Source organism: Numida meleagris, chromosome 3, assembly GCF_002078875.1.
Source record: "Numida meleagris isolate 19003 breed g44 Domestic line chromosome 3, NumMel1.0, whole genome shotgun sequence".
NCBI lineage: Eukaryota > Metazoa > Chordata > Aves > Galliformes > Numididae > Numida > Numida meleagris.
Genome location: NC_034411.1, coordinates 15,788,219 through 15,931,248, shown reverse-complemented (window position 1 = coordinate 15,931,248; position 143,030 = coordinate 15,788,219). Strand labels below are relative to the sequence as shown.

Here is a 143,030-nt window from a genome sequence, read left to right as displayed (position 1 = left end):
GGATCTAAGGAAAATTTTTTTTTTTTTTTACAATAAGGGTGGTGAGGTGCTGATGCAGGTTGCCCAGAGAGGTGATAGATGCTCCATCCCTGGTGATGTTCAGGGTCAGGTTGAATTGGGCTCCAAGCACCTGATTGAGCTGCAGTTATACCTGTTCATTGCAGGGGAGTTGGACTAAATGGACTTTAAAGGTCGCTTCCAACTTGAAATATTCTATGATTTTTCTCTGTCATTTATCATGAATTTGTTTTTACAGCGCTGGGTCATTTCATGTATTGAGTCTCTTTAAAACTCTCTTATGCCTGGTCAGGCAAGCCTACCAAGCTCTCATGATTTCTCCCTTGCTAGAACTCTTCTGAACAAATGCCTAGATAGTATCATAGAATCATTTGAGTTGGAAGGCACCCCTGTGGTGCAGCACTTGTCACTGATCTCCATTCAGACGTTAAGCCACTGACCACCACTCTCTGGACTCAATGCCCTGACCCTGGACATTTGTTCAGCTGTGCCCGGCTTTAGTGGGGAGTGGTAGAGTTATGTACATCTGCCCTATGCCTGCACTCACAGGGTGGGATGTGGAGACTGATAGCCCTTGCCGTCCTCTTCTGCAGCAGGCAGCACATGCTTGTGTCCACGTTATCTCCTTCATCTCACCTGCCCAAGACTGAGCAGGGAATGGAAACACATGGCCTCCTACGTTATGCATTGCTAAAGCCTCTAATTAGGTCTTTAGTATTTTTGGAGGCTCACATGTACCTTAGAAGTGCTGATTTTTAAATAGCTTACTACGTAAATTGTGCATCCACCAAGGAGTTTTCAAAGGTGTTTTTGCCCTTTTGCCTTGTTTGTTGTGTTTGTAGTTGTTGTGGACGCTTTGGCTGAAGCAGCATTTTTCCAGCTAATAAGACGGAAATTCTGCCTGCCTTAGAAAACTAATGAAGCACATAGAGAAGGACTCGTGAAGAATGAAGAAGCAACTGTGGAAGGAGATAGCTCTCCGAGTGGCATTTTTTTCAATAAGCTGGTCCATTTTACATGAGTTTTTTGAAGAACTGATAGGGATTTCAGTTTGGGGCTCAGGAAACGGGGAAATGAGGAAAAGAAAGAGGGATTCAGAGTCTCACTGTTCTTGATATTGCCTAACAGTTGTGTTGCAGCTTTTGACCTCTCCCAACTTTCTTCTCTTTTCCAAAAACAGATTATAAATCTTGCCGATAAAGTTCTTGCAAGGTGGAACAGTACTGTTTTACTACCTCAGAGCAGTTATTTGGAGGGGACAATTTCTTTGTCCCTCTGCTAATGTAATAAGGAGCTAGCAGTAACCTTTGCTTTCTCCTGTGTGCAAAAGCAATCTCAGTGACATTTAGAGAGCATGGTGTGGTGCCGTAATCTAACTTGATGAAGCTCAGCAATATGTCCAGTTGGTGTTGCATTCAGCACCTTGCAAACAGCGCAGCAGGGGCAGTCCTGCAGGGATCCTCCATGGTCATGTGGCCACAGGTTCTGTTTTTAGGGAGGACAGTACATCTCCTGAACATGGGATGTGCCCATGTGTCAGTCTGCAGGCTAAGGAACCTTGCAGATGCAAGTTTATGATGAAGGCTCTGACATGTATGTAGATTGCTCCAAAAGTAATGCTTCTTACAACAGATACAAAGAGCACAATAACAGTATTTAATAGAGCAAATTCTCAGCTACAAAACACTATTTTTCCATAGTCACCACCATTAGCTATGCATTTTTGCCAACAATGAACAAGAGCCTGCATGATGTGCTCATCAAAAACCTGCACCAGTGGAGGTGACCCACTGCCACCACTGCTGAAATGCACCACCCACCCTCAGTGTGCTCCCATCCACTGTTTGGTCTCCAGAAATGTTCAGTAATTGTCAGTGAGTGCCATTTTCTCTGCATGGAGGAATTCAATTTCACACCTTTGCTCCATATGCACTTCTATGTCAGATGCCATTGTGTCAGAGTGCCCCTCTGCTGCCATCTGTCCCACGGCAACAGAATGTGATGAAATACTGGGGAAAGGTTCGACCTCTGCTGCCGTACCACCAACATCCGCCTCTTCATTGTGGGCCAACATAATGAAATAGGAGGCATTATTTTCAGATTAGTCCTCGTATATGCAGTGAACATTAACTTGAGGTGAGAACAAGCAGAACTATTTCTAAATGGATTAGTAAATGAAGTCCATACTTTTTCCAGACCACACTTTATTTTATAGGTGACTAACGATTTATATTTCTTGGTGAGAGCAGTGCTGAGGGAGGTGCCATCCTTGTAACCGTTAGCAATTTATATGTCTTTTAATGTGTCAAACTTAAGTTCTTCTTGAACTATAGTAGCACTTCTAATATTTCTACTACAGCAAGTTGTTTGTGTCAAGTTGGTTTTCTGATGAATTCTGGTCAAAAACTACTTAGAGATCCACTGGGAGCTTTGGGTGGATGGTGAGAGTGAAGCAGAAAGCAGCAGGGGTGGAAAGCAGCCAGGCGGTGGCACGTTCAGTTAGGGCTGTTCCTCCCTTATATTTTCCAAGTAGGACTTTGGTCCTTTCCTCTGTGAGCTAAGTACTGGTCTGCTAAAGGACACCAGGCATGCCCTTCTGAGATTTGAGTGTAAAGTACTGCTTAGGGAAAAGCTTGGTCCAGACCTCCAGGGGAGTTGCTGGTGTTGGCTCCTATGGGGTGAGCTTGTGAATCCTGCTCTGGGACCCATGACTCATGTGCAGACTGACCTTTCTTTGTCACCAAGCCAAACCCCCTGGCAGTTCAGCACTCAGTGACACATGGGAGGTGTTCAGCTTCCCACAAGGCAGAGATCCGTACTATGAAGGCTGACTCCTGCCATTTACCCACAGTTTCCTGATAGAGGCTCTGTCAAGTGTTTTAACTTCTGCTCCAAAGAAATGCATAAATGAGCAGCGTAGCTAAGTCAATCTGACACTCACAAGTGCTCAACAAAAACATCTATCTGAAATCAAGGCAGTTCTGAATGGTTAATCAATGGTAAGTGAATCTGCATTAAAATAGGTGAGAATGCTGTGCCGCTGTGCTCCAGTTTCAGCAGAGGCTTAAGAAGATTTCATGCAGCGGGAGAGGGCTGTGTAACAGTGGGAGGACAGAGGCAGCATGTCCTCCCTTGTTGACTCCAGATCATCTGCACAGAGACCTGTCCCCGTCTTCCAGGGCTTTATCCCTCTCTGCCCAAATGTCATTCAGCAAGTTTTCTTCTGATCATAAGGTAGAACAACAGCTCTGAAACTAGCCTCTCTAAGTTGGAATCAGTTACTGTCTCTGTATTTCAAACTAAAGAGGATTTGAAGAGGATTTTTCCGCTTCTTGTGAGATTCCATGGTGACATGATCCTTGAGGGAGAAGCTGAGTGTGTCACTGTCCTAAATTCACCAGAGTAGGCTGTGAATGGAGAGACTGCAGGGATATGATAGCAGCAGGACAGATCCAGCTCTTACCTCTGAAAGCCTCATAAGGAACTTGCCTTCTCCTTGCATATGACAAGTGAAGGATCCATGGCCACCCTCCCTTCTCTGCATTTCATCTGCGCGCACATGGGATCATGTGAGTTGGTGCGTAGAAACCACAGCAGGGTAAGAGCCTCTCCAGAGATGTTTCTGGTTGCTTTATGACAGCCAGGAAATCTCCTGCAGTTTCTGAGATCATTTCTCCCAATAATCTTCAAAGAGCCTCTCATTTATTTGCTTCAACCTTGTTCATTGTGAGAGCCAAGGTAATACAGGGACACTTGTGCACAGAGCAATGACTCTAAACAAATGTTATAAAAAAAAAAAAAAGACGATAAGCAGGATGACTCTATCTTGAGCTGTTATTAACATTTCCAGCAAAAGACCTTCAAGCGCTCTCTATATATAGCAATTAGTTAAGCTTTATAGCTAACTGACGTGACTCCAAAATGCATCAGACAATCAAGCCTTCAGGTGAGAATGCAGCAGCTACAAGGATGGCATGGATGCTTTTGAACACAAATGCTCAGCTCTGCCTGTAAATTATTACGCTGTTTCTCATCAGCCCCCAGCTGACATGAGAGCTGCAGTGATATTAGCTAAATCTGGAGATATTTATTTCACAAATGTGGCGTAGCCAGCAGCAGAACAGGTAGAGCTCTCCCATGATGTCGTGAAGGCTGTTTGATTCAGTGGTAGGGCTAGAGTTATTTGTGGCTCTCCTCAAAATGTTTGTTGTTAAACAAGCAAAATAACTGAAGTAATTCCGTTTAATTTCCTTGCTATTTGCTGCCAATTAGAGATTAAAAAGTAATTGCTATCCTTAATGAGACTAGGAGTGACACTGACAGATGTCAGTGATGGCAGATTGTGAAGGGAAAACCTTACGTGTGTGCTGGGTGAGTTGTGCTACCACAAACCTAAGAAATGAGGGGCTGTGAAGGTTTGTAATTGATAAGCTGGGAAGATGTGGGCCTGAGGAGGGCTTAGTAGATCCTGTCCTGTCTGTTGACGAATGCACTACATAGCCATGTCTAACCAGGGAGCTCAGCGCCAGCCAGTGCAGTGCCTCAGCAGAGCAGGGAATCTCCCTCTGTTATTCACCACCCTGCTCATTCAAGCTAGGCAAAAAAGAAAAAGCAGTGTTATTTTGCTGATGATTCTGACCATGTAAATTGAGCTCACTGTAAGGAAATGTCACCAACTTCTGGTAAGTTAAAACAACGGTACTAGAGTGGGAAGGGGGTTAGGCAGAAGGAAAGGCTGTTGGGGTGAGTAAGATAGCTTAGATACTTTTCAGTTCTACTTGCAATGTAGAGAAATTTTGAAGGAAATGCAGCATTGAAAATCTAGTTCTGAAAACGTGAACGTTTATTTTAAAAAAATAATGAATTCTAGGGTTTATGCAGGAAGGGATCTCTGGTCCAGCCTCCCACTCACAAATAGCTCCGGAAGGATGGGTGTCTTGAAACCCACCACAGTGGAACAAGCGTGTGCTGCTTTGGGTGGAAGGGAGCCTTTTGTGGGAAAGCAGTAAAACTGCATGTGCCCATAAAACCACATTCTCATTCAGCATATCACCTATTCCCACTAACTCACGCAGGAGGTTGGCTATCTGGGAGATATTTCCAGGATGGAGTTGTGTATTTGCCTAGTTGCTCTTTGGTTCTTTGCAGAGTAAATGACAGGGAACAGGCTGGGGGTAAGGGACAGGGGCGTTCCCACATTTAGAAAAAGGAAAAGTGATATTCATTGTCTTTTCCTCTTCTCTCTGTCTGCTGAGTGGCTCTTGGTCAAGAATTAGACATGTTTTGAAAGCTGAGATCCTTAATATATTCTCCACTTGAGAGATGAGGCAGCCTTGGCTGGGAGGATCAGAAGAAGGAAATATGCAGCTGTCCTTCTTCAGTGGGCTGATGTATTACCTTTGTAAACAGGCTATTTGAAAGCTAGCTGGCTGCCAATAATTTCATCTTTAGTTGATTTAATCCAAGTCATCAGCAGAGTTATAATATGCAAAGACCCTGCTCAGTGATTGAGGGGCTGAGGGCAGATATGAATTGAACACAGTGGTTCTCTTTTGGGAGAAAAGTGTTCCTGATATTGCAGACTGGAGTTCTATCAGTGCTATGATGAGAAAAAAGAAGAAAAAAAAAATCTTAAAGCAAAGCAGTCACACTGGTTGAAAGGATGACAGGCCATGTGCTGCATGCATTGAGTGGCAATTCCTCATCTCTGCTGAGCTGGAGTTCCAGGTCTCATCATTCTTTAGTTTTTCTTTTTACAGAAGGGAAAGGGAAACACTTCCCACACTGTCTTTCCCACATCAGCGAGCTCTGCCCTATCATGCTGTGCAGCAGGCATGATGATTCTAGAGGAGTCCTTCTGTCCGTTTTCTTTTTCCTCCACCTTTGGCTGGGCTCCAGAAGCACCTGGGCAGCAAAGGTGTTCTGGGGTGTGTACCTTGAGCCTCTGCATTGAATCCCATATGGTTTGAAACATGCTTGGATAGCCTGATTTGATTTGCATGGCCCAAGGAACTGAGACACAGGCATCTTTGCCCAAGGGGTGTTCCTGGCAGGTGACTCACAGCAACTGCTGGAGGTGTGCTAGGGCATAGAATCACAGAATCATTAAAGTTGGAAAAGATCTCTAAGATCATCATGTCCAACTGCTGACCCATCCCCACCATCCGCAATAACCCAAGTCCCTCAGTACCACATCTACCCTTCTCTTGAACACCTCCAGGGACAGTGGCTCCACCACCTCCCTGGGCAGCCTTGTGCCAGTGCATCACCACTCTTTCAGGGAAGTTTTTCCTAATACCCAACCCAAAACTCCCCTGGCACAACTTGAGGCCATTCCCTTTCATCCTATTGCTGTTACCTGGGAGAAGAGGCCAACCCCCCCTCACCACAACCTCCTTTCAGGCAGCTGTAGACAGCAATAAGGTCTCCCCTGAGCCGCCTCTTCTCCAGACTGAACAATCCCAGTTCCCTCAGCTGCTGCCCATAAGATTTGTGCTCCAGACCCTTCACAGCTTTGTTACCCTTCTCTGGAATTGCTCCAGGGCCTCGATGTCTTTCTTGTAGTGAGGGGCCTGGCACTGAACAGAGAACTTGAGCTGCAGCCTCATCAGCACTGAGTACGGGGGGGTAGATCACCTCCCTGCTCCTGCTGGCAGAACTACTGCTGATACAAGTCAGGATGCTGTCAGCCTACTTGGCCACCTGGGCACACTGCTGGCTCATGTTCAGCTGGCTGTCAGATAACGCTCCCACATCCTTTTCCACCGTGCAGCTTTCCAGGCATTCTGCCCCGCGCCTGTAGCAATGCATGGGGTCATTATGACCAAAGTGCAGTACCTGGCGCTTGGTCTTGCTGAACATCATACAATTGGCCTCAGCCCATCCATCCAGCATATCCCTATCCATATGCTCAGGCCTTCTCCTCTGAAAACATTGCAGCACTTGCAGTCTCTGCTGCTCCTGTGTTTCCAGGCCATGGCCCCGTACAATGATGCCGAGACTGTCAGAGCCAAAGCCCTCTATCCAGTGTTCTTCTAGGTTTCCCCTCTTCACTCTTGCTGCAATCAGTTCTATTCTGTTGCTGCATTCATGTGTGAAATGGAATAAGGCTGAATCAGTACGTCAGATGCTGCTATTCACAATTCAAGTTGTCCCTTTGCAGGCCCCCATCGCACACATTCACACACTTTATGGATGTGCAGGCATGTATTTTCAGCAAATAACCATGTTTACTTGCTCATATATCCACGGTGGATTTCATTACGTTGCCTCGATTTGATCACACATGCCCTGCCAGGATGTTGCTGACCATTTATAACCAAGCATAACAGCTCAAGTGTAGAACAGATAATACTGTTCTACCAACCACAAAATCTGTGCCTGAGTAAATTTCCTGAATATGGCTGCCAAACACCATAAAAGCATTCAGATGCTGAGCAGAGAAGCAAATTAATCAAATAAATATCTCAAAAAAAAGTTCAACTTTAAAGAACTCCTAAATTATTGATATGGCTTTGATTTGTGCAAGGGAGGTTCTATTGATATGGCTTTGATTTGTGCAAGGGAGGTTTGGGTTGGATATAAGGAAAAATTTCTTCTCAGAAGAGTGGTGATGCACTGGCACAGGCTGCCTGGGGAGGTGGTGGAGTCAGTGTCCGTGGAGGTGTTCAAGAGCCATGGAGATGTGGCACTGAGGGATGTGGTTAGTGGGCATGGTGGGATGGGTTGGTGGTCGGACTAGATCATGGGTGTCTAACTTTATTGGCTTGCCTGGGCCACACTGAATAAAGAATTGTCTTGGGCTGCATATATGTAGGTTGTTCCAAAAGTAATGCCTCCCACTTGTTTCTGTGGAAACTACAACAGATACAAAGAGCACAATAACACTATTTAATAGAACAAATTCTCAGCTACAAAGCAATAGTTTTCCACATAGTCATCACCATTAGCTATGCATTTTTGCTAGTGGTGAACAAGAGCCTGTATGCTGCACTTGTAACAATCTGCACCAGTGGAGGTGACTGACCCGCAGTTGTTGCTGCTGAAACGCACCACCCACCGCCCCTCTGTGTTCACATCCACTGTTTGGTCTCCATAAATGTTCAGCAAGCATTGATTAATGTCAGTGGATGCCATCTTTTCCGCGTGGAGGAATTCAATTTGATACCTTTGTTCCACACTCACTTCCATGTCAGACTGACCCTCTGGTGCCATCTGTCCCACAGCAACAGAATGTAACGGGATATTGATGGGAAGGCTCAACCTCTACTGCCATAAAACCATCTGCCTCTGATACTATGGGCTAACATAATAAAATAGGAAGCATTACTTTCAGAGAAGCCCTCATAAAATATGTAATATAGTTAAAGTATATAAGTAACAAAGTTTATTTTAATTTTCAATGTTTTTTTAAATAACATATACAAAAGAGGGCAACAAACCATAGAACCAGTAGGATATATGACCTTGTTTTTGGACACTAACGCATCAGTCGGGTTTGTTGGCAGTGGTTGCAGTTCTTTGTGAGCTCTCAGGAGTTCATCAGAGATTTTTGATGAAATTTTCCTCTTCCTATGATTCACCCTTGAAATTTATGATTTTTTCATTAATCCTGGAACCTGTTCTCAAATCCCTTTATGAAAATGCAAAGCACAGTTGTGTATTTTTTGCTGTTCACAGCAAATTCAGCCAATGTATCACAGTGCACACAATTATTTGCCACAATGGAGTCAGCACTGCGCTGTGCCCTCCCCATGTGCTGGTTTCAGCCCGTGCTGATCGCACACCACTGTGCGGGTGTTGGGAGCAATGGGTGCATGCCTGGGAGGAGTTGCTGCCATGATGGCATGAAACCACAGGGTGAGTTGGATATGCCCGGACTAGATGATCTTAGTGGTCTTTCCAGCATTACTGATTCTATTTCTGTTGTCTTCCAAAAAGTTCATATCCTCTGTTTTTGCACACAAGACATCTGCAAATGATTTCTACCTTGGGCTACAGTCAGTAGTAGCACAGCTTTATTTTCTTTTCAAGCTTTAATCACCAGTGAGTGGAACCAATCCATTTTGTGCAGACTTCTGGTAACATAATTAGTTAACTGAGGTCCTTTGTCTCCTTAAATTCAAATATGTTACACTTCCCTTCCAAAACCCTTAAATAGATACAAAATTAAGTTATCTTTAGGGATTGTTCTGGTGTTGGCATGCTGTTTGTTCAGAAGGCTTATCTGCAGCACCAGGACAATCTGCCACTTAAAATGAAACAGCTGGGGGATATTTTATTTTCTCATGCTTAGTCTGAAAGCAGAGGTGCTCTTAATTAATTTTTAAAATGCTCTTGTGGTTTAACCTGACAGGTAGCTCAGCACCATGCAGTCATTGGCTCGCTCCCCCCTATCCCAGTGGGATGGGGGAGAGAGTTGAGTGGGAGAAAAGAAAGTAGAGCTTGTGGGTTGAGATAAAAACAATTTGCTAAGACAGAAAAAGGAAAAGAAAGAATAATAGTTATGATAATAATATACATATATATACAAACCAAATGATGCACAAGCAATTGCTTACCACCTGCTGGCCAACGCCCAGCCAGTCCCTGAGCCACAGCAGCCCCCTCTGACCAACTCGCCATCATTTTTTAGTTTTTTCATATGATGTCATAGAGTATGGAGTATCCCTTTGGTCAGTTTAGGCCAGCAGTCCTGGTCCTGCCCTCTCCCAGCTCCTTGTGTCCCCCACAGCCCCCCCTCACCAGCAGGACAGTACGAGAAGCTGAAAAACTGCAATGTGCTTGGCTCTGTACAGCACTGCTCAGCAGCAATTAAAACATTGGTGCGTTATCTACGTTGTTTTTCTCCTAAAGCCAAAACACAGCATCATTCCAGACACTGTGAAGGGAAAATCAACTCCATCCCAACTGAAACCAGAACAGCTCTCTCAAAAGGCTCTAAAGTAATTAAAAGAATGACAGGAGATGTGGTATATTACCACTGCCAAATATGATTCAGACAAACTGTCACTAGAAAATGTCTTTGATAATTCAAAGTCCTCCAAAATCTATTATTAAAGCTATTTGGGCTTTATCTTTTTTTGTTTTTCTCCTGTCAGTGCTAATCTAGTGACATACAGGTTACTGTGGAAGGCTCTACTGTGTCTTAGTCACTTCTCAGCCACTTTTGGTGGCTGAACCCTGCAGCAATTTGGTTACCCCCCCTGCAGCTCTAATCCTTTAAGTGCACCTCCGGGAGCCAATGCCACTGTATGTCACCAGCTTCCTGAGCATGTACGGCTTGGCCAGCCTAGGGAAAGGCAATGCCAGTGGGCAATGTGTTGTACAGATGTGTGGTCACCCTCAGCCCAGGGAAAGCAGGTGCCTTTGTGGGGCTTTGGAAGTTGCTGCTGCTAAGTCATCTGTGCTCACTGTTTGCTCATGGGGCTTTATCCCATGAGGTTGTCCAGTGTAGAAGAGTAAGGAGTAAACTTATGAGAGAATTAGAGATCACTTTGCCCTAAAATTGTTAGAACCTGGAAAGAGGAAGGAGTGGAGAAGAAGGGTTGAGAACTGGAGGGGAACCGCCAGGTGGCCACAGGATGTGAAAATCCTCCCACTGCTCAGATTTGCCTGGCAGCTCTTTTCTTGGCTGCCAGTGTTGCTGGTGTGTTGCCATACAGATGCTGCCTCCATCTGATGGGGAACAGGAGAACAGAGGGCTGTACGAATGCATCCCTGCTCCCAGGAGATCTGTGCCTAATGCCTCTGTTGCAAAGATGGTCAAATGTTCCAACCCAGTGGTACAAATTCTCTACTTTTTGTGCCTTGTGAATAACAGGTTGTGCTATTAACTAGTACAGAGTACTCTCAGAGACTGAATTGGTCTCTTCTCCATGAAAGATGAGAAAAAGTCTTGAGTTAGAGACTGAAGCACATCTCTTCAGCAGCAGTGGTGACAGAAGAGGGTACTCACTCTAGGCCCTGAGGTTATTCAAAGACAGCTGTGGGGTAGGTCTAATATAGGCATGTCCAACCCATGCCCTAGCCTGGCCTGCGGCCGCCCCCTGCCCCACACCATCAAGACGGTGGCTCTGCCCCACCGAGCGGCCCAGCCAGCCTCAGGCACACACTCATTGTTCCCAACACCCACACAGCAGTGTGCGATCAGCACAGGCTGAAACTGGCACATGGGGAGGGTGCAGTGCAGTGCTGACTTGGTTATGGCAAATGGTTGTGTGCACTGCAATACACTTGGCTGAACACAGGCCTGTGAACAGTGAAAAATATGCAGCTGTGCTTTGCTTTTTGATAAAGGGATTTGAGAACAGGTTTCAAGATTGCTGAAAAAATGATCACTTTTTGGGTATATTTGTGACTCCATTTTCAGTTGACATAAATACATTACCTGTGAATTTTCAAATGGAACACATAGAGTTGAAATCAGATATTCAACTCAAAAATCTGAATGTGTCTGTCTACCAGATCTTTATAAGTCCTTTCTTCACAGTCACACCTTATCCATACCATCACTTTTTGGCAGTACGTACATCTGTGAACAACTGTTTTCAAGGAAGAGTAAAATTTCATCAGAAATCTCTGACAGACACCTGAGCGCTCACTAAGAACTGCAACCACTGCCATCAAACCCAACTGATGTGTTAGTGTCACAAAAACAAGGCCACATATCCCATCGGTTCTATGGTTTTGTTTCTCTCTTTTGTACATCTTTTAAGAAAACAGTATTAAAAATTTAAACGTTTTGTTACTTGTATACGTTAACTATATTATATATGCAACCCACAACAACTCCTCTTCACTCCATGCGGCCCAGGCATGGTTGAAGGTTGGACACCCATGGTCTAAGAAGGAGGAAAAAAAGGAGAGGCAGCTGCTGGGAAGGGTGGGAAGGTCTGGTGGTGTACGGTGGGGTCTGGCTCATAGGGCTGAGGAACTGCAAAGGAGAAAGAAAAGAGGTTTGAAAGAGGCCCCAGGCACAGTTCATAACCAACAGGACATCACAGAAAGGAGTAATGTAGGTGGATTTGTGTAGGATAAAAGTTTTGATGGGGTGTGCGGGAGGGGATTTGTACCCAGCATCCCTGCTGGCACCTCTCTTCCCCCTTCAGTCATGGTCTGTTTGAGCTGAGAATGCTTCCACTGCAGCCCCAGGCTCGGTCAGCACCACTTCTTCTTGCCCAGAGAGCTTTTCCTTCAGCTTGCAATATGTCAAGTTGTTCTCCTTGCTCTGTGGAGAAGTGGCAGCAAGCCCTAGAGAAATCCATTCAGGCATGGCGTGTATCATTTCCGACTGTGCAGCGTTTCTCAACAGATGCAGCATTTGCAAGGGGCAAGCTGAGGAGGTGTTTCCAACCAAGAAAGAAGAGAGAGGAATGTGAGTGCGAGGGCCTGGGCTGCTTGGCAGCCTCCACATAGAGAGAAATGCCCACTTCTGTGGGCCATCTCATGGTACTTCCACAGTTCCCAGCTTCATAGACTCCCAGTACTGGTGGGAAGGGACCTCCTCTGGTCTTCAGTCCAAAATCTCTCTTAGAGCAGAAATACCACAAAGGTATAAACCTGCCTGTGATTTTGCTCTCCAGCCTCCATGAACAGTGCAATAGGTAGTGAAGCAATGGCACCTTGCTAGAGCTCCCTGCTGCGTGGCATCAGCTGCTGATGTGAGAAGCAGCACAGACCAGCACTTGTGATTTCCCCTGGGAAAAGGGCAGAAGAAAAGGTGTTTGGGGCCAGACACGTTCTCCTCACACTTAATATTCAAGGCAAAGCTGCTGTGTGTTTAAAGACAGCACCAAGCCTCTTTCCAAAGTTCAGCTCTTTCATCCCTTTGAAGGACTGATTTATTTGACCCAGCAGGGAGGAATTTGATATGTCTCACCAGGAGGCCATAGTTTTGAAAATACACTACACAAGAAGCCTCCTTGCACACCCAATCTGTTCTGAAGGCCTTCACCCACTCAGTATTTTGGGCTGAAGTCACACACAACTGAGTCAGCAGTGGGGAGAAAAGGAGACACTTCTCCTCAAAGCTCTTCAGAGTGGCCTGATCCGAAAGAGTCTCCATGACAGAGAGAGGATGGCAACATCGAATATCAGTTTATTTCTCAGCGGTTTAGCGGCAGATGCTCCAAGACATGGATCATCTTCAGACACAGACTGTCCTTCCAGTCATGTTTGAATTGCCTCCCCCATGTTGCTGAAACTAGCCAAAAAGCTTTTAAAAAAAAAACATTCTTAACTGTTATTCAGCAGAGGTAGCTTCAGATCAGCGACGAGTCCCCATGCACCGGGTGAAGGCTGTCTGCTGAGCACACTACTGACTGCAGAAATGCTGTCAGGGAAGCTCTGAAACTTGGCTGAATCCTTCTGACACAAGACTAAGGCAGGCTGAAAAGTAAATTTTGACATCTGCTTGGAGACAGTAATGCTCCCCTGTGGCCAAGCCAAAGCCATACACAAGGGAATTGTTTTATTGAAAAAAAAAAAAAAAAGCAGGATGTTGAAGGAATCAGCCAAGAGCTGGAAAAGCTGATCTGAGAAGAGGCTGAGAAAAAATGGCTCAGGAAGGAGGTGAGGGATGCAAAATATGACCTATTCATGAAAAGCCCTAAAAAATGTGGGACTTCCTCGTGGAAGAAAGTTGTAATGCAAAGACATTGGCAGTTTCCAAGAGGGAGAAGGAGATTTTATAAAGACATCAAGAGTTAGGGTTCAGATAACTGTTGATTTCAAAGGGGTATCAGACTTCTTTAATCCAGAATATACCACAAAACAGTTCAAACTCACTTCCTGTTTTGTAGGAAACTGTCAGTTTAAGCTTTGACTTGCTTTATGGTCCTAACTGCAACAGCATGCAAATGCAATTCTCAGGGTATTCATTCAAAACATATTTTTGAAATGTGAATTTGGTAATGAATTTATTTTTCATTTTATTTTAAGGTTTTCCTTCTCAGGGAAACATGGTGTTACTGAGTGCTACAAAAAGAACAACCTAAGAAGCTCTGACAAACTTTTAAAATTCAGAATTGCTGAATGCAGCTTCTATCTTCATTTGGTTATTAGGAAAAAAATTCGTATCAGAAAGAGCGGTGAGGCACTGGCACAGGCTGCCCAGGGAAGGGGTGGAATCACCGTCCCTGGAGGGGTCCAAGAACTGTGGAGATGTGGCACTGAGGGACATGGTCAGTGGGCATGGTGGGAGTGGGTTGACAGTTGGACATGGTGATCTTAGAGCTCTTTTCCAACCTTAATGATTCCATAATTCTATTTCATACAGATCCGAAACAGCTACTGCATGTGAAAGGAGGGGGTTTGGCAAACTAATACTGCAACCAAGAGACATTTGGATATAGAAGAGGTCACCTTTATCCCACAACACATTTCTGTCAAAATAGCACTGAATAATTTTACTAAAAAGAAAAAGGTTTTGAATGTAGTGATCTGATCTTAAGCAAGCTTCTCTGTGCTCTCTGTCCAGAAGATGTCATAAGTCATCTCATAATGTAGACAGCTGTAGATAGCTTTACAGCATGACAAATTTAGTAACAGTGAACATGCAAAATCTTTCTGTGGATGGCAGCTTTTTTTACGAAATGGGCCAATTTCTGTTTCTCCATCCTCATGGAGAAAAATTCACTGTGATTTCTCTCCCCTTTCATCTGTTCAGGGAACCAGACCTCCAAGCAAATAACCTATAGCCCAATGCCAGTTAGAAGCACTTTGCAAAGCCATTGCTCAAAGAAACGGAATAAGAGAATTGAAAACTGTAAAGTTTGCTGTGTGTTTGCAAATGATACTGTGAAAGGGCCTAAAAATAAAGCAAGAGCAACTCTGTACCACAGTTTAATTAGAAAAAGGTTTCACAGAATCATAGAATGGCTTGTGTTGAAAGGGACTACAAGGATCATCAGGTTCCAACCCCCTGCCACAGGCAGGGTTGCCAGCTGCTAGATCAAGTACTAGATCAGACTGCCCAACCAGCCTGGCCTTAAACATCTCCATGGAAGGGGTATCCACAATCTCTCTGGGCAACCTGTTCCAGCACCTGGTTTCTCATGCTATAATAAACTGTAAACCTGTGTCAAATCTGACACCAAATAATGAAAGAAATAATAAAAGGCCCCTCTGAGCCAACCTGCTTTCTGCTACTGAAACCAGACTACGTGTAAGAGTTATGGATTCCTGGTTTGTTTTTTTTTCATTTATAATATTGCATTTACACTGTTTTTCCATTTGCAGTGCACTGTAGCTGCTCATGGTGCTTTGTGATAACATGTTATGACTATTAATAGCTACCATACACAATAAATCCCCATTACTTTCAGTTGCAGGGAGACAGAGTAACTTCTTCATGTAATGAGTTCATTGAGTAAAATACATAGTGTGCATTTCTGAGAGTTTTTAAGAAGCATTTGAGACAGCAGGAAGATTTTGTTTAAGGATTTCCTTTATCCTGCAACCAAGCTGTAACATTAAATCCTCCTGAAATCAGCCATCAAAAATTCAAGGGTATTATTAGAAGCACTAGTCCTGGCAATTGTTGAGAGAATCAGGGGACTTTGACATCTTGCCCTTGTTAGGGGATAGATACTAACACACAGCTGGGCTCAGGAGCAGGGGTAGCTCTTCTGGTTAACACCGTGCTGCATGCATTGTGATCTGAAGAGAAAGCAAGGCTGTATCCATGCTTTCTTGAAGAAGCCTGCAGGCAGCCAAATCACGGTTCTTTGCAGTTAAATGTAAGGACTTAAATTTCACTGTGTTACAAAGGCAAAAAATCCAACAATAAAGGTGCAGGGTATTTTTTTGTCCTAGTTCCTAAATTAACTCTGCATCAGACTGTTTCTTTGTGAAGGGCCACCTTCATCTGAAAACACCTCTGCAAAGTCAGTGCTGATCTACAGGAGACTGAATTCAGGGTTATGATTTGAGCTATTAATTCCTTGCTTTGTCCTTCTATAGCACCTGTGCTGGCCAGTCCCCAGTGAGCCAAAGGGAAAAACAACCCAACCATCATTGCTTGGTCAATGTGCAGCTGACATTCAGAGAAAGGTGTGGGAAGAGAAGGCACAAAGGAGGAGCAGCAGTGTTCCTTATCATCTACAAGCTAGATCAAGCAGCAGTCTTACTCTCTGCATAGTTACAATATGGGGAAATTCTCCATTTGCTAGGGAAGCAGGTACATGGTGAGGTGACTAGACTCACATTTCCCAGTAGGGCAGGTATTGGTGCAGTGCATCATCTGCCTACACAAATATCTCGTGACCCTGTGCCTTAGATGACATCCCTACCCTGGTCACCTCCCACAGCACATGGCCTTGAGCTCATCTCTTCCTCCCAGCACCATGATACTTGGCATATCCAAAGGGCTCTGTCCACAACCATCTTCTGACCATGATTCTCCTGTATGTCCATGGCCTGCTTACCACTGCCAGCCTCTGTAGAAAGGTCAGGTGAAGCCCAGGCAGTCTGTTGGGCTATCCTCCCCTGTTATTTCTCTCAGCATCTCTTTCTCCTCTTAACTCTTTGCAAATCAGCCTGTTACAAGGCTGAAGGCCCTGGTCTGCTCCTCCAGCTGTTTCCTCCTGTTAGTCTTCTCCATGGCCCTTTTTCCCATTGAGGACTGTGGTTTCTCCTCACTTAAAAATGTGTCTCAGAGAGCTGTCTCTGAGGGGGCTGGCAGCAAACAGGCACAGCTGCTGGTGGGAGTTGGGCTTGCTTATTCACACTGCTGTGCTTGCCTATCAGCCTGAGCAAGACTGATGGCAGATGTAAAACCCACTAATTCTATAGCAGGTGAGATTAGAAATGTCTCCAGCAATATAACAGCAAGAGCCTTCTCTGTCCCACTTTATTGCAACAGCTTTTGAGTGTTATGTAGGACTGTAAGGCATTCAGACAATTATCTGCTATTAAAAACAACAACAACCAGAGACTGCATTGCTGTTATTTATTGTTTAAACAGGTTTCCAGCAGACACATCTGGATTTGGCTCAATTCTTGTTCTGCTTGTCTAAGATCTTCTTATCCTATAGTCATTTCTCACCTTGATTATTTTAAGTGCCCTTTTTGCTTGTAGTAGACATTATCCCAATCCTGATGTAAGAGAAATGTGTTCTTCCTCATGGTACTAATGAGCTGCCATGGTTGGCTGCTCCTCAGCAAAGTGGACCTTTGTCTGTGTAAGTCTTCAGACAATAGAAAAAGTGATGTGCATTGGAAAGCTGGGAATTGGCTGTGTTGGGTTCCCTGGCAAGAAGATTCGGACATAGATGTTTCTGTCTGCAGCTGAGAAAGGTTTACTGGGGGCCATTCCTTGTTGCTGCTTTGTCCCATGGGATTGCACTCCAAGGGCTGATGGATGGCAACCTGTGTGGGCAATGTGTAAATATTATCCACCTGTGGCTGTGGTGGGATGGGAACACAAGTGAGAAGGGGCTGGCATCTGCTTTCAGGCAAAGCTCTCCGATACAGCTACCTCGAGCCACATTTGTCACCTTCTTCAGTGCAGCTTCACAGAGAAGTGGCATCCCTGGTAGTTTCTGTTAAAATGAACAAGGTCCTGTCCCGTCAGAACAAGTCAGGAAATAGGTTAAAAAACAGTTTCCCATGGAAAATAAACTCATTGGGATGCTGAAATGTAAGGACATGATGGCCCCAGTGGCAACCAAGCCTGCCAATTCCCTCCGTGGCCTGATACAGGTAGACTTAAATGCCACAACAGCTGCTTTAACTGGGGTCATATCTGAAGCAAATGTGTTTGTACCTTGTCTCTTATAATCCTGATTCTCTGAACTGAAGCTTGTTTTTCTTTTTTTTTATAACACCATTGGCAAGTCAGCTAACCCCATCCACGTGAGAGGGAGTATTTTAAAAAATAAGACCGTTTGGATTGCTGTCACATCTCTTTAATAACTAGCTGCCCTACTATTGCCACTCCAATTTCACAGCTCCGGGTTGCACTCTCTCTGGTTAATCACCACCATTTTTAGCTGGCTGATGTTAGTTGGTAATGCATCATGGCTGTATCCATTTGATGGATACTGATTTAATCTCACCACCAATGATTCTACCCCACTGCCTCTCTGCGGTTGGCGAGTAAAACTAAAATCAATGAGAATTAAGTATGAAGTGGTTTTGAAATCAGAATCATTGCTGCAATTGATTCACTTTAATTGTGGTGTCTCACACTCCTGGAGGCAGTGCAAACATTTGCTGTTGCCACCTCGAAGGACACACAAGGTGTCCCATCCCAGTTCCACAGCAGCCATGCCTGAGACCAGAGCAGCATGCAGCTGCTGTGTCTGTCACCAGCAGAGGCTGTAAGAGCATGCAGGAAGTGATGTCCTGCGCTGGAAGAACATCCTGCATCCTCAGTGTGTGCAGCTCTGAGTGCGTTGTTCTTCCCTACACATTTTGTGTAGCTAGTTAATTGCTTTTTGTTTGGCAAGTCCAGGGGAATTCTTGGATAATACTACTGCATGTGAGTTTTGCACCATATCAAACATGCAATTGGGAAAAGAACACAAAAATTAGGTGAAATTTGCAAGAATTTCCGTGGGCTTAATCATCTCTAAGGAAAGCTAGAGCAAAGCTAGTGGCTTAAAGGAAGATATGAATTATGAACCTTGCCTGTAAGAGGAGTAAAGCAGATTCTTCTGGCTCTGGACAAGGGAGAACAGTTTTAAACTAAAAGAGGGGAGATTTAGATTAGAAGAAAATGGGAATTTTTTCACTGAGAGAGTGGTGAGGCACTGGCACTGCTGCCCAGAGAAGCTGTGGTGCCCCATCCCGGGAGGTGCTCCAGGCCAGGTTGGATGGGGCCTGGGCAGCCTGAGCTGGAGCAGGCAGCCCTGCCCACGGCTGGGTGTTGGAACCAAGTCAGCTTTAAGGCTTCTTCCAACCCAAGCTGTTCCATGATTCTTTGATTCTACGATTCTGTGATTCTATGCTGAGTGGGCAGCCTCTCCTGCACTGACGCTTCCAATTGTAAGGCAGCACACTCGATTTACTGCAGCTGTGTACATTGCAGTAAGGAGTTGCAGCTCAGCAAAAACACACCGAGCAGACAGGCTGCCCAAACAGGTTCCCATCTAACTCCTATGTGCTCTGCAAGGCAAGCACTTAGAAGGAATAAAATTACAGGCTGGATGCTGAGAATAAATCAGAGCTCAATTGCATCTCTGGGGTTTCAGGTGAGCAGCTGTTTCTTCATCGGGCCCCAAATGATTTTGTGCTGTTAGGGTTTTCTTGGCCTAGAGCAGCCAAAATTAGTAATTACTATCATAATTTATATATGTATTATTATTAAAAATAATAATAATATCAGGATCTACGTGATAGCATTAACTTGTTACAGGGATATTTTCTAAGCCAACAGGAAAGGAACTGGAGACTGTATTTACTGTTGCAATATCCTGGCTTAAAACATAATGGAGAATGGATGCACCAATAAGTGCTGTCTTAGTTTCTATCTCAAACATGCAATTCAGTTAAATTACCATTTCAGGTCCTTGCTGTTCCTTCGGATGCCACTGGGACAACTAAAAAATCAGCATCTTCATCCCCAAGGAGAGAAGAATAGCTCCAACAGATGGTGAGCGTGCAGGAAAAGAGAGAAAAGGTCAGAGAGCAAGAGGAGGATAGGGAGCAAGACCCATGAGGGGATGAGCTTGGAGACGAGTTCACTGCTGCACTGGCTATTTACAGGCAAGCCTTGTCAAAGCAGCAGATTTATCTCCTGCTCTCAAAGGCATGCTCACCATCTGTTGGAGGTACTCTTCTGTGCACCCACGAGGTGGTGGGCTCTCCACCTCATACAGGAGGTGGTCAGATACTGCTGCAGGGATCCACAGCAGTCTGCACCCATTACATTATTTTCCCATCATCTTCCACAGCCTTTACAAGCCTACAGAGGAGAAAATCCCACCTGGTTTTGTCTCAGTGGGTAATGTTTTTACTCTGCAGCATTTTCAATAGAGTGAGAGAGATCGAGCAAAGACGTCAGTCAGTGAATCAGAAAATGAATATCTTCATCTCTGTATATCTTATATTTTCATCTTAGTGTTTTGCTGTTAGCATTTTTCCATGTTGACTGCCATGTTGCTGGAACACTTCTAGCAGATACCTGGGCACTTTGGAAAAACCCTCCTGGCCACATAGTTCTTAAAATATGTCCGGCTTTTCTAACTAGTGGAGTGATTCATTAAAGTGGATGGAGAATTTCTTTAAAGAGCAGAGAAGGAAATAATAATCATGGGGAAAAAGCCTTAGAATGTGCCAAGGTCAGGCCGTAATGACCTGACCAAATCTGACCATGGGTAAGACATGGAAATATCAGTATTAGAAAGATAAAAGAGTTCAAATACCTGGGGCAAATCACTCTTGCTATGCCTCTCCTGTAATTCTCCCTAAGAACGGAAAAAATGTGTGAACCTAAGTTACCTGATATTTAACTTCATAGCATGCTGAAATCCAGAGGAATCTCTGGTTGCTTTCTTAAATGTCCTGATATATGACTCTTGGTGAAAGAGTGATTACAACACGCAGGTAGCTACTCATCCATGCTTAGAGTAGGCTATGCCCTGGGCTCAGAGGCCTTCAGAGCAGGAATTGTTCCGATGCTGCTGGAGCCACTGGGAATGCACACCCTACAGAAAGTCAGTTAAACTTGGTTCCTAAATCTCTTGACCCTCCTGGAGCAGCCCTAAACTTTAGCAATGTTGAACTTTATAGTTATCCCCTCTAAGGAAGTCCTTATCTGACTTCAAATAACATTTTGTAGTTAGTGCAGCCTTTTTCTGGAGGTTTAGAGAACTTCTCTGAGCACCATGAGCAGCAAGAACAGGGGCCTTGCTGGGTCTTGGTGTCCAGCAGGCTGCTTGATGCCTTCCCACAGCTCAGGAGGCTGGAGAGGGGTGAGCATACGCGTGGGTCAAGGTTTCAACACTGAAAACACATCATTTCTTCTTGAACACCTGAGGTAGGAGACCATCGCTGAAGGAATAACAAAGAGCAACATGACTTATTTGGGTCCAGCACCCTCAAGTCTGTGTGCCCTACTTCTGACACTGGGCCCCATCTATAGGCCTTCTTCAGGACTTCTTGCTTAGGTGTAGCATCCCCACTTGATTTCTCCCCACCTGGGCTGGAGCAGGCAGTGGTGATACAGGAGTTTAAAGGGGGGATGAGTCCTGTGTGATATGTAGTGATCTAGATGAGGCTGTGCATCATAACCACATGCCAGCACAAGCAATTTGCATCACTGAACTGTCCAGAGCCTCACTGGAGCTGAATATCATCTCTTTGGTTAGGAGAATCAGTGCTGGACCCTTGGCAGCAGCCGGAGGAGCCAAATGACCTATGGTTGCCTAGTAAAAATTTCTGCACATCACAGCCTTTTTGCACACATCGGGCATGACTGTTTCCAATGAGATGCCATCTGGAATAAGAACAGGCAACTTCAAGCATGTATTTGAGCATTCAAACAAGTTCAGAAAGCAGACAGGAATGAAGTTAGCATTCAGATATTTCCCAGGCTCATATACCTAGAAGCCAAATGTTCCAGCTAAACAGATTGTGCCCTATTAAAACAGCGCAGTGACAATAGCTTAGCCCAAAAGATGTCATCTGGCTCGTCGTTACACAACAGTGTGTCCATTGGCTATGCATACTTTCCTAGCATTCTTAATAAAAACATTTATGCCTTGCTGCCTTCCTTGCTCACCTCAGCCACACATCAAGGGAAGAGAGATTACTTTCATAGGAGGACAAACTGATTTCTAGAAATTATAATGACACCAACTTTCTTTTTTTTTAAAACAAAAGCAAAAATCTGCCAACAAATACAGCTGATACTTTGCTGCACTTACAGATTAGAACTGGAGCATAGTCAAAAAAAAAAGAAAGCCGTGTTCATATGACATTTATAAACCATGCTTATTCACTGAATTCTTCATTCTTGGGATAGGTCACACTGGAGATCACTCACATTGTGATGAGTGACGTAAACTAGCAACTCTTGTCAGGGGAAAGACACACATGGCATAGCAGCTGAAGGGAGTGCTCAAAAAAAAGGGACCCTCAAGCACATGAGCTGCAAGGTCAGGTATCTGCTGAACAGCTGTAAAAGGTGCTTCTGTATGACCAGTGTTCAGCACTCAGCATCTGAAATTTCAGACAGCAACTCTATCTCGTCAGCTGGTGCTTAACCCTGAAGAGGCCACGCTTCCAAGAGTTTGTTTCTGTATATTCCTACTGTCCTGATGAGATAAGTACTAGGGGTGATATGGAACATCAGCTTCTTGCAGCGAACCCCAAGGACAGCAATCTCCACTGGGTGTCCCATCAGAGCAGGCTGACTGTTACAGCAGAAGTGTCACTGAGTCCTGTTAGTGCTCAGTGTGCAAATCATGATGAGTTAGGCTGCGTTTTGCTTAAATATAAGGAAGATGATGATGGCATGAAAGTCCTAGAACAGGACTCTGGAGAACCAGATTCATTTTCCAGATATGCACAGATACCCCTCATATTTGTTCTTTGCACTTTGGCTGCTTCCATCAGCTCCCCAGACAGAGGCACAATCCCTTTTTTTAAAAGAGTGCTCTTGGCAAGGGCCTGGCTGCTGCTGTGCCCAACAGTGATACCTGTTTTCCCCCTAGTGCTTGGACAGCCAAGTGCATCCATGGCCTCAAGAGTTTGCAGTTGCGTAGAGCAAAGCAAAGCCCAAGCCCAAGATGCTATCAGAAACATTAGCCTTTTCTTCCTCCATTCAGTTAAAAATGCCTCTTAACATTTATACCCCCTGAAGGCTGCATGCACTAAATCCAGTCACCTCATTCTCCTCAATAACTGGAGCAGAAAAGGCTCTCTTTCTTTGTGAAGTATCATGTCCAGCTGCTGGCAGAGTTTTATTGTCCTTTTCTCCGGCTTTTCAGCAGTCCTTGAAGGATCACTGCCCCGATCCAGGCACAGGAGCTGCTCAGCACAGGCTCCTTGCCATGGCTCACCCTCTGCATGCTCTGGCACAGACAGAGGCTGCAACGTCCCTCCTGACCATAGTATTCCAGTAAGGTCTCCTCAGCCTTCCCTGTACTGTGTCCCACAATACGACTTACAGATATCCATGCTTTCAGGACAATTGAAACATTTGGGGTGGGAGGGAGAATTCCTCTTCCAGAAGCAATGTTGAAGCATTGCCTTTTCTTCCCGCTATGTGTTTCTCTTAAGTATTGAAGAATCAGCATCTACTTCACAGTGGAAAATCACTGTCTGTCTTAAAATGCAAATCTTTGAATGGGATGCACTTGCACTGTTTGTTAAATAAATTGCCCATCACCATTACTACGTACTCTATTATATGTTTATTATATAGACCCATGTTTGATTCAGAGGTTAGCAACCTGCAGCAAGGGAGTGGAACTACATGATCTTTAAGGTCCCTTCCAACACAAGCCATTCTATGATTCTACGATTCATGTAGTTCCTGGTTGTCTCCTGTTCACTTGAAACATATGTCAGCATAACATCAACTCTAACCAGCACTGATTTATACTGGTCACATAGGTAGGCCATACCCCTTCCAGCATGGTCTTTGGGCATTGTCCTCAGCCATCTGACCCATTCAGCCCCATTCCTTTTCCCCTCCTTGGCCACCCTCTGGTGCAGCACGTCAGCCTGGCTTTTTGGCCTTCATTGGGCAGGAGGAAGGGATGGAGAGTGCCCATCAAATGCCAAAACCCTGGGTTTGCAGGAGAAAATACCAGTGCCCCTCTGCTGCCCAGAAGCATGAGGCATGGCATGCCTTCTCCATCCCTCAGTTCTTCCTGCCCCTGCTCACCACCCAATTCTGCCCCAAGACCCCCAGATCTTGGCTGGCACTACAGCACAGGGCAGAGCTGTACATTCTATGTTTGGCTGCACTGCTTGGAATAAGTGATTTGGTGCCTAGTCTTTTTGTTTCTTTGTGCTGTTCCTAGGCAGCACTTGAGATTGAAATTGGAAGTGCAGAGCTAACACTATAGAGGGAAAATTCAACTGCCAGCATTTTAATGTTATGGATTCTTTTCCCATTTTATTGTTCACATCAGAGCCTTGCTTTGAACCTCCATACCTGTTCTCCTGTGAATACTGATCAGGTTTAATATGAAACATCAATCACTGCAGAACTCTATGACATAAAATATCTGTCCATAGCCACAATTATTCAACCTTAAAGAAGCCTTGTACAGGCTCCTCTTTCTCTCCAGTCATGAGTGAGGAGGTGGAGATGAGCTTTAGTTTCCAAGCCCCAGTGATTTGAGTTGTTTTGTATTTGTTCCTGGATCAGGCAGTACATGGGTGCTGGGGGTAGAAGCTTGGTGCTATACAGACATGGCAGAGTGGAATAATAAGTGGACTTTTGGCTAAGGAATAATAAATGGCCTTTTTGCTACGGCAGTGCAGTGTGTGCTTGGTCTTTATCACCAAAAGGGCACGCTGCTGGCTTGTACTGGTGGCTGGGTTTTTTACACACACACCAGCAGAGGACGGGGTTCTGCTGCAATAGAGCCAGTCCAGGGTATGGTGTTACATGCAGGTCTCCCTCTCTTCCTCCAGAACGATCCCTGAACTTTACGCTCATGAAATGACACCAGCAAGAAGCTGTGGGACACAGCAGTGAAGTGGGGTGGCTCGTTGGAGCTCCTTTTTCTGTTTCGATTGGAAACACTTGTTTTCAGTCTTTCTAGACAGAGAGCAGATGGGGAGTCCAGCAGGGCGAATTTCCAGTTTCCTAATACGGTGTTGTGTTCTCATCTGTGGTGACAAGGCTTTGCAGACAGGAGAAATGTGTCTGCTTCAAACACCCAGCCACGGCTGCTAATTAGCACTTCATAGATCTGCAAGGAAGATCACAGAATCATAGGGGCTTGAAGGGACCTCTAGACATCTTCAAGTCCAACCCCCTGCTAAAGCAGGTTCCCCACAGTAGGTCACACAGGTCGGCATCGGGTATGTCTTGAATATCTCCAGAGAACAAGACTCCACAATCTCTCTGGGCAGGTATGTTGGTGGTACGGCAGCAGGGGTTGAACCTTTCCACCAATATCCCGTTACATTCTGTTGCTGTGTGATAGATGGCAGCAGAGGGGCACTCTGACACAATGGTGTCTGACATGGAGGTGCTTATGGAGCAAAGGTGTGGAACTGAATTCCGCAATGTGGAAAACAGCAGCGACACTGTCATAGTAGCTGGGAAACTGTGGATCATTTCTGTTGGTGCAGATTGTTACAAGCGCGGCACGCAGGCTGTTGTTCATCATTGCTGAAAATGCATAGCTAATGATGGTGACTGTGTTGAAAAACAGAGTTTGTAGCTAAGAATTTGCTCTATCAAATAGTGTTATTGTATCTATTGTAGTTTTCATGGAAATATACAGGAGGCATTACTTTCGGAGTGACCTACATATATAAAAAACAAGGGATGCACAAGCATTTGCTTACCACCTGCTGGCCAATGCCCAGCCAGTCCCCAGGCAGCAGCTGCCTGCCCTGGTCAACTCCCCACTGATTTCAAAGTTTTATCACCTGTTATCATATGTTTATGTCATATGGTTGGTCAGTTTAGGCCAGTGGTCCTGGTCCTGCCCCCTCCCAGCTCCTTGTGTCCCCCACAGCCCCCCCTCACCAGCAGGACAGTACGAGAAGCTGAAAAACTGCAATGTGCTTGGCTCTGTACAGCACTGCTCAGCAGCAATTAAAACATTGGTGCGTTATCTACGTTGTTTTTCTCCTAAAGCCAAAACACAGCATCATTCCAGACACTGTGAAGGGAAAATCAACTCTGTCCCAGCTGAAAGTGAACAAATAGTTGTAAGCATTGATAAGATCCCCTCTCAGCTTTCTCCTCTCCAGGCTGAATAGTCCCAGGTCTCTCAGCTTTTCCTTGTATGGGAGATGCTCCAGGCCCTCATCATCTCTGTGGCCCCCCACTGGACTCTCTCTAGGAGATCCCTGTCTGTTTTGAACTGAAGAGCCCAGAACTGGACACAGTGCTCCAGATGTGGCCTCACCAGGGCAGAGCAGAGGGGGAGGATCACCTCCCTCAACCTGCTGGCCACGCTCTTTGTAATGCACCCCAGGATCCCACTGGCCTTCTTGGCCACAAGGGCACACTGCTGGCTCATGGGCACCCTTGTTGGCCACCAGGACCCCTAGGTTCTCCCCTGAAGAGCTCTTCTCCAGCAGGTCAGCCCCTAACCTATATTGGTGCACGCAGTTATTCCTCTCCAGATGCAGGACCCTACAATTGCTCTTGTTGAACCTCATCAGGTTCCTCTTTGCCCAACTCTCCAGTCTGTCCAGCTCTTGTTGAATGGTGGCATAGCCTTCAGTCTGTCAGCCGCTCCTCCCAGTTTCGTATCATCAACAAACTTGCTGAGGGTGGACTCTATCCCTCCATCCAGGTCACTGATTAAGATGTTCATGCGACCATTTTACTTTCATGCAGGGACTGGGTTAATGTGATCTCTCACAAGAAAAAAAGGAGCATTAAATAACTGAGATGAGAGTGTGGTCAAATCAGAATGGGGAAGAGCAGGGAGGTGTTGCAGCCATGTGGGATGACTTTTCGTATGCAACATGAAATACAAAGAAGGAGGATGGCATAGGCAGCCCTGTTTTTTCTCTTAGCTGAAGAAGTTATTGCTTTAGATAGTACCATGGCCTAAATTAAAGAGATGACTCACTCTTAGTACAGTAGTTTTTGTTGTTGTTGATTTGCTAGTTACTTGGGGTGTTTTTTTTTAATTGGTTTTTTTTTTGCCTTCGGTTTAGGTTATTTATTTTTCAAATCAGATTATTGTTTTTGTGTAGTAGAGAGTTGAGTGAGCTGTGAGTTGACTGAAATTCATGCACTAGGTAAAATGAACTCAATGCAGAGAAGAAGAAATAAAATAACCAGCCATGAATACTGCACAGCAAACAGTGCTGCATGCTTTCAGGCATACTCACACTTTAAATGGACACATTTTGTAAAGTTCAGTCATATGAAAAGACTGTTTTTTGTTCTCCTCCCCAAGTAACAGTGACAAGATGAATTATCTCTCCTGAGGGCAGCAGCAAAAAATGGTCTTGATCTTTTTCTACCTTCACTTTAGAAACCACTTGTGGTAGTTGGAAATTCCAGTTTCCACCAGCATGTAAGGAGCCTTAATGTGCCATTTGCCCTGAGAGAATGTGGTCTCTCTACCTGTCAAAAGGATCTGGGTGTGATTTCCCAGCCTTCAACTTAACCACGTGGCCACAGGGTAAAACAGAGCCCCTAGGGAAAAGAAAAAAAAAAAGAAAAAATACAATAGAATCATAGAATCGTTTGAGTTGAAAGGGACCTTTAAAGGTCACCTAGTCCAACTCCCCTGCAGTGAACAGGGACACCTACAGCTTGATCAGGTGCCCAGAGCCCCATCCAGCCTGACCTTGAATGTCTCCAGGGACGGAGCATCCACCACCTCCCTGGGCAACCTGTGCCAGTGCCTCATCACCCTTAGTGTAAAAAACTTTTCCTTATATCCAGTCTAAATGCTCTTGCACCCTGAAGAAAGCCTCCTTAAAGATCTGCCAACTCTGCTCTGCACCCTTGCCCATGAGGACGGTTTCCCAGGGTGTTTTGTTGACTAACTCCCTGAAGAGCTGGAAGATAGCTTTCCTAAAGTTTAGCTTCCCAGTTTTACTTTTCGCCTGTCTCATATCCCTCTGGAGCGTAAACTCAACCATAGCATGGTCACTACAGCCCAGGCAGCCTCCAATCTTGATGTCACCGATCAGTTAATTTACACTGGTGAGCAACAGGTCCAGTATTGCATCCTCCCTGGTGGGGCCATCTATTACTTGACTAAGTAAGTTACCCTCAATGCATTCCAGGAGCCTCCTGGATTGCCTGCAGCTCACTGTGCTACTTCTCCAGCAGATGTCTGGGTGGCTGAAGTCCCCCAGCAGGACGAGCGCTTGCTATTGCCATGCCTCCTGTAGCAGGAGGTAGAAGGCTTCATCGACAGGCTCTGACTGATGGGGTGGCCTGTAGTAGATGCCGATTACAAGGCTCCCTTTGCTGCCTGGGTCTCTCACTGTCACCCACTTGTTTTCTAGTAGCACAGTGTCTTCCAGCTCCTCCTGTTTGTTTCCCAAGCTGTGTACGTTGGTGTAGAAGCACTTCAGCTGGGAAGCTCTCCTTGTCACTTTCTTGGAGGATAACTCCTTCATTCTTATTTTCCTTATGTTTTTTCCTTAGTATTTTCCTTATGTTTCCCTGTTTCCTTCTCATATTGCTCTTAGGATACTGGCAGATCACTAAGGTTAATTATAATGTCCCTATGCAATGGTTTGTAAGGTAGCAGAACATGACACTGAGCTGTTTAGGTAGTGGATCTTACATAGTGCAACACCATGTAATTGCTCAAGACAAGACAGGCTGTTAAACTAGAAGCTACCTTTACTAAGCAATTGCTACCACTAACAGCATTTTCTCTTCCACCAAAAGATCAGCTCTTTTAAACAGCTACTTTGGGCCCTCCGTGTCTTGTAAGTATGCATACTGACACTCTCCACAAGAGCCCTTCCCATATCTAACGAGCTTGTGCAGATGGAGTTTTTGTGCCTTATCTCAGTGCCTGCTTGTGAAGGATTTTTTTGCTTACCTAGATTTGCTTTGAAGCTAAGATTTTCAAGCCATAATCATAAATGAAATGGAAAGGATTGATGTGGGTCAGAAACTACTTCTGTCAATCTTCTCTTACCAAATGTTTCTCAAAATGACATCTGCTCTCCAGTGTTGTTTTATTTGTAAGGGAAGCAGTTTAAAAAAAAAGAAGAAGAAAGAAACAACTTTCAAATTTTTAGTAAAAAAAATAATGAAAAAGACTATATTTTGAAATTATTTTCCAAAATTAATAATTTATTGCTGGAACAAGGAAAAATTACTGGGATTTCAGGAGCAGAAGCAAAGTCATATAACAGGGAAGGAAAGCTCCTATCTTCATGTACAGAATGATGGGTTGTGAACTGGTTGTTACCACTTAAAAGGGAGAGACTGATGGACATGATACAAACAAGTGTTGGGAGTGCCAGCTCAGTGCATGGTAGCTGAAAGAGCAAATCAAAAATGTGCAATTAAATGGAAAGGAACGGAGACAAAATAGAGGGTATTTGCTGTGCTTCTCAGAGCAATCCATGGACTGCCATCAGTCTGCATGCAGCATTCAGTTCTGATCCTCATCTCTAAAGGGATGGAACAGAATGGGAAGAATACACAGATTTGTAACAGCTTCCCTAAGAACAGTGATAAGTCACGTAGGGTGCGACTCTTCAGCCTGGAAAAGCAAAGCCTTGGGAGGACAAGTGATAGAGCTCTACCAAATCTTGAGTGGTCTGAAAGAAATTAATAGTGATTGACAGTATAAGAGCCTGTGGTCATAAAATGACACTGCCTGAGATCAAGTCCGCAATAAATGGAAGGAGGCAAGTCAATATACTTTGGTTGTAAACTTGCAGAACTCCTTTCCAAAGGGCACTCTGAGTGCAGGACAGCACTTGGAAGGTGCATCTGTTTGGTCTATTAAAAAATAAATTGCAGCTTCAGGAAACCCTTTGGGTTGAAAGCAGTTGTCCAGAAGTATGAGCAGTGAAGTTATTGCGTATGTTTGTCCTCTTGTTTTGAAAAAGGTCTGTACTGGATGTAGAAAACTCAGCTGTCATGGCATGGCATCTCTGTGTTCTTTATGGAGGTAATATCTGAAGGCCACGGTCTTTCTGAGTGAAAAAAACATGTGGCCAGTAAGAAAAATATAATGCTGTGTCTCATTGAGTTATTATCACTATTAGGACCTTTGTGTGCTTGCAATGAAACTAGCGTCCTCTGAAATAAGAGAGGTAGATCAGGAAAGAAAATCACTGAGCCTTAGTCATGCCAAGATCAGTGGCAAGTCCCCTAACTATAAATTTAGCATTTCCTTCAGTGACATACTGAAGCAACCAGAGGCACGAACGGAGACACTCAAGAGACACCCTGCTGCTTGCAATGGGGTTGCTTTCACCTGGCAAGGATGAGGAGGACAAGTTGTCCTAGGGTCCCACTGCTGCCTTCAGTGGGGCAGGATGAGCCATTTTAGGGTATGGCAGTGTCTTCCCCGAGAAGGAGAGATGCTGTTCTCTTCAGTGCTCCCAGAAGTGCTGGTGGGAAGGGATCCTGAGAGCTTCCAGTCCCACTCCCTGCTGTCGCCAGATAACACCAGATCTGAACAAATTCTGAAAACCTCCAGGAACAGAGAAGCTGGCTGTCTGATAGGTTGTCCCAGGGTTGAATTACAAATGCTCACCTGTTCTGTCCAGCAGCAATTGTCAATGAGATATTTTGGATATTAGCTGGCACAATCTGAAAGAAAAAAAAATAATCTGGTAGGGTTGACTTTGCAGTTTTGGTGAGTTTTACCTGCAGCCAATTTCAGACTCAATTCCAGGTCTCTTTCCACCCTAAGAGCAAAGTAATACTAGATGCTGAATGGAGGGACTTGAGGTTTGAGGTTGTGAACAGGCTGATTTTAAAAGCATGCAGATGCACCTGGACCTGGGGCCCTGTGTCTGCTATGTACAGCCAGCCCCACCTCAACATGCTGGCTCTTTCAGGAACCTTTCTCCCCAGAAATGGAGACTTTTTGCGTGTGCTTGGCAATGCCACAAGAGCTGGTGGAAGACAGCCATCCCCACAAAAATCCCGGGCCCCTTGAACTGCGGGCAACAGGGCAGTGTCCCTCTGGGTGTGAATGAGACATCGACTACCACCTAGATCACTTGTGCTGGAAAATCATGTGGGGTTTGGGGGTTTCAGCATACTGATTGTTCCACTAGCACTCTTCTGGCAGTAACATGCTCCACTAGGCACAGCCAGCCCATCCCTCTTCTCCTTGAACTGGTCTGTGCAGAATGGCTTTTTAATTTGTGTTGCGGTGCTGCCTAGCGCTGGGCTGGTGAGGCAGAAAAGCTCCTGACTTATTTGAGGGAACCTGTCAAAGAAGTATTTCTCTATCTGAGAGTGAAACCATTGTGGAAGCTTATCAGCCTGCCAACGCAAAGCAGGGTTATCAGCACTTCAAGCTTTTCCCAGTGCAGGGAACGCTCTGAGCTCCACGCTTCCAGAATAAGCCTCTGGCTCACTCTATGAGCCATGACAGGCCATGTCCCATGTCCCATCCCTGGCTACTGCTTGCTGGGAAGATCTTCTGGGAAAATGCAACGTGGTGAAGGCTGGGGGTAGCTGCCAGCTTTGCCACATTCTCAAAAATGTGGAGCCCAGGATTGTGGGGTTACCCCATAACCATGACTCCTTGCGGGTTGGTTTGTAGGTGTTGTGGTTTAACCCAGCAAGCAGCTGAACACCACACAGCCATTCGCTCACTCCCATCATAAATGGGATTGGAAACAAAATAGTTTTATCTCAACCTGTGTCAGCAACCCATCTCAGCAACAGCTAAGACATCGGTGTGCTATTAATGCTGTTTCAGCTGAGGACATCCCACCAGGATGGTAGGATAGGGGTGAAAACACTCAGACAGACACTAAACCCATGAGGGTAAGTGTGGCCAGCTGGGACTGGCTGATCCTCCCTGCGGAATGATGGTAAGAGCAGCATTGTTTCCACAGCCAGCCTCCCCTCCAAGAAAGGCAGGCTGGGAAAATACGTGTTTCCATTCGTTCAGTCAGCAGTGAATACGTTAAAGGAAATGCAGTCTATTCGTGGCTTTTGTCAGCTGGGAAAGCGATTGAATTCATGCAACAAATTATTCAGAAGTTATTTGCCAGAGTCTCATTATGAGCTCTACGGAACAGAGGAGTTGAAACATCAGATGTAATTAACTTCATGTTATAAAACCCTTTTGGGATGTAAAGCCCAGATCCTGCCAGCCCTACCCACTGTAAGGGCCTGGCTGCTGATGATTTTAACAGGAACCTATGTCTATCCAGCCTGCATATGTCTGCGTGAAGCAAAATCCATGAAAATCCCATGAGATCTCTTCCAGGATATGTCTGGGGAACAAAGCGACGCTCCAGACCAACACAAGCAGAATTCAAATGTGAGTTTTGAGTAGGAGTAAGCATCCCTTGAAGGAGGGAAATATCAAGCTTATAAGCATTAGCACTGAAAAGGATTTTCAAAATGAGTTGCAGTTAGCCGGATTTCACTGAGGGCAGAGCTAGACCAGCACCAATCTTCTCTCCTCACCTGCTCCTTAGTGCCAAGTGTGCTTAATAAGTCTCTTTGGGACAAGACACTGCAAGATTATGCCTTCTGCTCAGCGCAATGTGGGGTCTGTAGCCAGAGCAGCAGCCCACAGTCTGTAGAAAGCACAACCGCTTCAGAAACATGCAAAAGCAACAAATAGGATTCAGCTGACACTAAAATGTCCTACAGTCTGTGCCATTTTCACCAGACTGCTCACAGCAACTCAGAAAATGTTGATCTTGCCTTTTTTCAGTGCACCGCATTGGGCTTCTAATGCAAATTTATAGTCTTGTCAACTTCTATTTTTAAGTTGTGTTCCAGCTAAAATTCATCAGCCAATGTGAAATGCGTGTTTAGCTTTCAGTGACCTCGCATGAAAATCAAAAAGGGTAATGGAAGCTTTTTCTTTTCTTTAACTGTTAAGGAAATGAAAAAATCAATTGGTTGCACAGCTCTGGGTAGAAGTGGTGGGAGAAAAAAGGGAGAGTGAGTCCTGCAACTGAGTAGAAAGCATTTATTGAAGCATTTGAGTGATTAGGTTTATTGTAAGTGCTCAGAGGCAAATACTGTCTGTTCCTAAGGAAAAGGTATGTCAAGCATTGCCAGTATTTATGGCTGACATTTATTCAGAAGTAAGAATTTAGTGCTTTTAAGGAAAATGTTGATTTTAGAATAATTAACAAAGTTCGAAACAATGTTTGCATTAGCATCTACTTAAGCAGAGACTCAAATCACTGTGCTTATCCTCCCAAATCTCACACAATAACATCTTCCACCTCCTCCTCCTTAGAAAAGGGGAAAGAAAAGCAATAAAGGAGAAAAACCCTGAAGGAACTTCCTGAATTGCAGGCCTTAAGAATAGTTTTCTAGACTTATTTTTTCTTCTCCACAACAGCATCTGTTACATTGACCCTTAGAATAAGCCATGGTGATGATTCAGCCGCACAAACAGCTGTAAGCAGCAGGGATCAGATATATTTCCCGTCTCTGCACATTGCTATGTGGGACAAACCCTCTGTAAAACATCACTTACACCTACTGTTAATAAACACCCATCATTTTGCTTTCAGTAACAAGCTTGTTCAAGAAATACCTGAGATCTTGGCTGTGACGGGACTGCACCCAAATGCCTTAGAAAAAGGAAGGCTCCCAAAGGGAGCTGTGAGTACCCAACAAGGAAACCCACACGGAAGAGTGTGCTAAAATAAGGAAGAGGTTGGGGTGGCTGGGACCCCCAGTCTTAAGAAGTTGCTCAGGGCCTTGTTGTTCTGATTTTTGAATACCTGCAAGAATGGAGATGGCACAACAGCTATCTTTCAGTTCCAGTGTGCATTGTGAAAAATCTATTTTCCTATTACATGGAGAGTCACAGAAATACTGATTTTAGACCATGGCATTTTCCTGTAATACTGAATCGATATTTTTCCCCACAGTCTCAGAAAAGAAAAAGAAATTCAACAAATAATAACAGATGAGTCAAAATATTCCAAAATGAATTTTTTCTCATTTTCACTATACAATGTATGTTAGAACACAACATTCTCACAAGGCATTTCTACTTCAGCAGGAAGGAGAGAGAGCCAGAGACACTAACACTGGTGCATCAGCCCAGCTGTCCTGGAGGAACACGTATAAAATTTGTGCCAGGGGAAGTTCAGGTTCGATATTAGGAGAAAATTTCTTCTCAGAAGAGTGGTGATGCACTGGCACAGGCTACCCAGGGAGGTGGTGGAGTCACCATCCTTGGAGGTGTTCAAGGAATGTGGAGATGTGGCACTGAGGGACATGGTTAGTGGGCATGGTGGGGGTGAGTTGGTGGTTGGACATGATGATATTAGTGATCTTTTCCAGCCTTAATGATTCTATGATTCTGTGAAAATTATGACTCTAAAGAGGGTAGACAGCCAGCTTCTCTCTGCTCTGTCTAGCATTTGGTGTGTGTTGTGTGCCCAGAAGAAAACCTGCATTGAGCTATGGGCATAGCAGAGGAAACAAGACCTTTACATTGGGCATGAAGGATGAGAACAACTCATTGCTTTGCGGAGCTACATGACCTTTGCCTCTTGGTAAGTGTCATGGAAATCCAAGCCCTGGGCTTCTAAAGGGCTCGAGGAATCACAGCTGGCAGGATCAGGGAGCAGCTGCTTCTCCTGGTTCTTCTCTGTGATCTCTGCAAGAGGCTGTTGCCTGCAGTAGTAATAGCACAGAAAAGTGAGATGAAGAGCTTGATTTAGCCCCAGCATCAGTCTAAAGGACACTGTATCTGCCTCTGCAACTACACTGCTCTGAGAGCAGGGTCACAGCAGCCTTTCCACTTCCTCTTGTGGACAAAAACTCATGTTTGTGCCATTGAACCCAACTGATGCGTTAGTGTCACAAAAACAAGATCACATATCCCTCTGGTTCTGTGGTTTTGTAACCCTCTCTTTTTTTGTTTGAATAAAAAATATAAAGATAAAATAAGATTTGTTACTTACATACACTAACTGTATCATATTTTTTATAAGGACTGCTCTGAAAATAATGCCTCTTATTTGATTATGTTGGCCCATGACATCAGAAGAGGATGGTGGTGGTATGGCAGCAGAGGCTGAGCCAATATCCCATTACATTCTGTTGCTGTGTGACAGATGGCAGCAGAGGGGCACTCTGACTGAACTGAGTCTGACATGGAAGTGCGTTTGGAGCAAAGGTGTGGAACTGAATTCCTCCATGTGGAGAAAATTGTACCCATTTGCATTCATCAACGCTTGCTGAACATTTATGGAGATCAAACAGTGGATGTGAGCACAGTGAGGTGGTGGGTGGTGCGTTTCAGCTGGTGCTGGTTGTTATGAGTGCAGCACACAGGCTCTTATTCCTCACAGGTGAAAATGCATAGCCAATGGTGGTGGCAGTGTTGAAAAATAGTGTTCATGGCTGAGAGTTTGCTCTATTGTGTTATTGCTCTAGTGTTATTGTGCTCTTTGCATCTGTAGTTTCCATGGAAATAAATTGGAGGCATTACTGTTGGTGCCACCTATGTATATGCAGCCCCAGACAATTCCTCTTCAGTCAACGCAGCCCAGGCAAGCCAAAAGGTTGGACACTAATGCCATAAATACTGCCTCTTCCTCCCTCTATGGGCTGATGAGGGACAGACTCTCATCCCTCATCTCCTTTCAGTTTAGCTCTTGTATGACAAAGATTTAGCTGGCCTCAGTTTTGCTGTCCTCCTTCCCAAGTCTGTCTCTCCCTTTTTTAAAACAAACCAGGCTGTGCCCAGAAGGCAAAATGCTTCAATAGCAGAAAAAAGGGAGAAAAAATCACTGTTCTCTTTAGCCTGGCAGTAACCAGGAAGAGCTGTAAGTCTCTTGGGAGGTCTTGTTACTGAAGATCAAAGAGGCTCAGAGGAGACTTGCCTGCTTTGGAAAAAAACCTCAAGAAAGCTCTGAGCTCCATCCATGAGTCGTTTCCCATCCAGTAACTAAGCCAGTAAAATATCTTGTGAGCCTCCTTTAAAGTCATGAATCGAAAAGAGCAGAGTATGAAGTGGGATTTTATGGCCCTACGTATATTTCCAAAATATGCTTATACTCCTTCTGGAGGCTCAGCATGAAATTTTAATGCGGAGAGTAGATGATATAAAGGACAAGGTGGGGAAGCTTCTGGCTTGGATGGACGCTGCTGAACTCGCGCTACGCTCTGCTTCCCAGGCGACAGAGGTTGCAGTTCTGGGCATCCATCGAAGCAACGCGTGAGGCTGTAAGCACTGACATTCATAGCCCTTCCTTGCAGGTGAGCAATAGAAACCTGAGCAGAGAGCCATAAACCTGAACCAGCTCATAACGAGAACATTCATCAAGAGATGGAGCTAACAGGCCTGGCCACTATAGCTGAGCAAGCCAAGTCAGGATTTTCCTGGCACACAGGTGCTTTATTTCTTTTTCAGCATAATTCTGCAGTAAATGCTCTCTCCCCTAGGCATTAATGGCTGATGACAGGACGTAAGTGTAATTGCATAGTTAAGATGTAGCTCCTGCTGCAGCTAATGGTTTCTGTCCTCCAGAAATGATATAGGCAAAACGTTTGCACTCGGCCCTTCTCAAGTATTCTGAAAATCAGAAGAGACTAAAACATTTTCTGTGCAGGGAATATAATAATGTATTCACAGTTTATATTCAGAGCACTGGTACTTTATTCTGAATGAGGCAGCAAATAGCAGGAAGGCAGAGTATCCATCAGCCTAATCATGCAGAATGTGCTTCTGCCGGTATTTGTAATGCAAGGCAGCCTCTACATCTCCACAGTCAAAATATTTGGCTTTGTTTATAGATGTTTAAAACATCTCTGGAACTCGGCTTCCCAAGTGACTGGGTTTCTTCTCAGAAAAGGTAAACAAATGCTTCTCAAGGTGTTCTTGGATCTCTGAGTAATTCAGGTTGTCTCAATCCATCAGGATACAGAAAGTCACTTTGTGGCAGCAGCAGACTCCTGGGGCAAGTTTTCAGAAAAACACTGTCAGTGAGTTGCCCCTCTCTGCCAGGCAGCTGGACCCATAAATTGAGAATTTTCCAACTGCAGCGAGGTACAGAACTGTGACTGCAGACTGTCTTCAAAGCTCAAATCACCCAACGCATCCCCTGGTGGCTGCAGGACTGTCTGACCACCTGCAGAGGTACACTGGGGGTGTGCAGGACCGGGAGCGCTCCAAACCTGACACGGGGCGAGGTGCTGGCAGGCAGCGTGATGAGGAACAGCAGCCCTCAGGTCCATCTCAAGTGCCTGAACGTGGAATGTGCATGCAGACTGGGAAGCCAAGGATTGGAGGAGAAACACTCGGGAAGTGGGAGTGTGCCAAAACCGGAGGAGCACGTCCCAAAGGCACTGGGGCACTGGGCTGCCTGCAGCCAGCAGCTGCTGCTTTGAAGGAAGCTCCAATAATCTCTCCCTTGGGCACTCTGAGACTAACAGCCTGCCTCTGCACTGCTCATTTCCCATATCCTGTGACCACGTACTCACGGTGTGCTTAGGAAGTGACATGGTGGTTAAGGTGAGCTAATCAGCATGTGTGCTGGTCTGTACAAACTCTGATGGTGGTACGGCCTTCTACACTGCAAAGCAGATCTCCTCAGTCTACTCGACTGGTGCAGAAGTGCGAGGTGGTTTCCAGGGCTGAGGCCCAGGAAATGTACGCTAAGACAGAAAGCCAAAAGAAGCAGAGGCCAACTTTGCTCTCCTGTTCTATATAACCACCCCTGGAATTGCCTTCCCTGTCACCAGCGCAGCTGGGTTCGCAGTCTGCCCTGAAGGCTGCACACTAGTGATAAGCATAAATATTATAACGTTTCATACTAATGAAAATGACGACTGTGTGCCCTAAAGATTACAGCCGTCGAGCTGTCACTCACAACATTTTAGGTGTGAACAGATACATTTTCCCCTGCAGCAGTTTTCCTCTGTGAGAGCAACGATATTATTAAAGTTTGCCCAGTGAACACTTTAGCAGCTCATTAAACACAGCTGCATATTTTGTACAGCATTAAAGCAATTCACTTAGTAATTAACTAAATGCATGATAAGACTTTTCAACTAATATTCCTTTTCTTGTGCAAGTGGCTTCCATTCATCTCGTTCTACGGATGGCACTGGGGAGGATTCCCTGCCTTGTGGGGAGGGACAAGCTCGGCAGCCACAATTCCTACGGATATTTGGGATATTCCTTCAATTTAAAATGGACCCCACCACACCCCAGGACAGGACTGAGCATGTGTTACTTTGTAACCAGTCTTTTTTCCTTACAGTGTTTGCACTGTTCATTCCTGACAGGTCATGCTTTTTCCCCACGTTTTTCTGGTTTTTCACCAGCATTAAAAACACTCTGGCGCTTCCGTATGGGAGGCCTACAAATTAAAAACTCCTCGTGTGCCTGCTATAGATCAGCACCTGCCATTCTCACCATGTCTGCAGCAGGTTTTTACTAGCGGTGTGGATAACCCATTTTTGTACTAAATTTCTTCTGGCTGGCCTAATGATTAAACCTTTCCTAAAAATGCATTATCTTCCAGATAAATTTAAACAGAGAAATGGTTTAACCTCTCAGCGGTGGTTTCTTCTTATTGTTATTTGATGTTATTAACTTCCGGCGATAGAGCAGATGGCACACTGGTTGTTAATTGGGTTTGAAGCTCATGATATATTCAGGCAACCCTTCAAGTCTTTTAGGTTCTAAGTCCCCAGCATTAAGCTATTATTGCGTTTATGATTCTTTGTACTACAGTGGATTTCTCATTCATGAGAGGCAGAGGAACAGTCTCAAAACAATGTTTGATGCAGTTTTCACAGATGGTCAGTAGGACTGGGGCATTTGGTTTCTTGTAAGGCATTTGAGATCTCCATACTCAGTCCTGATCTCCATCTCCTGACAGTGTTTGTCGGGGAAAGACTTGGTCTAAGGCTTTATCCTTTCCTCCCCTAGGAGGGAACAGATGTTTTCCCATGGGCCTTTCATTCACACACTGAAGACAACAAATCAGGCAAATGTAAAAATAAAAATGCAGCAAGGCTTCAGACCCTTGCAAGGGTATACATGATATCAACATCTTCTCAGTGGCCTTTCCAAACAAAAGAACAAAATTACCTTGAGATGAGTGGCTCAGCTGAGTTTTTTTCTGGAAATGGGAATGACTCTACACTAGGTTCTGGAGACTGACCACACAGTGAGTGGGCTTTCTACCATGGTGCTTGTTTCTTCCGGGAATCTTTTCAAATGCACTGGAGACGGAGAATGAACAGAGGCCTCTGGCACAGAGCTGCTGTTGTTTGGAAGTGAGATGCTTGAGGACATGATATGCCTTAGTGAAGGAAGACCTCTGTTCTCTGCTTAATGACTACAGGCGATCTGGCTTAAAGACCACAGTTTCTTCTCAAGTTGTATACTTCACTTCAAGCCTGAAATCTCCTCAGATGTCAGGCTCCAGTTAATGGCCTTGAACTGTTCCCTGCCATGGGACTCCATGGGCAGTTAATCCCTCTGCCCTGATTCCTCCCTTGTAAAACAGCAGTGTTTATGCACCCTGACTGTCTGCAAAGCCCAGCACTGACTGAAGACAGGTTACACGCTGTCCTTGATTTGGTTGTCAGTAACTCTGAGTTTTCCCCTCTCAGGCTGAAATGTCCTTTGTTAGGCCAACCCAGCTGGATCTGACCAGGAACAGAGACGAGAGGAGAACTGAAGCAGCGCTGTCAAAATTATCTGTGGAGTCAGTAGGGCTATTCCCTTTCCCACCAGTGAGAGATGTGGTCCTCTGTGCTAATAGCAATTCATGGATAGAGTTCTGGAATGGGGCAACCAAAAAGTGCTATTGAAAACCATCCCTTTCAATGGTATGCAATGACTCAAGCAACCTTCTGTGCAACATTATTTAAGTGATTTGCTGTTCCTTATTTAAATTGCATTGTTTTACTTGAGGTGGTGTGGAGAGGGAAGGAAAAACTGCAGTAAGTAGTGATTTTATTACTAATTCAAGACACACTGCAACAACAACAACAAAAACAAAAACTATTAATTTAACTGGTTGGACTTCCAGTCAAATTTCACAACATCATTTCCAGAGGCAGACAAATGACGTCAGAAATGGATTTCACACACTCACTCCAAAACCTGGGAAACATATCTTGGTTGATTTCCTTAGATTTCACCCCATTCTTGGTGCCAGTGAGTTTTGTACATTCAACAATCAACTCTAAGAGATTTTTGAGGGTAGCTCTTGTTCCCACTCAGCTCTCGGTCAGCTTTTTAGTCAGCTTTTGTAGACAATCTGAAGGCCAGTTGCCTGGAAGGAAGTATTAATTCACGTGTTGTGCCTCCTGCTCTCAGGTACAGCTCTGATACTGCTGATTTCATTCTCCTGCCATCACCCAGGCTCAGGAATGCATGTCTGTGGCTGCTGCATAGACAGTACTTGTTTTGCTATTTGTCTGTTCTCTGGGAGATTTTGGGAGCATGTTTTGTGTCCTGTGAACACGGAACATGGCACTCTGTAACAGAGCTGGTAAAGTAAGGTTTCCCACAGGGACACCACTGCCTGTGTTTTTATCTGTGTTAAAGCTCCAGGGAGAGTTGTGCAAAGTGAACGTGAGCAAATGCTACAATCACCATTGCTGGGGCACCTGAAACCACACACATGAGAGCCTGAGAGCAAACTCTTATTAGCACTAACAGAGAAGTGTGCTGAATTACAGTCAGTGCTTGTTGAGATGAAGCATTGCTGGAACCAGGCACTGCTGCAGACTCTAAAACCTTTGGATGCTTTATATCTTTGGGACCTGCATTAGGCGAGGACTTGGTGTGAGGTGCAGAGCCCCTGCTGCAGGCAGCAGGTAAATGCAGCAGTCATAGGTCAGGGTCTGACACATGAAATACTTTGCTTTCTTGTCCTTAAGTATGCTTCCACAAGTTGCTGCTGCAATCTTCATCTATAGATGGAATATTTCAACAGCTTCTTTTGAAGGATGCTAAGCAAGCAGAAAACCAAAATATGAGGGCTGCTCTGAAAGTAATGCCTCCTATTTTAGTCTGTTGGCCAACAATGTCAGAGGCATATGTTGGTAGTATGGCAGTAGAGGCTGAACTTTCTCACCAATATCTCATTACATTGATGACATGCGACAAATGATCTGACATGGAAATGTGTCCAGAGCATAAGTATGGAACTGAAATCCTCCATGCAGAAAAAAATGGTGCATTTCAGCAGTGGTGACAGCAACATGAAAAACAAGCCATGTTCTGGATGGCTGTCACGGTATTATCTAAGGGCCTGTGTCCGTGACAAGGGGAACAGGCCCGAAAGGAAAAAAAAAAAAAACGAGAAAAGAGGAAGGAAAGAAGAAAAAATTGCCGGCGATAAGGGCCAGCCCCTGGGCGGTCCGGTGGCTAAAGCGGCGGAGAAGCCGCGGAGCCGCAACCTGGGAAAACAAAGGGAAGAGGGAAAAAAGAAAAAAAAAAAACAGCGGCACCAATCTGAGGAGGAACAACCAACTTTACTAAATATATCAAAATGAGGCTAGTAGAATTATATTAGAGAGTTTACAGGCTGAAAATCTTACACAGTAAACTGCAGGAGGACCACGTGCTTTCTCCGCCGGGCAGGAAGGGACAGACCCCGCGTCTCCCACGCGGCTTCACCCCCTCCCCTCCAAAGCAAAGACCCCTGGGGCGTGCACTGCCTCCCCTCCCCCTCAGAGGGCCACACCAAAAAAGGTAGTTTGCAGTAACCAGGGGATTAACTCTTTAACTGCCCCTACCTTACATGATGTAATGATGTGGAATACCGACAACAAAAAATCACAAAACCATAACAATGGCCATACACGGCTGTCATATCACAACATGAAGAGTGTCTTGATCAGCTAATCCACACAAATCAGCTAATGGTGGGGACTATGTTGAAAAACAGTGTTTTGTAGTTGAGAATTTGCTTTACCTAATAGTGTTGCTGTGCTCTTTGAATATGTTGTCATTTCCATGGAATTAAATAGGAGGCATTACTTTTGGACCAAGCTATGTATTACATATACGACTATACTAGTTCTCAATTTTTTAAAACTGCTCAGAAGAAACCTTGACAGGATGTGGCTATGAAGTTGTTTCACTGATTTCCAGTCAGCCTGTACATTCCTTGAGGTCCCAGCCAGGGTACCTTCAAGAGTGCTACCTTGACTTTTGGGTAATCCTGCCCTGGAATTAAAAAATGGAAAACACAGATAAGTGGGAGCAGCAAAAAGGAGGAGCATATAAGCAGAATGTGATGGAATTTTTTCTAAGTATTTCTTAGCCACATGTCCCATCCAGGCTGCATCCAGTATGTCTCCTAGAGTGATGGGGGTGGCCGAATCCCAGAGGCACCCAACACTCAAAGCTGCTGTTCACATTAGTGCTTTCCCTTGGTGCTCCCAGGAGGAGGGGATAGAAAGGGTCTTTGACTGCTCTGCACAGAGCTGGGGGTGCTGCAGTGCACACTGGCAGCTCTCCTCACCCTTTTCTGCAGCTTGCTTACTGTGACTAGGGGAGAAGGGTTTGAGATTTCCCTCCAGATGCTGGGATGTCTGAGGCAGAGAGCAGAGACCAGTATCAAATGTATTCTGTCCATGTTAGCTCAGTATTTCAGACCTGGCAAGAAGCAGCTCAGCTGGCCCTGATAACCTCCACCAGCTCACAGGACCTGCAGACCGAGCTTTCATGAATTGCTGAGTGTTGCCTTAATTTTAAATTTCCTCACATTATAACGTCAGGGAGAAAAGGAAGAATATCTCATCAACCTTTTTCTCTAGAAATGTAGATTAAAGAGGAGATGACAGTATGTTTTAATTTTTTAAAAGCTCTCTCAAGCAAAATGAATATTTGCTTTGTGCCTGAAAGCGTCCATTTTCTGTGTCATAACTTCTAGGCTCTGTTACAAGTTGTCCTTCAGTTTCTAGATGTTCCTTAGGGATATCCTGCTCCCTGGCAACATGTCACATACAACAACTGGCTTCCACAGTCCTTGAGGGGCTCCTGGGAGGGCACTTGGGGCAGTCCCCAAGAGGACAAGGGAGCCTGGCTCCAACTGCTGCTGTGGGTGAAGCAGTCTCCCAGCACCAGCCCTACTGCCTTTCATTGTGTGGGACAAATGGAGCAGCAGACGCAAGAGCTGACCTTTTGCTTGATTGTTCACTACACTTATCTCATGAAATATCCATGACCATAAAATGAGCTGAGTGTTGCTCAGCCAAGTCATGTGGAGAGCGAGGAACTAAACATACGACGCTTGGTTGCCAGATGGCAGGACAGCACTGGACAGCAACCCAAAAGACAATGCCCTCTGCGTCACTAAGTTCCCCAGATCATGATGCGTCCTTACCACTTGCACAGGAAAGAGGCAAAACCAAGTGACTAAGCGCAGGCTGGGTAAGAACTCTTTAAGCTGTATGTACCTGCTAGCACTGTTACCTCTATTCATGGCACTGACTGCTAGAGCTTGTTTAATTGTCTAAGTATATGCAACAGAAAGCTGTCCTGAAGTTACTGCAAAAAATTGAGATGCTGCAGGTAAACACATAATCTGTTGGTGTGGTATGCATAATTAAACCATAACAATAAATTACGTACATAAGGGTGACTTAGCAAGAAACACTGCACTACTTGCTGAACAGTATTTCTAAAGAAAGAAATCAAAGACCCCAAATGGTCAAAGGAGCAGTTCCAATTTAGCCTCTGTAGATATAGCACTGGCAATGAATGCATTTGTCCCACACAGAATTTCTGCCCTCCTTTGAGATGATTGATATCTTTCAGGATGACCTGTATCCAAGCTGCCTGTTCTGTTCTTTGCTGCTTACACTCATGTGCGGAGTCAAGGCTGGGATCTGAGCATGGGAACAAGAGTTGTGGCTTTATTTCATTTCCTACTGTCAGGTGACAGTGGCCCTAGCAAGACAGTCTTTGCAAGAGGAGACCTGCAGATGAGAGCCTCCAGCTTAACTCCAGCTGCTATTCCTATAGGATTTCTCATTGTACCTTCTCTTGGCCATCAGCTCTTGGCAGAGTGAGCAGCTGAACCCCAGCAGTGGAGGCTGGTCCAAAGACCCCCTGTGATCTCCTGCTGTTGGCATCTGCTCATACCAGCACAACGCTGGGGATGGATTTGTGCCTAGAGCTGAGACAGGCTGCACGTACCAGGACAGGCATCCATCTCCCCCAGCCATGCTGCTGGAAGGAGCACAGCAGCAGCTTCTTGGAGCCTGCGTGTTAGCAGGTGGGTTTTAGAGATAGCAGCCTTCTGGCTAGCAAATGATCCATGCCAGACAGGTGGAGCACGGTTTGTTACTGCCAGCAGTGGGAAGGAGAACACATAAATAAAGCAAAGTGTTGAACAGTTGCTTTGTTTACTACTCCAGTATCTCCAGCTACTGCCAAGCAGAAATCAACCGTGATGCATTTGATGCTGGGAGGCAACAATACTTAGATCTCAGTAGAAATGCATTTCTCATTCAAAGATGGAAAACTGCTGTCAGATGAATGCTAACCTGGCTGAGAGGTATATTTGAGCAGCCATGTGTGCCTGCCAGACCCTGTTTTACATATATGTTTATTGATAGACTCCTTTTCTGATTGTACAGCCTTCAAACTAGGTGCCTGGCAGTAACCACCCATTTCAAGAGGCATGCAAGCAATGTTCTGTCCTGCTTGCCATTCAGCATACCTTAATGGAGCTGTCCACATGAAAGCTTCAATCTATTTCCTGCTTTTGCTTTGGCAGATTATTGATGTGCAGATTATAACACTGTACCTCAGCAACACTAGAGAAATGATGGCAGCAGAACATTAACCCTTCCCCATGTGCATAATCAGCTACATGCCAGTTTCATGTTGCTCTGCTAAGAGCCTGGCAGTGGCTTTGGGGACTCACAGATGCCATCTCAAAACAATTAAATACTGAGGAATGTAATTGCTGAAAGACTCATAACAGCAATACATAGAGAAGGCAGAAATGCACAAACACCTTCCAAATTGCAAGTCTGTTTATGACCTTTCTTCTGGCTTCATTAGCAGTACTGCTGTGCAGTTGCATGTTAACTGTTATGGATGGCCAGCGCACCTGCTCATTTCCCTGCTTGACTATGAGCACAACCGGTAGTTGCAAGGCCCATGCAGACCTATGTGCCAAGAGTGGAAGAGTAACCAGGCAGAGCAAACAGCAATTGCTCTAGATGAGTAAGTTGATGTAATTTACCCTGGAGGTATTTAAGAGACATGTGGATGTGGCATTTCATGACATGGTTTGGTCCAGGGTGATGGTTGGACTTGGTAATCTTGCAGGTCTTTTCCTACATAGGTTATTCTGTGATTTATTTATTTATTTATTTATTTTTTCCCATCATGAGAGCCTTCATGCACAGCAGAGGAGGAAATGAAACACCATGCAAACTGCGGGCAGAAGCAGCATTTGTGAAGAGAATAGCTGATTTCCATAGCAGAGAGCTAAGGAGTGACTGGGGAGACGGTATGGTACAGTCACTCGTGCTTGGCTGAGGAGAAACATGAGGTTTTGGCAGAAACCCCGAAAACACTCTTGTACTAAAAAGCAGCAGCAATCTGGCAGGTATGCCCTTGTGGATACTGCCGATGGCCTCAATCCAGCCTCTTTAACAATCTCTTCCTCAATGGTGCCCATCAACCCCCAAGATGCATCAAAGTAAACTGCGGAAGTGAGGTTTCCATGGAGAATGTATTATGCTTTCTCCTGGCAACCCTTCACTAGGCAACAAAGAGAGCCAGTGACTGTGCATGCACAATGGGGCTGGATGTGGCCCCTTAGTAAAGAAGATGGGAATTGGGCCCCATGCACATGCACCCACGGGGTAGAGGAGGGCCTCTGGGATGACAGCTGACTGCTCTCTTGCTGTGCAGTGGCCCTGTCTCTCCTCACCTTCAGTCCCAGCAGCCCTAGGGAGTGCCTGCTCAAAACACCCAGCTTTGCTTCTACAGCTTCTGATACTTTGGACATTTTTTTTTTAATCAAAAGCTGTCCAAGGCATTAACCTCTCTCCTACGGATGCTGAGCCATCATTCTGATTACACCAGGTCTCCACTTTCAATCAGCTTTACAGATGTTTCTTTTCGCACATCTGAAGTTCCTAGCCAGGAGGAGCCAAAGCAGTGGAATGTATTTATTTGGCATTGATGCTATGACAGGAAAGCATACACTAGAGAATAACTTTCAATTATAGAGACTTACGGGCAATAAGCCAGGCAAAAAATAGTGTCTGTGTTGCCAGCTGTTAGAAATTATCAGTCTTCCTGAAACAAATGAGCTAGTTTGGGACTTTGCTATTATTCAAAGATAGGAAAGCCCTAATTGAAATCACATCTCTGAATTTTATATCTGCTCATATTAGATCGCACTTTTAATGAGGGTCAGAGTGACACAAAATACCCGAAAACCATACTGAGTTGGTTCACAACTTCATTATATTTTATTATTCCATTAGGATATGGAAGGCTTTGTTCCAAGATGACTTAGCTTTCTGTAAAGCCTCTTCTTAAAATGCAGGTCCATTTTTAGAGGCAGGGGGAGAGAAATCGTAGTAGCACTCATGGGGGAGAGAAATCCATCCCCTTTGAGTCTTGAAATGGAATGTGCAGGAGCGACCCAGGAATGGGCCTTCAGGACTGCATGTAACTTTTCTTCCTTCCATCTCCTGCAGCCCGTGCAGTGAACTAAGTGCATGCAACCTGGTCTTCTTCACCATGAGGTAGCCCCGCCACAAGGCTTAGGTGCTAAGCAGCCACTCTGCATGGCAAACGCGCCACTCCTCGAAGCGGTGCTCAGCAAGGGACAGCCATGGCATGAGCGCAGCCACCAGCACTGCCCCAGCCCACTGGCGAACAAGATGGCGGCTCCCCTCCCGTGCCCGTCGGCGAACAAGATGGCGGCGCAAAGCCCCGGCCCGCCGCCTGGTGGCCCAGCCCCATCCACGTGACCTCCCGGCGCTGGAGGAAGCCCCACCGAGGCCGGGCATTCGGTGGGGTCCTGTGGAGATCTTCTTGCTTGGGGCTGTTCAGAATATGCCTGTCGGGTAGGTGACAGCGTAGCTGCTCGTGGGCAGGGCGGGGAGGAGCATTTTCAGTGTGGCTTCAGCCTAGAGATAGGTGCTGCTTTCCGCCCCCTCCTCCCTAGTCGCCCCACCGCGAGCAGCTCTCTCACCGCCCTCGCTTACCCATCAGGCAGAACGTGGGACAGCTAAGTACGGTGGCCGGCAGCGGGGCGGGAAGCCGGCATGGCGGCGGCAGTAGTAGCGGCGGCCGGCCGGGCCTGCGCCTACAGCGTCGTGCGAGCCGCATGGCGAGGTGCGGGGGCGGGGGGTAACGTGTCTGTGCCTCTGGGAGGCCGAGCTGCCGGCCGGGGGGCGGCTGAGAAACCGGGACTGGGGATGGGGACGGTGCGGCTCGGGTTGTCTGTGCGCCTGCGGGGGGAGCCCAGATGTTCTCAGAAGTATTCCGCTCTAGAGAGAGTGATAAATCCCGTAGAGCTTGCTGTGTAACTGGAAGTGGTAGCTGCATGGCTGGCATTTTGGAAATGTGTAATTCTGCTGCACGTTTTATGCTACGTGGAGGTTTTTTTAAGAATCACTTAGTGCAGAGATTTCATTATTACGTGGGACTTTCCTGACCTCTTGTGAGATGATGTGAAAAAATGGTAACAGCTCCCAAATATCTTCCCAGTGGAGATTCATTCTATGAATTTGTAAATTCTGTGCATAACTGTTTCATTGGAATAAAAAGCAGTAAGCAAAATGTAAAACAGAAAAACTCTAGGCAAAAAAAAAGTGCACTGCCCATTAGAGGTTGATAGCACTTGATGTCTTCAAAACTGCAATCTAATTTAATTAGAATACATCTCTGTTTTCTCGTATGTAAATTTTTTTAAGAATGATGTGGTTACTTCAGAGCCTCCCGTGTGTATGCCTATACTCGCACTCAGGCAATTTTTGCAAAGTTCTAATTGTAAGCGTGCAATAAGCATCTTGATGGCTGTTTTTTTTTTTGGTAGGGTTTTTAGTGTATGTGATTGGTTGGTGGTTTTTTTTTGTTTGTTTGTTTAACAGAGCAGTTCTTGCTGCTGCTACCAACTTCATACAGCGTTTCTTTCTCTCAAGTACAGAATTAAGAACAGATCTTTGTATTTAATGCCTATGGAAAATAATTACAGGAGCAGAGGGATTTACTAAATTGTTGCCTGTTGTTTAAGAACAAACAAACCGGGCTCAGGTTTGATGAAGAGCATATTCATAAAGAAAATGCATGGATGCTGGGGCTGCTTGCTGCTTTTCAGGATGTAGGTGATACAGAAATCAAATGCATTGTATGCCAGTGTGGGGAGAGGGACTCTGTGCATAAGTCTCTGAAAGGTGATTTAACCAATGTGTTACTTCAGTGGAGGTTAGCAAAGTTTGAATAAAATAGGTGCATTAAATTGCATGTATTGTGGGTGTTTGGAGGGCGTATAGGAAATGCAGGATGTGATTCATTAACTACATGCGTGTGGGTACCACAGTACAGTTTGATTGAGATGGAATCGTTAAAGTTGGAAATGGCCACTAAGATCATCTAGTGATGTTTTAGACTGTTTGCCTTCCATAAATATTCTTTGCTTTGCTTTCAAAGTATTTATTCCCTTTGCAGTAGCATGTGCACAGAGGTATGTGGGTACACTTCCTTAAATACCAGCGCTCAATGTTTCATACTTTGGGAATCATGGTGGTTTTTTGTGTGTGTGCTTTGTTTAATTTTTTTTCCCCAGCATCTTCCTCCTTGTCTTGTCTTGTTGCAATTCAGACCAAACCAGTTATATGTCCAAGCATCTAGAATAATGTCAGCACAGCTCTTAAGATTTGCTAGAGTTAGAAACTTGATTTCCAGCTCAGAACTGGTATTCTCATGCTTCCAGTCTTGAAAGTATAAGTTTGTAATACATGATATCTTAAAAAAGATTAAATCCTTAAAGAAAATGTTACTAGGAGACTTTTTTTCTTTGGTTTCAGAGAAACAAGGGTCTCACCCCACACTTCAGGAGCTTGTGTTACAAATAGTAATTGTCAGATGTTGGAGCACATCTATAAAACTACTTTGAATCGTCAGACTTCCTGAGAGCAGCTGGGGATGTGATCTCTTTTTCTGTAACACTAGTGTTTATTTGGCTTTGGTTGTTGACATCTGACTTGTACTCTTCTGTGCCCTGACCACTCTGTCAGAAATGTATTTCTGCAGCAGTTGTTGATGTGATTTTACTGCCTGGTGATTCTTCTCCGTTGTCATTTTGTTCTGATTCTGTTGCCTCTATGGACTGTCTTTTGCATTGCAGTCAGAATTCTAGAAGGAGATGGTATTTAGCATATGGAACTCTTTTTGGCTAATTTTCTATTTGCATTTTTTGGGTGGTGCTGCGTGGAGCCAGGAGTTGGACTTGATGATTCTTATGGCTCCCTTCCAACTCAGGATATTCTGTGGTTCTTAGGGCTTGCATTTGTTCTGTTTTCTGAGAGATGCATGAGGTGATCAGGTGATGTGCTCTGCATGATTTCCCACTGGCTTTTTAGCAGAGTCCCTGCCCACAGGCTTCTGAAAAGTTCAACAGGTACGGGATGTGAGAGGTGATTTGGATGTGGATAAGTAATTGGCTGAAAGGAAAGGTAAGGAGGGGAAGCAGAGCTCCTTTGTGATGGAGATCACCTGTGGAGCTCCACAAACATCTGTGTTGTTGAGCATGTTCACGAGCTCTCAAGGTGTATGAGTGGTACAGTTCCAGTACTTCACATGATGTATTTATGTCTTGCTGTTGACATGTTCTGGAACACTACTGCAAGCTTTGTTGTGAGGACAAAATTTATACCTTTTGAGAGTACAATCTCACTCTGTCAGCAATTTGTTGGAAGCCTTCTAGCTTCCTTCTCTTTGTGACTGTTCCTATTACAACAGTCCCACTCCACCTACATCTGCAGCTCAGCGCTTCAAGGCAGAAGGTTCACATCTGATTCCCTTTAGAAACTAAATCATAGGAGTAAGTGTTACTGGGGTTGTTTGTTTTTGTGTGGTGTGCATACTTGAGGGAAACATTGTTTTCAAATTAAAATGTCCTTCATCTAAACGCTTCTTTTCTTTTCTGTTTTCATCCTCAGGGTTTGCTTCTGCGTCAGTGAAAGGCACTTGCTGTTCCTATTCCAGCTTGGCATGGTCTCTCCAGGTGCGATCTTCCATTTCTGTCGCCCAGAATGTGACAGTACAGCAATGCAGGCAAAGCAGTTTCTTCAATACATGTAAGTGTTGAATTGGATTAAAATTACTGTCTCTAGCAAACAGAAAGAATGAGAAGTTTGCTTTGAGAAGATCACAAAAATCTATTTTTAGTAACTTTTTGTATCTATTCTACTCACATATCTCATATAGCTGCAACTACATTTCTTGATGGAATTGTGTGCGCTAAGTTAATTTTAATAGTAGGCAGGGATTTGATTTGCATCACAATGAATCCATCCAAAATACTTAATTGTATGGGAGGGGAAAGCACCTTCCCCTCTATTTCTTAGTCTTTTACAGACAGCATAAACTATGTGTTTATTTTCCAAATGTTTTTTGAGCCACAGACAAGCTGTACTATTTAAGCTGTTCTGTCTCAAAAATGAAATAATTAAAACACAGTAACATGCTGAACAAAAACTGTTGGTAATGTCTTGCTAATTATCAGCTCAGCTACAGTATTATCCTCCAGTTCTGAAAGGAATTAAATGCGTGATTGATACAACTGAGGGATGGTGGCTGTGAACCTATTTTGTGGTTCCTTCTCTGTGGCATTTTCCCACAGCAGGAAAGACGAAATAGTAAGAACATAATCTCTGGATGAGATAACTGAAGTTTCAGAGTCACATTGACATTTTATAACGCATAAACTACAAGAACTCTGCAAAATCATGCTTTCAGAACCAATGGTGTTTTTCCATTCTTTATGACGTAAGTGTGATAGACTCATGTATGTATTTTCTTGGTCTTTTAAATATAAAAGAGGTTTTAAGTGATCGTGCTGTCTGTCCTTCTTATCCAGTATATTTTGTCTCTTGGCTGATTTTTCTTTTTTTCAAACCAATGACAGTAGAAAGGGCTCAAAAGACCAACAAAGGGCTGCAGTGTGACTGCTTCGAACTTAAGGCACTAATGGCAAGATAAGACTGTGTAAGAAGCTAAGCACTCTTTATTTTCATAGACTCACAGAACGGCTCGGATTGGAGGGGACCTTAAAGCCCACCCAGCCCCAACCCCTGGCATGGGCAGGGTTGCCCCCCACCAGCTCAGGCTGCCCAGGGCCCCGTCCAACCTGGCCTTGAGCACCTCCAGGGATGGGCCACCACAGCTTCTCTGGGCAAATTATTTTTTTATCTTAAATTTAAAATATAACACTACAAGTAATTTCCCTGTGATTATTTGTAAGGTAGGTGTTGCCCTAATTTATGTTTACATTCATAACATCTAGATGAGGTCTGTTTTACAAGGAATTCTGCCAACTACCTTTTAGGTGACTTAATTAAAAGCATTAATTGTAATGGCATCATTATTGTTTGACTTAATAAAATTTTAAGCAAGTTATATTTAGGCAAGCTACGTAAAACTAAACTTTAATAAGATGTAAGAAATTAGAATAATTTAAGTGTACTTCTTTATATATATTCAGCAGCGACAGTAGCTGGAATATTGAGGGTTTTCTGTTTCAAAGTACAGTTGTTCTAAGAACAATTTCTATTAGCAAAGTCACTCTGTAGGGTTCTTTGTTTTCAAGAACCAGACTCTGGATGAAATTATATTACGCTGTCATTTGGAAGTAACGTGCTACCTTACTTTGTAGGCTGTTGGTAGGCTGTTTTGTTAGAAAGACAGGTTACAAATGTGGGCTGAACATAATAAAATAGTACGTGATGCTTAAGAACAGTTTTATGCGTTTTTCAAAGCAATCAGGAAGGCTGAATAAATGAGTTGATCCCATAGGGACTTAGAGAATACAGTAATTGCTTTTTCTTTGTACAATGCATCATGCAATTTGTTAGGAAATGTAAAATTTTTTACTATTGATTTCAAATATGAGCCAAATCTGCTGAGTTCCCATACAAATAAGATAATGATAGATGGAGTGTACAGTGCTAATCTTGGCATTACAATTACTCTCTAATTTTCACTGTTCTTTTTCCACTTAGATGCATGCAGTGAACAGATAAGCCACTTAGTTAAAGCAGCAGCAAAATTTTGTGCAATTCATTTGTTCAATTTATGAACATAGACGTAAGTCTTAAGGCCCGTTGTATTCTAACTCTGTCTATACAGGGCTTAGGATATGTCACCAACCTGTTTCATTTTGTGCTGAGGGAAGCAACAGACAGTGGAAACTCAGGAGGTTCTGTGTTAACATAAAGAAACACTACTGTGATGGAAATTGAGCACTGGTGCAGATTTTCCAGGGAGGCTGCGGAGCCTCTATCCTTGGAGATCCTCGGAAGCCACCTGGACAACTGGATCTAGGCAGCCCTTCCTGAAAAGGGAGCTGGGATGAGATGAGCTCCAGTGAGTGCCTTCCAACCTTAGCCATCCTGTGAGTCCAGGTGTGGTTGCTGCAAAGCGCTGACTCAAATCTGAGGGCATTGAGGGGATGGGAAGCTCTGAGACCTCACCTGTCTGAGGAGCCGACTAGAATGGAGCTCAGTGGGTCTTGTTTATTGAAAGTCTGGAGCAAAGATCAGTTTAATCTTAGCTACTAGATCCTCCTCGGCGTGGTTTTGTGTTCTGCTGTGATGGTATAGATGATGAGATTGTAAAAGGAAAATGACTCTTCCTTGTCAAGTGCAGAGTGCTTTGGCTGAAGAGCTGCGCTAGAGGCTGGCTGTTCCTACACCCTAGCTGGAAGCATGAATTTGCTCTGCCAGGAACTGGCGATGTGTGGCTGTCTTCATGTTTCCTTTTAGTAGCATCTGTAAGAAGCGTTGACTTCTTTTCATGCTGTCCAGTCTCCTTGCACACTAACTACTGCATCTCTCTCTGTCTTCACAGGTTCCATCAGGGTTTTAGGAACATGCCTTCCTATGTTGCTTTTCACTTCTGTGAAGCTATCACTCTTCTCTGGAATTTTTTTTAAGCCAAGAGGGTTGTTTTTGGTTTTCCTGGCTGGTTTTGTTTTTGTTGTTGGTTTTTTGTGTTTCTTTTTTTGGTGGAAGTCTGCTAGTTTCAGAGCAGCTCCTCTTGCTGAGCTGTTTGCACTTACTTTTCTCCATGTTAATTAACAGCTGGAGTTGAATAGGTTAACATCTTCAAAATTCAAATGAAGTATGTTATTAACAGTATAAATCACGTTATGACACTCATATCCTTTAGTAATACAGTTGTTTCAGAAGAGTGGTAACATGAAATGATCATATCTGCATTTCTAATACAAAACTTAATTTTCAAATGAAATGTCAAATGACAGTTCTTCGTGACTGAGGAAAGTGACAGGACTCTTGTGTCTCATTAGTGAAGGCTTTCTTCTCTTCCATCATACTCTTAAAAGTGTTAACATGCTCTTGACAGCAGGGTCACCTGTACTCTTCAACCTGATCTTTAAGAACAGTTTAACTCATATAAATAGGAGGAATTGCAGTTCTCCCAGGCAGTCTGTGATCCTTATGCAGATAGCTGGCTGCTGCACTCTGAAAGGGGCATACACTGGGATTTGGTTTTGTCCAGTGACATACTTCAGTGAGTTTCTGATGAAGTAATTTAAAGTGATCTTGTTATTCCAGGCTTAAATTCTGTTTTTTTTTTTCTCCCCTTTCTACCCTCTCCACTATAGAAAGCAATTACATTTGTACTTACTTAATGATTTCATGCACTTAGCTAAAGACAGAAGGGCCTGATTTTTCTTTTGGATGATGATTGGAAAATCAGTACCTTCCTCTGAAAAGTCATGTCTCAACAGATCAGGCATAGCCAATAGTCTTCCTTGTGCCTGTTTCTGTCCTGCTTTTGTGCAAGAAGATAGAGCTGTTTTGTTTTCCTACCTCTTGTTATATTTACATGCTCTTACAAGCAGGCAGGCAGACTGGGGAATATATGAAATGATCTGGGTTGGAAATGACCTTCGAGATCACCACGTCCAGCCGTCAGCAAACCATGTCCTTTGTGCCACATCTGCACGGCTCTTAAATCCCTCCAGGGATGGAAACTTTGCAGCCCGTTCCAGTGCTTGGCCACCTTCTCCTTGAAGAAGTTCTTCCCAGTGTCCCAAATAAACCTCCTCCAGTGCCACTATAGGGCTTTAAATTTCACTAGTGCAGACTTTCCGGACAGGTGCTTGAGCTTGTAGTTGTTGAGAAACATGGATTAAAAAGTGCTGTGCGTTTTGTGGGAAAAGTATGTATCTGCCAGAGGAAAATGTGAGGTAAAGACCTTTACACCACAGAGTTGAGTTGAAATATATAAGCTGTCATTTCTGAAGGCAGCAGAGGCACACGGATGTGTCATGAATACTGAAAATAATCTTCCTCCATCATCCAAACCTTTTGGCTGTACCAGCAAATGAGATTTCTCCAACATTTGTTGTGTATCGAAGTGTGTATGAGACTAAAGATCTTTTATTTGAGCCCGCAGTTGTATCAAAATTATGCTTTCCCAGTCAGTGTTAATTCCATTAGTTACTGTTGGGAACAAATGAAAAGAACTTAATTTCTCTGTTGCTAGGTGATGTTTCCTTACAGGTTAGAATACAGAGTAAGGAACATGACTATCTTTCAGAGCTCATAGAATTGATTGTAGCAATGAAGAGGGAATCATATTTAGACCAACAATATAAAATTATATTTAGAGTAACATGCGTTTTCTCTGGAGACTCTCCTTACTGCAAGCAATTATACTCTGTATAAATCCCTGCATTTGTGTTCTTTATTGGAAGCATCAGTTCCTGAAAGCCTGCATATTAATTAAATTTGATATTAAATTTTCCCAGTCCTACATGACTTGTCTTCAGATTGAGTAGTTCATTTTTCTGCCTTGCCTACTTGAGAATCAAAGAGGAAAAAAAGATGATTTTTGAATGTTTTTTTATTTAACAAAGTATGATCACTCAGACAAACAACTGATGAGCTGCCACTTGTCCCTGTCAGTAGCAGCATATGGAGAGTTTTGTTGCTTCCGCATTGAGGATGTCATGGTCTCCAAAATACATGTTGTTCTATTTTTTTCCTTTTGTGAGGGCGATGCCTGTATTTACATGGATGTTGAAGACTATTGGTTTAAGCATTTTTAGTCAAAAAAAAAAAGTAAATGCCTTATAGCTCATTGTACCGGTGGAGGGTGTATTTTCTGTTCTTCATTTGTTACTGTGAAGTACAACTTCTTTGAAAACTCCATGGGTTCTTCGCACTATCATAAAGCAATACACAACCTTCCAGTTGTTGGAAGGTTCCCCAAGCTTTTCTGTTTGCAGCATGGGATCAGGCAGGCGGTCAAGAAGCTGAGGCGCCACTTGGCCGCAGGCAGTTGCAGTTGGGAGCAAGGGCAGTTCTCATTTGGGATGAACACAGATTTTGGAAAACCTGCTTTAGAGTCATGTGTTTTATAAATAAGCCGTCCATTATCGGTATGCAGTGATGCATTTTTCTCTCATAAATAAATCTATTTTGTATTATCTACTGCACGATATTTTCAACTCGAGGAGAGGAATCAACTTGTACATAAACAATTCACCTTACTAAAGGTACCTTTAAACAGGTGGATGAGACTCCTTTTAAAACAAGAAAACACAGTAGAAGCTTAGCTTGTCAGGAGTGAATGATGGTACGGACCGAGCTGACAGTTTTTGAACGGTAGTTGAGTTCAATGTAAGATTATGAAGTGATATGAAGTCAGACTTCTCCTTTGTTTTAGATGCTTCACTTCTTTTATATGAAATGCCTAGTTCTAAAGCAATTGTAAGGCTGTCTCCAACCTCGATAAGTATTGTGCTTGGAAGGAGAAGTTAACATGTGCAATCGGAAGTGACATCTAAATCATTTGCCTCATGTTTGCTTCATGTTCAGCCACTGAAATGAGTTGTAGCTTTTGTTCTTATGACAACTTATCTATGTAGGCTTTTTGCCAGCACTTCTATGTTAAATGCTTTGGAGCTGTGGTTATTGTTATAAATCAATCTTTGAAAGTTTGAAACTTTCTTTGTCTTTTATGTTTTATGCTTCCCATGTGCTACTGGGAAACATCCCAGTAAAACAAAGGTTTTTTGACTAATTATACAGGTAAAATTGAAGCATCAGGAGCCTATGTTTATGTGAGAAGAAAGGAAAACTAATGGAAGGTCAATTAAACCACATACATGCTTAAGACTGAACACAGTCTTGAATTTTTTCAGGCTTTGTATCTTGTTAAAGCTTAAGATCAGAGGCTTAGAAATCAGGAGTCCATACTGTTCTTTCAGAAATGTCTTTCAAAAAAAACAACCAACAGGTAACAAATATGAAAACTGTGCCTTACAACTGTGTATATCAGGTATCTTGGAGTTAAAATGACCTTTTACAATGTGAGGAAATCCTTGCCTCATTAGACTGAACGTCTTTCTGAGCATCCCATCTCCAGCTGTGGCATGTGCTATGGGAAGAAAACAAGAATTGGATGAGCATGTGGGGATGGACAGCTCCTCAGAAAATGCTCACAACACTCAGTGATTTGTGAGGTGGAATTTATGTTTTTTGTATGTTTGGATGTTTTTTCTAATGTGAATTTGTTCAACTGCTTTTCACCCCTGTAAGTAATGCAACAATAGTATGTTCTCTTTTCTGGAGGTGGAGAAGCTTGTCTTTACTGTAGAAGACAAGGTCAAGGAAAAGTCCCCTGCACTTGAATACATTGAGGTTTGTGATGTTGGGTTCCTAGAGGAGCTGATAAGCCTTTTATTTGCCTCTGAGGAAAAAGAAAAACTGCTTATTTTCATTAAGCATCTGAGTCTGGGCTCTGTAATTTATCTTGTCACTTGTAATAGAATATGTAAGCATTCTCTTTTGAGATGCTTTCTCATATTTCATGTGCGTGGAGAATTTTTTTCCAAATTTTGTTTTCCTTTTTATTGGAAAAGGAAATGGTTGAAATATCATACCATTTCAGAATTCATCTGCTAACAGAAGTTATGTATTAATCCAAGCTGAAGCCTGAAAATGAATGTTAGTGATTGGTAAGACTTGACGAGGTTGCTTAAGATAATATAGATGCATAGGTGTAGTGGCACTGACAGGCAACAATGCACTAAAACAACTGTGTTTACTATAACACATTCCTGTTTTTAATGCCATTAATATTAATGTCTTTGGATTTGTAGTGTTCTGCTGCTAGACTATTTGTCATCAGAAAACTGAAACAAAAGTCGCTTGTTATGCGGAAAAAGTGAGCCTGTATCGGTATTTCACAAAGTTAATCCTTTCTTCTCTTTTTGTTCCCTTCCATTTTCCAGTTTACTGCTATTTGTGTTTCCTTTTTTTTGTAGCAAGCAAGTAGGGAACTCTCATCTTCCCAGAGGCAAAGAAATCTACTTTTAATCTCAGTTGATCAGGATCTTGATTCTGTTTTTTAATATGGTTTACACCAAGCTGTTTTGGTCATGCTTGCGAGTTACTGAGGTGTGACCTAATACATGTCTTCCCCTGAAGCAAGTACTAGGCTGTCTGGCTCCTGAAATCAGAGAATAGCATAAGAATGCACAAGCCCAAATCCTTTTCAGATATTACAAAAACCTCTTATGTAGATTAAGTAAAACAGAAAGGCATCTTAACTGTTGGTAGTTGTTGGTGAAAGTGTGCTTGTTATGCAAGCTGCTGAACAAAATTTAATAGTGGATATTTTTCTTGGCCATAAAATCTTAGATATATAATATCTCCTGTGTTAGTAGCTTCGTGCTTTTAAGTAACTGACTAGATCTGTGTGGTGGGTTTGGTCTTACGACTTGGGCTGTTTTAGCTGTAGAGGAGCGGGTGCAGCTTCCTGTTTCACTGAGCTGGCATGGGGGCAAAATACAGATAAGACCATAAATTATTAAAAGGTTGCATACCTACTGTGCTGTCTTCATTTCAGAGTTTCTTCTCCAGTGTGAAAAGTACTACAGCAATCCTCTTTTCTCTCTGGGGTTACTTTCATCTCTGCGAGAGATTTTTCCTACGTATGTATCTATGTATATGCTCTCCAGTCATGCTACTGCTTTGCTGCCAAGTCAGATTGACCTTTCCATGGTCAGATTTTTGATTTTCTTAGTTGCTGTGTTGTCTGTCGTAAGCTGTGTCCTCACCATTGTAATCTTCTTGACTGCCGCCTATCCCCTCTGTATTCTACTCCTGTCTCTTTGGCTTAAAATCATTTTGATATCTGACATCTTATAAAGAGCTCTCAGCTCTGGAGCCCGCAGGCTTCTGATATTTCATTAAATACGGCTGCTTTCCAAACAAGTGATGATACTACTAGAGATTGATTAGATGAACTACACTTTGGTACCAAGTGTGGTGTTTCCCTCTTGTTCTCCTTTTATCAGATCCTGTGCTGTGATTGAGGCCAAAACTAAGTTTGTTCTGACCTCATCTTGCTGGATCTATTGACATTGTCTCCTTTGCTGTGATACAGTCTCCTTGCTCTGTGACTTCTGCTGCTTTCCCTGTGTCATCAAGTAGCAGTGTTATGATGTAGACATTTAGAGGCTAAGAATCTCAACTGGTGCAATCTTCAACCACTGAATTCATGCCAACAATCTTATAGCCCTCATGAACATGAAAAGGCACATTGTACTTCGCCTGCTTACCGGCAGTCTCTGTCTGTATGGATCTGTAATGCAGGGAACGCTGAAGTTCTTGCTTGCTGAGTGCTGCATAGCTGGAGGTTTCTTTGGCTGGTATTTTAGTCCCTGTGCAGCAGTTAAACTGAACTCTACCTTGGTGCCATCTGATCTCACTCCTGCTAGGCTTGCTATCCTTACGCTTAGCAGTGTTCAGTCATTACCTGTGCATGCTTTCCAGTAGCAGTGAAGTTTTTCCTCTTCTTTTTTCATTTAAGATCCAGTTTGTAATCAGATGGAAAACTAATGTGGCTGGCTGCTGGGACATTGGTCTCCAACCATTTGATACACTTACTGTTTGTTGTTGTTTCTTTTATCATGATCCTATGGATAGAGGGGTTTACTTGAAAGTCCAGAAAAGAGAGTGTAATTTCAGAGAAAAATTTATTTTTCATGGAGACTGGAGTCTACCCAGGAGCAAACGTAATTCTTGCCTCATAGCATATAGGAAGTGTGATGAATGTTGCTGTTATGTCCTGTCTGCAGGCATTTTCCCTTCCCTAGCCTACCATGGAATCTGTGTTGTTTTCTTTACATTGCTGTGCTATTCCTAAAATACACGACAGGGATTTGTGATGACTTTTTAGATGATTTTATTCTTTCCCACCTTGAGAGCACGGTATTTTGTAGCTTCTTGGACTTCTAGTGTTTTGTCTCTTCCTGTATACTTGCTTTCCAGTGTACTGAGTGCCAACTACATGATTCAGGATTGTCCTTCTCAAAAAAGAATCACAGTCAAAGATCCCAGTTGGGTTAAGGACTTCTAGCTGAAAAGGTGGGCATTGTGCCTTTGAAAAAGCTCCCTTGACCCCATATTTGAACTTACCCAATGCAAAGAAAGCTGGGTACTGAACAGTAGCTCTGCGAATACTGGCTAGCTCCTGACCCTCACCTTGATGTCAACATAGCAGGGTTCCCCAGCAGTGTTAAGTTTGCTAAGAAATATGTACCTCCTCAGCCGTGCTCTCCTGTGTGATAATCTATATTTTATGATAATATTTTGGTGATAATCTGTATTTTGTGTTTTTTTTTAAGCAGGCTACCTTAGATATTTTTTAGAAAAGAGGTGTTGACTCTCATGAGTGCTTGACCTTGGCCAAGCACTTAAAGATATTGCTGCTCTGAGCTCCTAGTGAGCGATTGTCTCTTATTGACCTGAGAATTAATACCTTACTGGTACTGGTTAGGAATGTCTGCCCTTAAATTGTTTCCGAAAATTCATTTAAAAATGATGTATGTAGCTGTGTACGTATCTAATCGCAGTCATCAGTGTCAGAGGCACATCTACCTCTGCAGCAGATTCACATGCATGTAGCAGGGAATTATTTTCTTAGCATGGCTCTAATTCTACAGTTCACATCCCAGTCAAGATAGGGTTAACTCTGTTTTTTTTTTGGTTCAGTTTCCAATATATGATGTACTTGTATATTACTTACGAAAACTTTCTTATTTCAGTGACAGCTGAGGAGCTCTGGAAAGGAGCTTTGGCAGAGACTGGTGTGGGAGTAAAGAAAGGAAGAGGAAAGAGAAGGAAGAAAAAGCTAAAAAAGAATCTCAATAGAGGCCAGGAGATTGGGGAAGGTAGGTTCATAAAGGGTTGAAGAATGTATTGACCTTTTCACATGCAGAGTTTTTTGATTTAACAAACTGATAAATTGCTGTTAGTTTCTGTGATGTCTGAACAGCTTGATGTATTCTTGTTTTCTGTAAAAATAAAAATCCTTGTACAGTTTAATGCGATCTTTTGATTTTTAAACACAAATTATGTCACAGAAAGCACTTCAAATGTGTGAGAACTTTCAATTTTATTGCACTTTTCCAGCGTGCAGGATTTCAGTCCTAGTTTAGCATAAAACTTTTTTCTTCTTATTTTCAAGGACGCTCCGGTTTCCTCTGGCCAGGTCTTAATGCTCCTCTGATACAAAGTGGGAGAGTACAGGCACTTACTCAACGAAAAAAAGAAGAACGAGACAAAATTCAGTCTGAAATTATTCAGCAGAGAGATACATGGGAGAAGAAAAGAAAAATAAAAACGAAGAGAGAGGGAGGATGGAGTGGAAAGTGTTGGGGAGGTGTCCTTTTGGATCCTCCTGACCCAGGTCCTAATGGAGGTAAGAGCACTGAATTAATGTCTTAGTCTTATTAGCGTTTTTGTCAAGGGGCTGGGTAAAAGGGAGATCCAAACTTCTCCTGTGATTTGAAAATCTATTTGTACTTCTGTCTTGGATGCCTTTGTGTCTGTACATATGCTGATGTGTTAATTAAGACAGCTGAATCAGAGAACAAGTTGTATTTACTGAAGCAAAATTTGTTAAATCTCTGCTGTTAGATGAATATGTTATGGACTGTCTGATGTTATACTTTATTGTGAAGTACTGTGTCATGTTACAGACTGTTACAGAAGTCTTGGAGTGTGGAAATATTCTTGTGTGTTTAGCATCAGTTGTCTTAAGTATGAAATGCAGCTGTGTTTTTGCGTTGTTTCTTAAAGGATCTGTCCTGTGAGATAAATTAACTTTTTCTTTCTAATAATGTAGTGAAATACAGTTTAAGATGTTGCAGTTTGAGTATAGCTACTGAGTTCCTTAGTTATATGCTGTCTAGAGGAATACCGCAGTGAAACTAGAGGTCTTATATTTATTGTAGACAAGTAAACTGTTTTATTTATTATGCTGTTCTTCAGACCAGTAGGGAATTTTCGGTAGCTTTAACAACTAAAACCTAGCCCTCTTCAATTAAGCATAAAAATAAGTTACTCATATTCAGCTGAGTTTTCCTTGTGAAGCACTTAATGATGCTTGTATGATGCTTGAGGATGATGATTATTGCCATTTTTCTGTATGCTTGTATGTCAGATGAGGTAAGATTGACAGCTGATTTTTCTCTAGCACTTGTTTCTGACTAGCTGTAGTCTCTAGTTCTCCGAACAGTTAAGCTTGGCTCATGTCTTTCAGAGTTGTATTTGTCCAGGAATATGTTCACCCAGTGAAAGCTGTGATCTTGGAAGACGTGTTGCAGAAAGTCTTTATAAATGAGACTTGATGCATAAATGGAATTTTCCCTATGAGTGGGAAATTACGTATATGGATTGTAATAACTTTTTTCTAATCTCCTTGCAGTCACCTTTGTTACTCAGTCTGCCTGCTGCGTTGTTTATGAATTATTCCATCTGAGTATTTTCTGGTAACGTTCTGTTGGACCTTATATCAAAATTCAGACATGCTTTGCACCAAGCCATAAGTCAGCAGGAGCGTTGTCTTTCCGGAGTAGTATAATGCTGTTGTCCATATAGACTGAACTAATTTTGTTGGTTATTTCTATATAGCTTTTTGTCTTGTAAATTCATCCCACTGTTTTGCACTTCTCTGCTCCCCTCCCAGGCCTTCAATTCCTGTAGCTGGAATAGATAATTTTGTGGCTTGTGTTGCTATTGTGTCTGAGATGCACTGTTTCCCTCATACTGCCTTGTGAACTTGTGGAGATCCTGCCTTCTGATCTCTTTGGGGCTTTTTTTTCTTTATCCTCGGTTATTAGAATAACTCATTCTATTTCAATATCAGCCTAATGCTATAGTATATAAGTGAAAGATTTCTTGTGTTTTTTTACCTGCGTTTTATTTTCTTACCTGGAAAGCATGTGTGCTGTGGAAGGTAGTGACGTGACTATGGAGGAGGCAGCCTGTCACCTGAACCTTACGAGTGAAAAATAGAGACTTGAGAAGTTAATGAGTTATTCCAAATTCCTATAAATTATTGTTGGAATATAAAGGAAAGTCAAGAAAAATTCATGGTTCTAGTTCTGTGCTTTAAACACAACACTATGTTGCTTTTAAAATAAAATGTGTTTTCAAGTAGTTTATTCTTTTAAAAGAAGCAGCAGCAGCTGCAAACAGCATGAATGTATGTATGAATTGTACTCTTCAGTGTTTCTCTGGATTTCAGTGTGGTTACTGATCACAGAATCACCAAGGTTAGAAAAGACCACCAAGATCATCTAGTCCAGCCATCCACCTAACGACCAGTATTTCCCCACTAAACCATGTCCTTTAGTGAAACATATAAACGTTTCTTGAACACCTCTGGGGATGGTGACTCCACCACCTCCCAGGGCAGCCTGTGCCAGTGCCTCACCACTCTTTCTGAAAAGAAATGTTTCTTGATATCCAACCTGAACCTTCACTTGTGCAGCTTCCAGGCCATTCTCTCTTGTCCTAATCACTGTTACCTGGGGGCAGAGGCCGCTCCCCACCTCGCCTTGACCTCCTTTCAGGCAGCTGTAGGGAGCTATAAGGTCTCCCCTGAGCCTCCTCCAGACTGAACCATCCCAGTCTCAGCCACTCCTCATAAGAGTTGATGTTGATTACTTGCATTAAAGCTGGCTATACTAGTCAGTTCAAGTTCTGCCAAAAAGAGGAAAGAACACTACAGTAAAAATATGAAAATGAAACTGTCAGCTTGCATTAAAGTGTGCTTGAGAAAGCAGTTTCTGATTAGCATACACCTATTTCCTTTTAGTCCATTAAAAATTGTGGGGATTTGCAGATCCCCATAGTTCTGTCAGCATCTCTTTCTTCAGAGAAATAATGAAATGACTTTGTAGGAGAGCGAGGACATTGGCTGTGTTCAAAGCACCGTCAGCGTGGTAGGACTTGAGACTGTCAAACCCAGTGAATCCATTTGTTTCGAGACTGGCACGAACAGATTCCCTGGTGTCCAGCCAGGCATGAGCTGTGGCTTGAGATGCTGCCGTTCAGCCCTGCCTACCTACTGTTCTGGAAGGCTTCTTGCAGACTGGCAGTTCTCTCAACTGTACTGAGGTGATCACGTTTATAATAGTCCATATAAATGATAAAGCAACATCTGAGTCCCTGATTTATTTTTTTCCCCACCATTATGCTGTTTTAAGCTCCACTGTGACTATACCAGATGGAACAAGTGTTTAATGTTTTAATTAACACTAGTCTTCTAAATGGTGAAAGCTCTAGTTCATAAAGTAAATTGGAAAAGCAGAAGGTTGGTAAGATCTACTGTTTATTCTGCCTCTTATGCTGAGATGTTGCATTTTACTCGCTACTCATTGTTTTCAAAGGCCGTCGCTTTTCTTTTTTCTAGAATAAAGCTTTTCTTACAGTGTATGTCAGGGTGAAGGCCTCTGGATAAGAAAACTTTTGATGGGGCTTCTGTTAGCATGGTTTTGTGTTCTTTCCTATTACTTGCCAGCTTTGGAGTCAGTACTTACAGATTGTGTGTCATGCCCAGAGCTCTGCTCTATTCTAGCTCTTTCCTACCTCATAATTTCATAGGACATTTCAAAAATTTCTTATTCCTTTCAAGCCCCTTTTAATGACAAAGTAGGAACATGCTGACTTTAGTGCAGTGAAAAGAATGTGTTTCCCATGTAGAGCTGAATATGCAGCATATACCTGAAGTAGCTCTTCTTATCATAATGATGACAAGAATGGAACGCAATGTGACATGGAAGCAATGCATAACACTTTAACCATAACTGGACAAAATGAATGACGCTATGGTTGTCTTTGCAAAGGTTTTTTTTTTCAGGCAGCATTTGAAATCGAAAGAGGTTAAAAGAAAGTGGCTGCACTGTTGTTGATTATTTGATGTGGCTGTGTTTTGGTTTTTTCTCTTCTTGAATTTCACAGAAATATGTATTAAGAAATGCAGTTTGAGTCCTTGTTGATTGTCTAATCCATGTTTCAGAATGTTCTGAACAGAACTGGTTAATAGCATTGCTATGATGAAGGTTGACCCATTTGGTGATGTTTTTAACCATTTACAGCCTTTGCATGTTGTACATGAAATACAGTGATGGTTTGTTTTCTTTGTTGCTGTTTGTTTCACTATTTTAGAGCAGTATTTTTCTTTAATCATACTGTAGACTATTGTTTTCCATAGCATTTCTGCAACTGGAGAGAATCAGGAAGAGCATTGGATATAATTTAATAAAAATGCTTCAATATAAGTGCTGGCTTGCAGTGATCTCCAAAAGAGTGTTTCAGGTTTAATTTGGAAAGATTGTGCAGCTTAGCTTGTGGTTAAAATATTGGAGAGATTCTGGGGTCAGTTCAGGTTTTCATCAGCTCTCTTATTACTTTCTGTGTGATGTTCAGACAAAGCTGTTATATTGATGTCTTGCTTTACCATTAGGAAAAGTATTATTTTTCTTCCTGTGTGCTACACTGATTGTTTAGACTGGACAATCTTTGGAGACTGTTTGCATCTTACTTCTCCTGCAACCGCAATAGCTAAAAAGATAATGTGTTGATTCCAGTTGGAAGCAGGGGTGCCTTATAGAGCACAATGGTTGTGCAGAGGTTTTCATATCTTAATTATAACAGAAACGGTACTATAGTTACAAGAGTAGTATTATGCTTTCTAAGAAGTTACCATTTGAACTGGATTTTTTAAAGATAGATTTCTTAATAGATGTTGATTTTTATTAAAGAAATAATTATAAAGTTATGCACTATAAACAAAGAGTTGCACATTGTTTTCTCTGTTTTAAAAGAATAAATGAATGGATTCACATTACAAAGTACAAAGCCTGCTCCAAAAATAATGCCTCCTGTTTCATTATGTTGGCCCATGATGTTAGAGGCAGATGTTGGTGGTATGACAGTAGAGGCTGAACCTTCCCACCAATATCCCACTACATTTTGTTGCTGTGTGTTGCAACGGCATCTGACGTGGATGTTCATCTGGAGCAGAAGTGTGGAATTGAATCCCTCCATGCAGAAAAAGTGGCACTCATTGACACTTGCTGAAAATTCATGGAGACCAAAAAGTGGATGTGAGCACAGTGAAAATTGGACTGTGTGGGCAACATTCTCCTAGCAGTGGCACTGTCATAGCAGCTGTGGAACGGTGGATCACCTCTGCTGGTACAGATTGTTTTGAGCACAGCATGCAGACTCTCGTTCATCTCTGGTGAAAATGCATAGCTAATAATGGTGACTGTGTTGAAAAATAGTGTTTTGTAGCTGAGAGTTTGCTCTATCAAATAGTGTTATTGTGCCCTTTGTATCTGTTGTAGTTTCCATAGAAACAAATAGGTTCCTCCAAAAGTAATGCCTCCTATATTTGAGGCCTTTTTGAAAGGAAGCAACTAATAATCTTCATTTTCAGATATGTGTTTAAATTATTTTCTCCTTACGACTGAGATAAATTTATAAATTACAGCAACATAAAAATTCCATTCTTTTAAAAATTATATTAACTGCAGGGAGCTGTACTGATATGTAACTAATACAAGGAAATGTAATGCACTACTTTTTCCCCAACAGAAACTTATGAGGATTTTGAAACGAGAGTCATTGAGGTAAGCATTACAAAACTTTTCAAGGACTTTAATTATAATTATTTTATATTGGGCTTGTAATTATTTAACAGTCTTTGCTAAGTCAGTGTTACAGAAATTAGTCTAGTGTGTTGTTTCAACTGCATGACATCATCTGCCATTGTTTTCACGGAGGCTTCTCTGTTGAGCAGATAACATCTGATTCAAATGAGTGGCTATGGAATGGCAAGTGCTTTCAGATAAAGCTTTAACAGTTCCCATGCAACTGTAATACAAGCCATATAGATTTTAAAATACTTAATCTCCCCATTGCGTGTCCTTGTCATCTTTTTGCAAACCTAGAGTAGCAGTGCTAATGTATAGCTGATGGTATGCGATCCCTTGGCTGGTGTGACATGATATTAGCTGACTACTAAGTCCGAATAACTCAAGATACTTGCTCACTGGTAGCAGAACTTCAGGCTATAAGTCAAGGTCTTGAACGCTGCCAATAAAAGTTGTTTTGAAGGGCCACCTTCTTCACGATGTTTGCAACAGACCACCACTCAGAATGTGGTCAGAGAAAGTGCTTTTTAAAAATAGTAAAGGTTAATTTTTTTTAAAGCAAGATAAACTATTAGTAATAGATTTGAAATAGTGAATTGAAAAAATGTTAGTAATGCAAATATGTGGACCTTTGTTACTTCTCAATGGAAAAGCCATTACTGGAGAATGCAACGCATTCCAGAGCAGACCATTAACAGTTAGTACTATGCATGCTCGTGCTATTGCAAGTTATTTTGTCTGCCATTTATTTTATTAGTTTTTCTAATCTCAAATATGGTTGTTGCTATGGAAACCCCAGAACTAGTTGAAGCCTTGTTAGGGCGAATCATGACTTCAGAAATAAGCTGATTTCTTGTGACTCATTTGCTGTCAGTCCAGAACCAAGTGATGCTGCACATCCAGAAAAGGATGTGCAGCAGTAGCTCTGGAAATAAGAACAGTATTTCCCCTCTGTTCTTGCATTCCCTTCTCTTCTGCTTGTGTCCTAACTCTAGTGAGGTTTGTGGTAGCCGTGGCCAACTCTGTCAGTGTTGTATACAGCTTGAAATCTCAATCTGTTGTAGTTCTTCTTGTTGGTTTTTAAATACTTGATGTGTTAAAAAGGACTCTATGTTTTGCTAAAATGACTGAATTATTAGAAAGCAAAACTCAGCAAGGTGTAGCAAATTGACCTCTTCCAGCTGGGGTTATCAAATTGCTAAGTTTTGGCTAAGTCTTTCTCGTTCATAAGCATTGATCTTACTGGTGAAGGAGAAAGAGCTGGGAGAAATTCAGTGTTACTTTGCAGCCCTCTTTGGTTGGGTTTGTCTCCTGGTGCCCTGAAGCCCAACAACGGAGCCGCAAAGCAAGGTGGTAAGAGTAGCACCACAAAGCAGGGTGAATACCTAAGAACTTGTGAGAACCTGGACTGTGCTTTTGATAAATTAAACCCTGTTATACAAATACTCAGGGGCATAAATCAATCCAGTGGCTTTGTGCTGCAAGTAATTGCATAAACTTTAGAGTATTCTCATGTTGCTTACTTAGCTCTAGATGAAATTGCTTATAAGATTTGTCTCCCTTTCAGAGTTATCATCAAAACTTTATTTGCAATTAATATTTAACTACTTTATTATTGGAAAAGTATACATGTCTAGCTGCTGCATTGAGAAGAGACTGCTTTAATTTCTAACCATGATCTTAGAGCTGAGACATTATCCTGGATCTGTGCACGTTCTCTGATAGACGCATAGCAAATCTCTGCTTAATACAAATGTCAACATCTTTCTATCACTGTGAAAAAGTGACTGTCCAATGTGTTGCTACACAGTTTTGAATAAGTAGTGTTGACTGTTCATCACCTTACCCATGTCATTATTACAGTTTTGCTTATTAACAGTTCTGTGAAATACTGCCTGTATTTTTAGCCAGTGTTGTGTTATACTGCTGTCTAGACGTGGTGTTTATACCACTCTGAGTTTGAATTTCTGTTTAGTTTCACTCTGAGCATTTCAACTTGTGTTCCACTACCAAAGTTGACTAGTGATGCCTGTTTTGGAAGGAATCATACTTTCTCTGTACCACTACCAGGTACTGTCCCATATCAGTCTGTACTTATTTTAAAAACGAAGTTGCTATTTAAGGTCAGCTTTGATTTGAATGAGTGAAGTGGTACTGGTATGCACAAGTACAGATGAAATAACACACACTTGAAAATTAACGTGCAATCAGTTTTTTTTAGTTGAATGTTTGATCGCTGCTCAGTACATTCCACGTGAAAATTCACAGGTAATGTATTCATGTTGACTGAAACGGGAGTCGCAGGTATACAAAATAACTGATGATTTTTTTTCAGCAATCTTAAAACCTGTTTTCTTTATCAATATGTAAAGCACAGCTGCGTATTTCTGCTGTTCACAGGCCTGTGTTCAGCCAGTGTATAACAATGCACACAACCATTTGCCATAACAGAATCAGCACCGCACTGCACCCTCCCTGTGTGCTGGTTTCAGCCCGTGCCGATGGCACACCGCTGTGTGGGTGTTGGGAGCAATGGGTGCGTGCCTAGGCCTGGGCTGTGGTTTGGACATGGTTGTCTTAGGGGCTTGCTCTTATTTGCAAATTAGTTTAAGATCAAAGGGTGTACAGTGATGAATGTTTCCTCCTTTTTCACGTTGGGCATGCTACTGGTACCTTACTAACAGTGCATCTTCTCTCTAGCCATTGAATCCCATTCCATATAATCTAAAGGAAAGGAGATTGTCAACTCTAGTCCTGCTTCCTAAATATAACAAAATGGATTTCACCCTTCTCATGGCTATCCACTTCCCAAGTGTCCCAGCTGTCAAGGGCTTTAAAACCATTTGAAGTGTTTTGCTGTTTCAGGACTTGCCATGTAGCTTACTGATTCTGACATTTCTTTTTCATACTTAAGTTAATGTGGAATAAGAATTGATTTTTAGATCATGCTTCTGCTACAGTTGTTACAGATAAGTGTTACAACTTAATGAGCCCTGCAGGTCACAGTGTTCTCAATTAACTGAAAGGCCATATTGGAGAGAAGTGGCTGTTCCTCTGTCACTGTGTCACCACCCAGTCAGCTACCAGTTTGGATACTTCATTAGGTATTTACTGAGTTAGGTCGTTCTGTATCTGCATGATTATTTACAGTTAAATACATTAGATTAAATAACAAAAAGCTGATTGCTATGCAGCATGTCCCTGTGCCGAAGAAATCTCTTTTGCTGCTTTATTACATCTGAATAATAAAAAAGCATTTAAGAAGTAGGCTAGGGATATACTGTCATGATGTTGCCACAGATGTGAGAAAGTAGGAGTGTGTTTTGCAGAAAAATACAGCTGCAAAAATAAAAGGGCTGCTCCAAAAGTAATGCCTCCGGTGTTATGTTGTCCCAAGTTGTCAGGGGTGGATGTTGATGGTACAGCAGTAGAGGCAGAACCTTCCTGCCAATATTCTATTACATTTTGTTGCCATGTGACAGATGGCAGCAGAGGGGCAGTCTGACAAAAATGCTATCTAACATGGAAGTGCGTGTGGAGCTAACATGAGGAACTGAATTCCTCCGTGTGGAAAAAAAAGATACCTATTGACATTCATTGACGCTTGCAGAACATTTATGGAGACCAAGCAGTGGATGTGAGCACAGTGAGGTGGTGGGTGATGCATTTCAGCAGTGGCGACAGCAGTGTGAAAGACAAGCCATGTTCTGGATGGCCATGCACAGCTGTCACACCATGAAATGAAGAGTGTCCCAATGTGCTCATCTGTGGAAACTGGCAGATTACGACCAGGAACCAGAGCACGACCAGCTACAAACCTGTGCTTGTAGCTGAATATAGGCTTCAGTGCATCGGAAACAATGGTGGCAATGTTGGAATATGGCAAACACTCAAACATGATCAGAAAGAAACATGTAAGTTTTTCAGTGCTTATTGAACAAATATAAGGCTGCAGGTGGCAGTTTCCTGGATCACATCATTGTCAGTGATGAGACATGACCACGATGAGACAGAATCAAATCGGCAGTCCATGAAGTGGTGACACGGGGATTCCTTGTTGAAGAAAAAGCTCAAGACACAATCCACTATCTTCTAGGACAGGAAAGGGGTGATCCTTCTGGATTTCCCAGAAGCCAAATAAACCATCAGCTCTGACCACCACATTGCTGATGCGAAGCTGAAGGCTTGAACTTCTACAGTCAGGCCAGGGAAGAAGACAACCTTTCACTTGCAACACAGTGACACCAGGCCCTATATCAGTTTGAAGACTGTGGAGCGCACTGCCCATCTTGGCTGGACTGTCCTACCACACCCCACTGTTTCGTCCAGATTTGGTGCCTTCTGACTTCCATCTGTTGAAACCAGTGAAACAATACCAGGGACTGTATATTGGTTTTGGTTTTGATTTCGTATTAACTTGTGCTGCTTGAAGCAGCTTACTTGGGCTACCTGTCCCACATAATCCCAGAATGACGGAGCTGGGAAAGCACCTCTGGGTCCGTTTACTCCAGACCCCTGCATCAGCAGGCCCAGAGCTGCTTGGCCAGGTATTGTCAAATTAATTCTTTTGTTTCTGTCTCAAAATCACACCGGTAGCATTAAAAAACATAAATAAAAAAATAAGACCTACATGATAGCTTGTGTTAGGACACCATTTACCTTGAAACGTGTTCACAATTAGAAAATGAAACCTAGCAGTCAATAAGGCGGAAAAGCATACAAGTTCAGTGCCCCTTTGAATCTTTTACAAATGTGAGCCTTCTAAGGATGAAGATACAGCGATAAATAATGTATTTTGCAGATGACAGATATGTTTTTTTTCTTGTCTGACACTGAAGTTGCCAGCTACAAAAAGTCTGTCTTTAGAGGACTTATTTTTTTTATGTTCATATTTTTCACTTTGCCACCTCTTTCTAGTAAAGATCAGTTTGCTTAAAATTGTACCTAGGATAGTACCTAAGTCACTGCAGCCTTTCCAGTGGTGGAGTAATTCAGTTTTTTCAGTCAAATGGTTATGTATTGTCTTTTTAAGCAAAAGAAACACTCATTGGTGTTTAAATATTTAATTACAGAAAGGCATAGACTTGATTTAAAAAAAAAATAAATCGGGTCAGGCAATACATTCAGTTTGCGTAGTGAAAGGCCATAACATAAATACACTGGTACTGTTCTTCAAGCAAAACCTACTTTCTGCAGATAAATGTACACTGGTCTTTCTGTTTGTGGATAGAGCGTGGTATGATGTTGAGCTGGGTATTGAGAATGTTGATATTACCCATGTCCTTGTTCTTGAAATTCAAAATCATTTCTTATTTTTGTTCAAGGTTATCTCATTCTTTCTTATGTTGTAGGTAAAACTTAATATGGACTTCATTCTTTTATTTGTAGGTGGTTTTTCATTTCCTTGTTTAATTATTTGGTTTGGGTGGTTTTGTTTTTTCTTTCTTTTGGAGACTGTAAAAAAGGATGGAAGATAATAGGACAAAAAAGTTTTCTACGCTTGCATACTGAAAATGACTTAACTGGCTCTTCCTAAGATAGAATCAATCCAAGTAAATTGTATTGAGTGGATTATTGGGTGGATATTCTGAAAAGCATCTGAATGGTATTTTCCCAGGAATCAAGTTATTGAGGAGCTCTGCAGAAGACTTTGAGAAGAAATAGTTTCATCTTGTAATCAATATAGTGTGCAGTAAATAAAGCCAGATTCTGGGCTCTTGCCTGAATATTGTCTTTTTTTTTTTTTTTACCATGTTGTCTCCAGTAGCATGCTTTACAGACTTAATTCTTAGTTGACCTGACTCAAATTGGGTATACTTTCCGGAGTTGTATCGTAGTATTTGCAGTTCCTAACTGAGTCTTGGTGTAGCAAGAGTTAGTGCAAAACCAGTAAATTTGTAAAGGTGGCATTTACTGTCAAGTGAGGTTGGTTGGTGGTTATTTCTGTATTTTCTCCAAATGCCAAACTGCATTCAGTCATGTTTTTTCTTGATTGCGTGTGACCTGTTTGGATGCAGCATTTTGCCTCCACTGTTGCATGGTGCTTCAGACAAGCAGGACTGAAGAGAATGGTCAAAAACTTTTCTGAGTATGGTCTGGACAGCTCATACCTGGTGTGGGTTGCACTGCCCATTTGCAAAGCAGTGATAGAAGTGCCTGATTAGGGGAAAAAAGGATCATCAGTAGCTGAATGTCTGGAGGTCTTTGTTCTTGCAATAGAATGTCACCTGAACTTACCTAGTCCTTGGCAATTATTGATGTGAACAGTGCAGGAAGGTTGGTTGCATGGAGACTCTTGTCTTGAGACATTTTAGGAATGGAGACACTGGAAACCACAAGGCTTTTTGTACCAGACTACAGAGAGTTGTCTTGCCTTAGGAACAGTAGCTTTCTCTTGCATTGAAGAAAGCAGTGTCAAAGTCAGAAGTAAAGGTTTGTTGGGCCAGAAGGAAAGAACCTTGTCTTTGATGCTTCTAAATGGATTAACAGAAGATACGTGGAACTGTGGAGAGAGATCTGTAAGGAATATGAATGCAGAGAAGATTTCTAACTGTATCACTCTGTAGTAACATGTTTTGCATCCGCTAAACAAGTATGAATTGCCTAGATGTAGCAGGGAATCATAAGTAGAATATAAACTATAGTTTCAGCTTTCTATGAAGTAGCAAGAAAACCCGTTCATATGTGTTTGCTTTAGGAGCCCAGAATTATTCTTGGTAGACTTAACACTTGTGACAAAAAGATCATTCCTTAAGGCACAGTCAGAAGCCTTTATAAATCATTGGAAATTGTTTTCTAGCTATTGCTTTTGCAAAGGGCACAACAGAAAAGGCTTATGAAAGGAAATGCTGCTTGAAATTACAGTGACTGAGATCTATTGCACGACATCCTTGACTGAAAAATTATATGGTATAAGTGATACTCTGAGTAATAGTTTACTTAAAATGAGATGTTGGCACAAATGTATTTTGGGGTTGTAGGGATTTCAGAACTGCATGCAAATTTTACGCTCCAGGGATGATACCAGCAATGTCTTGTGACTGATAATGAAAGTTACCAGACATTTTCTATGATGATAACACATGAAGCAAGCTGTTACAGGAAAGAAAGAAGTTCAGAGAGGAAATGTAAACACGCACTGAAATTTCTTCAGGTTGGGTATCAGGAAAAAGTTAATCACCAAGAGGGTAGTCAGGCTCTGTATCAGGCTGCCCAGGGCAGTGGCCGTGGCACTGAGCTTGCCAGAATTCAAGAAGCATCTGGACAAAGCTCTCAGTCATGGGGTTTGATTTTTGGATGGCCCTGTGCGGAGCTGGGAGTTGAACTTGATGGTCCTCAGGGGTCTCTTCCAATGCAGGATATTCTGTGATTTATTTTTTTTTTCTGATCTTCTGGGAGTTCTTAGAGTTTTGGCCTGCTTTTGAAGTAGAGTTTTGGGATGCTACCTGCAACTGCTTGTGTTGATTAAACAATTAAATGTTTCTACTTCTTTTTACTTGTTGGCCTGCATGGTTGAAGTTGTAGGTATTTGGAACATTCCATTCAGAAGCTTTTGGGTGAGGTATAAATCAATGTTATTATGAACCAACCTGTGAAAAGGAAGCAGAGCCATCTCAGATGTAGTGTGACTTCAAGAATCATACTCAGATATGAGCTGTAGTATAAAACCACATTTAGACCTACTCTGTGTCAGTAAGGCATTTGGATTGCATCCTTTTCATAACTCACTAGGTAAAATGAATTTTATGCATGTAATGGGAAAATTATCAGCACTAACCTGAGTTTATCTATAGTTTCTCTGCAAATTGGATTCATTTCTAACTTTGAGAATTGTGCCTGGGATTTATCCCAAAGCTGTGATGGGTCAGTTTTTGTGAAAAACTCCTCATGCATCTGATCAGAAACTCTCATATGATTTGTTCTGGGGGGGGTAGAACAGTCTATTTCTGTGTAGTGGTGGTTCTCCTTACTGTGTGCAGTAAGCACATGGGATGGATGCACAGTGAACAGGATGACTGAGGCCTCCCCTCAGCCTCCTGTTCTCTGGGCTGAATAAACCAAGGGACCTCAGCTGCTCCTCATATACCTTCTCCTCTGGACCTTTTACCATTTTCATAGCCTTCCTTTGGATGCTCTCTAGTAGTTTTGTGTTCTCCTTATATTTTGCTTTGCTACCGATTGAACCTGCAAACAAGAAAGCAGCAGCCTCAGCCCAGCTTCAGAAGCTGGACCCAGAGCTGCAGGAGGCAGTGGCCTCTCCTAACATCCCTAACACCATTCTACTTGTTGGACCTGGGAGCATAGCAGCCTGGCCTCTGTTGGGCTACTAGATTCATCTTTATCTCCTTATCAGACCATACTGATATTTAATATGTATTCACTAACTATTCCTTGAGAAGAACAGCAGAAGACAAATTTACTTTCTGATGTGCTTCCCGTGCCACTGTCCACTGTGTGCATGCTTCCAAGGAAAATATCTCACAGTCTTGTCACTTGTCAGCAGCACTAGTTTTGCCCTACAGCTAGCTTGTGCAATTTCTGGTTTTTTGATACTGTAGTTTTATGTTATACCTGAGAGAAGCTCTGTCATTGTGGTATGCATCTACTCTGTTCTTGGTGCTTTTCACAGAGAAGAGAAGGCTGATACAGACACAATCTAGCTAACATGGGCTTGATTTTTGTTAATAAGACATGCAGCTTTATCACTTTATCCTCTCAAGTTTACTGGCTTCCAAAGCCTTGTAGCTGTATGCCTCTTTAGGATCACTTGCATGAAAAGGATTTTCTTTTAGCACCCTGCTCTTGTTTTATTTTGTATCATCTTGTTCCTTGGTATTAGACCAGAGGATCTTCTGCCGTGAGGTGGTCAACCTGCATGGATGCTCTCAGCAGCAGCAAGGGAGTAGCAGCTGTCACAGGTGTAGCCTGGAGGTGCCCAGATTGTGCTCGTTAGAAAGGAGGGCTTTCCATGGGTGGTCAGTTTGTCCTATCAGTCATGTATTGTTATTTTTTCCTTTTTCACAAGAGTAAAACTAGCAGAGTGTTGGGCTTTTTTCCTGCTTCTAGCACATTGCAACAAGCTGTTAAGTGCTTGGGATCACAGTAAACCTTAGCTTGAAATAACAGTGGAAGAACTGCAGCATCCTTCCACGTTTCTAACTCCCAATTTTGCTTGCCATTCCTCCTCTTAGGGAATGCTTGAGATGGTTTCATACCGCGTTTCAGATGGAAGAACAGTATCTCTGTTCTTGAAAGCAAGCTTAATCTGCATTGTTGGCACTGAATAATGGAAATGGAGACAGTCAATTTGAGACACTGTGATTAAGATTGAGCTTGTGTGTTTTGGAATTTAAAAAATTGACTTTAAATCTAGCTTGAGTTGCAGTCTAGCAAATAAGGGTAATTGCGTCTTAGTTTCAGTCACAATTTCAGAGGTCATGCTGTTTTAAAAGTGGCAAGCTGTTGCATTGTGTATTAATTAATTCCAGCGCTGCTTAATGATATGCTTTCAGTTGCATTGCTTTAACTGCAAAATGGAAGGGAAGCACTTCTGAACACACTCCAGCAGAGCACTGATCACTTTGATGTAAGGAGGCATGGGGGTGTGCAGGGAGAATCTAAGGACACAGTTGTTCCAGCAGCCATGGCTGCCTGGGCATATTATCAATCTTGAAAAACCTTTACAGCATTTCAAGAGAGATGCAATAGCACCAATTGTGATGGGTGACTGAAGACATTTTCCTTCAAAGCTGCTCAGAAACAGCTGACAAGCGCAGTTTTTGGAAGAGCCTACTGGAGAAGCTCATTGCATGGGTCTTTCCTGCCACCTTCTGGATAGGGTAAAGAATAATTTTGAGTTGATTTCCTCAAACATCACATTATTTATTCTTCACAATATGTGTGCCAGCCTTTCATTACGTAAAGTATGTATTTAGATTTCTCTGCACAAACTTTTGTCTTCCACTGCCAAAAATAGTGTTCTTTCAGTGCTCCTGGAGAGAGCGTCACTCTGCTTCAATCTCTTCCTTTCATCATTATTTTGCATTTTCTGTAAAGAACCTATTTCTGCAGGTACTTTCATCATAGAGTGCTTGTGTTTCAGCTTGCCTCTTGTAAGCAGTAAGATTGCAGAAGGAATAAAAGCTTGGAGTAAGCAATTAGTAAAGCTTATTATTCTTTGAAACGCTCTCTAAAGCATGCACATCGAATTTAGCAACATCTTTATTTTAATAAAAGCATGAGTGGAATTTTTCAGAAGTACTTAGTCCTAATCTGTACCCTGTGTTGTCAGTGGATTTTTTCTTCTTGTGAATTTCAGTAAGACTGTTGAAGTCATACTGTAATAATTTCCTTTCAAATAAGAAAATACAACCAGAGTAGCTTACTGAATAATTATATATGGGAGGAAAGTGGAAAGTGCTGCTTAATTTCTACACTAACAATGAACATTTAAATTAGGTGGTCTTATAACATGGAAAAGCCATATTGGGGCTTCAGGAAAGTAGAAAACAGGATTTTTTTAATTATAGATATACGCACGCAAACATACGCATATAGACATATGACAAACCAAGAAATAAAGATGTTCAGCACCTACATACCTCAGAACAGGTGCCAAATGGACAAAGGATCTCCAATAAAATATTAGACCATGGCTGTCCAGCCTCTTGGTTTGCCTGGGCCTCACTGGGTGAGGAGGAGTTGGCTTGTGCTGCATATAAAATATAGTTAGTGTAATGTTCAACTATTATCTGTTGTACAGCTAAACACAACAGAGGGAATATTTTGGTGAGAGTAGTGAAATAAAACCTTGTGTGTCTGAGTACAGATTTTTAGCAGCTGTTATTGAATGCCTTGAAGCCAGTGCCCTGCTGCAGTTGATGCTCACTGGAAAAGGCTGTATATAATGGAACACTTCATTGCAAACTTCTAATTCCTCTCTAGTAAACAGAATCTCTTTAAAAATAAAAAATATATAAAATACAGTTGCATTGTGTTGTAATAAGATGCTTTGTGTTTCTTCAGGTGAAAAATGTGTTTTGTATGAAGGCGAAGGAAGGCAGAAAAAAATCAATACGTGCTTTAGTGGCTGTTGGAAATGGAAAAGGGGCTGCAGGTATGTGTGTTTGCTGTATGTGAAAGATTCCAAATTAATCATTGCTTGTAATGGAACTTTTGACGATGGGTTGATTTGAAGAGACTTTGTACACCAGAAAAAAAAATTACGCTTTTTTCCATTTATTTAGTTTATTATTGTTTTCCTCCTTAGACATGACTTCTTTTCAAGTATTACTGCTTTTAGTTACAAAGTAAGGACTGACTTACCGGTACTCTCCGGTAGCATGGACTATCTTGATTCAGAAGTTTTCCATTAATCTGTTAAATCAGAAGACTGTGAATTTCCTTCAGACTCCTCAGGAAGCTCTCTTTATTGAAGTTAATCCTAAAAAAAAAAAAAAAAAAAAAAAGCCAGCAAACCACACTTTCCTACAGGTTTCATGTTTATACTTCTAAGGAAAAGGAATACTCATGGCTGAGTCTATTCCTGTAGTAACTTCAGTGATCTGAAGTTTGACCCATTTATAGGTTTTCTCCATTGCAATTCTTTATAAAGGTCTTTTCAGCAAGCAATTTAAAGTCTAAACATAGAAATGCTCTCTATGGCATAAAGAAAATGGGACAAATCAAAAGAAACATGATATTATGAAAGGTCTAATAATACAAGCTATGAACAGAGCTCTTTTCTTTCTCAGCATAGGCTGGAGAAAGAATACTGATTGGAGGGATTTAGTTTAGCTTTGTTCTCCTTATAACAGAAGTATTTAAGCACAATTATGCTGAACAGCAGCTCTGGCCAAGCTATCTCTAGAAGTAATCATACCAAGATGATCCCATCTAATATTATGGTACTGCTTCATACATTAGTAAGATCACTCAGAGCAAAGACACGGATGACTGAGAACTGACACGCTGTGCCATGTTCCTCTCCTCAGAAGTTTGGTCTAAAATAAGTAATTGCAGTTCCTACTTCAAGTAAACTGCTTAATGATCTTGGCCAGAAGAGCTATTGAGCTGAGCAGAGTAGGGCTTTACAAAATGAGGAGACCAAGGATTCCACTCTACTGCAGCTTCTTAAGGGATTGTATGCAGAGTAGATTTGCAAGAAGAATTCCCCATTGGTTTAGCTCAGTCAATTATCACTCTTGATGAGGAAGTAGTTTATATGTTATGGTTACACATTTTCTAAAGGAGAAGATATCGTTTTTAAACAGAACAACAACAAAAACAACAAAACAAAAGGGAGAAAAGAAAACAGAACTGAAATTTGCCTAAACATTCGTGTGCCTTTTGGGTCCTGCTGATATGTTTGGATCAATAGGATCCAGCGTGTTTGCATAATATGGACAGATGAAATCCAAGACATGGGTAGACTTGGCCTTGTATTTCTCATAAAATCACTTATTGGACATCTTTTGAGCCTTAGAAATGGTTATATTGATGTTTGTAATATATGCATTCTTTGTGCTATTCATATGCCTGCCCAATGATAGTGCTGACCTCCTATGTTCTTGTTTGTGTGCCACTTCTATGACTCATACTGCATATGCTATGTTCTCTTACCTTTCACGTGCTCAGTTACATGAGGCTGGGCAAGGCTGACAAGCAGGTATTAGTTCTTCACTGCACTCACACAGCTTTATATATGGGGTGTTTCTGGATATATAACACTTAGCGATATTACATACTGGTAAAGCAAAAAGAGACACTCTGTAATGTGGTGGTGTTTAAACTTGTCACTTTTTAACACAGTTGAGGTAGGAGACTGCACACCTGGAAAGTGTGCTTTTTCTTACGGGTTTTCTGTTTCAGTTTGTCAGTTACAGAAATTGTCAGTTACAGAAATTATCAAGCATCCTTCATTTTGCAAGAAGTGCTTTGCTTTACTAGCCAGCATTTGGGAAGAGTCAGAATCCAAGCCTGTGGGATAAATTGTCAGAGCAGAATTATAGAAGCAGGGCTAGAACCATTTAATTGCAATACCACTTAATTGTGAAGGGATCCTTAAAAGAACTGCACAGCAACTCTGTACTGCAGTGAGTTCCAGTTTTGTTGTTTAAGAAATAGCATATATCTTCTACTGATTTTTTTGCATGTAAAGCTTTTTTTTTTTCCAGGCTGTGTTTTATTTAAGAAGGATCCTTGAATGTGTTAAGTTTTTCTCCCTAAGGAGATAGACTTCTTTATGTAAATATAAACCAGTGTGCATTAAAATTCCTGTTAGACCTCAAATAGACTTGGAGATAAGAAGCCTGCGCAGAATTAAGAGAAGACTCTTCTTAAATGAAAAAACGAATAGCTATAAAGTAAATAATCCAAATAATAGAGGCAGGAATATGGGATGGTGACAGAGCATAGGAAATTACATTTACATTGTTATATGGCTGCACTAAAGAAAATTTTATTTTTAATATATGTGCAGAGCTTCCAATTCTTGGATGTAAATAGTCTCCTTTTCTTATGAGCTTGATAGATATCTCTGATGATGAAATTTATGTAGGAACTTAATTAAGACAGCCTTATTTCCAGTTGGTAGTTTTCCAGAACTTCATCTATTTGAACGATTCAAATCCAGACGGGCTCCTCAAGCTGAATTTTAGCTACAATTTAGAGGGGAAGAAAGGAGTGTATACACAGAGCAAGGTGTGGTTCTCCAGCAGAACACGTTGCTCTGAAAAGCACTGCCTACCTTTTCTTTGCATAACTTTTTTGTGAAATGTTATCGTGTCCTTAGAGGCACACTTTAATCCTAAGTGAAGAATGATTGAATTGAGCTTCCCCAGGTGATCTCACTTTTGGAGTCTTCTAATCTTTTGTGTGACTTCAGTGTTAATACATTATTAATGAACTGTGTATGTGTGTGTAGAAGGATAGCACAGTTTCCTTGCATTTTCTTCTGCAGGAGTTAAAGTGTTGGTGAACTTATGGGTATATGGTGTGTGCATAGGGAAAACTATCAAGTGTTAGCTGACGGCGAGTGCTACCCTTGGCCTTCTGCTTCGTACACTACCAACTTCCAGACTTGTGGTGATGTCCTCTATTGTTTGCAGCACCACAATTGTTGGGATGCTTTCTTAGATCTCTTCTGGTCCATTTCTCCTGTAATATCTGCAAGAAATTAGTGAGTCAGTGTTGGCCAACAAGTCCAACTCCACTGATTTTCTTTTTGTATGAGGCTCCCTGATACGGAAAACCCTCAGCCCCAAGTGACACAACAGAAACATCAAAAGACCATCAAAAGCTTAAAAAAAAAAAAAAAAGTAAATGTTTTTAACTCAATCTGTCTTAACAGCATTGGACGTAAGAGTTCATTAAAACTGATTGTCACATCCGTCTATTCATTCCATACATTCAGTTGATGTCCTGCTTTTTTCTCTGTTCTGTAGGAATATATATTTTACAAATTCACAATTCTGTTTATAAAACCTGTTTTTAATATTCTCTATTTTGCTGATATAAACCTACCCTCCTTTGTTTCTAGGGCTTTCAAGGTACCATTTGTACAGATGTAGTTGATGTCTGTAAGCTTCCTTTTTTCCCTCCTTCACTTAAGAAGACTTTTTATTAGATGAAGCAGCCATCTCTATGCATTTGTTTGAAACACATATATAGCAAATACAAGAGCTAAGCTTTATTTATCTTTGTTTAACAACAAGCAATTGACATCAAATCCTTAGATATTCATATTCTTACTTTCTAAATGTGGTTTTCTCTGGGACTTTTTTCTGAGTATGATCTGTGTAATGGAGTGGAAATAACAGGTAGTAGTCTTGGTTGTGAAATTCACTGTGGTTTTTTTTCCCCCTCTTCCTCCAGATATTGCTTCATGTATTTGTCACTAATGTTTTTTGTCTTTCAGGTTTTGCATTGGGGAAAGCAGGTGACAGGATGAATGCTTTACGGAAGGTATGTTGGTTAGAAGCAAGTACAAATATTTCATACCAAAATATAATGTATATTATGTATTTTTAAATTATTGGTATATTTTAGTCTACGCAAACACATAAAACCATGTATGCATACAGTCTGCTTATAGAGTGGTGTGCAGGACTTTCTCTTCCACATGCATAATGACCTTAAGAAGGCTCCTTTAGACTTCAAATATTTATTTGTCCACCTACCTTAATCTAGTTTGTGTTCCAGTGGTCAACGAAACTTACCAAAATAGCTATGCTAAAATACACAGTTAAGTTGTTAAGTACGCTGTGAAGTCTTTTGAAATGTTCAGTCTATTAGGAGGAAACATTTATTTAACTTGAATGTTCTCATTTCCGTCAAGTAAATAGATTAGATCTGTCAAACCTGCTTTCTTAAGTTTTCTTTCTTGCTTTTTTTCTATCAAGTTAATTAAACAGTGGTAAATTTCTAATACTTCGCATAAAAATTCAAGGAAAAACTGTTTTCTCTTTTATTTTCTAGGCAAAGAACAAAGCAATACGCAGCTTACATTTTATAGAGCTGTATCAGAACCACACAAGTAAGTGGTATCATTTTTTGGGTCTTCAGCTTTCAACAAGCAATGTATACACTGCTAAAAGCTGGTTGGGACTAGTTGCAAAGTGTAAGAAGATAATAATAAATGTTTCTGACTTGATTGATTTTTATTATTTGTGCATTATGTAGTTTCTTCAGTATGCTTTATGAAATACTAGCCCCAGATTGTTTTAGCTAGAGAGTAGTACACAGTCTGCTAATCCCTGTGCAAAATAAACCACTGTTAACTGCAGTGGATGTGCATTTGAGTCTTTTCTTTCACTCAGGTTTGTATAAACAGTTGTGGGATGACACCTTACAATGACGCATCTTTAACCATGTTATTTACGTAGATAAATGTTCAGTGTAATACAACTTTGTCTTACAAATATGAAACTGCAGTTATCCTTATGAGTCTGTTGCCTGACCATTAATATTTCACATTAATAAATTAGGGATTTGATTTAAAAACTAGTGGTGTTTTCCCCGTGCTTTCTGTTCTGCTTAATAGGAGCCATCTTGGCTTTAGTGTAAGAATTCAGTATGCAGAGACTGAGTCACTGAATCAGACATGTACAACAGCCATCAGGAAATAAATTTGGAGTTCCTTTTGAAGCAGGAAGACCGGGATGGCAAATTGCTGTATAAAAAAATCTTAAGAACACCAAAGCCTAATGGGAAAATCATAGGTTAAAAGCTGAGTTATTAAGAAAATATAAATATAAAGAGAAAGGTAAAATTGAATCACAGAACTTAGTTGTAATGCTCTTGTTTTTTTTCCCTCCTTTAGTTTACCATGATGTTACAGTGAGATTTAAACGCACAAACATCCGCATGAAGAAGCAAAACAAAGGTATGTGACCTGGTTTACCTTCTAGATTCTTCCCATTTTGAAGTCGTTAATGGTGATATGAGGTCATATCTTTGCATGAATCTTTGAGTTAAATCTTTGTACGTAGAATCATAGAATGGATTGGGGTGGAAGGGACCTCAAGGATCATCAAGTTCCAACCCCCCTGCTACAGGCAGGATTTCCAGGTGCTAGATCAAGTGCTAGATAAAGGTTTGATTCTATTTGTTTAGCTTAACTTTGCTTTCAAGATGGATAAAGCTGCCTTTTCATAGAAAACAGGTGTAGTTTGCAACTGAGTGCCCTTAATTGACACTCTAATTTTAATACACGAACAGGAAACAAATTCATCTACATGACTAGTTGTAATTCACTTCAGATTCATTATGATAAGAGCTAAATTGGAAGAAAATGTAATGATTAACTCATTTATGAGAAACAGGATAACTTTCCAGTTACAGCACTGTTATTGTGTTCACCTACTTAATTCATTAATTTCTATAGCCTGTGAATGAGCTGAAACACTGACATTTTCGACATACTCCTTGATTTTTTGTGTGTCTGGTATTCTTCTGCATTGTCACATTTGTAATATGAGAAGATTATTAATGTTCAGTTACTAATGTATTTTGAAAATGTCTAAAATTTCTGTGAGCTTTCAACAATTTTTACTAGATGACATTATTTTGATTCTGAGATTAGAGGGTTTTTTTTGCTTAGTGTGACAGTAAAATGTAGCACAGGCTTAGAAAAATCTTTACAAGTCAACAAGAACAGAGTCATCTGCAGTTCTGCATTTAAGAAGCTCTCAAGGTTAAAAACTAAGTGATTTGGCCTCTGATTTTTTTAGGGTAGCCTCTTTGAACTAAAGACTAAACTCCTATCTAAACTAGACTAATCTGAAAACTAAATTGCAATTTAGTCTTTAGTATCATGAAGAAAAAACATGCAAGGAGCAGGAGTAACACAACTGACCTACACATTTAACTATGCACTTGTAAATAATGCTGTCACTGTTCAGTGGAAAGGAAGATTCTCATTAGATGCTGTTATTTTCTTACAGTGACACACAGAATAAGACATACCTTCCAATCTCATTTAGTGTGGTGTTCCTGAGCCTCAGAAACAAGAACAATCTACTAGTGCTACCTTCTAATTAATATTACATAATCAGACTGTTGTCCTCTTTTATTTCCATTTTATTAGTACTCTTGAGAAGCACGCTGCCTTTCCACTGCCTTCTGTTTTTCCCAGGAAGCATCCTTGTGTAGCTCGCATGTTACTACTGCCCTGTTCAGTGAGGCTTTTCCATTCATAGAATCAGAATTGTTTGAGTTGGAAGGGACCTTTTAAAGGTCATCTAATCCAACTCCCTTGCAATGAACAGTGACACCTATGGCTAGATCAGGTTGCATGTAATTTTGTCCAGCCTGACCTTGAATGTCTCCAGGGACAGGGCTTCCACCACCTCCCTGGGCAACCTGTTTCAGTACTTCACTACTCTTATCATTAAAAAAAAAAAACTTTTTTCCTCGTATACAGTCTAAATCTCCCACTTCTAGTTTGAAACCATTTCCCCTTGTCCTATCACAACAGACCCTGCCAAAGAGTCTGTCCCCTTCTTTCTTATTGCCTCCCTTTAGATATTGAAAGGCTACAGCTATCAGGTCTTCCTAGAGCCTTCTCCAGACTGTACAGCCCCAGTTCTCTCAACCTGTCCTCACAGGGAGGTGTTCCATCCCTTGGATTACTTTTGTGCCTCTCCTCTGGATGTGTTTCAGCAGGTCCACATCTCTCCTGTACTGAGAACTCCACATCTGGATGCTGTATTCCAGGTGAGGTCTCACCAGCGTAGAGTAGAGGGGTGGGATCATCTCCCTTGACCTGCTGGCCACACTTATTTTGATGCAGCCCAGGGTATGGTTGGCTTTCTGGACTCTTACACTGTTTTTTTCTGTGTATATACCACAGAATGGCTTAGGTGGGAAGAGACCTCTGGAGGTCATCTTGTCCAGCCCTAGGCTCAAGCAGGGGCTGTCTGGTGCAGGTTGCCAAGAACACGTCCAGACTCTAATAGCTTGAATGACTCCAAGAAAGGAAACTACAACCTCTTGCAGCAACCTGTGCCAGTAAAGAGTTGTTTCCTGATATTCAGACAGAACTTGTATTTCAGTGTGTGCTCATTGCTTCTTGCTCTGGCTCTGGGAACCCCTGCAAAGAGCCCAGCTCCATCTTCTTTGTACTCTCCCTTCACGTATTTATGTGTGTTGCTAATATCTCCCCAAACCTCCTCCTCCCCAGGCTGCACAGCCCCAGGTCTCTCAACATCTCCTGGAAGAGATACTGAGGGGACTGAAGCATCTTGGTGACCCTATGTTGGACTTCCTCAAGTAGCTCTTTAATACCAGGGAGCCCAGAATGGGACATGCTTACTCCAGGTGTGACCTCACCTCTCTCAACCTGCTGGTAGCAGTACTTCATAATAGAATAATTTAATTCCAGTTGAAAGATACTTACGAAGTAGCACTTCAGGACTAACCAGAAGTTAAAACATACTATTGAAGGCATTATCCAAATGCTTCTTGAATGGGGGCATTGACCGCCTCTCTAGGAAGCCTGTTCCAATGTTTGACTACCTTGATGATGAAGTTTTTCCTAATGTCCTGTCTGAACCCCTTCTGACACAACTTCCAACCATCCCCACATTTCCTATCACTGGACACCAGGGAGAAAAGATCTGCGTCTCCCTCTGTGCTTTCCCTCCTCAGGAAGCTGTAGAGAGTAATGAGGTTGTCGCTTGGCCTCCTTTTCTCTAAACGAGACAACCCAGTGACCTCAGCCACTTCTCACAGGAGATACCTTCCAATTCTTTCACCAGCTTTGCTGCCCAGTACTGTATGCAGTATTCAAGGTGAGACCACATCAGTGCTACTCCTTGTCCTTGGTGGCAGCACATTTATTTTGTGGTTGTCTTTAGCTGGAGCCAGAGCCCCCCTCATGATGCTGGTAATATCCAGCTTCCATTCCTCATTTCCCCCAGAGATTACACTCCCCATTGTACTGGGAATGCATTCTTGCCCGTGTTCCCACTGCAGCTGGCATCTGGGGCTCTTGAAGCAGTTATTAAGTACTGCATAACTTGTAGGCAATATTGACTGATAATGCCTGGAGCAACATCTTTAGTCTGTGTTTTGGTTTTGACTTCAATGTGCAGCAATAGGATAATTCTCTTGCTTTCAAGGGCGTGGGCTGTGGTCCAGTACACCCTCCAGATCTTTTTTGTGTTGCTGTTTAATTAGTTGCCTTTTTTTTGTTAATGGAACTTCTGACATTTCAGCACTGCACTCACCACCTATTTTTGTTGAATTTCACTTCTGGTTTCACACTTTGTCAGAACTACATTGATTTCTCCTCTTGACCTCCAGTACACATGCTCCTTTCCCATTTGTCCATCCATTTTTTTTTTTCAATTAATGAAAATATTTTCCTTAACAAAAACAGTAATAGGTCGTTGACCTTAAGAAGTGCAATGACAGATCAGTGCTTAAAAACCTCTTGAGTGTGTATCTGAGAGAGAGAATCGTAGAATGGCTGGGGTTGGAAGGGACTGTAAATATCACCTGGTTCCAACCCCTTTGCCACAGGTGTGATTGCCACCCACTAAATGAGTCAACAGGTCAGGCTGCCCAGGGCCCCATCCAACCTGGCCTTGAATGCCTCCAGGCATGGGGCATCCATAGCTTCTCTGGGCAGCCTGTTTTAGCACCTCACCACCTTCTGAGTGAAGTTTTTTCCCTAAGCTAAATCTTCCCTCTTTTAGTTTAAAACTGTTCCCTCTTGTTCTATCACTATCAGACCACATTAAAAAAAAGTCAATCTCTCTCCTGACTAAAAGCTCTTATAAATATTGGAAGGCCTGAAGCCTTCGGTACTCCAGGCTGACCAAGCCCCGTTCCCTCAGCCTATCTTCACAGGAGAGGTGCTCCTGACTTCTGATCATCTTTGTGGCCCTCCTCTGGACCTGCTCCAACAGCTCCACATCTTTCTTGTGCTGGGGGCCCTGGGCTTGGACACAGCACTCAAGATGGGGCCTCACAAGTGCAGAGCAGAGAGTGGCAATCCCCTCCCTCTCCCTGCTGCAACCTCTCTCTTGATACAGCCCGCAGTACTGTTGGCCTTCTGGGCTGCAGTTGCACGCTGCAAAAGCAATATGTAACATCGTGTGTCTGTGGAGGTATTAGGGATGGCATAGATAATCTTCCTGATTTTTATTTTTGTTTCTTAAATTCCCGACAGACTTTTTGTATTATAGTGTGAGGGAAGGGTTCATAGTAGCAGCAGGAGCTGTCTGTAATTTTTGTGCACTTAAGTGACTGGTAAACATACTGCAGAACAAGATTTAGCTTGAGTCTGATAGGCTTACCGAGGGCTCAGGACTTGGTGTCTGCCACCATTCCAAATCACTGCCATTTCTAGTGTGTTCTAGCTGGATGAAAACTGTGCTGCAGAATGCATTGCCTTTTGGAGCATGGACAGCTCTTAATCTTCATCTGGGACCTTTATGTACAATTAAAGGAGTAACGAGAATACTTTAGCTAGCCAAGTTGACATGTCTCTTAGAATACGTTAGTTCCTAATGTGAATTAATGAGGGGAAATACAAAGCAGTTTGTCAAATCACAGAAACCTAGAGTGGTTTGGGTTGGAAGGGACCTTAAAGATCATCTGGTTCCAGCCCCTCTTCCATGGGTAAGAACACTTTCCACTAGATCAGCTTCTCCAGGACCTCCATCCAACTTGGCCTTGAATGCTTGCAGGATGGGGCACCCACAGCTTCATCGGGCAGCCTGTGCCAGGTTCTTACCCCCCTCATCATAAAGAATTTCCTCCTAACATCTAACGTAAGCCTACTCTCTTTTAAACTGCTGCCCCTTGTCCTATTGCTGCTTGCCCTGATTAAGACTCGCTCCCAGTCTTTTTGAGGACCCTTTTGGGTACTGGAAGGCTGCAGTGAAGTCTTCCAGGAGCCTTTCTCATCTCTAGTCGGAACAACTCCAGCTTTCTCAGCGTATTAATATGCTTATGTGGCTGTGAAGCCCAGCGCTGATACCCCATAGCTGTAATTAATATGCATGACAAAAATACAGTTATTCATAGTTTTCGCATTAGACTGTCTTTTATAAGATTCCTTCTGTTTGCTGATGACATTGCAATTATATGGTTATATATGCCTCCCACTTCGCATAATTTCAGCTGGCAAACTGCTGTATTCAATATGCTCCCAGTTCCTGTGCATAGGACACAGGCAGTGACCACAACAAAGCTTGATGTTTTAAGAGAAAAAATAAACTCAACATTATAATTAAATGTCCTTTTCTTTATTCCTAATCCCTGCAAAATGTAGAAAACCTCTGTCATATAATCAGGATTACATATTAAGCAAGTAGAAATCCAAGTTTCAAGAGTTAGGTAGTATGAATATCTGAATGTGAACTTAACTCAGTGTAGTATCTTACTGTGGGTTTTCTCTTTCCAAACTCTTGTTGCTGGCTGTCCAGAAAAACTAGTGTAGGTTGCCTATCACAGCTTATATTAGATAGGAAGACTACGTTTTAAATGCTTTTCTTGATTACCTTTTTATCAAAAATCAGTGTGAGAAAATTAGTTATGTTTTAAATGACCTTATCCTCTTACGTAGGCTCCCTTGAATTAAACCACAGTAATGTAGTTGGAGTGCCACAGGCAAGTTAGAAAATGTAAAATGTCTGAGTGCAACTTGTACTCCACAGTTGGAGTTTGCAATTGGTTTCTTTTGCTTTTGTGTTTGGAACAAATTTTCATCGGTGACTGATGGACTAATTTGCTGGCTTCCGAGTTTCATGCATTAACAATCTGCAGAAAACTGATTGAATTGGTGTAGGAGAGAAGCAGTGATGCAAAACACCAGAAATAAAATGTTTTCAGTCACTGAAAATGAAACTTTGACAAACAGCCTTCCAGAGATCATTCACGTATGTCTATGCTTTCACTTTTATGGTAGCATGGAAAACAGTATTTTCTCGAGAGGCAGAACAAATGACTTTGAATGGTTATAGTTTATTTTCCAATTATGGGTTTAAAAAAAACAAAGGAAATTAGTGTTGTAAAACATGCGCCATTGGAATAGGGCTTGTTTTTTTTCCTCATTTACTCCAGCAACAAAACTGTTCTGCAGAGTGGATTAATCGATAAACTGGCTTTTCAGCTATTAAGTAAAATACATTAGAACTATCAGAAACCAATTTATGAAGATTAATAGTGCTAGGCCGCACAAAACAAGTCTCTTGGGGAACAAGAGAACAAAATTGGATGCCTCAAGAAATAACTCCTTCATTAAAATCTGGCAAGCGTAAGAAACCATTTGTAATTAATGCTAATACACTGTAATTATACCTTTGAGCTAATATAATACTCTCGACTGGAGACAGAGCAAACTTCTGTTGTATTTGTGGATTTTGGACTTTGTTTGTCTCTCCCTCCCACTTACCTACGTGTTCCAAGCTTGACCTGTGGGTTGCACTCGTGCACACGTGTTCTTTCAGTGATCTTAACTGCTCTCAAGAAGAAAGCAAATGAGGGCCACGGTGCTCGTTTGTTCTATCACCTTGATAAATTTGAGCCACTTTTTGGGCCAAGAGAAAGTAAGTGCAGTCTGTGTTTAAATCAGATTTTCTAGCTGGAGCATTACTGCCCTCTTGAACTTCCCCTTACCTTGCTAGCCCTCCCCAGTTTCTCTACCTATACTGGGTTTTACAGAAGTGGGAGACACTGACCTTGCTTCTTCTGTACCCATGGGCAGCAAGCCCAGGAGGCAGCAGTGTTTGAAGCATACTGGTTGTTTTGAGCTGTAACTTCAGAGTAGTTACAAAAGCTGTCATCCAGCAGCTGTTACGTTGAAATTGCAGAGGAAGCAGTTTTGAAGCTCTTGTAGGTATTGCTGCTCAGAAGAGATGGTCTTGGTGTGGTTCTAGTTAGACCATTTCCCCTTGCAACAGCTTCATCTTTATACTCTTTTAAGTAACCTTAAGTGATCTTGCTTCTCTGCTAATGTTTTATTTCTATTATTTTGTTAGTATGGGGAAGTACTGGAGCGTCATTTATTTCCTGAGTAGGAGAAAGGAATTACCTTTTGTTTGTGGAATGTTCTTGGGAGTGGTGGGGAAGGTGTCTGTTTGTAGAAGACTTCTAAAACTGCTATAGTGGTACTTCCAGAAAAACAGTTCTTCAGATTGCTTTTTTTTATGGTTTGAATTTATAGGTGGTGACATTTTCATTCAGTTTTGCATATTGCTAAGTGGAGTGTATTTACTACAAAAAGAATGTCATCTTTGTTAGCGTGCCCACAAAAAAAAAATGAGAAGAATGGTCTTTCCAGACTGGTTTTACCATTTTTATGATATGTCAGTATGTTTTAGCTTAATAAGTAACAGACACAACTGAGAGGAGATCTTAGTTCTGTTTTTCCTTAGCTAAGTTATATGTTTACAAGCAATAATGTAATGCTAATTTATACTTTTTTTTTTCCTTACAGGTTATGGTCTTCGTTGCCACCGAGCTATTATTACCATCTGCAAACTAATTGGCATTAAAGACCTGTATGCCAAGGTTACTGGATCCAAAAACTTGATTAATATTACCAGAGCTCTCTTTAAAGGATTGACAGAACAGGTAGATTACACTCCTGGTGGTTCTATTGATTAAGTCAGAGGATGGAATGGGATTGATATTGTAGTAGTCTGTGATCAAAAATGTTATATTTTGCATTAATGCACATTACTAACGTGTCATTGTGCATCCTTATTAGCAAGATAAACTTTTTCTGGCCAGATCCTTTCCAGAATCAATTTCCTCTAGGATAACATGGCAATGCGTCAACAGTTGACAGGCTGGTTCGGCCTGGTTCCGTGACTAGTGGGGCAGAGGGACCCATGGACCCATGCCCTGGGAAAGGGAAAAGGGAAAAAGAGTAGGGAGATGGGCCTAAGAACAAAACAGCGGCAACGATCTGAGGAGAAACAAACTAAGTTACTGAATATCGGAATGCAAAATAACACATTATAATACAATATAATTACAATTTAAGCTAATAAATCCAATACAATAAGAGAGAGTGTCCAAAATTAAGGTACGCCTTATTCTAGTGCCGATGGTGAGACGGCTGGGGAGTGAGATGCTGCCGGGATGAGAGATGAGACGAGAACATCTTGTGATGTGCGAGTTTTTATCTTTCCCTCTGACCGGAAAATGGTAACAGGGTCGCAAAGTCCTCTGGGGAATGTAGTAGTTCTTATCTTCTGAGAACCAGTACATACACTGCATGATGTTATGATGTGGAATACCAATAACCAGAAATCATAAAACCAAGGCACAATGCTAGTTACCTGAATCCCTGCTGCTTATTATTAGCTCATTTGAAATCCATAAGGATCTGCCGGATGAGTCTTTCAGTTTATGCAGTGTTGAAAATGTTTATTGGTAAACATTTTTCCTACCTCATATACTCTGTATATATTTGACCTCAAGTAAACCAACATCGTGCATCATTGCTCCTCAAGTTAATGTTGTCTTAGGGATGATTTAAGCTGGGATCAGCCAGAAGCAGGAAACAAAACAGCCTTTCTTGTAATATTTATTAGCCTGAGATTTTTTTTAAAATAGTCTTGTCTTTCTCCTGCTTCCTTTCTGCCCCCAGGAGACTCACCAGCAGTTAGCAAACCAGAAGAACCTCTACGTGGTAGAGTTCCGGGAGGAGCAAGGCCCACTGCCCATTGTTGTGGCACTGCCCGAGGGGACTGTCCGCGAGGATCCTGAGCCTGAGGATGAGGTTCCAGACACTAAACTGGAGTGGTGTGAGGTGAAAGAAGCTCAGGGAATGAAGAAATCACCCTGGGCAAATGTTAGACGGACAGTATGGTGAAAAATCCAGTATGTATGTCTCTTCTGCTCAGAGATGCAGCTGTGAAAGCCCAGCCCAAATGGGCAGGCTTACATTTCAGATGATGGCTACAGTAGTTTTCATGCCGTTCATGTTGCTGCTCCCAGTACTACCGTTCAGTAACAGTTTGCTTTCCCACAACTTTTCTCATCATTGTTCAACTAGAAACATTCAGGTGAAAGCAGCCAGTGGACATGACTTCGACTTCAAGCATGCATTTACTTGATTCCTGCAGATGTGTAATCAACAGATCCTGTGTTTCTTTCACAAACTCTTGGGAAACTACTGAAAATACAAGATTGTGGAAGCAATAAAGAATCCTCAGAATGAGTCTGGTGGGGGAGTTAGCATCTTTTTTGCAAATTGCTGATGTCTAGTAAATGTTGAAGAAAGCAGCAGTAGTGAGAGTCAATGTGTCTCCATCTCCCTCCACAGGCTTCGGAGTAGTGAGGCAACTGAAATCAAGGAGGTAGAAGAAGCTCAAAGGAGGTGGGCAAAGTGATGAAAGGCAGCAGCTGAATCTGTGCGAACACTAGTTGTGGAAGTGGGGGAGTTCCCCAATTAAAGCAGAGCCCAAATATCTGAGGACAGACAGTAATCTCATGATCTCCTACTTTAGCTGAGATTGGAAATGCAGTCCAAAACCTGCAATCATATCTTTCTTACAGAATTTTCCTTTATATGTGTGCTGGGGTAGGACTTGGCTTTATTCTCTGCCAATTTGGTACTGAGCGCAGTAGTGTTTTGGGCCCTGTCCAAGACTGAGAAAGTGCTACAGCTATTGAGATTAAAGGAAAAAGAGGAAGTTTGTGACATGTACCAGCTTCTTGTCAGAGAAGGAGTAAACCCCTTCATGCAGTGGATCTCCAACTGAAGCATGCGGAGGTAGGTGCTAGAAGCTAGATCAGCTCAGTTGTTGGGAGATCCATCACCCAGAGCTGGAGGAGGTTTAAGGCTCTTCTTGAACCCACAGGATAGCTACTCATGGTTTAGCTCTGCCATGCATCTGAAGCAATGCCTTTCCATTGCTGTCCTCAGAGTCAATGGGGTTTTGATGCTTAATTCTGTTAGTATGAGAGAAGACAAAGCAGAGTGGGGCTCATGGCATCCGTGTGATGATCAGAAGTGGGGAATGGTCCAAAAGCTTGGCTAAGGAGAGAGAGAAGCAGACAGAGCAGACACAAATCAGGCTCTGCTCCAGACCCACATGGAACTTTGATATTTCCATAGATGTTAGCTTTTGTGGGTTTTCCATTTTCCAGGATTATTCATCTTAATACAGATGCTTGTATAGATGTTTTTACCCAGTATACAGTTTGCTCATCACTCACTGGCAAAAATCACTGTAGAATGAGAAACATCAGGCTCTCCTGCACTTTTTCATGGTGCTAATTGTAATTCTCTGTTAAATTTCTTTGCTTTCAGACAAAGCAAATTCTGCAGTTCAGGAGAAGATGTAAGTGCTTCTAACTCAGTGCATCCCTGGAGGCAAGGTAATTTAGGTACCTGTGTGCAAATATTTGGTAACCACTAACATTACAGTTAAGGCATTCTTCAATTTAGCAAGAACAACCAAGATAACAATCTGGACATAGTTAATGAATGAGGTACATCTGTAATCTTGTTTGCATCAGAAGACCTGAGGTTTTTCATGCCTTCAAGTGGCTGGTTTGTCTTTAACTACGGTATAGTTGCCTGATCTCTGGAGTACATGCTTGCAGACCCTTGTTTTGCTGAGGAAACTGGATTTTAAGTGCTCCCCAAGAAGGCTGGTGTATGGCTTTTTAAATGGCCTCTTTGCAGCCTACATCTTCAAGGGAATTCTGCAGATGGAGAGGATGATAGAGATCAGGTGCTAGGGGTCCAAAAGTACCGACTTTTGTTTTTTAGGAACTTCTCATCTGTGGAGACATCCAGATCCCAAATGGATGTGGTGAAGCTTTGGGTGAACTCTGTGTTGTGAGCTGCCCAGCCTAGAGGGCATGACAGACCTCATATGATGCTGAGAGGATGGGAGGGCTGGGCGTGACAGGCAGTGAAGATCTCAGAGTGCTTTTTTCCATTTGCATGGAATAAGTCTGTTGCTGAAACTTACCTGCAGCTCTGCTGCACCTCCCTCTCACCCAGCTGTTCATGGTGTAGGAACATTCATTTGCCTGCAAGCTGGTTGGCTGCATGGGGTTAAATTTGTGGCCTCACTGAGGGTTTAAAAGCCATAGTGCTGTTTCATAAGATGTTCACATAGATGCTCTTGACCCCACAGTGCTCCTTCTGTCCACCCAACACTCCCTGGGCAGGGGCTCGCCTGGGTTTCTCCATCCCAATCCCAAGCCTGCACCCTCAGGCAGGCCCGAAGGAAGGGCACATACAAATGAACCAGTGCAGACTGGTGCGAACTGGCGTGCTGCAGGGAAAAGAACAGTAAAGCAGAGCAAGTTGGGGAGGGGACAGGGCTAAGTGCCATGATGCTGGCTGCAAATGGGATGGTGGTAGTGCACAGGAATGTGGAGGTGAGGGGAACATGGATGAGGGATGTTGAAACAAGTTTCAGCAGGTGCCTTGAACTGACTAGTGTCTTCATACACAGCTCCTGAGTTACCTCCCTGCTCTGAAGAGGGATTTCTTTTTCCACCTCTGTTGCAATCAGCTCATTTTTGTCACTAACATGAAAAAACAGGTCAGGCTGGTTTTCAACAAGGACAAAAAATAAATAATTCAATGTTTTCTGCATACTGCAGTTAAAAAGTTTTAACCCTCAAAAGTCCCCCCAGGACATGAAACAACAGAGGTGTTTCTATGTCCAGTTCCACTTCCCTTCTGTTCTGCAGTCCTTGTTATTATTCATGAATTTAGACTTCAGGTAGCCCCACAAGCTTAGAGGACTAATTTGCTACCACTGCATTTTAGGTATCTCTGTAACATGTGAAAACACCCTTCTGTGGGCCTAATTCTCCCATTTAAAAAAACTCACTTGACATAATACTGTGGAGTAAATTGTGTGTTCAGATGAACATCACTGCTGAGACTAGCTTGTGCCTGTAGCAATAGGACAAGAGGTAACAGTTAAGCTAAAAGAGGTGATATTTATGTTACACGTGAGGATGAAATTCTTCACTGAGAAGGCAGTGAGGCCCTGGCACAGCTGCCCAGAGAAGTGGTGGAGGCACTCAAGACCAGGTTGGATGGGGCCCTGGGCAGCCTGAGCTGGTGGGGTCAGCCCTGCCCATGGCAGAGGGGTGGAACTAGCTGGGCTTTGAGGTCCCTTCCAACCCATTGCATTCTAGGATTCTCTTTTTCATTCATGCCTGGCTCTTTTTCATTCTTGGGCACTGCCCTGCTACTGTATGCATCAGCTGTAAGGGGAAATTAGTGACAATGGCCTTTGGTTGCAAAATCACAGGAAATCCATCTTTATTAGTGAGACAGTGCCAGTATATGTGAGAACAGTCACGTGCCGAAGACGAGAACTGATTGCTTCTGCTTATCTGAGACATTATTCTAATTATCCATATAATTCTTCTGTAGTATCTACGGCACATTTTCTTAGTTTTGTTTCATGGGGAAATTCACGGCAGCAGTAATTCCTGGGGTTATAGTTGTGCCTTATTATTCAGCAGTACCCTTCAGGTGTTGCAGGGAACTCATTGTCCCGGAGGCAAGTTAACTATTGCCTCTGCTCCTCCTCACAAGTCACAAGTGGCATTTCCAGAAATGGCATGGAAAATTCTTTTGGCACAGCAGGTGAGGAAGGCAAAGAGGCTTACACAGGTGCATGTCAACCAAAATGACCAAGTTTCATGCTCATGCTGTTTAGCACCTGTTGTTCATGCTTCCTCTGACAGCAGTTACAACTGTGGAGGCATAAGGGTGCATAAGGGTTCAGGGAGATTTTGACATTTTGAATCCAGCTGCATTGTTCTAATTTAAGCTGGGTTTTCTGCCGAGGCCCCAGTTACCATCATCAAGCAGTACCCAACCAAGAGACTGAAGAAAAATAGATCATGCCAGCTGACAGGCTCTTGGTCTTTGTTGCCATGGTTCCACATAAAAAAGCTGCTTGTTTATAGTATATACATTAAAAAACAAACCCTAATCCCAGCCTGGAAACTGCAGTCGTTGGACAACTTCTGTGTTTGTGGGGTGACCACAAGACACAACATGGAAGGACAGATCATTAGGATGATTTCCATCGGCGGAGAGAGTATATAACATGGATCACGTACAACAGAGTAGCTATGAATGCAAATACCTACAATGGAAAAAAACATCGGCCAGTTATTTTTTTATTATATGGCATGAGTTCCTGGTCTGTGCAAATACGTCATAATGCATTATATTTCTGTTGACTTTTTGCACGTTTCAAGACATTCCTGCATAGTAGAACTGGGTCTGATTTCCTCCTCCCTCCTCGGAAGGTTTATGTGAGTTAAGATTTGCCCTTGGGGCCACCCAAGGCACTCACCGAGGCAGAAATATTCTCCTGGTAAATAGTCAGAATCCCACGTAGGATAGAGGTAGCAATGGGTTCCATCACAGCAGCACTGAGGTAGAACAGGGCTGCTGTCTGCTGGCAGACGACATCCTAAGAAAACAAGGATCACACTCAGTCATTCACAAGGAGGGAGCACGCTACAGAGGAGAAAGCAAAAGGAACCCACATGAGCAAGCCCCAGGCTGTTATTCAGAGTGCAGTAGGAGAAAAAGGGGACAATAATTACCAACAATAAAAGGAAGAGGTCCTGAGGTTTGCTACATCCACTTACCAGGGTGACCCAGGAGCTGCTGTCCCCATGCACCCCGCACATGTAGAGGAACAGGAGTGCGGTGGTCAAGACAAAGCAGAACACAGAGACAAACATCACCCAGCCTTGCAGATTAGGTGCTAGGACTCTCGATGAGGCAATGAGGATCCAGACAAGGCCCCCAAAGATCTGCAAGCAAAAGTGAGAGGAAGGGTGAGTGTGGGATGCCTTGCCTTCTCCAGAGCCAAGCAAAAAGCCATACATGCCTCTGGCACTAGCACTGTGCATGGCAATAGTCTGGCAAGGCCTCTGAGCTCTCCCCAGCATCCACTTGAATATGGGTATGTAGCTGGAAATGTTTGCCTGTGATTGGGGCCCCAGAAAGCTTCATGGCACTATCACCTCTGGGGTTTACTGCTATTCAGTGCCTCCCTCCCCACCTCAGTGTGCTCAGTAGCCTGTTTCAGGCTATTAGCGAAGGCCGGTTTTGAAAAAAAGGGAGGTTTATTTTAGGGCACATCTGTTTCACACCTAGAGTGGTGGATCCCTGAAAGGAGTGGAGTCAAGCCCAGCCCATTGATGCAAGCAGCACAGACCTGTGGCCTCGTGACCACCTTGTGATGAGGTGATCATCACCTTTGAGCTGAATCCCTACGGTGAGGGCATATGACGCTTAAGAATGTGATTCAGGGGTGGAGTTGGTATTATTAGGTTGATGGTTGCACTGGATGAGTCTTTTCCAACCTAAACGATGCTGGGTCTATATAAGCAGTGCTGCCGTGCATGCTTATGCCTGAACATCAGTTACTCTTGATTTTCGTGGTTTACCTCTAGAGCTAAGATTGTTGTGATCACTGGCATACCCTCCTCAAGCCTTTGCCAGCCTCCAAATGTCAACTCATCCCAATCATGGCCTTTCCATTTCCTTGGGGGCACTTCTGCATGCCAGAAAGAAGTTTGTGATTTATGACACTCAGAAAGCACCACATCAATCATGTCATCCCAGCTTTATAGAGGAAAATTCACTGGTGACTTCTCATTTCTCGCGATTTCCCATCCCTCCTTTCTCTGGGATGTGATTACTCACTTGGGTAAATGTTTGGCATGATTTGATTGCTCACTTTTTGCTTTTATGGTGCTGCTGTTCAGTTGACTCGTAAAAAGCAGGGATGGGTCAAAATTCACAGCACATTGGAGACTGCAGTCTGAGAAAAACTTAACTTTAAATAGCCTTTCAAAATACAAGCAAATCTATTTTCACCTTGCTTTAGCTTCTTCACGTAGACTCAACTGCAAAATTTTGTCCAGATATGCAGAAAGCTCTTCAAATAAAATAGATGGCAAAAATTAAACCAAACTTCACAGAATACAGATGGGAGCTCAGTACAGGTGGCAGTCATCTGAGCTGCGGGCAGGACCTTCTGCAGTAACTGTAGAAACGTTTGAAATGCTTCTCCCCCCTACATACACCCTGTCATTGCACTGTAGGCAATCTCGGATTCCAGGATTGAGAACTCTTCATCCTTCTCCTGAATGCTATGATTTAAGGAGCCGCCTCCTTTGTACACAGTGGAAAAAACAGACCTGCACAACCCAGAGCCCTCCGCCCCACTAATGGAGAACCCAGTTCTGCTGCATTCCTCTTTCCCTGGGTGGTGCCAAGCCTTTAGGACGCACATTTCCAGACCTTCTCCAAGCCATGGGATGGGGTATTTCCTTATGGCTCATTAAGCAAGCTGCAGTGCCAAATCCCCTGCAGTCAGGAATTATAAGCAAACAGCTCAGGGTACAGCCAGTGCCATAAGCATGCCTGGGTGGGCATCAAGCTCAGTACCAGAACAGCCTCGCCACTGTCAGCCCAGCCAGAACCTCCACAGGACTTCGTGTCCTCCATGCAGCTGCAGGAAACCCAGACCTTGTTCTCAGAGCTTGGACACACGGACTGAGTCTTCAGAGCACATCTTGATGGGCTGAGGGAACGGTAATGCCTGCTTTAACCCAATTCCTTTTTGCTTGCCTACTATCACCAGGAGAACAAAATCAATGCTGTAAATCTCAGGGGTGTGAACTGGGTTAGGAGATAGAGAAGGCTTTAGTCCCAGATGGCAATGTTGAATTTTGGGCATGAAATCATATGAGCTCTGTCCTACAGTGTGCAGCCAAACCACTCAGTGCTGGATGAAAGTGCCCCAGCGTAGGAAAAAGCCTCTTGAACTGATGAGAGAAGAGCAAATTTCATCAGCAGAGGACACATGAAAAAGTTTCTCCTTGAAAGTTTCAGTCAGTGTTCACAGTAACAGCGTTTAATTACTTGTGCCAAATCCTTTAAGATACTTATCTTCTACCTCTCAGTGAGAATACAAGAAAGAGCAAGGTGCTCACCCACCCTTCACTCATCCCCATGCCCAGCTCCAGTGCTTCACCTCCAGCCCAGGAACACTGTAGCTTCAGCAGCTGAAGCTTTTTGCTGATGTGTTTACCCCACTGCTTTAAGAAAGCATTTTATCCTTTGCATGCATCTGTTGCTAAAAATCACCTGGCAATTGGCTCAGCTTGAGTATCTACCTTAAAACCACCAGCAACCTGTGCAAATCGGTTAGGCAACAAGCTACAGAAGGTTTTTAGAGGTGCCACAACCACCCCCCCGCCTCTGCAGGCTGAAGGGGAGTTTTACAGCCCCCATTTCAGGCTTGTGGCTTTCTTAGGGAGAGCTGGGAGCTACCCCCAGGTGCTTACAGCTCAGGGACCTGTCCGGGCTCCGGGACCACATGCTGTCTGCTGAGAGTCATCGCTTGGACACCTGCAGCACGAAGTGTGCTGGGGGGCGTGTGGGCAGCATTTGCTGTCCCGAGGGAAAAGCTGGCACTCACCATTTCGGGGATGAAGAGAACATCTGGAAAAGTTGTGAAGACGGCCAGGCCGCTGGGTAAAGAGGTGCTGGAAGTTGCTGAGGACATTGCGAAGCTCTCCCGCAGTGACGGTTGGCCTCTCTGGGGGCAGCTGCCAAATACAGCCTCCTTTCCTCCCTCTCTCTCTTCCTCCTTCCCTCCCCTCCTTCCTCCTCTTCCCTCCCTCCTTCCTACTGGCAGGCAAAGACAGCTGTGAGTGCCACAGATGTGGCCAGAGCCTGTGACCAGGTATAACTGTGTGACTGGTGGGGACCCACAGGAGGTTTTCAAGAGTTGTGGGCAGCCCTGGGGCGTTTCTGTCACAAGCAGGGACACACCACACAGGGCATGTCCTTGGGTGGTGGTGGGTGGCGCTGGTTTACATCCAAGGCCAACAAGGATGATCTGTGCCCATTGTGCTGGGCAGCATCTCTCATCCCCTCTGTTTGCACAGCACTTCAGCTTGTCCCCCACCCACATGAGCTGGCCACAGACAGCACAATGGCAGGTGGCAGAGCAAGTCAAGGAGTACTAGCTACCAGCTCAGGGCTGGGAGATGTCCCATAGAGGGGCCATGCATCCTGGGATGGTTAGGGGCAGTTGTAGGGCCACCATCTTAGTCATCTCAGGATACTGGATAGGCCAAAGTAATGAAAAAGGACTAAAATAATGAGATTTACCAAACCATTTGGCTTCCTCTGTTCTACTTTTTTAGCCTGGAGTTCATGGGAGTGAGTCATTTCCTCTTCCCTTTATATGGAGTGTTTGATTCTAATTACCACACTCAACTCATGCCCAGCAAAATCACAGCGTTGGAGGCCAAAGATGTAAAATATCAATAAATGGAAAGGAACAATGTGACCATTGTGGCCATCCGCTGCCACAAACCAGCAACCTGCAGAAGAAATGTCCGTGTCAGCCTGTGAATGGTGCTCATACTGTGGCAGCTGCTGCCAGCCACAAAGCTTTCGTGTGGGGTCTAGAGCAGGAGGTAGGACTGCTTGCCTCTGATAACATGCTGTCGGTTCTGGCCCAAGCAGCCCTAACCAGCCTGCTTGCAGTGGCAGTGGGAGACATTCAGTTGTCTGCGCTTTGTTCTCTGTGACAGCAGCAACTGCTGCTGCTTAGCTCTGGGGCAGGACAGGTGTACTGAGCAGCCCTGAGCATGGTGGTGAGGCTGCAGGAGGTGTAATTATGGTATCTGTGAGTTGGTTGCAGATCTTTGGAATCGTAGAATGATCTAGGTCTAGATCATGATGATCTAGAAGGAGGCTTCACGATCATCAAGTCCAACTGTCACCTTGACCTACAGAGTCTCATCATCAAACCATGTCCCTCAGGGGGCCTCATCCATACATCTCTTAATACCTCCAGGGACACCACCTGCCTTGGCAACCTTTTCCAGTTCTCCATGTTGAAAATCTAACTGATATCCAGTCTACACCTTCCCTGGCACAACTTGAGGCCATTGCCTCACATCCTATCACTTACCACCTGTGAAAAGAGACTGACATCCTCCACACTGCAGCATCCTTTCCAGAACTTAGAGGGAGTGATAGGGTCTCCTCCAGACTCAACAACTGCAGTTCGCCTAGCCGCTCCTCAAATGCCTTGTCTTCCAGTCCCTTCACCAGCTTTATTGCTCTTCTATGTACAACTTGAGCAACTTGATACTCTGGTTGCTTTTTTAGCGCATTGGCAGTCAGGTGGGAATGGCGAGAGCTCATCAGGGATGGAGTAAATGCCTGTCCTGAACTACAGGACACAGATTTGGGGCAATGAGTGCAATAACGATTGGCAGTGCTCCATCAGTGCACAGCCCAGAAGTGCTGCCTGATGGCCAGGGGGCTCCTCCGTGTTCCAGTTTGTGCTCATAGCTTCTTGTCCTTGTACTGGGCACCTCTGAAAAGAGCCTGGCTCTGCCTGCACCCTCCCTTCAGATATTTATAGACATAAATATATATGAATGTGCAACGCTGGCCCCAGCACACACCCAGGGGTGAAACTGGGGCACTGCCCTCACAACACAACCTGTACCTGGGGCAGCTTACTGGGAAGAGCTGGCCCAGTCCAACCGCCTGCCAAGTAGGAGCCTTGAAAGACTGAAAGGAGCTGCATTCCCCTGGGGATTCTTGAAGGACCAGGAAGAAGCTGACATGACAGCAGCAAAAAAATCTGGGTTTCAACCAGCAGAGCCGTAGCAGGGAGGGGTGCAGGGCTTGGCACAGAGGTGGTGGCCAGGCTGAGAGCTAGTGGGGATGGGCATCAGCTACTCCTTTGACCTCAGGCTTCCACGGCTGAGGGAAAGGCCCAGGGACTATGTATGGGGCTGCTCAGTCTGGAGGGAACAGCTGCCCTGGGCAGTACATGGAGTTTTTCTTGCAGCTGAGCTCTGATTCAGGAGGCTCAGACACCTGATGCGCCATGTTAACTGTGTACCCAAAGGGATATGTGGACATGATGGAACACAGTTTTCTGAATGTTCAGTACTTGAGGACACAGAGAGAATGGAGATATTAGGAAACAGAGGAAGGGCATTAGGTCTGGAAACAACAAGGAAGGAAAGTAATAAATAGGGGAATAAGTGGATAAACTTATGCTCACCAAAATACTCCCTTCTAAATTCTGGAATGGCAGGAAAGACCACATGGCTTCCCCACTGTCGGAGAGCACCAATGAAATCCACTTGAAAAGAGTCCTGACACTAAAGATGTGACAGTCTTACTGTTGTGTATTATCACACACAAATGTCCTCAGGAAATCTTCCTCTTTTACTGTGTTTTTAAACTGAGCAAATCTAAAAACAAACTGAATAGCTGAAAGGAGATCTTCCATGTTGTAGAATCAATGACACAAAATCTGCAGAAGATCTTAAGTGAAGTAGCCTGAAGGAAGTGAACTCTTACACTGCCTTCAGCTGACGTTACCTAAAAAGACCCAAAAAATCACCTGCCCCCCAAAAACCAATAAGGCTGATGGTATGCATGGGTGTGAAAATAAGTACGTCTTCTTGAAGGTATTGTTGCCACTCAGTCAGGAATGACATCAAGTCACGGTGACTCTTTCCAGTCTCCCACTGTTTCAGCCAGGTTTGCCGTGCTTTAACTATTGCACAACCAGCCAGCTCTGTGGGACAGGGCAGTTAATGTTCCAGCGGTTGCTTTTGCTTCATTTACACAGAGCAAATCCATGTAGAGTTTGGCACTTTAAGAAAGGATAGACATGAGATTATCAATCAGAAATTACTGGCTTTTTTCTCTTTCAACAGAGCCTTGTCTGAGGCCACCCACAAGGCCATAGGTGGGGTTAGATGGGGTTAAATGGGGTTAGCAGGGGTTGCATGCTGAGTCCTTGGCTTCCAACCTTGTACTTCCTTACTGGACCTCTGGTAAATCTTTGAATGTAGAGGCAGTGCTGCTGCAAGCTTATGCTTAGCTGGGCATTCCATAGCATGACCAAAAGCAGGAGAAACCCCCGTGTGCTTTGATACCTTCCTCCAGTAATGAGTAGATAACAAATTCAAACTAGGCCAGTCCAACTGCAGGCACACAAGAAGAGGTTTAGAGCAGTCCCATTAAGGTTTACACATGTCCTCCAGACTTCCTGCAGAAGAGGGTGCATAACTAGACTTAGTGTTTCATTTTTTCAGTAGTCAGAGAGTCCACAAGCAAAACTTTTATGTCACAGATAGAGTGAAAGTTCTTCTAAACCCACAAGATGGCAGAATATGCTCAGAAATTTACCATCAGCTGGAAAGGCTTGCAGGCTTTTGTGGTTCTCTGACAAACCATTGATTTGTGAGAAGTTAAATGAAACCGTATTTTTTAATAAAATGGAAGAAGCCTGGCAAAGGTATGTCAGCAAGTGTTCATGGATCTTTTAGGAGCAGTGGGATGCTAAGCCAGTCACCTGGCAGTACTAACAGACCCATGTGAGTGGTAATTCACATGGGAACAAGAAGCATGCAACTAAGTGATGGCAGGGTAACCACTTACAGGTCAAAACATCCCCACTGTGTTGACCAAAGGATCCAGGTGGTGTGACAGGGACATCAGTCGTTCAGTCCTGCAGTAGAGGCCAACAGTTCCTCATTATGCAGTCCTGCAAACAGTGTGTCTGCAAGATGTGATGTGAAAAAGAAAATCTTTACACTCAGAAGGTTTTAGCTGATTGCCATTAAGTCTGTGTGGTCCAAATCTATGAATGTGATTGAGAGGCCTCACAGCACATTGTTTGTTCTTGCTCTGTCAAGCCTTCCCTTTCAAGTTTTCTCCTCCACGTTTTTTTTGTAGGGCTGAAGCTCCTGGCAGGCTCTAGCTGCTACTTTATACATTGCTTCAAACTCCTAACTTGAAGTACATTTTAAAAATATGAACACTACAATAATGACATTTTTTTTTCCTATGCTGCATCTGAAATATATGCATGTATTTTTTCTGATCTCCTCTGTGCTACTTCAGTGGATATATTTTTGTATCTGATTTGTACTGAGTAGGATTAACTTTTATCCTTAGACCTTCCAGAGACAGATAATAGTATGGCACTGAGCATCTTTGATTAACTCATTCCACATAGGACTTAGTGCCTTATTTGACGAATACAGTCTGTCCCCATGTGGCCAGAAACCAGACCACACTCAGCCTACAGATTTATACAGCTCACTTGCCTTGATTAAGAAGGAACAGCTCATTTTGCTGAAAGGGGAAGTTATCGCATAGCATACCAGTCCCTAGAAAGCCTTCAATTTAATTATTATGGAAATAATTTTCATATTCAAAATTCAGACCTTCCTTTTGAATATCCTGAAAACCAGTTACACTCACATCTGAACTCTTGAGTTCTGCTATCAACCATTTTCAAGAGAACTCTGGATCCAGATCTGAAATTCAAGTAACTTTGATGGCTGAATCACTATAAAGGGACGAGGAAATTCAAAACTAAAGGTTCTATTTCACAGATTCTCATTCAGAGTGGAAAACCCACAAAGTCTGGTTGACATGTTCTGGCCTCTAGTTCTCTTGGCCTTTGTCACTCAAAGGCTCAACACCTCCCATAGGTGTCCAGCATACAGGCCTCCAGGGCTACCTTTGTGCCTGAATGCCTCTAGGACTCTAAGATTTGGGCCTCCCCTTGGGCCTGAAGGCTGCTAGACATGTATGCCTCTTGGTTGTCCTCTTGGCCTTCCTCTACGCCTGTATGCCGCCCTCTAGGCCATTCATCCTGTTGGACTCTAGACCTCTGTCTGGATCTCGAGTCTTCTAAGCTGGCCTCTAGGTCTCTAGGCCCTCAGGCATCCTTTTGGGCTTCAAGACATCTAGGCCAATGTGTTAGCCTATTGGCTGCTCACAGTCTAGATCATGTGTCATCTTACCCTCAAGGATGACCAGCCTCAAGGCCTCCCAGTAGGCCACAAGGCTTCTAAGCAAAATCCTGGTCCTGCTGCTTGTTAACAGAGAAGGCACTGTGGGGGATGTAAAGGTTGGAGGCCATCTGGGGCAAAGTGATCACGACATAATAGACTTCTCAGTCCTTGTTGAACCTCAGAGGGGAGTCAGCAAAACTGCAACCTTGGACTTCCAGAGGGCAGACTTTGGCCTCTTTCGGAGCATGGTTGAGAGAGTCCCTTGGGAGGCAGTTCTGGAGGGCATGGGAGCTCAGGACAGCTGGGAATACTTTAAGGAAGTTATTTTAAAGGTGCAGGAGCTGACCATCCCCAAGTCACAAAAGACGAGCCGTTGGGGTAGAAGACCGGTCTGGCTGAGCAGAGACCTTAACCTGGAACTCAGGAACAAAAGGAAAGTTTATGGACTTTGGAAGAGGGGGCAAGCAACTTATGAGGATTACAAGTATGTAGTGAAGCTGTGCAGGGAGAAAATTAGTAAAGCCAAAGCCCAGCTAGAACTGAACTTGGCCACTAAGGTGAAGAACAACAATAAATATTTCTATAAATACATCAACAGTAAAAGGAGGGCTAGGGAGAATCTCCATTCCTTGTTGGACACTGAGGGCAACACAGTGACCGAGGATCAGGATAAGGCTGAGGTACTTAATGCCTTCTTCACCTAAGTCTTTAATAGTAAGACTAGTTGCGCCCTGGGCACACAGCCCCTTGAGCTGGCAGATGGGGATGGGGAACAGAATAGGCCACGCACAATCCATGATGAGATGGTTTTGGACCTGCTCCGAAAGCTGGACACTCACAAATCCATGGGGCTAGATGGACTGCACCCTAGAGTGCTGGGGGAGTTAGCAGATGTGGTTGCCAGGCCGCTCGCCATCATCTTTTGACAGTCCTGGCTAACAGGGAATGTCCTGGTTGACTGGAGACTTGTAAATGTGACTCCCACCTTCAAGAAGGGCCAGAAAGATGATCCTGGTAGCAACAGACCTATCAGTCTCACCTCGGTGCCAGGGAAGGTTATGCAACGGATAATCTCAGGAGACATCATGGATCAGTTAAAGGTCAACCAGGGGATAAGGCCCAGTCAGCATGGGTTTATGAATGGTAGATCCTGTTTGACAAACCTGATTTCATTCTATGACAAGGTGACCCGCTTAGTGGATGAAGGTAAGGCTGTCAATGTGGTCTGCCTGGACTTCAGTAAGGCCTTTGCCACTGTCCCCCACAGCATCTTTGTGGAGAAGCTGGCTGCCCATGGTTTGGATGGGCATACGCTCTGCTGGGTGAAACATTGGCTGGATGGCCGGGCCCAAAGAGTTGTGGTCAGTGGAGTTAAATCCAGTTGGCGGCCAGTCACAAGCGGTGTCTCCGAGGGCTCGGTGCTGGGGCCTCTTCTATTCAACATCTTTATCATTGATCTTGATGAGGGGATTGAGTGCACCCTCAGTTTGCAGATGACACCAAGTTGGGAGGGCATGTTGATCTGCCAGAGGGTAGAAAGGCACTACAGAGGGACCTGGGTAGACTGGATCAATGGGCCAAAGTACACCATATGAGTTTCAATAGGGCCAAGTGTCGGGTCCTGCAGTTTGGTCACAACAACCCCAGGCAGCCCTACAGGCTTGGGGAGGAGTGGCTGGAAAGCTGCCTGACAGAAAGGGACCTTGGTGTGCTGATGGACAGTTGGCTGAAGATGAGCCAGCAGTGTGCCCAGGTGGCCAAGGCGGCCAGTGGCATCCTGGCTTGTATCAGGAATGGTGTGGTGAGCAGGACTAGGGAAGTCATCCTGCCCCTGTACTCAGCATTGGTGAGGCCCCACCTCGAGTACTCTGTTCAGTTTTGGGCGCCTCAGTACAGAAAGGACATTGAGGTGCTGGAGCAGGTTCAAAGAAGGGCAACAAGGCTGGTGAAGGACTTGGAGAATATGCCCTACGAGGAGCGACTAAAGGAACTGGGGCTGTTCAGTCTGGAGAAGAGGAGGCTGAGGGGAGACCTTATTGCTTTCTTCAAATACCTGAAAGGTGATTGCAGTGAGAGTGTGGTTGGTCTCTTCTCACTGGTCACAGGTGACAGGACAAGGGGAAATGGCCTCAAGTTGCGCCAGGGGAGGTTTAGGTTGGATATCAGGAAAAACTTCTTTACAGAAAGGGTTGTTAAGCACTGGAACAGGCTCCCCAGGGAGGTGGTTGATTCACCATCCCTGAATGTGTATCAAAACCATTTGGACGTGGTGCTTGGGGACATGATTTAGTGGTAGGTTGTTAGAGTACTGTGGTTAGGTTGCAGTTGGACTTGATGATCTTGAAGGTCTTTTCTAACCTGAGCAATTCTATGATTCTAAGCCTCCCTCCTCCAGGCCTCTTGGTATCCAGTCTTCTCTTTTGAGCCTCAAGGCTTCTAGGCATCCCCCTTGACCTCTAGACCTCTAGTTCTCCCTCTAGGCCTCAAGGCTTTTTGGCCCCACAGCCAGCCTGTAGGCCCATAGATGTCTTTGCCTCTAAACTCTCTTGATCTCCAAGCTGCCTTTGGATCTCAAGGTCTCTAGATGTCTTGACCAGCTTCTTGGTTTCCCTCGTGGTCTCTTGGCCTCTATGCCTCAAGGCCTTTAGGCCAGCCTTTAGTTCAGGCATGTCCAACCCACAGCCATGCTTTCTATTTTAATAAGGAATTTGAGAATAGGTTTCAAGGTTGCTGATAAAATGATCCATTTTTTGGTATTTTTGTGACTCCATTAGATGACATAAATACTTTACCTGTGAATTTTCAAATGTAATATATAGAGTTGCAAGCAGATACTGAACTCAAATTTTCATTATGTCTCTCTACCAGACCTCTATAAGCCCTCTCTTGGCAGAGAGAAATACCCCTCCCATCAGAGTCATGCCTTATCCATGCCAGCACTTTTTGGTAGTACGTACATCTGTGAACAACTGTTTTCAAGGACAAAGCACAGGAGGAGTAAAATTTCATCAAAAAGTTGACAAACCCGAGAGCTCGCTACAAATTGTAGCCACTGCCATCAAACCCGACTGATGCGTTAGTGTCACAAAAACAAGGCCAAATCCCACTGGTTCTATGGTTTTATTGCCCTTTTTCAGTGTTTTAATTTAAAAAAAAAAAAACTTTTGATACTTATATATATTAAGTATATTATTTACTTTATATGTGGCTCAAGACAATTCCTCTTCACTCAGTGTGGCCCACACAAGCCAAAAGGTTGGACACCCATACTTTAATCCTACAGCAGATATAGGCTCTGATTCGTGCCTGTCTGTATCCAGCTTCTGCAGTGCTCCCCAGCTTTCCTGCTTCAGCAAGTGAAAAGCAGAGCTGAGACTTCCACGCTGCATTTCAAAGCTGCTGCCTATCAGCAGCACTTCTGTGTAAATGCAGTGTCTTCATATACACACTTAAGTTCTTTTTCAAACATCCAAGTAGCAAAATAAAAACTATCACTGGAAACTGCTGACAAACAGAAAAAAACACCTTGAAATCAGGGGAGCATAAAGAGTTCCCTCTGTATTGACCATTTACTACACTGATTTCAGCACAGTACAAGTGAATAGTACAGGCACATTTCAAAAAGGTGTGTTTTTCTCATAGAGATCATAGATGTCCTGCAGAGTGCTGGTTTTCCTTCAGTGATGATCAAGTCTTACAGGAAGTTGACAACAGATGCTGTACAATCAAGGCTTATTCCTTAGATACTGCACTATGCACTGTAAAAAAAGAGCTTGTGATGGATGGGAGTTGGCAGGGAAGGGGGCTGAGCTTCTGACAACCCCCCAAGGGACTCAGGAAGCCAGAAGCAAACCCCTTCAATAGAGTCTCCTGTGTTGGGCTTCCAAAACCCAACATCCCCAAAAGTCGCCTTGAAGGAGCTTTAGTACTGCAGTCTATTGAGTGAGTCAATGTAATGAAAGGTGGCTCCCAATGCCCAGCTCGTCTCAACATCATTGATTTTCCGGGCGAGCTGGAAAAAAAAAGTTTAAATATAATTTTCTGTGAGAAGAAGAATGCAAGGTGAATACAGCGCTGAAGGTTATCACAACTGGTTATCACCATTATAGTGTCACTTCACCCTAATCATAAAGTGTGTGTTGTAGCAAGAAGGGAAATTGGGACCGAACTACTGGCACGATGACTAATGCCTTGGCCATCTTCTACCCACTCTCCTCAGCAATCTGTTTTTGTGCACTACCTTAAAGACTTGGGTCTTCGGGAAGCCCAGTTCTTGCAGGAGAAAGGTGATGTATGTGAGGTCCATGCAGAGAAAAGGGCTGCTTCCAGGGCTGATTTCCATGGTCTTGCATACTAAAGAGAAAGAGGTGTCAGAATGTTCATGGTGAGCTCAGGCCCAGCATCAGCCCAGCTCTGAAAAACCTCAAACAAATCCTTAGAACACTTCTTGTAACTTGTGTTCCACACCTATGAAACCTGTTAAAATAGCATTCAAATGATACGCTTATGTTAGCAGATGCCCAGGAGCTCTGGCACACAAGAAGGAAGAGTAAGGCATTGCCTCTCTTACCCAAAGACAGCTGAGTTTCCTGTACTTCCCAGGGCAAGCAGAAAAATGGGCCTCTGACTGTTCTCCTATCTACTGTAAAACTTTAAAATATCAGCAATTTCAAGTGTGCCTACATCTGCTTTGTGCTGAAAAAAAAGTTGTCAGCAGCTTGGAAGAACAAGGATTGTGAAAACTCTCAGCCCTATCCTAGTAAAGCTTGAAAGCTGAGCAGTTTGTTTTCTTCCCATTAGAAAGTTCCTCAAGCACATGCATTCAACAGATGGTGAAAAAAAAATAACAAAGAAACCTAAAATAAAAAGCAATTCCTTTCTCAGGAGGGATCACACAAAAAGTAGTTCAGAAGTTAGAACTGCAACAATTGCTCAGTCACTCATAAAGTTTACCAGAAAGTCCCAACCCATTTTGATCAAAGCCTTTGTCTATACCATTAAAAAAGGAATGATTACATTTGTAAATCTGAGGAGGCAGTTCTCTCTACAGCCAATGAAGCAAAAGAGGCTATGAATCAGCTTCCCCATTTCCAATTAGCAATCAAACATATGAACAAATCATGAGAAAAAAGAAAAAAATACACAAGATTAGAACAGGTTATTTGCATGTGCTGTTAACTGGCAAGTTTACTAGTAATTCTCAAGAGAGTTTTTAAATGTATTACAAGAAAACTAAATCTCAAAAAGTTGAGATTTTCAGAAACAAGCAGAAATAAGCACAGATCTTCCAAAGAGAGGTGCTCAATATTTACTTAAAAAAAGAGGCTTCTTAGCATTTCACACATTTGTCATGTAGGTATGAATCTGCACACAGTTACTAGGCCCATTTGTGTCTTTTACTTACCATACTTAGCTGCAGTTTCAAAATCATTGACAGTTAAGCTTCCTCCTTTTTCTTTATCTAAAAGAAAAAAATCATAGTATGGTTTGTGTTCTTTGTGTAAAGGCAATAGTAGGTTCAAGTTGTAAAAGAAAGTCATACAGGTTGTTTGGAAGTAAGCCTGAAATTGATGACAAAACCCACAGTTGCTTTAAAGGTATAAGAACCTTTATTTAAGATTCTTAGATTGAAAACCTCATTTTATGAAGAATTTAGTTTCCTAAAACTAGTTTCCTAAAGAAAGATAGCTTAAAGACTTTCTAACATTTTCCCATGTCTTTACTGCCCTGCCCTGTGATGCTTGAACACAGTTAACACCATTGGCCAGATCTAACAGATGTAACATACTAAATCTGAAATTGTTCAAGAAACAAAGTGTCTGAGGAGCAGGTAAGTTTGTCCATACTAGTCAGAGGTCCTATTGCACATCCCCAGTCCCTTCTGTAAAGAAATGCAATAGCATTGAATATCCACTTGAGATCAATGTACTCCAGTACCCATGACAGCTTAGGACAGCATCATGATGTGTATCATCACTACCATTTCTTCCAGAACCTGCCATTTTAAATGAAATGAATTGAAAACAGACATACCTATGAGACCAACCTCTGCTGCACAGTCATAGTAGTAGGAGAAAGCATAAAAATCCAAGTCCTTCACTTCCTCAGCTTTATGCACTTTCTTGTAGAGCATCTTTGCCACTTTGTTAGAACAAGACTCATACAGAGGCTCACCTAAAAGAATGCAAAGACACACAGGATATTATAGGTAGGTTAAACAAACACAATTTCTGTAGGAACTACAAGGAGACAGGCTCCCTTTTGCACAACAGCACTTCTTGAATTCTTACAGGTTCTTAACAGAGACCTGAAACAACACACTGCATCTTCTTCCAGTGTTAACTCTGACCATCCTCAGGTTGGGACCAAATATGTGACACGTCAGGGATGAACAACACAATTTGAGGCAGATGGATATTAAAGGGGAGTGCTCAGCTCCAACTGCATTACTACTAACAGCTTTACTGACTGGACAGACACACCACAGCATGAGAGGCAACATCTATAGTATCTCTTTAACAGCATATCAAGAAAGCTGGACAGAAGAGTACACAGACAATTTCCAAGAAGCTGAAGGTATATAATTTACTTTGCTACTAGCTGACCTAGACAGGAAGTGAGAGTGATAAAGCACTATACCTGCCTTCTGTCCTTTAATTTTGTACACTATCTCAGCATGCTGCCACTCAGATTTGAAGCCAGGTGGTAAACAAGGGCTGATCAGTTCCTCACCTTCCCCTACTGCAGAAGTAAAATAAAGGCACATTAGAGACAAACACAAGGAGTTAATTTTAGCACCCTTATCCCCAGCCCTGCTCCTTTCTGTACTACATACTCAGTGATGCATCTCTAAGCTTCAGTCATGGCTCAAGGGCCCCACATCCCCCAAGGCTGGCAAGAATCCATGTCTTCTGGGATCTAGAAGTGTCACCTTCTGCATTTGTCTCAAATACACTCAGCTATGGTGACAGGAATTTGCATACCACTCAGGCACCTTCACCTCAGTGGGAAGGGGACAGATAACCTCTTTCTCTATAACACAGCAACATACTCTATGCCCAGAGCCAAGACTTGAGGAGTGCCCGTAACTTACAGGGTTTTCCTTCAACTCCTCCTAGAATGGCAAGCCTTGCTGACATCAGCCCAAGTCCCAGGTAACTGCAAAGCAAAGAAAAGCCTCTGTGAACAACAAACATCCTTCCTCTGATACTCCACTGGCAGCTTGGCTGGGACATGCCTGTCTCCGCTGTGTGGTCCCAGCAAAACAGCTCAAGTCAGTAGCTAATGTCCATAAGGGGTATGGTGTGACAGCCCACTGTCATATTATCCTTACCCAGAAGGATAATCTCTCCTTGTAAAAGCACAGTGAATAGCTGTCAACTATAATCTGTCTCTGGAAAGACTGGGAATGCTTCAGGCATTCTTCTAACCTTTCTCCTACCCTCCTCAAAGTCAGCACAACCTCTGGCATATAGCACTGACTTTTTCCAAGCCCCACCACATCCCACAGCAAACACAGGTGGGAAGGAGCTGCTTCCTTGTGCCTGAAACACTGGGCGCACAGGCAGTTTCAAAGCAAGAGGTAAAGCTAGAGCCCCTCACTTTCTCAGCCATCAGACTGCCTGCCTGCCAGTTGTTCTGCACAACTCCCTCCCAGCCCCAACACCTTGTGTGGACAGTGACTCGGCTCAGGTTTCTCCATTTCTCAGGACTCATTTGCACTTCAGCAAAATGCCTGGGTCTCACTGGCTTCACAGAAGGTAACCTATTTTTACAGCATGGTCTCTTTACCACAACTGACCTGTAGGAATACAGCTTGTAGGTGCTGTTAAACATCTGAAATGAAGTTGTATGGCCAGCTGGTGAAGTCTGGAGAGTTGCCTGCAGCGAGAAAAAGATGTCATGACAAGGTTACTGCCAGCTATGGCAAACATCAGCAATGCAACCTTCCAAACCTTTCAACCTTCTGAATGTAGAACAACCCTCGCATGGTTCAGATACAAAGAATAACTTTGCAAGTATTTTAGTTTGACCACTGATACATAAGACATAAGATGACAAAAAACCCAGAGTTAAAATATGGACTTCACATGACAGTAAAAACTGACTACATTTCTATCCACACCAAAATGGTATATAAAAGAATTATTTTAATTAGAAAGGAATCCTTATTCCAGCTCTTAACTGCTTTTGTCGAGATGATACAGAAACAGCCTCTTCAGATGATCTCTACTAGGTAAAACTATGCCAAATAGTAAGAAAACCAGGCACGCATTAACTTCCTTCTCCAGTGAATTCAGCTGCGAACTGCCACAAGCTGGAGGAAAAGCCATCCCTGTGCTTGCCAAGGAATAGAGCAAGGACCCGCCTGTGGTCTGAGGAAATGAAAGGATCATTGTCTAATGCACTGTGCAGCCTCTTCTCCAAGTGCACCAATTAACAGGGAGCAAAGCTCAGGCTGCTCATGCCTAGCTGCTCATTTTTTATCACCTTCTCCGAGTCCCAGATTTCCACATCCTGGACTCTTCACATCCCAGCAGTCTGCTGTGAAAGCACAGCATCCTTATCCTCTGCTTCTGTGCAGCTTTACTACGAACTCTGCTCAGGCGAGGACCTTGCACTTTATATCCACAGGACTTACTGCTCACAGAACACCTATAATAATGCCACCACAGGAAGCTGAAAAGACAAACATCAGCATGTATTTCTAACTGCATAATGAGAGTTGCTCCTTAGAAAGGAGCATTCATTGCATTCATTTGCAAAACACAGAACTGAGGAAAGCTAGAAACAAGGATTGAGAAGGCATCTTATGTTCTTAAAACACAATATAAGCCAAGTATTGGGCTTGGATTCATTAACAGCATTCCTTTGAGGTCTTACCTATACACAGCACAAACTGAGAGTCGGGGATTAACACTCTCAGGACACTGCATTTTCCCTGACACAAAGCAGCCCTGGCAGATTCACCACGTGCACCAACCCACGGAGTTGGAGCAAGACAACCAGCAGAGTTGTGAATGTCTCCATTACTGACTGTAACAAGGTGTATGTGACCAACTGATACGGGTTCTTCTGTTAGAAGCAAGACTTCCTGTCGCACCCTTGGCCTGTTTCCAAACCTGAGCAGTTACTGATTTCTGCACCAACATTTCCGTACAGTGTTCATATTACCTCAGTGCGTGGGAGGAAGGTGATCTGCGTTGATCCACCACCCAAATCCAGCATTCCTACACTTCTCTTCTGCGGATCATCTAAGCTACCTGAAGTGTGTGACGAAACAGAGAAAGCCACAGTGGACACAGTGAGAATGAGGCAAAGAATAAAACCAGAAGTACAGCTGTAAAGCAGGATGACAATCTGACTTCATGGGCCAGCTTCTAGCCAGCACTAGATTATAACACTAACTGCTGGTCACTTACCTGTGCTTTATCAGGGTGACCTGAAAATCCTCCCAGTGGCAGTGTTTGTGTTATTTCTCTGATGGCTGTTCATGCCCTAATTACTGCAGCTTTGGTTGGAATACTAATTATTTTCCAATGGGTACAAGGACCCTTTTGCAAACTTTACTCTCGTAACCACTTTGAAATGCAAAACAACAGTTTTCCTGGCCATCCTTCCATGGTCCCACAGAGATATTTTGCAGCTTCATAAGGACAAGGGGATGACAGACTGAAAAGCTGGCCTAACAGACTAAGCTCCCTTGGAATTCTTCCTGCTGCCAGCCCATACTTCTCACTGAAATCCAGCTTTTCTGAAAGTGATCCTTCAAACACACCTTCCTGACAACCTCAGCGTGTGCCAAGTACCAGGGTATACCTCATGAGAGATAATGTTTGAAGATCATTAACCTTTCTGATACTTCCTGTGAGCATGAAAAGCTTTACAGCACTTGTCGTAAGGCTCTGCACACTACGCTGAGCAGAGTGCTTGGATGGCAGACTGGTTTGCTTACTGCCAGAGGGGACTTCAGCTTAGTTTTTTCTACAGCTACCCTTTCCTAAGTGTAAACACTGTATTTCTATGTTATAAATCTGTAAGAAAGTACAATAGCACTTCTTTCACACTGTGCAACTGTCAAGCAGATCTAAAAAATTACTAAAAAATTACACAGAGCTAGTGGGAAACTATAAAAACGAATAAAATGCTCTTTTACCTTACAGAAAACTCAAAGAAAGGCTACATGAACATCAAGGAAAAGGGATTAAATTCCTCAATCCTAATAACTTAAATGGGCCAGGCCAAAAACAACTGATGACTTAATCCAAGACCCCTCTCTCTTCCATGCCAGTGAATGAAGAAATACTATACAGGGGCACAAGACAGAATACATTTCACAGCATCAGTCATGTTTTCATAGACATGCTCATGTAGACATACCTGTTAAAAAGTTTATTGTGATCCAGGCTGAAATACCTAACAAGGAAGAGATTCAGAAGATGCATTGTTAGATCATGTAACTTCATTTAGTCCAACGACGGTAACAATTAAGATGAGCCATATGACAAAGTGTTCCTGCTTTAGTATCTGTTTAGCTGGAGGTATTTTAAAGTTTTCTGACACACTTCCACTGCACCATCTAAACAAAACAATAGCAAACCAGAACTAACCACAAAAAGAGACACCAGAGACCACCAGTCACAAGATCCTTTGTCCCTCTTTCACAAATGGATGATTTCTAATACAAAGTCTCCAAAAGATATCTAGCTGAGAGCTAAGCAGGAAGGAGCTCCAAGAAGTGCAAACAGAATTGGCTCTGCTGAGCTACCCTGACCCAGCTCGCCCCAAAGCCATTGCTTCCACAACTGTCAATGTCTGTCAAAAGCCAAAATTAGATGCCTGGAACAAATAGAATGACATGCTATACCAGAGCTTATGTGGTGCTAGGAGGAGAAGCCCTGTATACGAAATGCCTGGAGAACCTGGTACCTCACAGGTCAAAAACTTCAGTGTGAAGTCCCAAAGGCTCTGTTACAGTGGCTTCAGTCCTTAGCTATGTAATAAGGAAATTACCTACACTCACATTGTTCATTGTCTAGGAAAATACCCATTGGCAGGCATTTGTTTGATGTGAGGCATTTGGTTTTCCTTTTGAATGTTTAGAATTTTCATCTTTTCAGTGTTTTAATTTTTCCCGTTTTCCTCAAAGCGTTTTTGTGAACCACACTGTTTCTGTCCTTTTATTGTTTTGTAAATCTTTTCTATAAATTAGGTGAATTTATGGCCTTTCCATTAAAAAATTAAAATATTTATCCATTTGGTTAAAACTAAGCCACGCCAAGGAACAAGTTCAACCCTTGGCTAAACCAACTGTCAGAACTATAAATAAACTTAAAATGAAGACAATTACAATGTCTTTCTTCCATCAAGCAGTAAAAAAGAAACTCCTAAACAGCCCAAATCAGAAGCTACTTTCAAGTTTTGTTTCTAAGCTGATTAAAAACACTTCAACAGTAAGTTACCCAGAATTTAGAAATTCTTCTCTGAATCACTTCAAGTGAAGACTGATTCTGGGTTCTGTCCTGAGCTCTTTTTCAATAAACATCAGTGCACTTCAATAGTTATTTTCTCTTTATAACTTTTTTTTTTCAGGTTCAATTCACAGTCACATTTATTGGGTCAGTTTAATCAAATACTTCCAGCAAGCTCAGATAAGCATTATCCAAAGCAGGGTGTGCAAAAGCAGTTGCTGAAGACCATCTCAACAAGCAGATATACAGAAAACCTTCCTGAAGTGCTGATTGCACGGTGCCTTCCTGGTGATCCCACAGGAATTGCCTGGCACTAAGACCTTTGAAAATCAGGACAGAACTTAGGACTTCATCTTGGAAAACATACCACAAAATCTCTTTGGCAGGCACAGCCTGAGGCAGTATAAAAACTGTATCAAACCTGCTACTTTCGAGTTCTTACTACAGACAGTGAGGTCCTGCCACAGTGCAGTAGGAGTCTCAAGAATTGCAGAAAAGTTCCTCAGAAGTAAACCTACCTTCATCAGTTCCATTCATTATCGACACACAGTTGTCCCTCACGAAGAAGGGGGAAGCCTGAAAAATCTCCTTCACCTGTAGTTCAAATAAAAGCTACACTCAGAGAAATCTTTTTCTTTCCATTTGAAAGGAAGAGTATTTTTTTAAACTCTGGTTTTACACAACTGGTCCTTTTCTTGGGCCAGATCCTTTAAGTTCAAGAGCCCAATAAGCATCAGGCTGTGCTCGGCTACAGAACTAAGTGATTTACATGCAGTTTGGTGAAGAGACAGAATAGATAGGTGGGTGTTCAAGCATGAAGACTGCTCAGAAATGCAGATAACATGGGTAGGGTGTGTTCATAACACTTTACTTTGCTGCAGTGGGAAATACATGGGGTACTGAATATCTAAAGGAGAGAAAGAAGATGGATGCTCTGTGTTTCAGAAATGCCACGGGGATGGCATTTTTTAACATGAGCAAGTTGGCTGTTAGAGGTCTACACTGCACCCTACGTGAGGCAGTAAAGCCCTAGGTTTCCAGGGTCTCCTAAAGCAACAGTTGCAGTAGTTGCAGCTGAAATTCGGTATGAAAAAAAGAATAGACTGGTTGGTAGGCAGCAGAGAACAATACAGACATTGGTTTCAACCACAACACATTTCTTCCTTCCAATCACTGCTCAGAAAGAGAGTACATTTAGGGCAAAATCAGTAACTTTTCCAACAGCTGTAAGGTCTAGGACATAATATTTTATTTTTTTTAATACTTTAAAATGTCAAACATTTTACATGCCTGTAAATGCAATTCACATTATTATATCATTATATTATATCAGCAGCAGGCTGATAACAAATCAAATAGCAGAGAGTTTTTCTCAGAAAGCAGGATTCTGGTCAAAACCACCAACAAACCCATGCACCAAAAACAAGTCTCTGATGACAGTTAGAAGTATCTCATTATGCTTGTTATGTTGCACCTCGTTTCCAGGCTTATTTGGAGCTGTCATTATTCCTCTGTGTTTGTACTCATACAATTTCTCAGACTGAACCCATCTGAGATCAGGTGACTGTGCAATGCTTTCAGGGTAAAATGATAGGAATGACTCACAAAAGAAGGATAAAGGAGTATGTACTTTACACAGAAAGGAACAAATTTTGTCATAAGATTTCTGGAAAGCAAACTGAGAGACAAGAAACAGTACCTTATCCAGCAATTTCTGAGCTTTTTCTCCAGGCAGCAACCGCAGGCCAGCTGTAGCTTTCAGGACCAGAGGAGTAAACTTCCACAGTTCCACAGGAACTTCCTTCTTCGCCACCTCAAGGAGCTCTCTTATTCCTTGTCCACTCTGTGAGCAGAGAAAGAACCCCAAAACACCATCTTAGAAACTCTTAAGATTTGCCTTTCTTGGAAGGGCAAAAGGGTGATCAGAGGTATCTAAGCGTGGAACAGGGAGAAGTAAACATCGCAAGGGGTCATAAGGCAGGCAATGCATAGTGTAAGAACGGGGGTGTATAACTGGGTTTATCCAGCAGCAGGTCAAAAACAAACAAAAAGAATTGCTCTCAAACAATGCCATTGCCAAACAGTACCAAAGCTGTTTGGCAACAAAAGGTCTCAAAATCAATGTGACAAATCTTTGGGCAAAAAAGCCCTTTGGAGCCAGTAGAACACCACAAGCTGGGTGCATGTCTGGCTCAGCAAGTTTACACATCCCTGCAAGCCAGAAGGTGAGGGAGACAGCGACTTGACACTTGGCCTGTTGGATTTTTTTGACTCTTCCCCTGAGAATCCCCTTCTGGTCCCTTTTGGAGATGGCTCTGCTCCAATGCAACCTGGCTCTTTTGCCTTACTCTTAAGCACACAGAAAATCTTAAGGCAGAGATAAGAAAAGCATCCTCTCTTCTTAACTGACATAAGCAAGCAGAACTAGATGCGTTTGGTTCCTTGATCCTCTGAGGGCTGACCAATTTTTACTGTGGGTTTGCATCCTTTGGAGACTGAACTGAGACAGTTCAGCAGAGATGATCTGCAGGGCATATCAAGAACAGGAGGCTTTGGGGCACATGAACACTAAGAGAAATAAAAATACCTTTTCGACATCATCAGCGTATGCAGACAGACCTGGCTTCAGCGCTTTAAACGTCTCATGGGTTAACTTGGGAGTCTCTGTTCAAAAGCAATATTCCAAAATAAGTACTGGTACAAATCATTTTTGGATACACAAAAAGAAAACCATTGTACACATTATATCATTAGGTGCTAATGAGAGTCAACTGAAGCCTCTGCCTAATGAACTATCAAAGGCCACTAAACCTGTTAAATGCAGCCCCTGCTGTGGAATTAGCTCTCTACAAAACCATTTGTTAGAGCTGATTGTGCTGGTGTGCATCATGGGCGTATTTTTTTGCACACATCAGACCCATCACTAGATGGGTACGACATCTCTTTAATCCCTTACCCCTGTTATGTGCGGCCTTTCAAACTACACAGGTAACAAGGGCCCCGTGTTTCACCATGCTCTTCTCTGGCTAAATTTAACTCTAACAAAAGTCAGTGGAAGTTCTACCAGTTTTCAATGGCAGCAGAGAGCCAGACCTAAGCACTGTGGAAACCTCCAGGATAGACAATTATATGAACCTGCAGGCAAAGCAGCACTATTCCCTCCTGGTGGCTCTAGAGAGAGCTTAAGCACGTTTGTGCAAGTACTCCCCAGAAAAAAAAAAAACATCAATAAGCTGCACCACAATTTATAGAAGAATTCATGTATCATGCCATGCACAAGCCATACCTTTTGGCTGCTGTGTAAATTTAAAAATATGGATGCGAGTTCCTGTGCTTCCTGCATCAAACATGATTCCATAAAAGACCGAGAGATCTGCAGTCAGCGCCTGACGGTTCAGTTTGTCTCCAGTGCTTTCAGCGACTCCTTCTGTTGCTCCCACAACAGGTTTGGAATCCAAGTGCCATTTTATGTATGCAACATAAAACACTATGCATGCCAGAATCCCAAACGCAAAGAACCGCTTTGATATCTTCATGGCTTCCATTTATCAGATGTTTTGTTTCCTTCTGTTACCAAATGCTTTATTTCTTCTGTTTCACACAGAATAGGGGGTTTCCACATCACTCCTACATCCAACAGAAAAGAAAGATGTGTTTTACTTTCTAAACCCGGAGAAAGTATTCTAAAAAGAAAGAACTAAGAGCATGATGATTATTTGATGAGAGATATATGGGAGTAAGCTTGACTGGAGCATTAGTTAAATACTTAACTATTAGTGGTAATTATGTTCATAGAATCATAGAGATGGAGGGAACCCTTTTGGGCCATCTAGTCCAACCACCCTGCAATGAACAGGGACACCTACAACTCTATCAGGTGCTCAGGGCCCATCCAGCCTGACCTTGAGTGTCTCCAGGGACGGGGCTTATACCACCTCTCTGGGCAACCTGTGCCAGTGCCTCACCACTCTTACTGTAAAAAACATCTTCCATATGTCCAATCTAAATCTCCCCTCTTTTAGCTTGAAACCATTTCCCCTTGTCCTACCACAACATACCCTGCTAAAGAGTCTGTCCCCTTCTTTCTTACATCTCTCCCCTGTAAATACTGAAAGGCCACTCTCTAGGTCTCCCCAGAGCCTTCTCTTCTCCAGGCTGAACAGCCCCAGCTCTCTCAGCCTGTCCTCATAGGGTAGGTGTTCCATCCCTTGGGTCATTTCCTGATAGTTGGGCATGACCGTCAAATAAAGCAATTGTCCACTGCAACAGAGTTTGGAAAAAAGCCTTAGACACAGTGACAGACTACTGCTTGCATGTGAAAGGATTTATGCCTTCAGCTTCTTCAGTATCTAGAGTGAGACTAAGGTATCGGCTACTCTCTTCAGAGATCAAATCGATCTTGATGAATATACAGAAACTTGCAGTTAGATGGGTAAAATGACTATCAGGATCATGCAGGGTCCTGCATTTGTAAAGCTGGGATTATGCTATGAATTGCTTGTAAAATTGGTCCTAGCAGCAAATCCCTCTCTCTCACGTTGCCTGCCCCAGCCATGGAATGTCTCCATGGCAGGTGGATGCCTATAATACCACACACTGCTTTCCCAGTGGTTCGGAAGGTGAGTTTCCAATCTCCTTCAGCATGTCACTGAGCAAATTTTAAGACATGAAATAGCATAAATATATATATATATATTTCACACTCTTACTGAGGCCTAAGAAAGAACTGAAAAAGGAGAATCCAGAGAAACTGGATTCCCTGCCTGTAGCAGGGGGGTTGGAACTAGATGATCTTAAAGGTCCCTTCCAACCCAAACCAACTATGATTCTATAAGCTTAACACTGTAACTGAGGTGGGAAGGAACCTTGAGAGGTCTCTTGTCCATCCTCCTGTTCACAGCACAGGTATCCATGGGGACCCAACAGGCTACTGAGGGCTTTACCCCATTGGATCCTGAATATCCAAGGATATCCCTCCCACAGCCTCTCTGGGTGGGCATTTGCAGTTATCTTTCTTTGTTCCTGGATGACAAAGGAGGGCCCAGGAGACTGGACAAGGACAACTTGGGTGTGGTGATGATGGGCTGCCAGTTGGACACGATGATCTTAGTGCTCTTTTCCAATCGTAATGATTCTGTGACACTATGAATGTAAAAACAGCATTTGAAAGGCGAGGAGGAAGATGCAGGGAGTTAGGTTGGTTCCCAACTCCGGGAAAGAAACCACAAGAAAAGCACAACACAGCAAATGTACAGGTGCCCATGCAGACACTCCGGTGATTAAAAAGCAGTCAGCAGTGATTTATGGGAAGAAAACGACATATCCGTCCTTCTTTTGACAGTGTAATGAAAAAGAGGAAGGAATCCAGTCGATGAAGCTGACTTCTAGGTTTTGACAGAGGCAATCTGTTGATGAGGGCAACTGAGGGGTAATAGAGGGCATGAGGAATTTAAAATTCAAGGTGATTATGGTGTATTGTCAAAAATGGACAAGACAGATGTTCTAGAAATGGAAGGAGGCAAGACTAAAGGCACAAACAGCGAGGCACTGAGCTGTCTAAGGGCAAAGGAGCAGAGGGCACCGGCAGCCCCCAGCCAGGGGTGGTAATTATTGCACATATCCCAACCTTCTCGGTCTGAGAAAGGCCTCGGCTAGAGCTGCGGTGCCAGAGAGCTGAAAGTAAAGCGGGAGGAGCCGGATCCGTTCCGGACAGAGAGGTGTGCGTGAGGAGAACGGGGAGCGGAGGAGGGACAGCCCTGAGCACGGCTCCGCTCACACCTTCCTGCCCAGCACACGGAACAGCTCCTCCCTGGGTTGATCGGGGGGCGCAGAAGGGGACGCGGGGCTCGTTGCTGCCGGCGGAGCCCCGCGGGTCCCTGCAGCCGCCCGCTTAAGCCGCGCAGCCCGGTAGGCCTCCGTGCCCGGCCCGGCCCTGTTCCCCGCTCCCGCGCCCGCCCGACCCCGTCGCCCGCACTCACGCCGCCGCCGCCGGCCCCGCCATGGCGACACCGCTGGCACTGCGCAGGCGCGGGCGGCTGCCGGCGGCGGGCGAGGCGCTTGTCGGCCGGCCCTGCAGCGTGCCCTGCAGTGTGCGCGGTTCTGTGAGGGAAGGGTGAGGGCTGGGGCTGCTGCCAGAGCCGGCTGCTTTCCAGTGGTGCCCAGCGCCTGGACAAGGGGCCGTGTGTAGGAGCGAGCACTGGAGGTTCCTCCCTGTGTAAGGGGGGAAGAATTCTTACATGGAAAAGGAGCCCGCATGGAAAGTAACCATGGACTAGATGAGAATCTGCTCTGGTCCAGCAAAAGCTGCTGCTGGCTCCCATTTGCCGTAGAGTAAGGTCATCAAAGAGGTAGTCAATAGGATTGCTACAGACCTTCACCTTATCTCGTCAGATCCAGTCCTGACAAGGACTCCTTCCCTGCAGGTTTTATCCAGCTGTGTTCTGGGTGCAGTGTTGGTATGTGTAAGCAAATGAGTCCACCAGACGGCTGCTCTGTGTTTTGTTCTGCAAGTGCTCATTGTTCTGCTTGAGAAAGCTTCTAAATGGCTCATTCACCTAAGTCACTTTATCTTTTCCCAGCTAAAATGACATTTCTGGAGTAGCTTGCCCCTGCACCCAACCTGGGAGAAGTAAGGGTGTCAGTTTGAAGTGAGGATCATAGAATCATTAAGGTTGGAAAAGGCCTCTAAAGTCATCACGTCTAACTGTTGACCCATCCCCACCATGCCCACTGATGCACATCACTCAGTGCTACATCTCCACGGTTCTTGAACACCAGCAGGGTCGGTGGCTCCACCATTGTTTTACTTAGCAATTCAATTTTCTTTTTTTGTTTTTCAGTCCTAATTGAAAGGTGCTCCTCTCATCGCATCTCCCTGCTGCAAACCACACATATCTGTAGGATTTGCTGAGACACTGCCAATCCCCACATCCTCCCTGTATCCCTGAGCTCTTACTGACCCTACAGGTGGCTCTGCTGTCCCATCACTTACCTGAAACCTGAAAACCAGGTGGCACATGCTGATTCCTCTGATGCCCTCCATTAGGTTTCCTCATCGTTCCTCCCTGACATTTCCAGCAAGGCAGGACTTGGTGTGGATGTGGCTTCTTCAGAGCTGTACCCATCCCAGCTATGCTGTCAGAAACACCAGACAAACGCAGACTGGCCGTTTCCCACAGAGAAAGCATAAATAAGATATTTCTCTGTCTCCTCTGGGTACCCACCAGTTTTTGATGAACTCATAAAAGTTAAATGTCTCTGAAACATTTATGTTTCTGTCATGCGTGGCTGAAACTATTAACCGGTTCAAAAGTTTTGGAGGGGCTGCAGGTGGGCAAAACAATCACATAAGCCTCCTATTTTTAGAAGATTGGGATTAAAACATGCTTTTGGCATATTAACGTGTTATTCCTTCACTCACTGCCTTGCCTTTCTAGCTCTGTGTTTTTCTGATGATGCTCAAACGATTTTTGTGACTGAAGTAACATGTATTTTATCTTCCAGTCTTTTTTTTCTTCTGAACTAGGCTATCATCTGGCAATAAACTCCAATCTGAAGCACTCTAGAATTGGGCCAAATTTGCTCTGCAGGCTGGATGCAGTACAATATAATAGATGATATTAGTGGTTCTGCACTGGATTCGTCTGCAATAAATGCTGAATGGGCTCCACCATTCTGCAGTCATATTACAAAGAGTGTCTCCCAGAAGACATCACTGATTTTTTCACTGGTGGCTCTGGCTGTGCTACCAGAGAACATGAACAGCCCTCTCTGTTGTTTCTCCCTGCTGCTTCATGAGCCGTGCGCAGAAATGATCCGTAACTTTGAAAATGCTGCCTCAGCGTGGTCTTTTTGGTGCCCTACAGGCTGAAATTCTTCACAAACTTATCGTGACCTACATAATTGACCTATATTATTTGTCTGTTTGTTAAATAGGTTGCACTAATTAGAAACATGAATGGGAATGGCTTAGCGGTTCTTTATTTCTACAGAGGTGTGTGCCTGTTGTCTGCAGTGATGTATGGGAGGATTGTGTCCAGACTTCCCCACTCTGGCCCCCTTCCATATTTGACCTGTGCTTGGATTATTGCAATAAATCTGGAAATGCTTCTGCTCTCAAAGAAAAAAAGCACCATAATATTATCTTTATTGCTCTTCTAGGTGAGGAGATAGATCTACATGCATGTCTGTATGCAAGACACTATGCTTGAGGGAAGAAATGCAGCAAGATATTTAAGTCCTTGACTTGGAGATCAGAGAGTAGGAGCAAAATGTGCTTTGCACTTCAGTCACTCTGTTAGGGGACACTTCTGGGGCCCAGGGCTGGCCAACAGCCTCACAGCACCCTGGTGATCTTTGAACATTTGGTGACGAATGGGATTATTTCAACTTGCACTTCTGCCCTACTTGTAGACTGATAGGAATTGTTTAAAATCTGGGCTTATGGTTGTAATTTAGTGAACAGTAAGTACTACCTTTGACGTTAATGGAATTGCACCTGCTCCCAGCAAGTATGAATTTTGCGTTGAATGTTTTAGAACGATGTTGAAAGCCCATCTGATTGGCCTCTAGGGGCAGATTTGGATCACAGCTTTTAAGCAGATGTCCGCTACTACAAACCCTACTGGTTATATTAACAGTGCTGTCAGGCGGTTGCCACTGCTGTGTCCTCATTCATTCAGACAGGGTGCGCAGAGTGTAATCTAATTAAGGAAAACTCCCCAGATTTTTTTCATATCTGTTATCGGTGCATTTTCAACTTCTTCAGATTCATTAGAAATGCATCCATCTGTGGGCTGTCACATAGCACTGTGTTGCATATCACTCCTTCTGTACGCTTGTTTTGTGGAAAAATTGAGCTGGACGGAGAGGAAAAATGAAAACAAACTGCTCCCATTTTGAAGTGTTCATGTTTTCAGGAATTGTTCCCCGTGTCTCATGTTAAGGATCAATTTACAGTTGAAAGTATATGTTCTGCCAGTGAGTATGTGAACAAAGCATATGTTCAAAAATATCTATTAATCATTAGCTTAATGAAACATCTAGTGATACAGGTTTTTCTATCTGAATAGACAGCCTGTGCCTTGGAGTCAGTTTTGAATATTTAGAGTGAGAGGAAAGTCATTTCTCACCTTATGGGTCAACTTCACCTGCAGAAAAGTGATTCCAACCACTTCTGTAAAGATTCCAGGAATGATTATGGTGTGATGTATGACAAGGCTGAGAAGGTTTTTGGCAAAAATGCTTTGATTTGGGGCATGATATTTGAATGCTAGAATAATTTACTGTCCTTGTGAGGTTCTTCTGCTCAAACTAGGGCCAAATCTGAAGTTTGGTCAGGTTGCCCAAGGCTTTGTCCAGATGGCCATTTAGCATCTCCAAGAGACTCTGCAGGCCCTGTCCCAGGACTGGACCACCTATAGTTTCCTGATATCTGATAGAAATTTCCCATGTTTGTGCTTGCATGCATCACTTACGCTTTCACTGAAGATCTCTGAAAACAGCCCAGTTCTATCTTATTTACTGTAGGTAGCAGTATCATCTCCTCTTTGCCTTTGCTTCTCCAGGTTGAACGAACAAGTACTGAATGGAGGGGTAGGATTACCACCTGATCCTGCTGGCTCCTCTTTGGCTAACAAAGCCCAGGACACTGTTGGTTTTCTGCTGTGCGAGGGTGTCCTGCTGATTCCTGGCCAGCTTGGCCCCCAGGACCTTTTCAGTGGAGCTGGCCCCTGCTCTGTTCCCTTGCAAAGTGTCTGACTGTCCTGGGTCAGGGCAGTCCCAGATATGAGTATGGACTGGGAGAACTCATCAAGAGTAGTCCTGCAGAGAAGGACTGAGGGTCCTGATGGATGAAAAGCTGGTCATCAGCCATCAGTGTGTGCTTGCAGCCCAGAAGGCCAACAGTATCCTGGGCTGCATCAACAGAAGGGTGGCAGCGGGGAGAGGGAGGGAACTGTCCCCCTCTGCTCTGCCCTTGTGAGGCCCCATCTGGAGTACTGCATCCAGGCATAGGGCCCCCAGCACAGGAAAGATGTGGAGCTGTCAGAGTGGGTCCAGAGAAGGGCCATGAAGATGCTCAGTGGGCTGCTCCTGTGAAGAAAGGCTGAGGGAGCTGGGCTTTTTTAGCCTGGAGAAGAGAAGGCTCAGGGGAGACATCATTGCAGCCTTCCAGTACTTGAAAGAAGCTTACAAGCAGGAGGGGGACTGACTTTTTCACATGGTCTGATAGTGACAGGACAAGGAGGAATGGCTTTGAATTAAAAGAGGGGAGATTTCAATTTGATGTCGGGGAAATTTTTCACTCAGAGGGTGGTGAGGCCTTGGCACAGCTGCCCAGAGAAGCTGTGGGTGCCCCATCCCTGGAGGTGCTCCAGGCCAGGTTGCATGGGGCACCGGGCGGCCTGAGTTGCTACCTGGTCTCCTGGTTGGCAATCCTGCCTGTGGCAAGGGGATTGGAAGCAGATAATCTTTAAGGTCCCTTCTAGCTCAAGCCATTCCATGATTCCATGAATCTATGATATTTGCAATGACTTACATAAAAAGCTTCAAAATTTTGAAGAACAGAAAACTGAAAGTGTCTGCTTTTCCTCAGTAGCAATAATACTGTATCACTGGATTTGTGTAGAAATGGAAATATGGAAATTAAACTAGTTGTCAACTTCCTTCTTCTACATAAAACAAGGGATCAAATCTCGAGAGCTATTTTTGGAGGTGCCTTGGTGTCCCAGTGCCCCCAAGGAGCAGTTCACTGCTCCAGCGCTTTGTGTCTTGTTGCCTGACCCTAGGCACATGCTTTGAGTCTTATACGAAGGAATGACGCAGAAAGTCATTTTTCCTCTCTGAAGCACTGTGAACCTCTCATTTTCTAGGAGATGCCTGAAGCTTTAATGTAAAATAATCACTGTGTGCCTTGGATGAAAGGAAATTTTTTCAAATATTTGTTTCACATCTTTGGCCAACAACTGATGAATAAATGTTAGTGGACAAATGTTGTTAGCCTTCCATCATTTATGTCTCAAGAGCTGGAGAAGGATCATTCTCTAGTATTTCTAAGCTTCCTTGAAGAAGTAAATTAATTTTCGGTGGTTTAGTTCCTAGAAAAGGCATGCATTTTCTAGTGCCCTAGTATTGAATTTGGTTAGTTAGGTAGTACATATTTCCAAAGTGAATGAAGATGTATCTGGATGAATAGTTATGATCTTTTAGTCAAAGCAAACACAGGGAACGTCTTTTTATCCACGGTGAGGCACTTTAAGATCTATGACCAAAAGCAGCCTTCCTGGCTTTTGAAGCCTTTTGGAGCATCTGCACTGGGCACTCTAAACTGCAGACACCACAAATCATTAGTTGTGTTTGAATACTGTGCATTTTCTTCTGTTTCACTTTTCTTTTTTCTCAGAAAATAGGTTTTCCTACCTGTCTTTTAATATCATTTTTTCTCCTGAGATGAACATAAATTAATTCTTACAAAGTTAGTCTCCCAAATGAGTTCAGTTACTTGGATACCATGAGGAAGAAAATGATGCTGTAAGTTGATTTTTTCAGAAGTGACTTTTGACATTAAGCACCTGCGTGCTGGTTTGAACCTCCTTTGTGCTCAACAGGAAACTGAAACTTTGCCTTTTTTGGAGAGTAAGCAGCTGAAACAATTTCTGCATTCTAGAACTGGAAATGTGACTGACTGGAAACGTGGCATCTTAAAAAGTTAAAATATTTTGTTTGCTAAATAATTCCAAGCTAGAGAAGTTTTGGGTAACTGTGAATTGAGGAGACTTATTTTCTGGTTCAGCTAATGAACAGGAAATCTCATCAGCTGCGAAAGTGTACTTGAAATGCCCTAAAAGTATTCATAAAATTCTGGATATTCTGGATCAAAGAGCAGATGGTTCCCATCTTCACCTCCCCCATGCCCCAGCTTCATTCCTCTAACCAGTTTCGCAGACTGGGGTGGAGGAGAACCAGAAACCACTGCTGGTGGATGTGTGAGAAGTGGCTGTGTGGGCCAGCAGTGGGTGCAGGAGCTGGGAGGATGAACGGGAAGACATGGAGCCATGTCCAGCAGCCTCTCCTGCCCATCGGGACCTTTTTTGTAGCCTATCAGAGCTACTTGGAAGTGCAGCAAGACCCAGGGCTTTCCCTGAAGCTGTGAAATTTGCCTGGACCAAAAAGCCAGAGCATTAGGTTGATGAAGGTCTCTCAGCAAAGGTAACCCTGCAGTCAGTGCAGGGGCCTTTCAGCTGTTGGAAGGACACAGCAGCCCAGAGGGACGGATGGCAGGTTGGCGATGCAAGGGAAAAACAGCATTGGGGTTGACTTGCCATCAGTCTGGCTGCTCACCTCCTCTAGAAAGCACTTCACCTCGATCACATCCTGATGAATAGCAAGGGTTTGAATTTACCAAGTGAAGTGGCCGGCCCCTCCGGCCTGCTATTCATTACTCCAATTAACAGTCAGTTGCCTGAAAAATGGGCCAATCTGTTTCTTGGGGAGCCGCATAGAAAAACCCACAAGGCAAGGCAATTAGCATACGTGCCAGCCCTCACCCCCCAGGGAATTTCATTTAGCTACTTGGTTGATCTAAGTACCAAAATATTGTTGGTTTGTTATGGAGCATATAATGTTTGTTAAATGACTGCAGTCCCCTGAGGCCCATATGCTGCTGATATTCTCTGCGTCCTCCCAAGCCGGGAGAGGCAATAAGGCAAAACTGTTGCATCCCACACATGGCCCCGCATTTTCCTGACAGGACACAGCAGCTGGACATGGGCAGAACAAACCTTCACCACCCGGGGTGGGCGGGATAGCTTCCCTATGAAATAGTTGCACACTTGAGCAAGCCCATTGTCTGCCCAAAAAGCATCTCAACCGCCTCTTGTCGGGCAGCCGCCGCGCACAGAAAGCACGCGGAGCCGGCGCTCGGACAACCTGTCTATGCCACATATTGTGTGGGGGCAATTAGTTTGCAAATTGCCCGTTTGCACATCCATGCATGAATCGGTTAGGTTGCTCCCACAGGATTTGTTATTATTATCGTGATGAGTAAGCAAGGCCCATGAATAAATAAGGCAATTTGGCCAAACGCCTTTTTCCCCACACACATACAGTCCTTTCCTCTTCCACAGCGAGGAAAGGGTGAGATCCCAGAGTGGAAAATGCGGTGCCCAGCGGCATCGCTTGGGTATTTCTGAGCCTCTTGGCTGATGCCAGTGTGATGGTGACATGTGCAAAGTTTTTTGTCAGTTTAGTGGCTTTTTCTTTTTTCCCAGCAAGAAGAAGTATTTCACTGTTGTCAGCTTGTGTTGTCATTGCTGATGCACATGCACCAGCTTTGGGATGTGACCCCACTCCTGCAGCTGAACTGCTTCTTCGTTTGTGAAGAAATCCCATGTTGGGATTTCAATGGCCAAAAAGTGCCTGTGCTACCAACCTCAGCCATTTCAGTGCAGGCAGGTCGGGTTAATTTTGGCCTGAATTTGCTAGAGTCCTATTATAGAATCATAGAATCGTTAAGGTTGAAAAAGACCACCAAGGTCATCATGTCCAACCACCAGCCCATCCCCACAACGCCCACTGACCCATGTCCCTCAGTGCTACATCTCCACAGTTCTTGAACACCTCCAGGAGCGGTGACTCCACTACCTCCCTGGGCAGCCTATGCCAGTGCCTCACCACTCTTTCTGAGAAGGAATTCCTCCCGGCATCCAACCTGATCCTTCCCTGGCTCAAGCTGAGGCCATTCCTTCTCATCCTGTCACTGTTACTCAGGAGAAGAGGCTGACCTCCACCTCACCACAACCTCCTTTCGGGTCAGAAGAAAGGCAGCCTGGCTGGACTGCCCCTCTCAATCTTAACGCTGCATTCAGTTCTCCAGTGCACAAATCCAACCTGCAGATCACTGCTACTGAATCAGCAGATGGAAAATATGGATGAAGTGTTACTCTGTCATACTTGGAATTTTGGTCAGATGTTTAAATTAATCTATATGTGTTTAATAACAAGTTTGGTTAAGCAGCTTTGAACCTAGCGCATTTGTTCTCTGACCACCAGCACTCTCTCTGCCTCGTATGTTTGTATCCTCGTTTCCGATAATATCTTCTCTGCAGGATGAATTGTTTTACTGCACACCACATACACACGAAACCGTGTGTCAACAACCAAGTTCATAGTTGGTACAGTTAAGAACAGCCTGCCATTTTGGCTGTTGGTAACATTAGTGAATATATAATGAAAAATATATCCTTTCTTGTATCCACAGTCATCTCACTGCAGAGAGAGAATGCATTCCTGCCATGCTATTTGAGGCACCATCCCAAAGGGCCATCTCCAGTCATCATCTTTTTCCAAGGAGATGTAGATTAGCATTTGGCTGAAGCTTTTTCAAAAGCAATTCTGCAGGTGGTTAAATTTGCTTGCGTATCGAATGTGACCACCTTCAAGTTAGTGCTCAGCTCGTGTTTGAATCCTCTGCAAATCTTATGGAAAACCATTAACATTTAGTATTTCTTCACAGCCCGTTGGTTAACGCAACATAAGTTGGTTGAGATAATGCTGGAGCTGCTGAATCCTTTGGTGTTGATTTGGGGATTTAACAGTTACATAGATTAACAACTGGTTAATAAGGGCACAGCCAATGTTGTATAACACTCATTTATTTTTAAAACAGAATGAAATCAAATTCCTCAGGAAGCTGTAGCATTATTTCATCAATATTCACATTCTTTGAGCCAACTCCTAATCTGATGAAAAAGGATCATTTGTATTTTCTGAAACCATAAAAGCCATACTTCCCTGGTGCTATGTCCTGAATTCTTTACGAATCAAGTCTTACGTGAGCATTGCAAGATTTCCCAGTGGAAAGTTAAAGAGCTGGTAGCTCACTGCACTTACCCAAAAAATGTAATTGCTGCTTCTTTCCTTGTTTAACATGCAAACATGTATTGACTAAAAGTATATGTATATATTCTGAAACATAAATGGGAGCTTAAAAATCACTGTAGGGAAGCTAACAAGCAGGAGATATATTTGCTCCTGGTCAGTGTAGGCACTTGCTTCTTAATTTCCTTGACTCCATTTGTCACAGCCTTTTTCAATGCCGTCTTTACATTCCTGTATCAGGCCTCTCCATATCCCATCTGCCAGGCTGTGATTCCTGGTGCAACGATTTTGGTGGAGCTACTGCAGTTTAAAGCAATTAAGGATAGGATCCTATGTCTTGTCCTGTTGATAGTCCCAAGATGTGAGGAGTTCAGGCTGTGCATGGGGAATTGAAGAACCAAGCCACAGATTTCTTGGGGTAGGCCACCATTCTTTGGCCACAGCTGTGGTCCAAATGCTTTGTGGAACATGTAACTGCTGCAATTTATTAAAGACATGCAACCAAAACGATAATCGGATAAAAGGATCATTTATTGTCAAACGATTATGGAGCTGCATTATGTGATTTCATATCTTTTCCTTCAAAATCTCTGCATTTCAAACCAGCTTGTGGTTTTACTCTGTGCCATTAACACTTTGGTATTACACAGTATATTTCACATGACAAATTCTGTGGAATATGGATTATGTTATCAGGAAATAAACACAAATTTCTCAAGTTGGCCTTGGCTTTGCTGATGGTAATCAGGAAATTGTTTGTCCGTAAGCTACAACAGAGAACTGGATTCTTAAAAACCGAGTAGGGAAAAATGCTTTTAGGGTGATTTCTTTACAATAAAAACATGATAGTCTTAAAGCTCAGTGATAATCTTTGTGAGTCTGTTCCATGTGAACCCGGGGAGCAAGTGGGTTCCCAGCCAATGTAAGTCAGCGTAGTCCCATTAGCTGGCAAAGCTGGGTCAGCACGCGGCAGCTGAGGATCCAGCCCCTGTGGCTTGGAAAGAATCATCATCTTGCTGTCATAACCAGGGGAAAGACTATAAAAGGATTCTGTGAGGGCAGATAATATTAGAGAGAAAATAAGATGGGCTGGGAACCAAAGAGGAAGGCTGTTTCAGTTGCCACTTACTGAGAACTTTTTTATTGGAACACGCACCAACATGAGCAAATTGTCTCAAAATGCCAGTCAGGGCTGCTAACCTGATTTAGTACTATTTCATCTCTCTCACTACAGCGGAGTTACACCCTTGAACAGTGCACCTTTAATAACAAAACTCCTAAGTTAATCTCCTTTAGAGGTCTGTGTGACATTACTAGCTCTAATCTAACCCTTCCAGGTTATTGTCAATGCACTTACGTGCATAAAACCTTCTTTGGGAGAATTAGGTATTTTCTCATTATGCACACTAATATCTTTTCACCGAATACCACCAAATTTCTGTGAAAATCTGGTTGACATTCTCTGATAAGTTGCTCTGATGCGTTTACTCAGTTGATAAAAGAGAGTCTTAAGAATCACCTCTAAGAAGTTGCCATCTAGCTGCTTCTTTTCTGCAGGTGAGATATGCTCTGATGAACTGATGAAAAATGGAAGTAGTTCTCCTTTGAACAAACAGATGTGGGGTACGTGTGGAGGAGAAAATCCTGAAGTGGTTCGGTCAGTGCTGGATGCAGACCTCCGGGTGGTGGTTGCCAGCCCACAGCAGAGGGCGGGGAGCCGTTCTGAGGCAATGGCCTGGGTGTGAAGGCATCTGTTCCTTGCTCTGCCCATGGGACCTCACTGCTGTGTGTCTAGGGAAAATGCGTGGCCAGTAGGGCTGGCCATGCGCACGGACGTTACCATGCAGCCCAGCATCAAGGGGGAATCATAGAATCATAGAATATCCCAAGTTGGAAAGGGCTCTCAAGGACCATTATGTCCAGCTCCTGGCTCCACACAGCACCACCCAAACCCTATGGCTGAAGACATTGTCCAAACGCTCCCTGAGATCCAGCACTGGGCCTGTGCCCACTGCCCTGGGCAGCCTGTTCCATGCCCACCGCTCTCTGGGGCAGAACCTTTTCCTAACCCCTAGCAACCCTTCTCTGACACAGCTCCATGCCTTCAGGAGCAGGAAGGTCCTGAGACCTACTCAAGGGTCTCCTCCAGTGCACCCAGCGTTAGTAGTTTTTTAAGGTTTGAAGGGCTGCATGTAGACACCTAAAGTCTGAAACCAAGCCTAAAGCCTGTACTGGATTTGGTCTTTAACTCCTGTGTCTCAGCTCCTTCAGGGAAAGTAATGCGTCCTTTCTCTACCCCTCATATGCCCAGATTTAGCAAACTCTGCAGGAAAGGGACCCTCTTGCTTTGTCTGTCATGCTAACAATAAATAACTGCAGCAAGGAGACCAGAGTGACCACAGTGAGAGGAGCTGCAATTGCTGATCTTGTGCCTGTCTGTGCTGTAGAGCAATCCATGGGCAGCAGGGCTCCCTGGGTCACTGGGTATCTGTCCCCAGGCGCGACCAGTGCCAGCTCCCTCACACTTGGTCTCAAGGTGGATCAGGGAAATGAGGTCATGGCAGAGACAAGCTGCAGCTCTGCCATCTGCAGAAGAGTTTGCAAGAGTCCAACACGCAGGGTCGGTGGCAGGCATCCAAGGCATGAGGACTATCGGAGGCTCCTGTCCCTTTTGGTTAGGAAGGACAAGGAGGGCTCTGCTGGCAGATGGTGCCTCCAGTGCGGTCTGCAGCGTCTGCACCCATCTACAGCTGCAAACCCCAGTGTTTGTGCTCCTGAGATATCGCATTGCTGGAATATTCACGTTTATAGAAGCCTTTTCTGAGCTCATGGCTGAGATGTGATACTACACCAAATTCCAAAATACCATACATGGAACAAGCTTCGCTCCTTCATTTCCTACTACAGCTTGAGTGCAGTTGTGGTGGAGGAACAAGGCAGAACATTGCATGGAGTTTAGAACTGTGACACTTATAAGCTTTTTGTCAGCTGTATGAGGAGGGAGGCCTCAGCCCTGAGGTGTGGGTGTACAGGGCAGGCCTAGCAGGGCTGTCACCTCCACCTCCTGTTGCCCAGGGTCTCGTTAAGGGCTTGTGGCCAGGCTGGAAATTGAACCAAAGCCCCTCAAGTGCCCAAGACAACTCACCTCACCTTCCCTCATTGATCAGCTCACCTGAAGCGCAGCGTGCCATCCAGGATTGGCAGCCACCCAACACTGCAAAAATCCTGGGCTGATCCACCATGTTCTTGTCAAGTTGTTTTGATTCTTTGGTTTTTCTTGACATTGAACTGTTCAGCATGGCTTGGCTTGAAGAAGGGCTGAAATTCCATCACAGGCTCTGCACCATCTGAGAGGAGGCATAATTAAGCCCCAAATGCATGACCCGCCTTCAAAGAATCAGGGAAAGCCACAGGAAGGGTTAAACACTTTATTTAGATGGCTTTGTTTGTTACGTTAGTGCTTTGCTTGTTCTGAGAATTAACAGAAGATAAGCTAAAAGTTCATTTATAAGAGTATTAAAGGATAATTATGATGGAGTAAATGCAGTGGGTCAAAAGGCATTATGATGAACAGAATCATAATATAGGGCTTGGGAAAATAAGCTAAAATGTACAATGCCTAACATCACTTGCCGAATGCCATGGGGAGTGGACATCTTTGGTTTTCTCTCTTCTTCTTCATTTCCACTCTAAATTAAAGTTTCCTCCATCAACACTACCAATCGTGCTCAAACACGTCATGATAATCAATTTCAGCAACTTAAATTAAACTTTTGGGCAGGCACAAATATGTGACCTTTTAATATCAACAAAATGATAAAAAAGATTTGGTAGGAAATCTGTTTCAATCAGATTAGAGGAGAAGTGGGTAAAGCTGATTACAAGACCTCTAAACACAGTATTTGGGCAGTATTTGTTCAGAAACAATAGCGTTAATTCTACTTTAACAAGTATTATCTGAAAAATCAATAATTAATGGGAACCCATTATCAACTTGTAATTTAGCACTCGGATTAAGTTGGGGGAGAAGTGAAAGCGAGTGGGCAACCTGCTTTTACTTGACCTGTCGGCCGATGGATTAACGGGGTGAGGGCAGGTTTCATGCTGAGTTAAAGGAGAGGAGGTAGAAATTCCTCAATTTGTTCCCTTACTGCTTGGCGTCGCTGCAGCCCTGGGGCAGACATTTGAGTGGTGTGGGTCATGATGGGACCATGTCTGCAAGTCCACGGAGTGCGTTGAGCCTGCCCACTGGGGAAATAGGTGCTGTTAGTGGGTGGTATGGATGGGTGTAGTCTGCTCCCTCCTTAACATCGCTCGCTCTGCACCTCTGCAGCAGGCTCACTGCCATGCTCTCCCCTTGGCTGATCAGCAATGGCATGTGCGAATGCACGTGTGCTGCCAGATCCTCACCAGCCTGCTCCCCACTGCCCCCACCACACCAGCTCTATTTGGAGAAACAACACGATTTGTCCTTAGATGTCGCGTGGGCGGGGGTCCGAAGTGCCACACATGCCACTTAGCACCAGAGTAGGTCATCGCAACAGATGCCTAACAGATCACAGTTTTGCAAAGACAGCATTTTTGTAGAGGACGCAGATGTTCTGATCTCAGTGTTTTTGCTGGAGATGGCTTTGAGAATAGGAGCATCACTGCTCATGAAATTTCGGGTGGGCAGCAGTAAGCCAGCATTTCCAGTTTGCTGCCAACCTGCTCATGTTCTCCTCCTGGCTTTTCTCCTCAGCGGGTCACCCACCTGGTTTAGAATCATAGAATCGCAGAATCATTAAGGTTGGAAAGATCTCTAAGATCATCATGCTCAACCACCAGCCCATCCCCACAACGCCCACTGACCACGTCCCTCAGTGCCACATCTCCACGTTTCTTGAACCCCTCCAGCGATGGTGACTCCACCACCTCCCTGGGCAGCCTGTGCCAGTGCCTCACTGCTCATTTGAAGAAGAAATTCCTCCCAACATCCAACCTGAGCCTCCCTTGGCATAACTTAAAGCCATTACCTCTTGTCCTATCACTAGTAGGGTTAGGGCAGAGCAGGCCGTGGCCTGCAGGCTGTCGAGGTTCAGTGGGATAAGGGATTGAACACCAACATTTGGGGATGCTAGGAAGTGCCAGGTGGCCTGTGGGCATGGGGATGGAGCTGGGTGTAGGAGAGCCATGGAGTGATCCACCAAAGTGAGGGGGATGCCTTGGGTTGGGATTGGGATGCCTGGAAGAGCACAGAGGCTGGATGCTCTCGGCAAGGGGAACAGATTGAAGGCAGATTGTGTGGGTGAAGCAGCACCGTGCTCCGCAGCTAGGGAGTGGCTTCAGAAATGGCATTTAATCATTCAACATTAACACAAGACATCTGTCACCATCCCCGGCAGTGACGGGGCTACACGACAAAACAATATGTTCTGGCGCTCCTAATCACTGGAAAAACACTACTTTTTGCGGAGAGTTCTTTTAGTGCCCAGCACAAATCCTTCTATTTTATTATAGCAATCCCAGCCAAATCCTCCAATAAATGGAGTTTTTATTAATGTGCAGCTGTTAAATGAGAAAAAAATAAAACTCAGAAATAAAAATGAATCCCTGAATAATCAGGCTGATCCCAGGCAGTAAGAACAAGCAGGCCGACCAAATACTTACAGCTTTCTGGTATTATTTAAAAATACGCCCGGGGCTTTTCTTTCACCCTCTGTTTCCTACAAAGGCCTGATTAGATTGTGCTCGATCCCCACCACTTCGATCCTTTCCCTGCACACGGGTCCTGTTGCAATCCCCTTGTCCTGACAAGGCACCCGAAACTCCTGTAACATGAGCAGGGAGCCCTTCAATGAAGGGAAGAAATCTCCTTTTTGATGCTCGCTGTTCCTGCTCTGCCCGGCCTGCAGCGTGGCCATGGTACAGCACGGGTACAGGAATTGGGCAACGAGATGGCCACCAGGGAGATGGCAATGAAACAGCCCAAAGGAGGATGCTGAGGAAGCAGAGCTGTGGGAAACCTGACAGAGCCTCCATCAGATGTATGGCATGCTTCCATCACACCCACTGCGTGTTTCCAAGGAGCAGAGACCTTGGGCAGCCTTGTGGGAGCCCACCTAGAGCAAAGCCTCCAACAGAAGGGCAAAGCCAGCCTGGCAGGTCGCCCAGCTGTCCTGCCTGGGGTGCTCAGAGCTGAGCTGTGGCCACCAGGATGCTGCTTGCCACCAGCCATGGGACCTTGACCACCCAGCAGTACCAATTGGGGAAGGTAGAGCAGGAAGGAATGCCCCAAGCAGACAGCACTCTGCCCACGAAATGGCACGGCCACCTCCGCTATTCTTTCTGATTAAATTAGAGGCAAAGTAAAGCCCTAATTCTTCTGATTAAAGCTTAGAAGTTAAGCTCTTTGGGCAGGATGCGTGCCTTGATCTGTGCTCTCCTAAAACACTTTGTCCACTTGATGATGAGACACTAATAATTCACCCCTAGATCTTTCTTCTCAGACATGTATGAGGCCTGGCCCATAGGATGTATGATGTTCTTGGGAGCATCTCATCACTCCTGTACCAGTAGCGGTGTTTATGTGTCATCACCCAGCTGTTTGCAGAAGGGTGAAGGTGGGAGAAACTGCTCCAAGCAAAGGAGAGGTCCAGATCTGCTTTCCCCAGAGGAATTGCCCTAGGAGAGACACCGCAGCCTCCAACTTCTGCCTCCAGCATCCTGAGCATCTTCGATCCCTCCTCCTCCTCCTCTGCACCACAGACAGAGGCGCAGCCGAGTATTGTTTGTCCCAGATCAATGCATTTACTCATGTGGAAAATTGTTATTAGCTCGGCTTTTCTTTCCCCTTGAGCCGTTCCTGCAGAGCAAAGGGCATCTCCCAGGGTTTCTGCAGCCACCGCAGCTCCTTCACATTCAGCTGGCTGAACCTTGCAGGAACAGCTGAGGAGAAGGAGCAGGACCTGATGGCAGGCAGCCCTCCTGCAGTGACACCAGAGCCTTTCGAGGCATTGAGCAAATGGAAGCAAGAGCACTTGCTGCCATTTCTAAATGGGAAGAAAATTCAATTTGTTTTAACTTTCAAAATTCAGCAAAAGCTCAGAGACTTGCAGACAATGACCCCACAAGGGAGATGATTATTTCTTCCTCTTAATCCTTTTCCTCCTTCTTTTTCCCAGAGTATGACAATATCCATCATGCAAGTCCCTATTTGAGCTGATTAGGTAACTGTTCATTGTCAGCAACACTCAATCTGTTCATTTTTTACAATATGGCCCCTTTTGGCATCGAGGTACCTTGCTTATGTTGCAGAAATCACATCAAAGCAAAGAGCAGAAGCTGGTAGGAGATCTGGGAAGTCCTTCATGCTCTGTGTCCTTTCTAATAGGAAAAATGAACCACACTAGAAGCAATAGCTGCGCTTTGCCTGGTGCATGTTTTACAGTGGGGGCTACCAACCAAAGAGCTGAAGAAGCCCATATATCTCTACTCATACAAGAAACAGGAACCACACGTGGGGTTATATTTCATGTTATTTCTCTCTTATTCCCATGGGTCCTCCAGCTGGTTTCTTTGGGACAGGGTTCTTTGGGCAAAGGGCCACATTGCTTGTGTGTCGCCTCCCAACTTTTGAATTTGCCTTTGAGCACCGGGATGTCAGGTGGCAATGGTCAGAGCCTGGCCCGGTCCTGCATTTCAGCACCTGTTTGGCTCGGGAGAGCGGTTCCAGAAAGCAGCGCTGAATGGAAGAGTGAGAGTAGCCGCTTGCATGCGCAGTGTCCCCGTCTTTAATTAGGTTAGCTGCTTTCATGGCAAGTGCTGTCATACGGAGCCGAAAAATCAATACCATATGGCACCGCACTCAGATAGCAAACTTGGAGATTAATTAAAGGAGAAGGAGCTCTGTCAGGTCTCGTAGCGCAGCGCCTACAATTAGGCATGGCTGAACTGGTTTGGAAATGCAAAGGAGGACTGGGTGACACCTTCACTCAGATCTGAGCTGGGCTCTTCTCCATTTGGGGGCAGAATAAAGGGAGATCTGCCTTTCCCTGCCCACAACAGTGACGCTAGAGATAGCAGAATCGCCATTCCATGTGTTTTACTAGATTTCACCATGCCTAGATTGGCACCTGGAGGGAGAGAGGTGTGGATTGAGTTGGCTGGGGGAAAAAGGAGGCTAGGAGGTGGAGAAGGGCAAAAAGCAACCTTCAAGCAACCCATGAGTGGACAGTTCTCAGCAGGACCTCCTGCAGCCAGCACTGCAGGAGGCACTTCTCCATCCCTCCTCCACCCCTGGTTGACCAGTGCCAACCCAGCTTTTCCAAGCTGTAACTGTAGCTTGTAACTTGGGTAGGCAAGCCCTACTGCTCCACATGTTGCTTTCACATCGCATTGGCCAAGCCAAAGTGCAGCAAGATCCCCTGAGCCTCCATGTGTAGATAGCAAGTGCTGAAACTATGAATGGATCAAATGCTGGATCCTTTGGTGGAGAAGTTTTGAAAGACCCTGCTGGGCTTTAACTTCGTCTAACTTTGTGCCCCTCCCGAATGAAGGCCAACCAGCTGAATGAAGAAACCAGCTGGAAACCATCCAGAGCAGCAGGATGTTGAAGAGTCGAGGTTTGGTTCAAAACTCACTAAGATCAATTAAACTTCCAACAAGTTTCATTGTCCTTGAACCAAGACCTTAATGGGACCAAAAAATTATCTCTCAAACGTAAAAGATACCTGAGAGGGTGGTGAAATGCTCTTTTTTTCTTAAATTATTATTTCTATGAAACAAACAAAAAAAATCCAACTCCATTGCTTGGGAAGTTTCATTTCCAAGGCCCGGACCAGAGCGGGACAATGTATACCACTCTCTGGGGAGATGCAGATATAATGAATGTGGCAGCTATTGTGTGTGCTTGGGAGCCTTGCAGCCGTTTTTCTGCTGCTTGTATTTTCTTTTCTTTTCTGCTTTAATGAGTGTTTCTCTAATTGACTTGATGATTTCTGTTTAATTAGCACATTTTGGAGGAATGATCAAAAAATAATAAGATAAAGTAATCGGACAAGCATAGTGCAGAGGAAGAATAGCTCCTTTGTGGGGCTAATTGGAGTGGACAGTCCATCGGCTAGTTTGGGCTCCACGCGGTCGGATCTTCCCAGCTCTGCCGTGCGCCCAGGACTCCCAAGCACCCACACAGAGCCAGCTCGGCAGTCAACTCAATTAGCTCTAATGAGCCATGAGGGAGCACCCAGCCTGGATCTGCCTGGTTTTGCTGTTATGCATGTTTTGTAGGACGCTGCTCCCATGGAAACGTGGATGGAGTGGAGTGGATGGGCGCTGGGTACCACCAAGGCGGAGCATCCCCTGCTCCACTTGGTTACCACATGCCCATCACACCTCCAGCCGTGGCTGTAGGTGTAGCACCTGGATGGTCATTTGTTTGCCCCGTGTTTGGCCAGGAATTAATTAGGAGATCGGCTCCAGGCTGCTGTGACAGCTGTCTGTGTGCGGCACTTCCCAGCACTTTGATTAAATCTGCGGCACTCCAGATGTGAGAGCCCTGCGTGTCGGCACATTGCTCTTAAACTCCACTTAAACCGTGACTGCTCTTCTGTTTTTAATCAAAGGCAAATGTCTTAAGACAGAAAGCTGTGCAGAGGAATTAGTGAGGATGTCTCTGGGGCGTGTGTGGTGGGAGCTCCGCTTGCTGCACTCTGGCACGGCAGGCAGAGGGCACAGCCAGATGTGGCCATGCCACCTATCCCCATGAATCCATCACCCCAAAATGCAGACTATTTGGCCGTCGCTTCCACAGCAGAATGTGGGGGAGTTGGAGGAAAAGCCAAGCCCTTTTCCTTCTGCCTGAGCTTACTGAGGCAGACACCTGCCCTCCAGAGTCCTCCCCCCTGCCAATCTGTGCGTGTCCCTGTCTCTTTACCCCAGCAGGAGCAGTGCAAGGCTGTGGCATGGAGCACTGGGGACCACCAATGCTGTCCATGGGGCACGGGAGCCTCTTTCACCCCCAGCAGCCACGAACTTTCAGAGGGTTCAGGCTCTCCTTTATTATTGACCTGATTCATATCTAAAGCAGGAAGGTGAAAGCTGCCTTATCTCATTACAAATCCCCTAACTCTGTCCCTTCAGTATCTCCTCCTTGATTCCTCCCCCTCCCTTATCCTTACAGAAGGTGAACCCATGATGAGTGCGCATCCTTCCAAGGTTCCCCTTCACATCACTGCAAATAGGGAACTCCACGGCCCCCCAGCTGCTGGCTCAGGGCTCACCAAACACACATCTGTAATCCCGCAGGGCCTTGGCAGGGCTCACCCCGGGGTTCCAGCCCTGGGCATCCATCCCAGCAGGGCCATGCCAAGGGGCTGCAGGGCATAGGGCACGGGGCCGGCTGCCGGGGCTCCCGATCTGGCTGGCACATACAGGAGAAGGGGGGGGTGGCACTGTGGGGAAATTAGAGCAAGAGCGATGTTTGATGTTCTGCTCTTTAAGCGATTAATAATCTTTCAGCATCGGAGAATCAGCTGAAAATCTTCCCTGGAAAATAATGAGCAGAGAAACATTTACTGATTAGTCTAATCCCAGATAATCCTATCTGATGAGCGTATATCGAGATATCCTTTAACTGATTTATTGTCCATAGGACTGGGGGAGATGCCCCTCAGAGGTGCCCCTCTCCATCCCACCGGAGGAGCCCTGTATCCCCCCACCCAATCCCGCACCTCCCACGTCCCGGCACATCCCGGGGCATCCCATGGCACTGCCCCGTATCCAGGCCACGGCGCCAGCGTGGGGAGATTTAATCGCTATTTCCATTTCTGCGTCTATCGGCTTTCTCTTGGGTTCGGGCTTTTATGTTTCATAAACTGATTAGGAGCAATTATATGCGCTTTATCCCCAAACTTTCCAAATGACTGGGCCATATGCATATTTAAGGCTTCATCATCTCTCCCAACAGCTCAGCCTTCACGTTAAACTGCTGAAATCAAGCTGATTCTGGGACAACGTCAAAAATTAGGGGTTTATCCACTAATATCGGCTCGGACAGGAAATTTGTTGTGGGTGGTGGCCGGATTAGGGCTTCTAATTACTGCAGCAGATCCTCCCCGCCCGGCAGTGAAAGTCTCCTCTTCCAGCAAACCTGCTGCAAATGGGCTCGGGGGCAGCGACGGCGCCCGAGGGGACGTCGCGGTGCCCATCCCTGGGCATGGGCAGCCCCGAGCATCCCCGCATCCCGCGTTGTGGCTTCGGGGACGCGACGCCCCCCGCCCGCCGCCTCCCGCCGGGGGTGTGAAGCGCCCTCCGTTCCCCCCCCCTGCATCCCTAACCCCCGGCAGCCCCCAGCGCCGGGCACGGCAATTATCCTAAATGAAAGTTATTGTTCTGCTAATCCCGGGAACAGCTTGCGAGGGGAGATTTGGGTCTTTCTTTAATAATGCAAAGTTAATGCGGAGTCCCCTTGTAATTATCTTTATCAGAAGGACCCTCGGTTAATCTGACCGTCCAGCGGGAAGGCCGGGATCAGGCGGCCCGTGTAAGCCGGTTGTAAATCGGTTCCATAAACAGATGAAGGGAAGGGAGAAAAATAAAATAAAATCAAATTGCAGCCCAGGTGCAAGACTCTGGGAGCCAAAAGGACGGAGAATGCCAGGCACCTCCCAACGGCCCCGGGGGGCGGGGAGAGTGTCCTGCCCCAAAGAGATGGGGCAGGCGGGGGGGGAAGGCGGACGCCCCGTCGAAGATGTGGGGCCCGAGGCCGGGGGGGCACCCAGGGGACCCGGAGGGGACGGGGAGGGCCGAGGGGAGGGGTCCAGAGGGGGGACCCGAGGGGACGGCGGGGAGGGGCCGGGCGGGGGGGCCCGAGGGAGGGGCCCGGGGCCCGTGGGCCGCTAATCCGGGGATTGGGAGAGCCCCCCCCCCCCCCCGCCGCCCCGGGCCGCGATTGGGGCCGGGCCCGGCGGGGGGCTGATAAAAGAGCCGGCGGGCGGCGGTGCCCGCTCCGGGCCGGGCCAGGCGGCGGCGATGCCGGGCCGGGCGGAGCCGTCGGGGGGCCGCGCGGCGGTGCCGATGCCGCTTCCCGTCGCGGTGGCGGCGGCTCCGGGCCCGGCGTCGGTTCGCAGCGCCCTCCCCGAGCGGTCGGCGCGTCCGGGCGGAGCGGGGCTACGGGCCAAGGGCTTCGCCATCACCGACCTGCTGGGGCTGGAAGCCGAGCTGCAGCCCCCCACCGGGGCCGCCCCCGGACCCGCCGGCGGCTACGAGAGCGGCGGGGCGCTGGGGCTGGGGCTGGGGCTGCTGTGCGGCTTGGCGGGGCCCGGAGCCCCCTGCCTGCTG

The 143,030-nt window shown here is 43.9% G+C and overlaps 4 protein-coding genes and 1 long non-coding RNA gene across 6 annotated transcripts in view; 3 read left to right on the top strand and 2 right to left on the bottom strand.

Annotated features, from left to right (window-relative positions):
- On the top strand, window positions 42,983-46,794 carry LOC110395641. 2 transcript variants are annotated; one of them, XR_002436539.1, is made up of 4 exons: window positions 42,983-43,196; window positions 43,823-44,043; window positions 44,838-45,872; window positions 46,496-46,794. It is a non-coding gene; the product is annotated as an uncharacterized LOC110395641 (long non-coding RNA). The 2 variants fall into 2 exon arrangements; XR_002436537.1 differs by having other exon boundaries at window positions 43,823-45,872.
- On the top strand, window positions 46,983-91,703 carry MRPS5 (mitochondrial ribosomal protein S5). The gene is made up of 11 exons (XM_021390276.1): window positions 46,983-47,138; window positions 49,967-50,104; window positions 60,115-60,240; window positions 60,537-60,770; window positions 65,960-65,994; window positions 77,044-77,134; window positions 80,936-80,982; window positions 81,496-81,553; window positions 82,340-82,402; window positions 89,969-90,105; window positions 91,130-91,703. Exons 1-11 carry the CDS (start codon window positions 47,069-47,071, stop codon window positions 91,352-91,354), a joined length of 1,224 nt encoding a protein of 407 aa, XP_021245951.1. The 5' UTR covers window positions 46,983-47,068; the 3' UTR covers window positions 91,355-91,703.
- On the bottom strand, window positions 94,754-104,411 carry MAL (mal, T-cell differentiation protein). The gene is made up of 4 exons (XM_021390277.1): window positions 98,985-104,411; window positions 96,136-96,303; window positions 95,835-95,954; window positions 94,754-95,621 (listed from the first exon to the last, which is right to left on the bottom strand). Exons 1-4 carry the CDS (start codon window positions 99,480-99,482, stop codon window positions 95,547-95,549), a joined length of 861 nt encoding a protein of 286 aa, XP_021245952.1. The 5' UTR covers window positions 99,483-104,411; the 3' UTR covers window positions 94,754-95,546.
- On the bottom strand, window positions 107,466-121,964 carry ENTPD6 (ectonucleoside triphosphate diphosphohydrolase 6 (putative)). The gene is made up of 14 exons (XM_021390275.1): window positions 121,814-121,964; window positions 119,122-119,462; window positions 118,423-118,499; window positions 117,535-117,678; window positions 116,354-116,429; window positions 114,745-114,780; window positions 113,539-113,627; window positions 112,166-112,245; window positions 111,458-111,522; window positions 111,004-111,105; window positions 110,398-110,538; window positions 109,769-109,825; window positions 108,605-108,717; window positions 107,466-108,376 (listed from the first exon to the last, which is right to left on the bottom strand). Exons 2-14 carry the CDS (start codon window positions 119,378-119,380, stop codon window positions 108,287-108,289), a joined length of 1,329 nt encoding a protein of 442 aa, XP_021245950.1. The 5' UTR covers window positions 119,381-119,462; window positions 121,814-121,964; the 3' UTR covers window positions 107,466-108,286.
- The window catches only part of VSX1 (visual system homeobox 1), a 3,606-nt gene continuing 3,297 nt past the window's right edge, over window positions 142,722-143,030 (top strand). Inside the window, exon 1 of the mRNA XM_021392843.1 lies at window positions 142,722-143,030. This exon is cut by the window's right edge and continues 94 nt beyond it. Coding sequence (XP_021248518.1) covers window positions 142,722-143,030 — 309 coding nt within the window.

What these genes read in the sequence shown, in the direction of transcription:
- ENTPD6 (XM_021390275.1), bottom strand. Translation starts at nt 119,380, where the DNA reads ATGGAAGCCATGAAGATATCAAAGCGGTTCTTTGCGTTTGGGATTCTG. An exon ending in TACAAGCTGTATTCCTACAG is followed by an intron (nt 111,523 to 112,165) that starts GTCAGTTGTGGT and finishes TTTGCTTTGCAG; the next exon opens with TTACCTGGGACTTGGGCTGA. An exon ending in AATTAAAGGACAGAAGGCAG is followed by an intron (nt 110,539 to 111,003) that starts GTATAGTGCTTT and finishes GCATTCTTTTAG; the next exon opens with GTGAGCCTCTGTATGAGTCT.
- MRPS5 (XM_021390276.1), top strand. Translation starts at nt 47,069, where the DNA reads ATGGCGGCGGCAGTAGTAGCGGCGGCCGGCCGGGCCTGCGCCTACAGC. An exon ending in TTGAAACGAGAGTCATTGAG is followed by an intron (nt 65,995 to 77,043) that starts GTAAGCATTACA and finishes GTGTTTCTTCAG; the next exon opens with GTGAAAAATGTGTTTTGTAT. An exon ending in GGATGAATGCTTTACGGAAG is followed by an intron (nt 80,983 to 81,495) that starts GTATGTTGGTTA and finishes TTTATTTTCTAG; the next exon opens with GCAAAGAACAAAGCAATACG.
- MAL (XM_021390277.1), bottom strand. Translation starts at nt 99,482, where the DNA reads ATGTGGGTGGGGGACAAGCTGAAGTGCTGTGCAAACAGAGGGGATGAG. An exon ending in GCAGCTCCTGGGTCACCCTG is followed by an intron (nt 95,955 to 96,135) that starts GTAAGTGGATGT and finishes TTGTTTTCTTAG; the next exon opens with GATGTCGTCTGCCAGCAGAC. An exon ending in AGGAGAATATTTCTGCCTCG is followed by an intron (nt 95,622 to 95,834) that starts GTGAGTGCCTTG and finishes TTTCCATTGTAG; the next exon opens with GTATTTGCATTCATAGCTAC.